This window comes from Cyprinus carpio, chromosome A20 (assembly GCF_018340385.1).
Source record: "Cyprinus carpio isolate SPL01 chromosome A20, ASM1834038v1, whole genome shotgun sequence".
Taxonomy (NCBI): domain Eukaryota; kingdom Metazoa; phylum Chordata; class Actinopteri; order Cypriniformes; family Cyprinidae; genus Cyprinus; species Cyprinus carpio.
The window spans coordinates 21,965,734-22,090,733 of NC_056591.1; the positions used below are offsets into that span (position 1 = coordinate 21,965,734).

At 35.1% G+C, this 125,000-nt stretch overlaps 5 protein-coding genes and 1 long non-coding RNA gene across 6 annotated transcripts; 2 read left to right on the forward strand and 4 right to left on the reverse strand.

The window, feature by feature from the left end:
* The first annotated feature begins 13,734 nt into the window (after positions 1 to 13,734).
* On the forward strand, positions 13,735 to 31,055 carry LOC109076141. The gene is made up of 4 exons (XR_006162797.1): positions 13,735 to 14,631; positions 23,281 to 23,440; positions 30,827 to 30,868; positions 30,968 to 31,055. It is a non-coding gene; the product is annotated as an uncharacterized LOC109076141 (long non-coding RNA).
* A 12,495-nt stretch (positions 31,056 to 43,550) lies between these two features.
* Positions 43,551 to 52,342, forward strand: LOC109076130 (mitochondrial basic amino acids transporter-like). The gene is made up of 4 exons (XM_042778146.1): positions 43,551 to 44,166; positions 48,198 to 48,241; positions 49,351 to 49,434; positions 49,775 to 52,342. Exons 1-4 carry the CDS (start codon positions 44,139 to 44,141, stop codon positions 50,543 to 50,545), a joined length of 927 nt encoding a protein of 308 aa, XP_042634080.1. The 5' UTR covers positions 43,551 to 44,138; the 3' UTR covers positions 50,546 to 52,342.
* Positions 52,343 to 52,800: 458 nt separating this feature from the next.
* LOC109076136 (myosin-6-like) lies at positions 52,801 to 58,895 on the reverse strand. Its single transcript, XM_042778147.1, has one exon. The coding sequence runs from the start codon at positions 58,836 to 58,838 to the stop codon at positions 53,028 to 53,030; it is 5,811 nt and encodes a 1,936-aa protein (XP_042634081.1). The 5' UTR covers positions 58,839 to 58,895; the 3' UTR covers positions 52,801 to 53,027.
* Positions 58,896 to 61,757: 2,862 nt separating this feature from the next.
* Positions 61,758 to 91,275, reverse strand: LOC109076124 (serine/threonine-protein kinase PAK 6-like). Its single transcript, XM_042778148.1, has 10 exons — positions 91,251 to 91,275; positions 89,191 to 89,249; positions 84,461 to 84,679; positions 74,319 to 74,867; positions 72,083 to 72,553; positions 71,040 to 71,173; positions 68,432 to 68,558; positions 66,978 to 67,103; positions 64,309 to 64,443; positions 61,758 to 62,895 (listed from the first exon to the last, which is right to left on the reverse strand). The coding sequence occupies exons 3-10, from the start codon at positions 84,668 to 84,670 to the stop codon at positions 62,728 to 62,730; spliced, it is 1,920 nt and encodes a 639-aa protein (XP_042634082.1). The 5' UTR covers positions 84,671 to 84,679; positions 89,191 to 89,249; positions 91,251 to 91,275; the 3' UTR covers positions 61,758 to 62,727.
* A 10,800-nt stretch (positions 91,276 to 102,075) lies between these two features.
* On the reverse strand, positions 102,076 to 105,019 carry LOC109112083 (mitotic checkpoint serine/threonine-protein kinase BUB1 beta-like). The gene is made up of 3 exons (XM_042778149.1): positions 104,828 to 105,019; positions 102,716 to 102,831; positions 102,076 to 102,321 (listed from the first exon to the last, which is right to left on the reverse strand). Exons 1-3 carry the CDS (start codon positions 105,017 to 105,019, stop codon positions 102,207 to 102,209), a joined length of 423 nt encoding a protein of 140 aa, XP_042634083.1. The 3' UTR covers positions 102,076 to 102,206.
* A 7,911-nt stretch (positions 105,020 to 112,930) lies between these two features.
* LOC109104514 (mitotic checkpoint serine/threonine-protein kinase BUB1 beta-like) lies at positions 112,931 to 117,845 on the reverse strand. Its single transcript, XM_042778341.1, has 8 exons — positions 117,641 to 117,845; positions 116,621 to 116,724; positions 116,306 to 116,418; positions 116,158 to 116,195; positions 114,822 to 114,897; positions 114,391 to 114,478; positions 114,077 to 114,306; positions 112,931 to 113,374 (listed from the first exon to the last, which is right to left on the reverse strand). Exons 1-8 carry the CDS (start codon positions 117,843 to 117,845, stop codon positions 113,140 to 113,142), a joined length of 1,089 nt encoding a protein of 362 aa, XP_042634275.1. The 3' UTR covers positions 112,931 to 113,139.
* Between the last annotated feature and the right edge of the window lie 7,155 nt (positions 117,846 to 125,000).

Here is a 125,000-nt window from a genome sequence, read left to right on the forward strand (position 1 = left end):
TTGATGTTTCCATGGTGATGGGCCACGTGTTTCTATCTTTGACTCTGACATCTGTCTGTTTTTATGTTTTTATCCTCAGCTTTCTTCTTCTCATTACTGATGTTTGCAAAGTCAGGTATCAGTCACATTTACTGTTTCTACCATGAAATAAAAAGATTATATTTATATATATATATATATATATATATATATATATAGACTTTATCTCAGAATTTTGACTTTTTTTCTGGGTAATTCTGGGGGGTAATTTTCTTTCTGGGTAATTTCTCTCAATTCTGAGTTAATATCTCACATTTATGACTTTTTTTCAGAATTGCAAGAAAAAGTCATAATTGTGAGTTAGAAAGTTGCAATTAAATAAAAAAAAAGCAGAATTGTGATTTAAAATTTTTGAAAATTCAGAATTCAAAGTTTGTATTTTGCAATCCTGAGTTTATTTTTTCATAATTCTTAAATTTTGTTTTGTAATTGTGACTGTTTAATCTCACATATCTAATATTTTTCTCAAAATTCTTAGTTTATATCTCAAAATTCTGTTTTTTTTTCAGTCACTAAATAAAAAAGAGGTTATTGTGATTTTTTTTTTAAATCTCACAATTCTGACTTTTTTCTCAAAATTCTGAGTTTATATCTTACAATTGTTTTTTTTTGTTTTTTTCTACCACAGAATAATTTCTTTATTGCAAGATAAAAAAGTAACAATTATTTTTTATTCTGTGGCAGAAAAAAAAAAAAACAGAATTGTGAGATTTAGAATTGTGAAAAAAAAAATCTGATTTCTATCTCAATTCTGAGGAAAAAATAGAAAAAATTTGGAATTTAGAGAAAAAAATTTGAAAGTTGCAGCTTCCATATATTAGGAAATTTTCAGCAAAATTTTGCTGCCAAAAAAGGTTGATTGTCTGTTGTTAACAGTGTTACAATGTATTGTGAAAATTCAGATTTCAAAGTTTGTATATCGCAATCCTGAGTTTATTTTTCGCAATTCCTAAATTTTGGTTTCTGCCTCAGAATAAAAATAAAAGGTAATTGTGACTGTTTAATCTCACAATTCTAATATTTTTATATCTCTATATCTCAAAATTCTGTTTTTTTTCTGTCACTGAATAAAAAGCGGTTATTGCAATTTCTTTTTTTAAATCTCAGAGTTTTGTTTTTTTCTGCCACAGAATAATTTCTTTATTGCAAGATAAAAAGTAACATTTTTTTTAATTCTGTGGCAGAAAAAAAACTACAGAATTGTGAAAGTTAAACTCAGAATTCTGAGAAAAAAAGTGAGAATTGCGAAATGTAAACTCAGTATTGTGAAAATCAGGAATACAAAGTTTGTATTTCGCAATCCTGAGTTCGTTTTTCGCAGTTCCTAAATTTTGTTTCTGCCTCAGAATAAAAATTAAAAAAGGTAATTACGACTGTTTAATCTCACAATTCTAACTTTTTTCTTCACAATTCGGTTTATATCTAAAATAATAATAATAATAATTCAAAATTGCGAGATATAAACAGAATTCCGACTTTTTTTGAGTTTATATCTCACAATTCTGACTGTTGTTTTTTTCAGAAATGCAAGAAAAAAAGTCATAATTGTGAGATAGACTGGGAGTGTTTTAGCACATTTCTGTTAGCTGAGAGCACTAATCAACAGTGCAGCGGTTGTCTGTTGTTGACGTTTACCGCAGGATCAGGTTATTCACTCATCAGAGTTATAATGAATCAGCGGTTGATTCATACGTGCGCCGAGTCGCAGAGGAGGAGGAAATCAGGACGGCATGAGGACCCCAGGCGCTTCAGCTCGCTGTGGGTCTGTGTCGGGAACACGAGGGGAAGGGTGATGGGAAACAGCCTTTTAATGGAAAAGCAGCCACTTTGGAAGGAGCCCAGAGGAGTAGTGGCTCCGGCGGACGGGGGGAGCGCGGGGTCAGACGAGGTCACGACTGCGGTGTACATGCAGGTGTGACGGCTTCGATTCGGAGGCCCGAACAAACCGCCGCTAACCAGCACCTGGTGAGATGTGAGTTTAATGAACAGCTCTGGTTTTCAAAGAGGCGAGCAGCTGGAGTCACTAAAACCCATCAGCAGATGCAAACTGACAGTCGCTCCAGCTGTTTCCCCCTGCTTTCCTCCACATCACTTATGGATGGAGGAGATACATTCACTCACTCATATTTCTTGCTGTGATTATGATCTGTTGATTATTTCTCTAGTAGATGTTAATCAGACAGAAAGAGCTGAATTGTATTATCTGTATACTGAAACAATATTATTTCAATCCTGTCCAGGGCTATGAGAATACATACAAATATTCCAGTATGTATAAGGTGCACAAAAGAGGTTCAAAATCTAAATATTACATTAAAAAAAAAAATGTTTTTACAGCATCCTAGGTATCAAATTCAGGTTATAAAAACATTAAGGGAACGTTGTTTTGAAGTGTTTTTAAGATGTTAAAATATCCAGTTTTCTTGTCATCATTAGAACAGTTTTTAAAGTTTACAGAAATGTTTCTTACACTGTTCTACTGACTTTATTTTCTCCCAAAATATAATGTTATTTAAACGTTTATTTTTAACATTCTAAATGTATATATAATTTTATTTAAAGGTTACAAAAATGTGTCTTACACTGTTCTACTGACTTTATTTTCACCCAAAATATAATGTTATTTAAACAGTAATTTTTAACATTCTAAATTCATTTATCATTTTATTTAAAGGTTACAGAAATTTTCTTGGAATGTTCAAGTAGCCCTACAAATAACATCTTAAGGACATTTTGAGATGTTGTTTCTAAGAACGTTTTCTCAACATTATTAGATCATTCAATTAACATCCTAAAAAATGTTGATCTCAGAAGGCTTTCTCTTAATGTTTTGAGAACGTATAACAAATATTAAGTTATAAGAATGTTCCATAAACACTAAGAATGTTTTGTCCCACGGGTAAAGGTTTTATTTTGACTTTGGTGGGGACATAACATTAGACAACACCCCCACCCCAACATTTTCACATTTATGATGGACTTTTGACCACAGTTTCATGTCTTTATTTATAGCTATGGTAGCCAACATTCTCATGATTCATAAAGAGAGCTTTTTATGTTAGCATATTCATCCGACAATAATTACACAGTTATGATTATGTAGAACCAGCAACATTACAGCAGCAGTTTTAAAGATGTTTTCTTTGGATTGTTTGACTACTCAAAAGAGAATATAACAAAATATAATATAACTTAAGTTGTGTTCCCTGCTACTGTAGCTTAATATTACAAACATTAACAAAAATCTGGCTCTAAATCTCTCTTTTCTTTATTCAGAGTTTATCTAGATCTAAATATATGGAAACTATCAAAAATTCTGTTTACCTGACAATACACATCTTATGAAAATTAATCATAGTCTTACTAAAATAACCCACCATGGTTACAATAATTAAACCACGGTGATCACAAATAAACCATGGTTTTGCTACACTAACCATAGTATAACCATGGTATTTGTAGTAAAACTGTGGTTATGCAAAACACCCAAAATATATTGTTTTGAAATGAATACAGGTTTGGGAAAACATGAGAGTGAGTAAATAATGACAGAATTTTAATGACAGGGTGAACTCTCTCTTTAATGACAAGCGGCAGCATGTTTAGAACTATTAGACTGCTGTCACTTTAAGACCTACACGCATTTAACATACAGACACGCATCCGTTTCTCTCTCAGCTGTTGACATTCACTTTAGACATAGCCAGCTGTGTTTATATGTAAACCTTGAGTGTTTTTGACAGCATTAGTGTAATCAGACGCGAAAGAGTCCAGTAATCAGCTGCTGTTTGACAGGCTTTTCAGTGTGTTCGCACTTTGTGTTCACACTCAGAAAAAGCACATGTACATGAAATGTTTGTCAGCAAGGCTTTAAAGCACATGCAAATAATGCAGTTCTTGCATATCACATACTTTTTGTCGATTTTGTTTGTCCCATGAATGGTATTAAAGCAGAGGTGAGTCCAGACTTTGGACTTAAACATGGCTGAGGCATCTATTATTTTACTCACATTGCTGTCCGCCATTAAAACCTTTTTTTTTTCTTAAAGGAGTAGTTCACTTCCAAAATGAAAATTCTGTCATCATTTACTCACTGTCCACTTGTTCCCAATCTGTATGGGTTTCTTTCTTCTGTTGAACACAAAGGAAGATATTCTGAAAAATGTTCATATCTGAACATCTTGCAATCGCTTGTTAAATCTCGCAATTCTGGCTTTTTTTTCTCAAAACTGCAATTTTATATCTTGCAATTCTGACTTTTTCAGAACTGTAAGGGAAAAAAATCAGAATTATGATATAAACTTAGAACTGTGAGAAAACACTCATAGAACCTTTAAATTTTTTCGTCCCATGACGGAAATAAGCTTTCATTAGATATGACTCAAAATATTGCTCAAGTTCGAATCATAAATTAAAATATGAGACCTAGCTTGGGGCATCGACCTTGACGTTGTGCATGTTTGAAGCTTGGTGCTAATGCGACCATCATAGTGACAACACCCAATCATTTTACTTTTCCGGTGTTGCATGAACACTATTGGTTAGCATCTGTGCTAGGGTATTTGCATAAAGGCGATCTGATTGGCTGACACCTGCATTGGCACTTAAAGTTGAAAATTGTTCAACATCTGCCTCAAGAAATGCCAGTGATGCAATGCAACGAACCCACAATTCAGTTCGGCAATGCATGACGTCACCCATTCAAAGTAAATGAGAAGCTTTGACGCGCCATTTGAATGCACCACTATAGTAAGCATCTGAAGTTTGTGCAGATCGCCAACACACCGTAATAGTGACACCCCTATGATTCGTTACCAGCATAAAACATGTTTACACTTAGTTGAGTTTTCATTGGTTTATGTGCAGCTAACATGATTCTTCTGCAGTCTGTCAGAGATGTTTGTACATGTAGAGCTGTCTTCAGCTTCTGACTGTATAAACGCTCCCCTCGGAGCTATTCCGTTTCTCCTGCCCTTGTAAAGCCACCTTAATAAAGTTGAAGAGCGCTCAGTTTAACATCACAGCCAATAAGAGGCGTGCTATCAGATCCCTATTCCTGGAAAGGGGATCTTTGAGAGCGGCCTAAATTGGAATGTGGGGTACTGAGGAGTGTGGTAAATGTTCAGTAAGTTAAACAGTTTCAGTGGGTTTTCCTTACATGTCTTGCTGAGTAAAATTTGCATTATGTAACCAGTGGTGGAGTGGAAGGATCTCTGAGTGTTTTGACAACTCGCACTTAATCAGACCATTAAACATAACAAAGACAATCCAAACACCTTTCACCGTCGCTAAAAATAGCAGTGAAGGTAATACTCAGGATTAACTAGTTCTTGGTAAGAAAGTCTACTTCTCTAGTAAATGACTGACGAAGCTCTCATTATCGTCTGAATGAAGGGCTCTGCATGACTGCGGCTCGGTGTTGTTTGAGGACACATCCATAAACTAATAACACCGTACACTTTGAGCACTCGCTACCAAGAACACGATGTGCAGAGACCTAATTTTATGTAATGTAATTTACTAGTAGGATTTCTGGCGAAAGGGAAATTTCCTGGTGGTTAATTGCAAAGTAGAGGATTTCTTTTTTTTTTTGCTCTTTGATGAGAAATGTTTCTTACAGACTTTTAAAAAGATTAAAGACTTTACACATGAATATATTCATGTGTAAATGTGTAAAATAATAGTAAATTATATTTCTTCATATATATATATATATATATATATATACTCACACAGAGAGAGAGAGACACACATTTTCCTTCTGGTGTCCACTTAAAATGTTAAGAATTTTTATTTGTAACAATACAAAGTTTTTGAATTCACTGTAAACACCCTCATTATAAATTATCATCTCTGCAAACCATATTTCATATAGCAGGATTTTTATAGATAATGAGGAACCGCAGTTATTTTTGTTGAAAGATGAATGAAATGATGCATGGTTGTATTTTGCATAGTGCTGAACTGATTACATTTAATCTGGATTTCATAATCAGATTTTAAAAAATGAATACTTTTAATTATGTTTTAAAATATTCGTAATCAGACTACAGTTTCTTTTTATTGATTACATGATCATATATTATTCACACAATAGCTATTTCTTAATCTTGCTAATTATTCTTTTTCATCTATTAAATTTTCCTTTCTAAAATAGCATACCGCTTTTATAAATTCAGAAAGTCTTCCAGTTTTGTGGACATTCACACAAAGATCAGTCACTAGTCAGGTGGATATACAGCATTTGATCACTGGATTTACAAAAATCAGTACAAATATAAGAACTGTTTTCAGAGCATTACAACATTGCATCAGCTACTGATGAAAAACATGAATGTTTATTTGATTTATCACTCAGTGTTTTATTTAGCCATGTATTACTATGTCTTTAAAATGCAAAAAATCATGTTATTCTTATTTACTTAATATATTTACTTGAAATGAGCTAATAATTAAATGACGCATTTGCATGTTCATATGACATGCTGGTAAGCATAAAATATTTTATATTTTTAGTAAGTGTTTTATATTGTTGTTATTGTGAACTGATTTCACATTTCTGATTATGATTTCATGATTTAATTAATTATTAGCTTTTCTCATTAAACTTACGACCCCCAGTTTGAAAAACCTTGACATAATGTAATGTTTAATGCACTTCATGTTAATAACAACAAATGGAATATATTTTCTTTCTCTTTGTATTTTTATGTCAATGTGGTATATGATTATACTATTTAAATCAGTGTGATGAATGAGTTACTTCAAAAGTAATCTAAAAGTAATCTAGTCTGATTATATTACCTAAAATGTATATATTTACGTTACTAATTACAATTTTGTCATGTAATTTGGAATCAGTTACAGACTACAGTTTATAAGTAATCTACCCAGCACTGATTTTGCAGTACGCTAAATGCACCATCAGCCATTTTTATGTGCATTTCTTGTATTGGAACGTCTTTTACTAACAGCAAATCACATTTAATTTGATAAATAAACAGGGTCATGTCATAAATGTTTCATTTTATTATTTTGCCTGATCTTTCTAATCACCATAATGCAATACAGTGCAACAAGTGTTTTGAATGCACTATAAACGCCATCATTGTAATTTATCGCCTCTGCAAACCAAGTTTAATATTTTCTCTTGTTTGTTAAACAATCTTCATTAAAATTTGCCATACACTGTAAAAGAAATGCGTTAAATTTACAGTAAAAAAAACATCAGTTGTGGCTGCCAGAATGTTTACGTAAAAATACGGTAGCATGGTTTTAGGTTTTACGGTTTTAACTTAAATTTACAGTTAAATACCGTAATTTCATTAACTGATATAATGTAAATATACCAATCCACTGAAGTACTGAAATCTGTTTTGTACCTTTGTGAACACTGCACCAAAGGCAGGTGGTGATGAGAAAATCACATGATGAACCAAAGCCTATCACAAGCAGCTTTTAAACATTAGCATATATGGAACGTGCACAATGTCATTCACACAAACAGTAAACACCATCATGGTAACAACATTAAATGTAACACACAACCCTAATGTAGACAAATGATAAAAAAAAAAAAACCTAAGAAGAAACAGTTATTTAAAAACAACAACAACAACAAAAACATTAAATTTGAAATGGTATACAGGGAATTCTGGGAATGTCAATTTACGGTTATTCACTGTAAATTATACAATCTTTTTCACTTCCAAAAACGGTATACTACCATAAAATTACATGTAATGTCCAATACAGTTTTTCACCATATATAATAGGGGAACTTACCGTTAACCATTTCACATGTTTCTACTGTAACATTTTTACAGTCTTTTACCGTTAAATTCACGGTCATTTTTTACAGTGTAGAAACATCTAAATTTGTGCTGATGGAGTATCAACACATCTGGAAACCATTTCTGACATCTCACTTTACTGTTAATTAAATCACTTTAACTGTAATAACAGCATCCCTCCATCTTCCTTACTATTATTATGACAAGTAGGCAATGGTGTGTAATTTAAATGTAGATATAGGGAATATATATGGCAATTTTTGTTATTGCCTTGAAGTTTACTTGTTTTGCAGTTCAGGATGTTTTCATCTTTTTGAGTTTGTTTGCGTCCTGAGCCCTTTAATGCTTCATGTTTTCACAAATGCTTTCGTCTGTGATTTTAATTGAGAATTGGATGGTCAGCTGTAGGTTTTTGCTGTAATGCATTCCTTCCTGCATCTGTCTAGATCATTTTGGAGGTGGGTGAGGGTGAATGTGATAGCAGCCTGCAGCTGTGAGATGAAAGCGAGCGATAGTGTTTCCCCTGTGGGCATTAAGCCCAACCATGCCATTGGAGTTCCCTCTTGAAACACAGCCAAAACGTCAGTCCTAATGAACAACGTGCTCTCCCACCATCCTCCTCCGCGCTCTGTTCTCAGTACGTGTGCTTGAATTCGTCAGCGTGCGTCATGTGAATTTGTGGGGACATGCTGTTTTTTTTGTATTTTTGTGGTTATGTAGTTTTGAAATGTTGGATGTGTTTGCCTAAATGTGAGTGAGTGTTTGTGACCTTCTGTAAGTCTTATCTCACTCTGATAACGCTAAGATTCATATGACCAAGCCATTTGTTATTGTTGTTCAGTTGGTGTGATAGTAAATGTACGTGTGTTGACGCAGCTTGAACACAAATTACGAAATGTTTTGAGGGAACATCATGTTGATAGATCTGTTCCGAAACAGAGCAAGTTACTTGTTGATTTATGTAAATGCATTCCTTCCTGGCATTTGTGCCTTGTTTTGTTCCATTAAGGCCAAATAAAAGCAGGCGAATGATATATGAACAAACTCCTCAGTAGGAAGTCCTAAGAGGCCATGGATTATGATTGTTTTTCTTTCTTGTTTTCTCATTAACACAACTTTGAGGCGCATTTGATTGACAGATAAACCATGCACTGTTATTCTTTATGTTGTGAATAGTTCAGCACATTTTGCTTCGCTTAGTAATAACGTCTACAATAAATAAATAAAGGCTAATCAATCACTGTTGTTTTTTTTTTTCCAGAGACAGTATGCTAAACATTTTGTTTGTGTAATTAACATGTTTAAATGGTCAAAGCATTCAACACCACAAACACAGGCTGAGCGCCTTCAGAAGGATGTAGAAAATTATTCTAAAATCACGATCACGAAGAAGGTCTTTATTCTGAAACCAAACAAGTAATGTTACAGTAAGGTGGATAGGAAGTATACAACACCCCATCAGTTATATTCTGTTCAACCTGTTGGTGCAATTGTTTAACTTAGAGAACACCTTTTTTATGTCGAGATTACGTGAAAATTAAGTTGTGATAATGAGAAAACATCTCATGTCGAGATCACGATATAATTAAGTCACGAAAACAAGAAAGAAAAATATTAATAATCCATGGCCTCTTAGGACTTCCGTAGCCTTCAGAATTAAAATGGAATAAAACTGTACGTTTTAGTGTATGTAAGTGCTGCTGAAGTGGAGAAAACTTACAGATATGTACTGGAATTGAAATCTACAGATGCAAACAGACGAAGTGCAATAAAATGAACACATATTTTGGATGTTTCCTTTCCACTAGTCTGAAGCAACATGTTATGAAAAGCCAAATTGCCCAAGGTCTTAAAATTGACAAGTGCATTATAAAACAATGTTTTATTCTAAGACACAACCAAGTGAATTGTTAGTGCTGTTCAGATGGTGTAATAGTAGATGTACGTGTGTTGACTATGTTTAAACACAAATTACGAAACATTTTGAGGGAACATGTTTTGAGGGAACATCTGTTCAAAAACTTAGCAAGCTACTTGTTGATTTATGTGAATGAATTTCTCCCTGGCCTGCCTGTTTCATGAGAAACATATTTTTGAGATTTTATTTAACAGTATTTCAGTTAATCTTAGTTGAAAATAGTTCAGTAGCATCTTTAGACCTCTGTATTTACAGTTTTCCGTCATGCTCAATTTAGTTGTTTTATACATTTACTGTGCAAATGGTCCCTAAAAATATAAAGTGTTGGAGGAACACTATGATAATGCTAAGATAAAACGGAGTGAATTGTTGTTGTTCACTTCATTTAATAGTAAATGTACGCATTGACCTAGTTTGAACACAAATTACGAAACATTTTGAGGGTAGTTGATAGATCTGTTCCAAAACTTAGAAAGTTGCTTGTTAATCTGTGTAAATGCATTTTTGCGCCCTGTTTCATAAGATGCTTATTTTTAAGATTTTAGTGAACAGCATTTCAGCTACTTTTAGTTAAAAATAGTTCAGTAGCGACTTTAGACCCCTGCATTTGCTCTTTTCCATCATGCTCAATTTAGCTGTTTTGTACGTTTACTGTGCAAATGGTCCCTAAAATTATAAGTGTTGCTATGATAACGTTAGGATATGAAGTTAATTGTCTTTGTTGTTCAGTTTGTTATAGCAGATGTGTGTTTACAGTTTAAATTGATTATGAAGGGTTTTAAGACAACATCAAGTTGATAGATCTCTTCCAAAATTTAGAAAGTTGTTTGTTGATCCACGTAAATGGATTTCCTCTGGCTTTTGTGCTCCATTTCGTTTCAAGAGAAACTTTTTTGTTAACAGTATTAAAGTTACTTTTAGTTAAACATAAAAAAATTAACAGCATCTTGAGACCGCTGTTCTTTTCTGTCATTCTCCATCTACCTGTTTTGTACTTGTCCTTTACGAATTGCCCCTAAATTTAACATTTAAGTGTCAGAAGAATGCTAGGATAATGCTAAGATACAACTAAATGAGTTATTGTTGTTCAGTTCATTTAATACTGTAGTAAATGTACACATTGACATAGATTGAACACAAATAATAAAATGTTTTAAGGGTGCACTGAGTTGATCGATCTGTTCCAAAACTTAGCAAATTGCTTGTTGATTTATGTAAATGCATTTAATTTCTTTGGCATTTCTGCCCAATTTTGTTCTTTAAGATTTTAGTTCGTAGTAGTTCAGTTAATTTTCATTAAAAGTAGTTCAAAGCCATTTTGAGACCACCATCTTGCTGCTTTGTATTTTTACTGTGCAAATGGCCCCAAAAATCATAAAAGTGTTCATAGAATACTCTGATAATGCTAGGATACGGCTGAGCGAATTGTTATTGTTCAGCTCATTTAATAGTAAATGTGTGTTGACGCAATTTGAGCACATATTACAAAACTTCTTAAGGGTATATTGAGTTGATAAATCTGTTCCAAAACTTAGCGAGTTGTTTGTTCATTCATGTAAATGCTTTTCCTCTTTGGCTTTTGTGCCTTGTTTTGGTTTCATGAGAAACTTTTTAGTTAACAGTATTTCAGTTACTTTTAGTTAAATATAGTTCAATGGCATCTTGAGACTTAGCATTTTGCTCTTTTCCGTCATGCTCCATCTAGCTGATTTGTATGTTTACTGTGCAAATGGCCCCTAAAATTATACATTTGTTAGAAGAATGCTATGATAATGCTAAAATATGACCAAGTGATTTGATATTGGTGTTCAGTTCATTTAATAGTAAATGTATGCGTTTTAACGCAGTTTGAACGCAAATTATGAAATGTTTTGAGGGTACATCATGTTGATAGATCTGTTCCAAAACTTAGCAAGTTGCTTGCTGAACTGTGTAAATGCATTTCCTCTTTGGTTTTTGCATCACATTTTTTTCCATGAGAAACTTTTTTCTTAACAGTAATTTAGTTACATTAGTAAACTGTAGTTGAACAGCATCTTGAGACCCCTTTGTTTTGCTCTTTTCTGTCATGTCCTGTGTAAACGTTTTTATTGTTTTTGACTTTGATTAATAGTAAATGCATCTGTTGACACATTTAAACGCACATTTCGAAATGTTGGATGTGATCAATTATTTAGTCATCAATACACAGATTGCATAACAGCCGTGCACTACATCGGGTTAATCTAAAAGTGAGGATCGTCGTTTACTGTGAGCCAGGCATGACCGTAATGCAGGTCAAGTCATTACAACAACCTCTTTTTAAGAGAAAGGCCACGCTGTCCTTTGGGTGGCCCGAGTTAAACAGAAGGGAAACAATTCTGTTTGTCTATGTAAAGCAAAGTCCAGAAGTGCTTTAGTGGGGATGGTGAAAGTTTCAGGAGTCAATTTAGGACAGCCAGGAGCATCGGGGTTCACTGTCAACACGCACCAAACTCATTCAGCATAAGCCAATAACACCGTACCTTCTCTCTAAATCATTAAACTGCTGCATTTTGAACCTCTGGGAATATGTAATATTATCTAGCTGTGCATCTTCAAGCGAGGGCATGACCATCATCGAACAGTCACCTCATGGCACCTTTCATGAACAGATGTGGATAATAATGTGTTAAAGCTCCTGAGGCTGTGAATGACAGAATGATTTTTAGCTTACAAACTATTTCTGGCGTCTATCTCGACTCAATTGATGCTCCGGTCACCTCTCATTAACATGATTACCAGAAATACTGTATGTTTTGTTGAGGCTCCACAATCTTTTGTGGTCATTCTTAAGAAAAGGTGTTTCAGTTGAAATTTCAAATATTTAACAATTTAACTAAAAATTTTTTTTTTTTTTTCAAAATGTTTAACAGGTTATATTTTCCTACCTCAGTCACCAAAAATTCAGATTCAATTTTTTTTTTTTTTTTGTAAAGGTTTTTTTTTTCTTCACATAATAAGTAATGCTTTTGTTTCAGTAATAAATATATTGATTTTTTTAATTTATTTGAAAGGTAATTTTGCATTACACAGAAAACGGAGTAAAATTTATCCAATGATATGAGTTCAGTTTGCTGTTAATTAGATTAGCTCAGTGCCACTCATAGCAAACATGGCCCTAGAGTATTCCTTTAAGCTTGTTTAGATAATCCAATAACTCTATCCCATATTCATGCTAACATAAAGAGGGATAGAAAGTGTCAAGACAGGTTGGACAACTTGAGATAATTGCGATCATTTTGTGATTTTGTCCAGTCATTGGCACGTTGACTCACTCCACAAGTTTATGTGTTGTGTAAGTTTGGGACATGTCTGAATAGAGTTTAAAATCCGTGCTTGGATCCTGATTTTCTCTATTTATTTAGTAAATATTTAAATGTATTTTCTCTGATAGGTGGCGTTTATGGAACAGCAGTGATGCAGCGTTTCCTTGCTTACCGCTGTAAACAAAGCAGCGCTTCGCTTATAAACACTACTTTAATATGCTTTATATGGAGGTAAGAGGAAATGAAAATGCCATCAAAGCATTTCTGAAGACGGTCAGCTCCTCTCAGAGATGCATCTCAGAAACCCACACATATTTGTCTTCCAATATTTTGAGCATCGCAAACAGTGAGCTTGATCTGCCTGATACAGTATTTTCTCCTCTTTACAGACCTCATAAAAGTTCCACACAAATTACATTTTGGGAAATGATTGCAATGCAGTTTGTGTGCAATTTTGGAAAAGAGATCGGCCAAAATAAAACCATGCCATCTGAACTCAGCGCTATTGTTTTGGGTTGGAGCGTAGATCGTCTCTTCTTCTGCTCTTTCCTGTTGTGACAGTTAGCGTTGCATTACCATGCGTGCTCTCTTTTGGATTTGGATTTGGATTGTTCGCCTAGGACCGACTGTATTCATCGTCTGACTGCATGAATCATGACTGTTCATGACGAATACATGTACTGTTACTCCCCTAATGTTTAGGTGTTTTTAGTGTGTTGCTAAGCAGTTGCTAGGGTACTGTGGGGGGTTGTCTCTGGATGTGTCTCGTGTCTGTGAGTGTTTGTTCAGATCACAATAATACTAACTGTGATGCTCTTATAGCAAAAAAACACCAAAAATTGACTGGCAAAATGCATAATTTCAGTGCTCTGTAAATCATTTTTTTAGCATTATTGCCAAGTAAGTAGTCTAACTCAACTCTAACTCGTTTCTCAAAGGAGAGCATCGTGACTGCCGCGGCACTTCCTGTGATGACTGACGATTTCAGCGAGATTCTGAACTCCTGCGGCGCCAGAGTGCAATCTAGGACAGAGCCTTGCAAACATTATACTCTCCCGTCAGGGCTTTTTTTCCTTTTGTGCAGTTGCCTTTTCTTTCTTATGCAGCGTTCTGGCTGAGGATCCTCCCGCGCTCTGATCTGATCCATTCTCAACAGGGTTTCTGCTCCACCGGAGGCTGTGAAGCTGTCCTCACTCAAGGTTGATTACGTAATATCAAAGAGCTGGCGCTAGGAACCAAGCGGCGTTTTTATTTTGACACAGAGCGACCTAAATTCACCCCGCACCGCAGAACGAGGTAGAGCGCCGCTGCAGCGCGGTGCAAATCGGGTTATGTAAGGTCAGACGGTCATCTATTAAGAGGTTTCAGGGGTGTAACTGCTTTAAAAGACAGATCCCAGGCCGGAGTCTGCCAAAATCCACCACAGTATTTATAGGACGATTTACAACATTTGAAAGGCTTTGGGGCTGGAGAAAAATGCAGCAAAAACTCATCTGTAAAATCTTGTTGTGCTGTCGCAGTCGAAGGGCCTCTTTCGAACAAGAAAAGCCAGTTATAATCTTTCTTCAAAGTGTTTGCCAGCTGTGTTTTCTGTGTCAGTCACACGTCTTGAGTAGCTCTTTCATCATCTTAAAGTTAGGAATTACAAAATGACCGGATTACGAGAGAAATCACAGAATTGAGGATCTGAGAAATCTGACCGTCTCTTTCCCGGAATTAGAAAAGCTGTCATTGCAGCGAATCAGAGATCTGGGATTTCCATTCAGATTTAATTAAGATAAGCTAATTGCTCGCTAAAGAGATTGATTTTAAAGAATAGATGGATAAATGGTGCAAATTCATACTTAACCTTAAACTTAATGTTAGGGTTAGAACTTAATGCTGAGCTTACAGCATTTGTGCTCCAGATGAACTGGTTAGAGAATGTTATTTTATTTTTAAGCAATGCTTATTTATTTTTTTATTTTTTGGAATTGTAATTTTCCTTATTTTGTAATCCTTAGGAACACAACATGTTATCATTGCTTTAACATATTAATTGTTTCTTCTTAAATTAATAAGCAGACCGCATGATTTGCATAATCTTAGAGCTGTACATTTCTGTAATATGGACAGTACACCTCTGATTACACTTAATTGAAACAAAGAAACATTAATTTTCTGTAAAGCTGCTTTGAAACAATACGCATCGTGAATCGAATAGAAAAAAAACAAAGCAAAATTCTGATAAAATGTACATTCTAACAGCATTTCTTGAGCAGAGATCAATTCTGAGCAAAGATAACTCAGCTCAGCCCAGCATGGTCAATGTGTACGAATATGAAAAGTTTGGAAATGAACCTTGTTCAGTCTTACTGTGCTTCTCATGTCATGCTTAAGTAGGTCAGAGGTAACCCCATTGTAAAATGTGAACGCAAAGGGAAATACTGCGCAGTAAATTGTGCTGTAAAAGTCTTGTTGTGGAAAATATCCCGACAGGTCTTGGAAAAGCCCCAAATCTGTAGAAGTATGCACAAGCAGCATATTTCCATGCCATTTTGGCTTCCACGCATATAGATTTGGCATGCATGCCCTCACAGACTTTCCAGGACACACTTTGTTGTGAAAAATATTTATTGTTTTGTACCCTGTGTCATCCATTGAGATTTATGGGGCCTTGCTTTCCCAATGCTTTCACAAGAGCAGGCCCAGTATGGCTGGATGCCAAGATCACAGCGGGACCTTTAATTGCATCTTTCTTTTTGACTGATTTCCCAGAGCTTCCCAGCATTTTACGACTCTGCTCCCTCTTTCTAGGGATGGAGCGCATGTTTTGCCAGCGCTGCGCCGCAGATGCTCTTTGCTCCTCTGTGCTGGTTGTATTTCACTGCTTTGTGGAGAATGCATCTTGGTAGTTGTTTGCATATTTCATATTCAGAAACAAAAAATGTTGCTATTAGCTTTGATACTGTAGCTCTTGTGATTCAGATTAAAGAAATAACACTTATGCTGGGTGATGTTCAAGATTTGACCAGCGAGATGGATGATGATGATGGCAACTTCTGGGAAATGCATGTGATTGTCTTTGGAGATGGGAGTGAATTTAAACCCAGAGCAACGTGTGTCCAGCAGTTCACTTCTAAGGGGCTTTGCACATGTGCCACATTCTGACTTGTTTTTGATGCACAATGCAAACTAACCCTAACCCTAACCCTAACCTTAACCCTAACCCTAACCCTAACCCTAACCCTAACCCTAACCCTAACCCAGCTAACAGGGAACATTCTCAGAACATATTTTTGTTAGATGGGTTGAATCAATGCCGGTTTTAAAATGTTTGATCAATCTGATGAATTAATGCATTTGCAGCATTTTAGGAGTTAATGCACTTTTTAATGCACACTGTTTTAATGCATGCATCCCTTAGGCCTGAAACAAAATAGTATGCAAACACACACACACAAGCTCAGTCAATGCATTGCATGTGCATGTACATTCTTTGCATTATGAATGGCACGCTGATGCATATCAGAACAGGACATCATGCAAATCCAAGCATGAAAGAGTTTCATGTAGCATGTTTTGGGTCTTAAAGTTGCACGTGTGACTGGGCTCATTCACACACCCAAAAATTATACGCATTTTATTAGCGAGGTGTAATCAGCCGACAGAAAGTATTTCAACACGTTTAGGATTAATATCTAGACTGACGTGCATCAGAGCTGTTAAATATAACCATGTGTGCCGTCTCGTGGCTTTGTTTGTGTTGCCTTACAAACAGTTGTATTCTGCTGGTGTGCATTCTTGATTTATTGACACTGGTGTCATTAATTTGCGGGATAGAAATCCAGAACCTCACCAGAGGCTTCGGATGAAATCTTGTTAAAAGCCCTATCAACTTTTTTTTATTCTGCAAACAGTTCCAGAGTCAGGACACGTTGTTGATAGATCGCAGCTCTGGGTGGCGTGTTTCACATTCACGCATGTCAAAGCATCAACATTAGCCATTTTCATGATGTATTTTTATGATGTTCTCCCTGTGTTTCCAAGACTGATTTACGATGGCCTCGAGGATAGCAGCGTGTTTTAAGGTTCAGGCTGGTATTAGGGAGCTCCACTGCCACTTTTAAGCCTCTTAAATTTATGTTTTTTCTGCACGCGACTTAACCCTAGATTCTGTAGATGAAGCTTTCAAGTACTTGTCTTCATTGAGGATTTAGCACTTCTGCGAAAGCGCAGACCTAGAAAGAAGACGCTTGGATGTAAAAATATCAGGTTTGATTCTTGTTCCAGCAGTAAATATGAGCTGAAATAATGATAGTAATAAATATCCGGCAGGCCTGTAATTACTCCGTTCTTGTAAGATGTAAGACAAGAAAAAGTTACAATCATCACTTTGTATTTGGTCTGTAAGGTTTGTGAATATGTTAACCATTAACCATCTAATAAACATATAGACTGTAAAAAAGGAATTGTTGAGAAAACGTAAAAATTCAGCACAACTATCAGATTTTTTTTTTTATAAATTTTTTGTCTTAAAAAGCAGCAGTAGTTTTTTTTTAGTTGTTTTTAATCAGGCTTGTAGTAAAACCATAAACCATTTTTTGATACTTGGAATAAACTTTAAAAAACCCCAACAACTTACATTTCTCATTTTCATTTAGTTTAACTTGATATACTAAAATAACAAACTAAAACTGAAATAAAAAATCATTTACAAATAAAAAAACATAAAAAAACAAATAAAAATTTAAAACTAGTCTGTGTCTGTTTTTTTTTGCATTATATTTTCTGTTTCAGTAATTAGTTGTTTTTTTAATATATATATATATCATTACTTGGAATAAACATTACTTGTATATATACACACACTAGTATTTAGTATATATATTTAGTAGTTAAATAGAATTTATGTTTATTTCCATTTTTAATGAAGTTTTTTTTCAGTTAATGTTCATTTTAAATAGCTTTTCTTTTTCTGATTTTAGTTTTAGTTAACTGTAATCACCCCGGTTTCAAGTAATTCACATTTCGTAGTATTTGTGACTCAAAAGGCCCGTGCACTAGAAAATATGTAGTTGCTTTTTGGAATGCATGCTCACAATGAACATGTAATGAAAATAAGTGTGAATGAAAATGTATACTGCACCTTGAATGCATTTTTAAAATGCGTAAATGATCAAAAATACTGTAAAAAAAAAATGTAAATATTATTACAATTTAAAATCACTGTTTTCTATGTGAATAAATTAGAAACTGTAATTTATTCCTGTGATCAAAGCTGGATTTTCAGCATCATTACTCCAGTCTTCAGTGTCACATGATCCTTTCTAGGTTTTTCTGTTGCACAAATGTTTTGAGGTCTCGGGTTGGACTTATAAATGCACCGAGCGCTTTAAATAAAAGATTCATGCGATGCATAACTAAATGTTAAAGAGGGCGCAACCGCAGCAAGCTTTTCTTTTCAGGAATTGCATGAACTGCTCTCCATCGCTTTGGGAATATTTAGGTCTTAAAGCAGCGCTGGAATTTTTCAAGTACAAGTCTAGTATGTATTGTATAATTGAAGTGCAGTGTTACTTGAAGTAATTGGCTTGGTTTGTTTTGTTATCAACACCATCAAGTGGATGTAATTAGGATTGTAAAAGCCTCCGGGTTTCAGGCAGAAGTATCTGGAAATACAGGTTTTTATGATGTGGTGCTGTTTGAGGACATCTGGAACACATCCAGCATGCTGTATTAATGTTTGCACTGCTGTATATATAGATATCAGCTTACATAAGTTGTGTAAATAGGGCTCTGTGACCTCTAGAAGATCTAATAAATCAAAAGGATTGATCGTGAATTTAGCTGTAACATACATGCAGGGACGAAACCTCATGCGGTGTGAACTTTGCCCACAGAGCGTATTACTTCCACATGTGCGGGAAAATTATTTGTTAAAGGACAGGATTGTTTAACGTGACAAATAGTTCACGCGGCGCTTGACGTCTGTAGCTCTCGAACGCGTCTGGAGTGCATTGTGTTCATGTGGGTTTTTATATCTTCACCTCATCATGCTTGTTTTTGCTTCGTTTCAGTTTCTAAACAGGATCCGGTTTCAGGTTTTCTGAGAGCTTCCATGTGCATAAATATTCATTAATAAATAAGCAATAAATTCTCGTGCCATTGTTCGTTTAAACCCGGTTTTGGGAAGCATTGAGCTGCTCAATCTTGAAATCGACTTCTTTTGCAAATGGGCCTATAATGCACCAGTCTTTTGGGAATTTCCTAGGTTTTTAGAATAGCGGTTTGTGTTTTATGAGTAAAAGAAAGTCTGCGGTGAACATTACTGGAAGACACTTTCATGTCTGCAGTATAAATTACACGCAGTCTGGCCTCAAATGTGTTTTAGGACGTTAGTTGCTGCATGTATCAGGTTGTCAAGCTCAGTACAATTAAAAAACAGCTTTGGTTTTTCAACAGTGTAGAGCTGTGATGCTAATCACAAACCTTACTCATCGAAAAAGTACCATTCTGAAAAACCCATGGGAAATTTTGAAGGAAACTAAAAAGCGAATGACTCATTTCTCATAGTGTGATGAAATCTCTTCAGCTGTGTATTAAAGTTCAGCTTTCAGATTCATTGAAATAAAACTAAAATTGCAATACGGCATGTGGCTATCAAATTGTAAAGAGTCACTTTAACGTGCATTTGGGAGCGTAACGTGCCAATCGTGTTTACAAACTTGTAATGAGAAGCACTTTTCATCAAAAGTCAAGCCTTAAATACTCCCTGCAGTTATTCTCAAAATAAAACTTTGATAGTTTAACGTTTACAAATATGAAATTACCAAGATCTAACATTAATAAGAAATTGAATAACAAACAATTGTAATGTACAGTAAAATTTGCATTGATATATTATTTTCCTACAGTAAAATAATATAGTTGTAATATTTCTTATTTTTTCATTTGCAATTTTTTATATTTTCATTTAATAGTAGAAGTAATAATGATGATTATGATGAAGACTATTATTATTAAGAATAATTATTAGTGGTAGTAGTAATACAATATCAATATTTTTTATTTTGTTTTATTTAGTAATTTTTATATTTTAAGTAGCAATAATAATAATAATTAATAATAATTTTTTGAATAATAATTATTATTATTTTAAATTTTATTATTATTACTTATTTTAACTACTATATTATTTTATTATTATTATTATATTATTATATAAAATATTAGTCCATCAAGTGTTCTATTATTAGTCATACAATAGTAATATTTCTTGTTTTTATTTATAAATGTTTATATTTTATTTAGTAATAAGAATAAAAAGAATAGTAATAAATATTATTAGTAGTAGTAATAACATTATTTATTATTATTATTATTGGCAACAACACAAAATAATAATAATAATAATAATAATAATAATGTTAATATAATATATATATATACTATATATATATATATATATATATATATATATATATAAACATAATTATTATATATATATATATATATATATTATATATATATATATATATATATATTCATTTTATTTTATTTATATTCATTTATTTATTTTATTATGGCAACAGCAACTGCTTTTTATTTACCAATTTTTACAAATTAGATTTGTTTTCCTCCCAAATTCCTCCTCAAATCATGTGTGTTGTTGCCTTTCTAAGTGATCAGATGCACCGTTTTCACCTGCTGGATCAGAAAATGGGTATAAAAAACTCACACAGATGTTCACTGAGGAACCCGAGTCACATTTACAGACACAAAAGCCCTTAAGTTAAGAAAAGTTAAGCAAACCATTAGTTTTAAAGAACATATATATATATATATATAGTATGTGTAAAAGAAAACTATTCTGTCACTCTGAAAGAAAGCATTTCAGCATAGCCGAAGGCATGACGCATCATGAATCTTCGACCAGACTGGCATAAAAGTTAATAGTTTTCATAAAAAAAATACTAATAATTATTGCCTGCTGTTACTTTAAACGATGGAGTTAGTAACAATGCAAGACAAATTGCATGACCGTCAGATCTTGACTCGCTCTAAGTACTTTCACAGTAATATCTCCCATGCGGCCCGTTTTTTACTGCGACTGTATAAAACAACAGGGAGGCATTCGAGGAACTGAAATCCGTGCATTATTCTTTTGCGTTTCTTCGTTAATGAGCTGAAATAGTTGCTCTTTCTTTGAAAACACTCGCATTTAATTGCTGGCGAAACGGTCTGTTGACAAAACAAAGAGAAGCGGGTGGAGAGAGGTGGAGACGGGGTCTGTTCAGGTCAGGCTTGCTTGTGCATTGGAAATTGTAAATGTAAAGAGTGAACATGGTGTGTGTATGTTGTGGCGAAACCGCTCCTTATTCAGAGTTTGATCACGTCGAGCGCTTTCTGAATGAAGAAAGAACATCAGATGGTTGAATCTGAGCATCTAAAGCACTGGAAATGTAAAAACTGGAGCAAAGCGAGCATCGTTTTAAAACCGGCTGAAGAGAGAACATTCCAGGAGGTCAATGAAACAAAGAGCGCACAGAGTTGCTTTGTGTTTACCCCTCTTGACCTGGATTTTGCTCAGAGCTCACGTGCTTTTCATCATGCAGAAATGCACTTGGGCTGTTTTCATGCTTCCCATTGGTTTCGCTCATTTTTTACATTGCATTGTTCATCCTGAAAGCATGTTTGCATCATCGGTGACATCGGTGGAGAAAAGATGCCAGTTTTACAGTGTGATTGAAGTTTGAAGCTCTTTGGTTTTGACACCGAAACACTGCATGCACAGAATGCGAGCCGCTCTCCAAATGCATAACGTACACAGTTATAAGTGTGAGTGAAAGCATGCAAATATGTAAACGTTATGCCAACGGTCACAGTTCACTTCCGCCAGTGTGCTGTGCCAAAAATGAACATTTGCTGAACATGTGCTCACCCTCAGGTCTTCTGAGATGTAAATGAGTTTGTTTCTTCATCAGGTTTGGAGAAATGTAGTATTGCATCACTTGCTCACTGCAAGTGAATGGGTGCCGTCAGAATGAGAGTCCAAACAGCTGATAAAAACATCACAATAATCCACAAGTAATCCACAGCACTCCAGTCCATCAGTTAAAATCTGGAGAAGACAAAAGATGAAACACATCCAGCATTAAGACGCTTTTATCTCCAAATCATTGTTTCCAGTCAAAATACGAGTCTATAATCCATAATAACACAATTGACCAACGCAGAAGAGTCTTACAAACAGTTTGTTTTTACATGAGATTAATTGATGGGTGAATCTGAAACTGATGCACTCCCTATGTTTTTCCATCAAGCTTGATGGTTTAATGTATAAAAATGAAGAAATTAAGACAACCATAAATATTAATATTTAATTTTACAGTTGTAATGTTTAAAACAAATTATATTATTATTATATTCCAATGTTTGTTTTTTATTAAGTAATGTTTATTTTAATTTAGTAGTGTTAGTAATAATAATGATTATTATTATTCATAATATTATTATTTTGTAGCCATATATTATATTATATTATATTATATTATATTATATTATATTATATTATATTATATTATATTATATTATATTATATTATATTTATTTTTTATTTGTTTTACCAAAGTCCACAAAATAATTTTGTGTAAGCAAAAAATATGTTTCAAATTTTTCATTATATTATATAGGCCTGGGCAATATTAGCGATATTATCGCAATATCTTTGCTAACATTATTATTAGGGAATGTTGTGTAAATTGGCAATAATGCAAAAAAGTATAGCTTATAAAGACAGTAAGTTACTTGGACTCATGTCTCACGACTTTCACAGTTTTATTGTTTTTTGTTATTTAAATAACTTGCTTTGTTGTTGCAACCACCAAATGTTTTTGTAGGAAGATTGTGTTTTTTATATCATTTTCATATTTGATATACATAAAACATTTAAATATTATATATATATATATATATATATATATATATATATATATTATATATATAGATATATATATATATATATATACTTTTAAGTACCATTTTTTTTCACAGTAAAAAAAATCACTTTTTTTAAATTTGAGAATATATATATATTCATTTATCCTTGAAAATTTTTAAAAGGTGATTTTTTACTGTGACAAATTTTTTAAATAATAATTTAATTTTTTTGCTATATTGTCCAACCCTAATTATATACCACAAGTCTTATTTTAAAGGCTTTTTAAAGTGTAAATGTGTTTATATTTTTCTCTGTCTGCAGAACAAATATGGCCAACACTAACAGATCGCTGCTCTCAAGTATTATAAATCTCGTTAGTGTTCACCTGCATATACAGCTGTCCACTCGCGCACTGCATCTGCATCACTGCTGATCTCTGACGTCCAGCGAGGGCTTGAAAGCACCTTGAGATCCACGCAGGGTAACTAGCATTTTGATTCATTTGGGACACCATATTTAACTTCCAAAACTTCAAAGTTGTCCTCGTTTAGCTCTTCGGACGCCAGTGTGTCATATTTATGCTTAACCGAATAAAAATGGGGTTTGGAATTATTAGATAGACATCAGATGGGGCTTTATTTATTTATGCGGGAAGCGCAGCACATCTGAGCGGCCTCGATTTTCGTCACTTGCACAGAAATGTTTTAAAGTAGTTTATGCTTGTGCTTGCGCAAAAACTTCACCTAATGGTGCTTTGAGTAATATCTGACGTTTAAAGCGAGCGCGTCCAGATGTCCATGAAACACAGATTATATCAGCGTCTCTGAAGGGATTTGCATGTTCAGACACTGTGCATCTGTGAACGCTTGTCTCTGCTTACGCTAACAAACTAAATGAACGTGTGAGAGGAGCGCGTTCATCTATTCCTGATAATGAGAATATATCTTCGTGTCATTTGCCTTCATTATTCGCCAGGAATCATGAGTTTCACCATCGTTTCTGTGTTGCATCATTGCATTGAGCCATGTAATATGATTAAATATATTAGACAAAATATTACAGCCTGACAAATCAATTTTTTTTTTTTGAAATTCTTAATTGAACCTCAGTTTAAAAAAGTGTTTCTTAAGTATCATATCAAATGTTCTTGTTTTTCCTTTCAGTTTCTTTAAACCATGTGTGTCATTTGAGAAGCAGGTAAATCACTGGAAGCAGGTGACGAACAAAAATAAAAGAAAATCTGAAATTTGATCAAAAATACAGTAAAAATTGTGAAATAGTTTTGTAATGTAAAATAACTGTTCTCCATGTGAATATCTATTAAACTGTAATTTATTTCTGTGATGTGCAGCTGAATTTTCATCATCATTAGGCCTACTCCAGTTTTCAGTGTCACATGATCTTCAGAAATCATTCTGATATGCCGATTCGCTGCTCGAGACACATTTCTGATTATTATCAATGTTGAAAACTGTTATTTTTGTGGAAACTGTGATGCATTTTATTTTTTCAGGATTCACAGATGAACAGAAAGTCCAAAAGAACAGCATTTATTTGAAACAGAAATCTACTGTATAAATGTCTTTACTGTCACTTTTGATCAATTTAATGCGTCTTCAATGAATAAAAACATAATTTATTTCATGCAGACCCCAAACTTTCGAACAGTACTGAATGTATATCATCACATCTGTTAAAATGAATGAGATTAATATCAGAATTGTGATCAGTGTAGATTTTTTTCTCAGAGGCCTGCAGGTTTAGTCTTTAGTTTTCTGGTCTGCTCGCGTTCAGCCTCACACAGGAGAGTTTATCCTGGAATGAATGTAAATGCGAGTCCTCTGCTAACTTTGAAGAGCGGCGCTATTATTAGCACGGGGAAGGCAAACGAGGACATGTTTCTGTTCAATGATCACGATGAAGGGAGAGTCTCTCCTCAGACTGATGATTTGAGTCACGATCGGAAGGGTGGATCCCAACGGCTCGTCTTCGTGTCGGTCTGCTCTCTCGACACCAAGACACCACTGATTTTTCAGTTATATTACTCGCATATTACCTTGCGGCCCACAAGGGGTCCAGGTCGCCTACCAGGGCAAGGATGCTACGGATGATCAATTTATCAATGCTCTTTTGTCGATGACGCGACCTCACGTGTCTGCTTTGCACCGTCGTGATTTGGCTGGTAGGCGAGGGGATATGTTTTCTTTGTGAGTGAGGGCTTGAAGTAGTCTGTGAGTAATGACACAGCTCATGGAGAAGCGCAGGATTCATTAACCATCCAACGGTCGGCTGCGGTGGGTGTTTCAAACAATGATTTGAGGATAAATGGCTCTGTTTAACAATGATTCCCGTTTGCTTATGATTTTGGTTTCTTTTTTAACTCTAGACGTGACGTGGTAGGCTTACATTTGTGGTGGTGTCGCGTTTTTGCCCCTCCGAAGCATGCCGACGGATGCGCTTGGGTAACACTTCAATCGTTTTTTTTTTTATAAGCAGATTCATCGATTTAATAAGCAAACTAACAGCTCATTTGTTAAAAATCATCCAATTTTATTGAATAAGTAAAATTCAATTTCCAGAATCTGTAAACTATTTAGTTCATTGTTTATTGAAAAAATATAAATAAATAAAACTACAGACCCCCAAGTCGTTAGAATTACATATTTGTGAACAATCGGCGGAGGTCTGGTGTCCTTTTTTGTGAAAAAATTAATTATTTATTTTTTTTTTTTATTTTTAACTTAGTTTTTTGCTACTGCCGAAGATGATCATTTTATTTACTGAAATCTTCATTTGCCAGGGGGCGAATTTTATAGATGGGGAAACAAATACCATGTGCGCCTGAAAAAAAGAAAATCAAACAGTCCCCTCAAATAGGTTAGTAATTAATTTTCGACTTCCACTCCAGATTGACAAACGACCATACTTTTCAACAAATCACGTCTCTTTTGTCATGTTGTTTAGTTTTTATTTTTTTGTTTTTTTATTTTCTCTATAATTTTTTATATAATGTTATTCTATACATCGGGTGCATGGTTAGAACTTTTTTTGTTTTTTTATATAATTTTTTATTATTATTTTAACATGTCTGTATAATTTTATTCATTTCTATTTTATTTGTTTTTTTAAATTTGTTTAGAGTTATTTTAATTTTACTAGTTAACTTTTACTAACATAACATTTCAATTTTACTGTTGAATGACATAATAAACACAATCTCAAATAGTTTATTAATTTTCTTCCAAAACTGCAAAACATAATCAAATCATAATTAAAAATTTAAGTTTTCAGTTTATTTTAGTTGTTGTTTGTTTTTGTCATTTGTATTAGGTTTCTATTTATTATAGCAATTATTTATTATAACATGCCTATATAATTTTATTCATTTCTACTTTATTGGTTTTAGTTATTTTAGTACTTAAAATACAAGTAAATAAAAGCAAGAAATGAGGCCTTGTCAACTAGCTGAAAACTAATTAATTAATGTTTTATTAACATTTATTAACAACATACATTTTTCTGTTGAATTCCATTTTGTATAAAATAATAGTTCAGATAGCAATTAAATTATTTATAGATTTTTGAAGAAAAAATGCATTGCTATAATAAACACAATCTCAAACAGTTTATTAATTTTCCTCCAAAAATGCAAAACATAAGCAAATTTATGGATTTCCAGCTCAATTGAACTTTATAGTATTTATTTCTGTGGAATTTATTGTATTTTTTTATTAGATTATATTGTAAAGTAGAGTTGATTTTATGTTTAATTAATCAAATGTGAAGCAAAATTAGTTTTCGCTGTTAAGCAGCTCCACAGAAGATTTTGCAAACTAATTTAGTTCATTTTTATTGAAAAATAACTCAAATATGAGGCTGTATTTTGTCTGTTTTTAGATATTAACTTCTACTCTTGTGACACATTTTCTATGAAATAATACTTCAGGTAGCAATTACATTAATTATGTATTTTAGAGTAAAAATGCAATCCCATCATAAACACGATCCCAAGTGTTATTAATTATTACAGTAATTCTCTTGCAGAAATGCAAAGCAATCCAAAACAATTGAAAGATCTGTGTGATGTGTGAATCTCTGACATCTGATCCTTCGCCCTCGTTTTAGTTATTAAAGTAATTCTATTGCAGTTGTGAGATGTGTTTGATGTGTGAATCTCTGACATATAGAGCTGTGTGTTTCTGAGCTTCTTTAATAACTATTTAGCTTGAAGGTGAAAAGAAATACTGTGTTATAACTGAACTCAGGGTTTTGTTGCCGTAAATAGTCTGTGTTTCTATAGTGTTTCAGTTTCAGCTGCTGGAAACCGCTCTCTTCTACATGAACACTTCAGAGATGGGGCTCTCGTGAGGATTGAGAGAATATTTGGATATATTCAGCAGTGTTTTATATATTTAGACACTGTGGAGGGTGTTTTTCTCCCAATATTTAGTCTAATGGTTTATCAATATGGGTTTTTAGTGACTGATTCTTAAAATCATACACTATTGTCCTATGATTTTTAATATCTAGTACGTATTTATTATAGTTAACTTTAATATGCCATGATACATATTTGCATTTTTTTAACAAATATACTTTACATTTTCAATAATTTATCATTATACAACATCAAATTTATTTATTTATATATTATCATATTATATATTATATATTTTTTTTATATTTATTTTTTATTTATCTTTTTTGTTTCATTTTTTTTTAACATTTATTATTATATTATAGTTTTCATTAATATTTTAAATATTTGAAATAAATTTTCTGTTTTTACTTTAATTTTAATTGTTTGTTTTTGTCATTTTGATTAGGTTTTTAATTTTGTATTCATTATAACAAGTATTTAGTATTATTATTTTAACATATATATAATTTTATTCTATAGTATATAGCTTTATTAATTTCTATTTTATTGGTTTTTTGTTATTTTTGTACTTAAAATGCAACTAAATAAAAATGAGAAATGAGGCCTTGGCAACTAGCTGAAAATTAATTAATTAATTTATGTATTTATTTATTTTAATTTTACTATTAAACATTTATTTTATTTGAGTAACAAAGTAACTCAGTAAAGTATTTTTAGTTAACTATAATAACCCTGATCCCTTGATTCACAATTATTTTTTACAAATATACTTTACATTTTAAATAATTAATCTTGATTATTTTAAGTAGATATTTGTGTTTTATTTATTTGATTTAATTGAACGATTTTATTTACCTATTTTACTGTTACAATTACATTCTGTTTACTGTAAATGAATATCTGTCTATCTATCTTTACATCCATCCATCTAATCTAGTATTTTATTTCAATTTACAGATTTTTTTTTAAATTATTTTATTTTTAGTTAACTATAATAACCCTGATGTCATGATGTATATTTACAGTATCAATAATATAATATTGTAGTTTTTTTTTTCATAATTTGAATTAGATTTCATTTTTTATATTTTTTGTTTTTTTTTTTTTTTTTTTTTATTTTTTTTGTAGTTTTTGTTTTTTTTTTTTTTTTTTTCTTTTTTTTATTGTCTATATATATATAAATTTTCATAATTTGAATTAGATTTCATTATTTTATTGTGTGTGTTGTGTTGTGTGGTGTTGTGTGTGTGGTGTGTGTGTGTGTGATTGTGTGTGGTGTGTGTTGTGGTGTGTGTGTTGTGTGTGATGGTGTGTGTGTGTGTGTGTTATTTTAGTGCTGAAAATTGAAGTATATAAAATTGAAGCCTTGGCAGCAAGCCAAAATGAAGTTTAATGTTTTTTTTTTTTTTTTATTTAATTTTTTTTTTCAGTTAACATTTAGTTTATTTCAGGTAACAACTTTTTCGTTCATGATATAATATATTACATTTGTATATAAAATATTACAGTATACATACAACATTAGAATTTTTTTATAAATATATATATATATTTTCATTTTTATTATTATTATCTTTAAATGTCTAAATAGGTCTTACACATTTTAAACTTTTTAGTTATTTTAGTACTTGAAAAATAAAAAATGTTGCCTTGGCAGGTAGCTGAATAAAATTTAAATTTTTTTATACTTCATTTTATTTCAGTTATTTTATTTTAGTTAAAATTCATTTCAAATAACAAAATGGTTATGTAAAATATTATAGCGTACAATATGAGTTTTTTCCTGGATTGCGAGGGTGAATATCATGAGAAAATTAATTTTCTTTCTTAAAAAATTATATATTTTTTTCTAGTCTTGAAATGAAATATAAGCAAAGATAATAAAAATTTACCTTTAAATAATTTATCCTGTTAATATCTTTTAGTTTTAATCTGAATTATCCGATATATTTGATTTTTTTTTTTTTTTTTTTTTTTTTAAATAGAAGAATTGATGTGCAAATATGTATTAAGACTATAATTTTACCACCATACACACAAAAACACACATATCATCTGTTTCGTTGAAAAATCCCTGAAGGATTTGAACCAAACTACAATCTCAGCCTCTGGTTGGCAGATAAACTCATGACCATGAGTCCATAACTAGTTGAGAAGCGTCACTCTAGTGTCTTAACGCTGTGATGAAAGCCAGAGAACAGTCTGTTCTTGTGCGCAGATCAAAGGCTAACATCAAATACATGAACCTCTCGATGTAACGAACACACAGATAGTCATCGCAGCGGTTAACCTTTACCTGTTTGAAGACGCTTCCTTGTGCTGATGGGACACATTTCTCCAAATATGACCTCGCCCCGGGCCACGGAGCTGTTTTCTCTCGGGGTCACAGCGGGTCACAAACTAAACTGAGCAAATTTGCTGTCAGTGCACTTTACAGGTTCATGGGTTAAAACACACAAATGGGTTAAAATTGATCCGTTTCTGTTCTGGGCATTTGTGCAAGAGTTAATGGAAATACTTGTTTTGTTTTACCAGTTGATGAACTAAAACTGTGTTTGAGAATAACATGAAAATATTATATTATATTTTTATATATTGTAGTATACATAGTTTATCTATGAAAATTAGTTTTTCACAATTTATATATTTTTATTAACGTTTTAATTTTTTATTTTTATTTTTCACTTTAGTTTTAGTTAAAGTTTTATTAATTTTGTTATGTGTTTCTGTATTTTTTTATTATTATTTTTAATATGTATAATTAGGTTTGTATTGATTTTTTATTTTTTATTTTAGTTTTAGTTATAATAGTACTTAAAATTAAACTAAACAAACTATATGTTAAAAACAAGCTATATAGTTTTTTTTTAGATTTTTTTTTATTTCAAGTAACAACATGTTGTTATTAAGATTTTTTTTTATTTCAAGTAACCTTGGTCCTAAAATTATTTTGTGCAAGTTAGCTTATATATAGCTATATATTAATTTATATGTCTAGGGTTTTTAGTTTTAGTTATGGGTACTTGTACTTAAAATTAAACTAAACAAACATTTTTTTTATTTATTTCAAGTAACAAAATATTGTTGTTATTAATATATATATATATATAATATATTTATATATATTACGTATATATATATTTATTAATTAATAAAGTGGTCTCTGTATAATGTTAACAGTAGACTATAATTATGAAACATTTGTATGTCAAGTATGTTATGATTATATATATAATATAATAATAATATATATCTATATATATATATATATTACCCTCACCATACATTTTCCCATGATGTCTTGTATACAGTCCACAAGTAGAATAACTATATAATAAATATATTATATAAAACATATATATCAATCAAGAAAAAAATCAAATGTAACGTTCTAGTGAGTGATATATGATACAATTAGCATACTTGATTAATATTGTTCTGTGTTTCAGAAGCATTGTGTTTTTCATATATGCTCATCTGTCACAGCTCTGTTGTTTGTTGTGCAGCAGGACTGGAGTGAACACACAGGTATGATGTTAACGAGTAATTGTGTTTGTTATGGATACGTTTCATCGTTTGTGTTTGTGCTTGTGGGGGTAAAGCAGCGCTGAAACCCGGGAATTGTAGGAGTAAAGCAGCGCTGAAACCCGGGAACGAGGGCAGTCGCTGTGTTTTCTGGGTGAATGACCCGCATTATTGACTACAGTACCAAAGGTACAGTTATTTATGATATCATGTTAAAGATTCACATAGTGCTATATGTATCAGTTATTAGTGTTTTTTTTGTGTTTTATGACATCAGACTAGATTTATAATATCAGTCATCATATCAGCTATTTTGCGTGAATTTAATTAATTAATTAAGTAAGTAAATATATAAATTTTTATATTTTTGTGTATATTGTGTTGTGCAGGGTTGTTATTATACTTTACTGAATCTTAAAACCATCACATCTTTGGAATTTGAAATAAAATGTACTTGAAACAAAATAAATTATTTTTTAAAACTTAATATTTATTTTTTATTTCAGTTTTAGTTTTTATTTATTTCCAGTTAGTAATTTTAATAAACATATTTAATTTATATTAATTTCTAATATTTATAGTTTATTTTATTTCAGCTTTATTTCAGTATTTTATTTTAGTATTACTTGTATTATAATTTTTATTAATTATATGAATAGCTTTTATAGTAATATTAATATTTTCGGCTTTATTTTATTTCAGCTTTATTTCAGTATTTTATTTTAGGATAGTTGGTAATTTGTTAGGAAACAGATTAATTTAATGAGTATATTTATATTTTTTGTTTTTATATTAATATTTTTGTTTTTGTTTTTATTTTTATTTTTTATTTTTTTTTTATTTAGTGTTTTTAGTTTTAATATTTATTTTTTATTTATTTTTATAGAGAGTAATATTAATATTTTCGGCTTTATTTTACTTTTTAAGTTTTATTTTATTTCCTGTTAGTATAATATTAATATTTTCGGCTTTATTTTACTTTTTAAGTTTTAGAGGTTTATGTAGTGTTCAGCTTCAGGTTCAGGATTGTTAGTGCTGAGTATGACTTGGATGATAATTTTTATCGTATGTCGATTTAGAGCTTTTTTATTAATTGTATTAATAGCTTTTATATTAATATTTTCAGCTTAATTGACTTTTTATGTTTTATTTTATTTCCAGTTAGTAATTTTACTGCTTAAGATTAAATTTATTTTATTTAGTTGCAAAGGCAATATTTCAATATTACATATTTTAGTTTAGCTTGAGTTTTTCTGTTGCATATGTAGGGCACTGAAAATATTTCAATATTACATATTTTAGTTTAGCTTGAGGGGGGAGAGGGGACCAGTGAAAGAGGACTTTTTATTTTTAGATCAGAGGTCCTGTTTTGAGTTCGCAGGGGGAAACAAGGTGAAAGGTTTTATTTATTTCCAGGGAGTAGGGGTAGTGGGCGGAAACTGATTTAATGGTAGTTCAGGACCATTCCTAATTTTCTTGTAGTTGTTTGTTTCACGAAGCGTGGGAACCTGATAGAGTTCGGGGGGGGGATTCTGGACAGGGTAAGTGTAGAGTTTATATTTTAGGGGGGTATTTTGAGGTTGTTTTACTTGGGGAGGCGGGATGCCGCGAGTAGGGGGGGGAGTGGGGGAGTACAGGCGGGGGATCGCGGAGGGGGAGGGGGCAGAGGGGGTGGGGGGGGACGGGGCGCGGGTTTAAATTTTTAAGGGAAAGGGAGGAATTTAGGGGGGAGGTATTGGGATTGCACGGGGTAGGGGGGGGAGGCAATTGCAGTTAGTACTGATGGTTTTATCGAATATTTATATTTTATTTTAGGGGCGAGTTAGGGGTAGGGCGGATTTAGTGAAGGGAGCGGCGACGGGAACCATTGCGACGGAAAGGGGTTAGGGGAACCAGCAAGAGGATATTGGGAGGTATTAGTCTCAGGGTGGAGGGAGGGAACAAGAGAGGTATTTTTTAGGGGATGAGTGGGGGATAAGGGGGGGTGTAAGAGGACAATTTTCAGGAGCTGTGGTTAAAGTGCGGTTTCTTTTTATAGGGTTTTTATTAGGGGATTAGGGACGAGCTAGGTGGAAGGAGATTTTATTTATTTCCAATTTGTAAGGTTTATCGAATATTTATATTTTTATTTTATTTCAGCGGGAAGGGGTCATTTAAACTAGTTTTAATAATTTTTAGTTAACAACTCGAACTACCCTGTCACGACTCACACTAGTTTAAATTCCACATACATTCCGGAATATCTGTCCTTAAAGAACGTTTGCATGTTTAACATAATCCCTAACAGGTTCCACATATTCTGAGGTTGCGGAAAAGGGTGTTTGGCTACTCACGTTTTACAGCACAGCATTAAAGGAATGCATTGATTTACGAAGAATATATCAGAGGAGGATGTGTAAATAAATGACAGAACTGGAGTAAAGTATCCCGGGACGAGAACAAGTGGTGGCTCTGGCGGGTGCTGTTTTCTGTGTCGGGTCTCTGTTTCAAGGCGGGACAGAAACACTGCGAGGCACCTCAAAGCGCGAGAGGCAGGCCGGCGCTGGGCTGAATGATCAGCGGAATATTGCCGCCACAACGCAGGAGAACGAGCAAACATCTTCAGCCTGTTCAATGGATGAAAATATAGGAAACAATATGAAAAGCCAGGCAGCGAACCGGGAAGTCGATCCCGAATAACCGAAAGTATAGATGATGTTTTGTGTGGGTCTGGGTTTTGTTTCTCCCCTGAATGCGTCCTCACTCGACTCACACGCTCTGTCGACCGAGGAGGATCGAGGAGGAGGAAACACGAGCGACGCTCCGTACTTTCCACCTACACACTGCTGCTGCTTTCTGATCCACTGGAGCGAGAGACTCCATGCTATCAGAGAGAAGAGAGAGAGAGAGAGATAGAGAGCTAACCTGGAGACTGGGCAAATCTGTGCCTGACCACACCGGTAACAACTAACTGTTTTGTGTGTGTTGGGTGTGGTGGTGTGAGAGAGGAGAGAGACGATCTGTGTGTGTTTGAGAGCAGAGAGATTGGTGTATGTGAGAGTGTGTGTGTGTGTTTGTTTTGTTTGTTTGTTGTGTTTGTGTGTGTTGTGTTAAAAGAGAGAAGGGAGAGAGATAGAGAAGAGGATAACCTGGAGACCTGAGGCCAAATCTGTGCCTGACAAACAGGTACAAAACTGATTGGGTGTGTGTGTGTGTGTGTGTGTGTGTGTGTGTGTGTGTGTGTGTGTGTGTGTGAGAGAGTGTGTGGATTGTGTGTGTGTGCCTGTGTGAAAGTGTGTGTGTGAAAGAGAGTGAAGGAGTGTGAGTGTGTTTGTGAGAGAGTGTGTAAGAGAGAGTGAGTGTGTGTGTGTGTGTGAGAGAGAGAGAGAGAGAGAGAGAGTGTGTGTGTGTGTGTGTGTGTGTGTGTGTGTGTGTGAGAGAGAGAGAGAGAGAGAGAGAGAGAGAGATAACCTGGAGACTGAGGCAAATCTGTGCCTGACAAACAGGTAAACAACTAACTGTGTGTGTGTGTGTGTGTGTGTGTGTGTGTGTGTGTGTGTGTGTGTGTGTGTGTGTGTGAGTGAGTGTGTGTGACTGTGTTTGTCTGTGTGAAAGTGTGACTGTGAGAGAGAGAGAGAGAGAGTGTGTGTGTGTGTGTGTGTGTGTGTGTGTGTGAGTGTTTGTGTGTGTGAGAGAGAGAGAGAGAGAGAGAGAGAGGGTGTGTGTGGGGTGGTGTGGGGGTGTGGGTGTGTGTGTGTGTGTGAGAGAGAGTGTTGGTGTGTGTGTGTGAGAGAGAGAGAGAGAGAGAGAGTGGGTGGAGGTGTGGGTGGGTAGTGGTGTGGGTGTGTGTGTGGTGGTGTGTGTGTGTGTGTGGGGTGTGTGTGTGGTGTGTGGTGTGTGGTGAGAGAGAGAGAGAGGAAGGGCAGGGTGTGTATGGGGGGGGGGTGTGTGTGTGTGTGTGAGAGAGAGAGAGAGAGAGGTGGGGTGTGTGTGTGTGTGTGTGTGTGTGTGAGAGAGAGAGAGAGAGAGAGAGAGAGTGTGTGTGTGTGTGTGTGTGTGTGTGTGTGTGTGTGTGTGTGAGAGAGAGAGAGAGAGCGCAGGTGGGGAAGGTGGGGAGTGTGGGGGTGTGTGTGTGTGTGAGAGAGAGAGAGAGGGTGTGGGTGTGTGTGTGTGTGTGTGAGAGAGAGAGAGAGAGAGAGAGAGAGAGAGAGAGAGAGAGAGGTGGGGTGGGTGGGGTGTGTGGGGGTGGGTGTGTGTGTGTGGGTGGTGAGTGTGTGTGTGTGTGTGTGTAAGGAATGGAGTGTGTGTGTGACTGTGTGTGGGGATATGTGTGAAAGCTGCAGCCTGTGGGAGTGTGGGTGTGTGATGTGTGTGTGGTGTGGGTGTGTGTGTGGGGGTGTGTGTGTGGTGTGTGTGGGTGTGTGGTGGTGTGTGTGTGTGTGAGTGAGACGGAGTGTGTGTGACTGTGGGGTGTGTGTGTGTGGAAAGCTGCGCTCAGGGAGAGAGGTGTGTGTGTGTGTGTGTGGAGAGAGAGAGAGTGTGTGTGTGTGTGAGGGGGTGAGTGTGTGTGTATGTGTGTGTGGTGTGTGTGTCTTAATGATGCTGAAAATTTCATCAATTTAATGCATCCTTGAGCCCAAACTTCTGAACAGTATAAAGTTTATAAAAACAACATATGACATCTTCGTCTGAAATGATCAACAAAAAACAAGTACCTGAAGCAATTAGACTTGAATTAACTGCAGAAAATTGTGTAACAAATTCTACATGTACATTAATCTGTAATAATTTTGCATTGACAGTATATACTGTAAGTTGTTGTCTCACATGATTCATCTTTGCTTTCAAATCCAATCCTTAAACGAGCAGGAGCTGACTGTGAAACGTGAGTGTGCTGTGTGTTGTAGGCTGTAAAATGCGTCACGTTTTGCCAAGTTCACTGAATTTTAATTACACCGTTAGCAGTCATTTTAATCCACTCTTATTTACAGCGCTATTAAAGCTATTATTAGTCTTAATGCAAGACTGCAGAACAATGCTTTCGACTGACCAGCAGTTCAGGGGCGTGAAGCCATTGCAAAGGGATATTTTTATGGATTCAGAAATGAATGCATAAAAAAAAATGAGTAAATTAGTCATCTTTGTTTCCAGAGCGTAAGCAGGTTCTTTAGATGTTTGCATAATTGCACAGTGTTTCGTTGCATAAGGAGACTTTCATTATGAGAAGAAAAAGAACAAAGGAAACATTGAGGTGTTATTGTGGTAACGAGTTACTAATTTCTAGAAATGATTGTTCCTTCACTTCTAGATCCCTGGATAAGCTACATGTACATGCATGTAATGTTTCACGGCTGTTTGTGCGACAGAAGCAGAAATGTGCACGTGATTGTGATGATGCAGTGCTTCTGAATGCATGATGCACAAACTGGCTTCAATTAAACAGGAAATATTTGTAACGCTGTACTCAAATTGATTTTTTTGGCTTTGTACCATGTCTGTTTGACACATTCTTTGCTAGAAGCAGCTCTTCATTCTTGCAATAACTCTTCTTGCTTAAATTGCATATGCCAAAAACATTCTAAAGCACCTGACAAGTGTTTTTTATTTTAATGTTATATTACTATGTGCACTTCTGGTTAGATTTGAACTGCTAATAAAGTTGTATCTAATCTAATTATAGAGCAAAATTATAAATGAAACATAAAATTGTAAAACAAAACAAAAAAAAAAGATTAAAAATATTTAAAAATAAAAAGTAATATTATTAATGATTAATAAGATTGTAATAAATATTAGAAATGTATAAAAAAAATTAATAATATAATATATATATAAATTATATCTATTCTAATTTAATTACAAATATGATATAAAATAAATTAAAATATTAAACTAAATTAATTTTCATTAAATAAAATAAAAAAAAAATTACAATTTAATTAAGCAAAAAATATATTTTAAAAAATATTTAAATGTAATAAAATAATATAAATAATATAATATAAAATAAAATAAACTATATAGACAAATATATAAAAAGTACATTTAAACACACACACACACATAAACCCCAAAAACAAGTCCTAAAAAACAAAACAAAACAAAACAAAAAAAAACAACAAAAAAAGAAATAAAAAGGAAATTTAATTTTAAATGATGCTTTGAATTTAGTATATTTGGTACTGATTTGAAATTGGTGTGTTTGGTTGTGTTATTTGTATGTATATTTTATGTTTACAAATAGTTCTCAAAACCACATGTAGAACGCTCTAATTGGCTTCTTTTTGTGTTTGGGATTAATTGGGTTAGAATTTGATCTGTTTAGCTCTGGAGATTTAGATTTTATGTCTGATTCCTGCCCTCAGCTCTACAAAAGCTACTTTCATAAGCAGTTATTAGTGTTTTAATAAGTCCAGTGATAAAATAGGTCAATTTCGCACAAACACCACTAAAGTACATTAAAGTACTTTTCATGTGACATGATCTTAAATAGTTTAATCAAGACTGACAGCTATGTTTCCTGCTGCTGCCACTAGATGGCGCTATTAACCAGCAGGTTTAAAGCATGAACAAACATGAACTGATTAATACCTGTAGTGATGAAGACCTAGTTAATGAGATGGAAAGAACAGCATTTATTTTCTATCTATAAATTATTAGTATATAGTGTGATTAAACCAATATTTTAGACATTTCATGAGGTTTTAAGATTTGATTAATTTCCATGAAATCACTAATGTATAATTTCTTTACATTTCTTGACCATTGGAAGCCTATTATTATTTTTTAAGTCATTTAAATTATTGCATTATTTGCATTAACATGATTAAATATTACTCATTAAATTATTTACAATCATTAAAACATTTGTAATCATTAAAGTAGACTTGTTATTTTGAAACATGCTTTGTATGTAAACCAGTGCTATTTCAGTATCGTTAAGATACTAATATAGTTTTAATTTTAGTTAAAGTTTTATTTATTTATTTTTTATTTCAGTGTTACTTTTACCATTTTGGTTCAGTGTGGTTGTCTAAATAATACTTCTTTATTATAATAGAAAATGAAGGAATTAGAAATTATATTTCATTTATAGGAAATTAAGCTTATTTTTAGGATTCTGTTGTTATTATTATTATTATTTTATTTATTTATTTATTTTTTGCATTGTGAGATTATTTTATGACATTATTTTCCTTTTCTTTAAGTGAAATATATATCTATATATATATATATATATATATATTATATATATATATATATATATATATATATATATATATCTTTTTTTTTTTTTTTTTTTTTTTTTTTTTCATAATAACATATATTATCTATCAAAAAATAAATAAAAAAATTGGTAAGAAACAGCAACTCTGAATCTTAAAGCAGAAAGAATAAAATAGTATTTTCTGTCATTTTAATTATTCTCCATTAATGCCAACACATTTATTCTTATTCTAATTGATTAAAGGCTGTACAAAATATGTTGTGCAAAATATTTCATTTAAAGAAAATAAATTTTACTCTTTTGATTTTGGGGTAAAATATGACATCCTTAAGAGGTTTTATGAGAAATATATTAACCAGGCAAATTAAATACACGTTTCCAATACAAAAGCACAATCATCTGAATCACGTGCATTAATAGTGCAATCATTGTCCACTCTGACAACATCAATACACACACGTTTAACTCTAGAAAGCCTTTCTACAGCCTCAAACTTTACTGTTTCACACTCAATCTCTTCTGTCTCTGATTGAGAGTTTTATCAACTCAAAGCTCTTTTAGTGTAACTGTACAAGCGTCCAGCTTCAGCTCGTGTCAGATCTTGAGTGATTTTGATCAAGTAAAGGTCAGAATAACTGCAGTAATATCTCCAGATGAACTCTTACTGGATGAAGCAGCTCAGCTTTACTTGATTCTCCATCAATCATGTTTTAGAGTCTCAAATCTGATCCTCAGGATCTTTTGAGGAGCGTTTGTTTCCAGAAGCTTTACTTTCACTGCTCCTCAGCGGAGGAATGATCTTCACAAGCCTCCAGAACATCTCACATCTTCTGAGGAGCCTTTATTTCTTCATCTCTCAATCACTGCATTATATGTTTGGATCATTTACAGTACATCTCATCTCACTGAAACCAAGAAACACAAGTGTGATTATTAATAAAACATACACGTAAAGTGATGAAAACATTTTTATTACAATTTAAAATGTGTGAATATATAGTAAAATGTCATTTATTTCTGTGATCAAAGCTGAATTTTCAGCATCAGTCTTCAGTGTCACATGATCCTTCAAAAATCATTCTAATATTAAACTTTAATAATCAATTAATCAATCAAATCCATTTAATAATCGACTCAGAATCTGGGTTGCATATAAATACTGAAATTGCATAGAAGGTATTTTAATGTCATTGTTTCTGCACACTTTGTTGTTTAAACAGTGGTGGCAGTAATAAAAACTCATTTTCATGACGGATTTATTCAAACATACATTAAATAGTGAATAATTATTTAAATATATATAGATAATAAACAACAAAAATATGTTCAGAGTAAATTTTACTAACATTCCCATTAAGTGAAAACTTCGGAATGTTCTCTGAACTTTCAAAACGTCCTTTTTTTCCCCTTTTTTTTTAATGTTTTAGAAAAGTTGGGAATAAAGTAGCTGGGAATATACCAATTTATCAGAAGCTATGAAGTTAATGGACACGGAACGGTCTTCCTAAGGTAAATGTATAGTAACGTGACGTTGTTTACAAGCGATTTTAGTCTTTTCGTGGTTAAAACATTAATCCAACACCTTCTGATGTTCATTCATGTTTATTTGCTGCTGTAACTAGTAGTAAAGAAGAGATGATCGGTTGACACGACACATTAAAAGGCACCAAAACCACGACTATTGTTTGGATTTCTAAAACTTTGGCAGATCTCAGACCTGTGCTGCTCCTGATGATGTAAAACTGACATCTTAGAGATGTTTATCAGATGTTTATAAACAGCAGATGCTTTCCAGATGAAGAGATATTGGAGACGTAGCACAGATAGCATACATGCATCTGCAAGAGGTCTGTTAAAGATCTGGAAAGCATCTGCTGTGTACAAACATCTGAAAGACATCTCTAAGATGTCAGTTTTATATCATAAACATCTTAAAGACATCTTCGAAACGTCTGTCTGACATCTGGTAGGAACGAGCTGTTTCGCATACGAGTTATAAAACGCCACGCCGCTCTTACGTCAAAAATAAGGTGGATAGCTTAAACTTTTGTGTTTTCCAAAAGAGATATGAATGCATTTTTGATGGTTTATTGTGTTGCTGGAAGTTCAAATGATGGCGGGTTCCTATGGAAGTCTGTTTCCGCCACTAAATAAAACAATAAAAAAAGTAATTGCGACTTTTTATCTCACAATTCTGACATTTTTCTCAGAATTGCGTGATGCAAACTCGCAATTGCATGTTATAAAGTCAAAATTATGAGATACTCGCAATTCTGAGCAATAAAGTAAGAAATGTGTGATATAAACTCACAGTTTTGAGAACATATCAGTGTTTTTTTCCCCCTCAAAATTTAACTTTATAAGTTTATATTTCACAATTCTGAGAAAAAAAGTCAGAATTGTGTGATGAAAAGTCGCAATAACCTTTTGTTTTTATTATTATTATTTTTTATTCAGTGGCAGAAACAGATTCCATAGGTTCCTAAAAAAAAATAAGAAAGAAAAAAAGATGATTTCTTGGATATATGAATTATGGTGGCAGTGCAAAATTAGTTATTTTAGTTAATTAAAGTAAAACTAAAGGCATAAGAAACATTATTTAAATTAAAAAAAAAAAATTATAAAAAAGTAAACTTATTTCATCTAGTCTCATTTTAATTTAGTTTAACTTGATGTATTAAAATAACTAAAATTGAAATGAAAAAATTAAGTATATAAACATTTAAATTAATAATAATACAAATGACAAAAACTAAATCACTAACACTTGAACTGAAATTAAAACAAAACCAGAAAATATACAAATAAAACTAATTCAAAATATAAATAAAATCTGTATCTCTATGGTATTAGCTTTAATTACTCAGTAAACATACAGATTTGAGGAATCATTCAAATGTGGAGGTGCATTAATCATAAAACATGAAGTAAATGTACGTTTCGTACCCCTTCTTTTTTAACGGTGGTTACAATGCAGTGCCAGATGCTTTTACAGCAATGCATGTCTTAAGTCATGAGCCAGATCTAATGTGGCACTTAATAATAATAATGCGTGATTGGCTGGAATAAGTGTACACCACATGCTCCTGGAACACAACAACAGCACACCAGAACAGTTTGTCCTGCAATATGTGATGAATGACATGCACTCGAGTACGACACACACCAATATCAATCTTCTGAAGTGTCAATAACTAAATGTGTTTATTTGCCTTGAGGAAAAGAGGTTACAAATGTTTTCTATGAACTGAAACATGTTCAAACGTATTGTTTATAAAGAATCCTTCACATAATCTTCTGTGGGAATCCGATCAATGGAGACATGAGGATTGTGCCTAATTAAGATCTAACGTTTTAGCTGATTTCTAAATAATTTAAGATTTGTATTTTTTTTAAATACAATTTTTGTCTTATTTATGTATTTGTATTGTCATATTAATCCTATTTTTTGTATGCAATTAAAATGAACACAGAATTGTTGTGCTTCATTCAACACAAGGATTTGTGTCTGATGAAGACCTAACATTATTGTTTTTAATTTAATTAAGAGATTAAAAGCGATTAGAGATGAATAATTAAATTACAATTAGAAATAAATAAAGATTAGTGATTCAAGTCAAGTTGAACTTCATTTATAATTATAATTATGTATGTACACACACACACACACACACACATATATATATATATAAATAATTATAATGATAAAGAAATAGATTAGAATTATTTTTCTTTAATTAAACTTATTCTTTCATTTTTTTTCCATTAATCCTATTTTTCTTAATTCCAATTTGCAATCATTCTACACAAGGATGTGTGCCTGATGAAGACCTAACATCACTGTTTTTCTAATTAAATTAAGAGATTAATAATTAGATTTCAGTTAGTTTATTTTTTAAAGTCAAACTTACTTTTCTCTTACGATTTTTTTCTTTTTCCAATTTCTTTCCTATTAATATATTTAATAAAAAAAATTTTAATTCTGTGCTTCATTCAACACAAGGATTTTCCATGAAGATCTATCATTATTAAATTAAGAGATTAATAATTAGATTTTATTCATTTTTATGTATTTTTTATTTTCTTAATCCAAAATTTCTGTTCCAGTTAAAATTGACTTTTTTATATGCTGTGGATCATTCAACAAAAGGATTGTGCCCAATGAAGACCTACAATTTTGCTGTTTTTCTAATTAAATAAAAAAAGATTACATTTAGTTTTTTTTATTTTTAATAAACATACTACTGATGTGCACTAATTTGCTTTTATGCAAAAAAAAAAGTAGAGTTCACCCTGCAGCAAAGACTCTAGTATCAAAAACATTCAGCATACTGTATACAGTAGGTCTTCTCTCAAATCTCTCTACAAAAAAAAATAATTAATTAAAATAACAGAGAATTTAACCAAACAAACAACAGCCTTTGAAATGTACCTCCAACTGATCCTGCGAGGAATCGGTCTATAATGCATCGTCTATTCCTTCTATGACATTATTATCATAGTTTCTGATAAATAATAACACTGTTGTGCTCCAGTGAAGGTTGCTGGTGTTTTTGATCTGCGTTAGTGCTTTTGTAACAGTCCCTCACTCTCACGTGGTTCTTGTGCAACTGCACCAGCTTGTTTATCCATGCTCTTATTTAAAAGCAGTAATTACCTCCTTGATTTTTATTGACGTGCATTTATTTGATCGTCTCTATGTGACTTATAACTGGTCATTTTGGTATTTCTATTCTGCAAGCTCATGACAGGTGATTAGTTGCATTCTGTATGGTATAGCATTTGATGAATAAACCTTTATTTAATTAGTTCGGATTGATGCCAGACCGAGTCGATTTAATCGCACGCGCATTGCAGTATTCGCTTTTGGACCCTAAACAGCACGAACAAGCTGATGCAACGCGGAAGAGAAATTACGAGTGCAATGAATCTTTTTCGACCCGATTCCTTTTGAAAGATTCTATTGAGTCGATTCGCGAGTCACTAACAGTTAACAGAACTATGATCTTGAAAATATAGCGGCAACAGCAGTATTGTGCCAAATATTTATTTATCTACAAAAAAGGAGCAATTTTGTTATATGTCACTAAAATAATTTACAAGTTTTGATGGATAGGATTCATAATTTAAATAGTGGAGCAGGAAGCCACATCACACAGGAGCTGAGTTTTTTTTATTGTATCTCTTTAATAGGCTATAAATAATAAATAAAGGTCTATTTTATGTCTGTCTATCTATCTAAAATAGAAACCTGATATGTCACGGAGACGTCTATTTGACGTCTGCATTTACATCTAAATATATATAGACGTTTAGAAGATGTCTTTAAGATGTAAAATTGACATCTTTAAGACGTCTATCAGATGTTTGCACACAGCAGATGCGATCTTTATCAGACATCTTGCAGATGTACGTGTGCTCTGGGTTTGCTGAGCAAAAACCGAAATGAATTGTTCGATCGAATCGATTCATCCGAACGAACCGATTCACTTCACCGAGTCGGACTCCCCGAGGCCTGAGCTACTACGGCGAAGGCGCGTCATGAATATTAATTAGCTCAACCGCCTATGGTTTGGCGAGACTACTGAATATTTAAAAAAAACCTAGCGATGACGTTCTCGGTAACCATCCAATAGCGAAGCCCTGACTTGTGAACGCGTCTTCGCCGTAGTAAAATTCGTAAGCAGCGAACCCGGAAAAGCAAGGAGGAACAGGAATCCTTTTTAAATCCGCGGGTCGCGATTGGGCGCGTGCACACACACCTCCTCACCGACATCCATCCATCCAGAACCCGCTACACAAATACAGCCAGTGCACACAGCAGGTGGGACACAAGCTAAGAGGTGAAATTTTCCACTAGGACCCGATTAGTGACTTACAGTCGGCGCAGACTCGACCTGCCAGCTGCCTTACCGCTACACCGCATCACCACAACCTGAAGACTTACCACAGGACAGGCCGGAGGAACTAACCAGCTCGACTAAAACCGAGCTAACTCTACAAAACCGGTCTGAGCTCCATCATCTCATCTAAAGCAACGCTTGCTTCTGTCAACTTGAAGCAGTGATGGACTTCCTTGCTGGATGCATGGGAGGTAAGACACTTCCACCAGTACAGTAGAGTACAGTAAATGCGTGTCTGCTAGATTAGGACTTAGTTAAGCTGGTTAAGAGGGTCTATATCAAACACCGACTGTACCTTTACATTCAGACTCCGCCCGCGCGTTCACACGGTTGGAGTGCAGTAATTTGTCACGCAGTTTATTTTGAAGTTAGTGGATGTAATTCACACGGTTAGATCGATTCACACATGCTGAATTATTTGTAGTGGAGCAGGAAGACACATCACGCTGAATTTCTTAAATAGTCTACACATGATAAATCTATATATATTTAGGTGCTAAAGAGCTGATTTAGCCTAATTGAAGATTAGAAATCAGCAATCATGTCATATCTATCTATCTATCTATCTATCTATGTTTTTTTTTAGCTTTTGGTTTTATATTCAGTCTGTTCTGGTTTTATATTCAGTTTGTTGTTAGTGAGGGTATGTTGAGGTGGTTGAGTCACGTGATGGAAGTCTGCTCTGCCGCCTTTGAAGTAAAGAATGTTACATTGTGACTGATTTACTGCTTCTAGATGATTGATGTTCTAAATTTGGTTACAGTGTCAGCCTTTTTCTTTGTGGTGGAAAAGCTTGTTTAGTAAGTAATTGCTACTTTTTTCCTCACGTTTTTCCTTTCTTTTTTTCTTTCTTTCTTTCTCACAATTCTGGCTTTTTTTTCTCGGAATGAAACGAAATATGAACAGGATCATTTTGAATATTTTTTTATCTCAGTGTTGCGAGTTTATATCTCACACTTTGGATATTTCTTCTTAAAACTGTGTTTATAACTCACAGTTTTTAGATTATATAAAAATTATATGTGAGAAAAGTTGTGAGAGCCACAATTACCTATTTATTTGTTTATTTATCTTTATCCTGTGGCGGAAACCAGTTTAAGCCAAAACACTGTTTAGGCTGTTTACATTTTTTGTTTGATTGACAGATGATGTTGCAGTATTTATGGAGTACCCATGTTTTCTACAACTAATTTGAACAGGTTTCGCTTGCACATGATACAGTTTGAATACAATTATTCAGGTTTCTTTATAAATTCTATTGCATTGTGGTCACAAATAAGCGCTCAACTAGTCAGATCAACAGTCTGTAATCAATGTAGTAGTTAAAGGTGAAAGTTTAATAATCAGTTATTGATTATGCAAATCTGAATATCAGGTCTTCAGCATAGCAAACAAGCTAGATTACCTCGGACAGATTGTTTGAATATGAAATGGGATATAAATATTTCAAATGTGTACAGAATGGCAAGAGTGATTGATTTGAATTGAATATGCCACCCACAAGCCTCCTTGAAGTCGTCCTATTCTCTTGTGCGAGTAACAGTCATGCATGAGCTGCTGTGAAATCTGTTTCCCAAAAGAGCCCAGAATAACTCCCTCCTAAATGCCTGTTCATGTCCCATCAAACGCAGAGGCGTCGCACACACCCCTGCGGGAGCCAATCCCAGCCATGGGACAGGGCCACATCTCTCTCAAAGCTCCTACCGGCTCGTGTTTCATATTACAGATGTGAAGACACAGTGCTTCAAAAATTTGGATCACAGGTGTCATTATGAGCCCAGTGCGTCATAGGGGAGAAGCCACAGTTTATGTTTCCCTGTTTATGAATGAATGATTGATTATGTGGCTTGTCATATTTTCAATGGTAAATGAACTAGAGCTAGAAAATTTTGAATATAGCTGAAGTATTTTTTCCAACCTCTACTAATATGTATATAAAAACCTATGAAAAAATTTTATGAATGAATTATTTCTTAGTCATTTATTATGAGTGTGAGTATATACACACACACACTCAATAATAAATCAAATAGATGCATATACTAATGTATGTTTATATATCTTATTTTTTATATATTTATATATTTACTATATGTGTGTGTGTGTGTATGTATACAAATCTTATATATTGTTTATATTGTTTATCATTATATATATATATATATATATATATATAATCGATAACAAATATAAAAGTTGGTTTAAAATCTGTTTTAATTGGTTTAAAAATAAGTTATTAAATCAGTAAACAAAAAAATAAACAAGGCATGTTTTGCATGCTGTTTTTCAAATGAACAACACAAGTAATAATGATATTTAATCTTTTTATGTGCACCAATGTAACAATATTCAATAATAAATAGTGATATAATCAAAATTACTGACTATTAAAATATCTGTCTAAACACTTTCAGAATTACATTTTTATCAAGTCAAATTTTTGTATCAACAGCAAATATATTGTGAATATATTCTGTATGTCACTTAGTGCTGCTCTTTGCCTTTACTGTATCTTCACTTAAGTGAGCTCTTGTTTCATTTGACGACTTGAGTCTGTAGCAAAGGACATGTTTTGATTGGTCAGGACGGACCAACGCCTTCGGTCTAGGCTGACTTCCATCAGCCCGAGCACATGTGCGTCCAGCCATGTGGATCTGTCATTGGTCTCCTTGAAATGGAGCAGTAACTGCTGATATGTAATACCCTGTGAGATACTCAGATAGATCTCCTGTGAGATTTCCAGTCCTACATTAGCATCTTTCAGTGTCTGCCAATCAGTGATTCAGTGTGTTGTTGTGCTGAATCCAAAAAGATGGAAATAAAACACTGAAGATCCTAGAAGTGACTCTGTTGTTCATATACAGCTGTGCTTACAACAGTTTTATGCTAAATTCAGTACTAAATGTGGTCATGGGGCAATACAGCATTCAAGTGTAGGAAATCAGAAACTCAGAAAGGCAAGATGTTTTCTGAGAAAAAAAAGCTATAAACTCAGAATTTCGAGTCGTAAACTCAGAACCGTGAGATGTAAACTCAGAACCGTGAGATGTAAACTCAGAGCCGCGAGTCGTAAACTCAGAATAGCGAGTCGTAAACTCAGAATAGCGAGTCGTAAACTCAGAATAGCGAGATGTAAACTCAGAATAGCGAGTCGTAAACTCAGAATAGCGAGTCGTAAACTCAGAATAGCGAGATGTAAACTCAGAATAGCGAGATGTAAACTCAGAATAGCGCGAGATGTAAACTCTCGTAAACTCAGAATAGCGAGATGTAAACTCAGAATAGCGAGTCGTAAACTCAGAACAGCGAGATGTAAACTCAGAACAGCGAGATGTAAACTCAGAACAGCGAGATGTAAACTCAGAATAGTGAGATGTAAACTCAGAACAGCGATTCGTAAACTCAGAATAGCGAGTCGTAAACTCAGAATAGCGAGTTGTAAACTCAGAATAGTGAGATGTAAACTCAGAATCGCGAGCCGTAAACTCAGAATAGTGATTCGTAAACTCAGAATAGCGAGTCGTAAACTCAGAATAGCGATTCGTAAACTCAGAATAGCGATTCGTAAACTCAGAATAGCGAGTCGTAAACTCAGAATAGCGAGTCGTAAACTCAGAATAGCGAGTCGTAAACTCAGAATAGCGAGTCGTAAACTCAGAATAGCGAGATGTAAACTCAGAATAGCGAGATGTAAACTCAGAATAGCGAGTCGTAAACTCAGAATAGCGAGTCGTAAACTCAGAATAGTGAGATGTAAACTCAGAATCGTGAGCCGTAAACTCAGAATAGCGAGTCGTAAACTCAGAATAGCGATTCGTAAACTCAGAATAGCGATTCGTAAACTCAGAAAAGCGAGTCGTAAACTCAGAACAGCGAGTCGTAAACTCAGAACAGCGAGTCGTAAACTCAGAACCGCGAGTCGTAAACTCGGAACCGCGAGCCGTAAACTCGGAACCGCGAGCCGTAAACTCGGAACCGCGAGCCGTAAACTCGGAACCGCGAGCCGTAAACTCAGAACCGCGAGCCGTAACTCAGAATCAAGCAAGACGTTTTTGGAATTGTAAACTAAGAATTCAGAGAAAAGGTCATAATTTTGAGAAAAATTGCAATTACCTTTTAAAACATTTTTATTAGGTGACGCAAACAGGTTTCTTTAGGTATACAGTGTATATTGTTCAATAGTTAAGCACTACAAACTCATATAATTCTCTTTTCTGTCCAGGTGCTGCCGGGGTCCTCGTCGGACATCCTTTTGACACGGTTAAGGTTAGTAATCATTGACTCGTGTTGTTCGAGTGCAAGTGCTTTCGCTGCACATAGGTTGAGCAAATCTGTCATATGAACCGGCTGTTGATTTCTTAGAAACTCTCTTAAAACAAGCGAGCAAACACTTATCATTGCTATTTTTGGCTGATGTTTAACGCAGGGAGCTTGTTTCTGTCGTGACACTTTACTCCATCCTATCCATTTCATGCTGAACCCTGTGACTTAAAAATGACTTCAGTGAAAGCACATCATACTAGTTCTGTGCTCACAGGGTAAATAATAACTAAAAGTAGTGACGCTATTAACTATGTTTATTTATATTTATATTACATTTGTGTTTTATATATATATATATATATATATATATATATATATATATATATATATATACACACACACACACACACTCACTAAGTTGGAACATTTATTTAATAATTTGAAATGTATTAAAGTTTTAATGATATTTTTTAATGTCACTGCTTTTACAATTTTATTATTTATTAATTTAGTGTGAAATGAATTAAATTTATTTAATGCTTTAACACTGATTTCTCCAATGTATTTCCAACTAAAGGAAATACATTGCCAACTTAAAAAAAAATTTGAGGGTGAGTGATTTATTGAAATAATTATCAATGTAATTAATTTTCTGATTTGAATTATTAATACTGCTGTAAAAAAAGTAAAACAACAAACTAATATTTTTGTCACTTGTGTGTTTGTTATAATTGTTTATTTATTATTTATTTTGTTTTGTATTCTGTTTACTGTGTTGAATATTTAGGCCCTACTTGGAAGAACTTAATAGAGAAATAATTGATTGATAATATGCCATTGTTTTTTAATGGTTTATATTTTTAGGCTGTAATGCATAGCATTTTTTACAGGTTTATACTTTTTTTTTTAATATTTCTTTTTCTTTCAAGTGACTTACAGTAAATGTGTTATTGAATCAATTCTTGCAAGGTTTAAAACTAGGCTGCAACCAGCGCTGTTTTTCAATCACTAAACCACAACGGCATTTCAGCTGTTTCCATATTCAAAAGATACTCTGAAGTACGAGCTCTTTTTATCATGGGCTTGTAGTAATCAGGTTGTCTCTCCTGTAGGTTCGTCTTCAGGTCCAGAGTGTGGATAAACCACTTTACAGAGGGACTTTTCATTGTTTCCAGTCCATCATACGTCAAGAGTCAGTGAGTGAAAACTTCAGTGGTTTTATGTTCTTCTCTTTAACTTTCATTTCATTTTATATTGTACTTTATTAATACTTATTATTTAATTATATATTATTTCGTTACGTTTTTACAGTTTGTAAAATGTTGTTAAATTCTTTTACACAAGTCATTAAAGTATAGTTCTTAAGACTTGTATATTTTATTATTATCGATTGCCATGAATATAGTCGTCAATGCTGATATGGCATAAAATGATAAAAAAAAATGTTTTGACACCTCTGGTGCTGTCTTTGATATCTTTGCATTTATGGATGTAAATAATTTCAGCTTGGATCACTTTTCTTCACCTTCTCCGCAGATGCTTGGCCTTTATAAAGGGATTGGGTCGCCCATGATGGGCCTGACGTTCATCAACGCCATCGTCTTTGGTGTTCAAGGCAACACCATGCGCATGTTGAGTGAGGATACACCTATGAACCAGTTCCTAGCCGGAGCAGCGGCCGGCGCCATCCAGTGCGTGATCTGCTGCCCGATGGAACTGGCCAAGACCCAAATGCAGATGCAAGGAACGGGCGAGAAAAAATCGTCCTCTCGGAAGGTCTACAAAAACTCGCTGGACTGCTTGGCTCGCATTTATCAGCGTGAGGGTTTACGGGGAGTCAACCGGGGAATGGTTACGACTCTTATCCGGGAGACACCGGGCTTCGGCGTTTATTTCCTCGCGTACGACCTCCTGACGCGTTCACTGGGATGCGAGCCGGAGGACCCGTACATGATTCCCAAACTGCTGTTCGCCGGAGGCATGTCGGGAATCGCATCCTGGCTTTCGACGTACCCGGTGGACGTGATAAAATCCCGGCTCCAGGCCGACGGGGTCGGCGGAAAGTACCAGTACAGCAGCATCATGGACTGCACGAGGAAGAGCATCCAGCGCGAAGGTTGGCGGGTTTTCACGCGCGGACTTACTTCCACTCTTTTACGTGCTTTTCCAGTTAACGCAGCCACTTTCGCGACGGTCACCCTCTTCCTCTTGTATGTCCGTCCGGACGACGGTCCGAAAGATTGCGAAGCTGCTCCAGGTCCGCATCACGCGCCGTTGCAGCAGCAAGCGCAACCATCCAGTCTGTGAGTAACCTCATCTCGCTGGGATATCAACTAGCTTGAAGCGTAGCACTTCCCAAATCATGGCTGACCTGTTACTAAACGAACAGTTGCTGTGCAGTGAGCACATCTGTCCACTGTAAACGGAATTGCACAACCTTTCTATCTGTACACTGACTTGAGCTCTGCATTTGTAAATATATTTTTTATATTCAATGATATTTAACAAACACGTTCCCTGTGTCTGCCTTACGAGAGCTGAAAGAATCCGACCTCTGAAAGTAAGAATTTCGATGTTGATGTAGTCAACAGCTCCTTTTGTGGTTACTTGGCAGAACTAGAAAAACTTGCTTTGACGTTGCAAATTATTGCTACACTGAAGAGAAACCATTGTCTCAACAAATCTTCCCAAGCATACATCAAGTTTAGTTAGGGTGGACACCAGTTGATGTGAATGAAAAGAGGCTGTAATGTGTAGACGTATAGCCTATTGGATGTAGGTTGTGTCTTCTTAAGGTTATATTGTGTTTCCAGAGGTTTTAGTCCACTGGAAAGATGCTTTTTGGAAAGGTAGTTACCAAGGTCCTTCTCAGCCTTGTTTTTGTTTGCATCTAATCTAATATGGCCTCTACCCTGACTAAGTTAATACCCTGGACATACGATTAAATTTGTACTGTCAACCCCACCCAGACATAGACAAATATGATTCCTGCACTGGAGAATATAGTCTTTGTTATTATGATGTTTTAATCTGAGGAGTGAGAACCTCCTTTTAGTGGAAGCTGCTGGTGAAATTGCCTAAAAGGTTACTATATCTTGGCCCTTTTAAAGCTGTGCAATGAATATGGTAGACACCAAATTACATTTGCCAATGTTCCCAAGTTTCTAAATCAATAATGTGATGTCTGAGAAACTGTTGATATCGTCTACTTGAAATGTATTCGCTTGAATTCATTTGGTTACTGGTGTACTAAGAAAGAGAATGAACCAAAGCTTTTTGTCCGACTGATCAAATTCTGTCCCCTTAGTGTAAGTTATGAGTACTCTTCTTGTCCAAGCGTCTTCTTCCCTGAATTAATGGTTTATTATCTACAAAATTAATGCAGTATTTGCATGTTTTCTGTAATTTATTAAAGTGTTGGGATACAAGTTGTATCTGCCCCATTGGAGGTCCACTGTAACTATATCTATACTGCTATTAGTGTTTTAAATGATCTGCTGTGTTTAAGTAACATCTCTTGATTGACTGACGCATGTGGGTTGTCTTTTAAATTATACTGTAAGATCAATATATTTTATGCTTGTGTATATCGAGGCTGGAATTTTCTCAGCATACAGAAAGATGTGTAAATGGATTTGCATATGTTAGATTTCAAAGTACTGAATGTTGGAGACTAAAACATACACTTGGGAAAGAAGTGTATAACAGACAGAAGAGGTTTCTGTAACGGTTACAGATTGTATGTTGTATTAAATGTAAGTATGTAGTATTTCATTAAAAAGGGAAGTTTAGACAGATGCATTGAAAACTAAATATGTTTTGTGTGATATCTGTGAGAGATGTAAACTGTATGTTACGGAGTTAGATTGGTTGTAGAAGTACTAAAGTGGTTTTAATTTGAATAGTTTTCTTTTTTTTTCAAGTTTGTTGTTACTGCTGTTGCTGAACAGATGGAACTGTACTGAATCTGATAAAATGTTTGTCCTATTTTTGTATAAAAAACTGTTCTGTGCTGCTCCCATTTGAAAAGTGGTTGGCCTCAACCAATTTACCAATTGCTTTTGGTCAGCTAAAATATGTGAAAATAAATGGGATAACTAATAAGTCTTGTCTCTTTTGTCTTTATATATACGTATAACTCTTTGTCAATTGATGTTGACATGTCATGTGGTGTGATAAACACAAGAATGAGATTCTGTAATTTAATTTTACTTCAGTTTTTATTTGTTTTTTTTATTATTATTAGAAAAATTATTTATTGATTATTGTTTCCATTGTTTTTTTTTTTTATGTTATTTTATTTTTTTTAGTTATATTTGTGACCCTGGACCTCAAAACCAGTCATAAGGGTTTTTTTGAGATTGGACAATATTTGGGCAAGATACAACTATTTGAAAATCTGGAATCTTAGGGTGCAAAAAAAATCTACATATTGAGAAAATCATCTTTAAAGTTGTCCAAATGAAGCTCTTAGCAATCCATATTACTAATAAAAAATTAAGTTTAATATATTTGCAGTAGGAAATTTACAAAATATCTTCATGAAACATGATCCTTACTTAATATCCTACAGATTTTTGGCATAAAAAAAAATCAATAATTTTGACCCATACAATGTATTTTTGGCTATTGCTACAAATATACCCCAGCGACTTAAGACTGGTTTTGTGGTCCAGGGTCACATTTATGGTTTGACTAATGTTTAATCCTTTAGAGGGATTCCAGGTACTAATCTTAAAACTAGTGAACAAACAAATCTAGGTGAGATTACACAACTACTCAAGACACATTACTCATCCTGAGATTTCTTTCCAGGCACACCATCTCTAGTTTTTGCACGCAGCTTGTTTACTTGAGATTCTGCAATGTCTGCCCGCTCCTCTGCCTCTTCCAGCTCATGCTGCAGTTTACGTAATTTGGCCATGTTGGCATTTGCCTGTTCCTCGGCTTCTTCAGCAGAACGTTTGTAAGATTTTACTTTAAGTTGTAGCTTGTCCACTAAGTCTTGCAGTCTTGCCAGGTTCTTGCGATCCTCGTCTGTCTGATAAGTCAGCTCCTTTATGCGTCGTTCATACTTTCTCACACTTTTAGTGGACTCTGAACCTCGCTTTTGCTCTGCATCCAACTCATTCTCAAGCTCACGGATACGTGCCTCCATTTTCTGTAGCTGCTTTTTCCCTCCTTTCATTGCTACTTGCTCTGCTTCATCTAGACGGTGCTGTAGGTCCTTAATGGTCTGTTCCATGTTCTTTTTCATCCTTTCAAGGTGTGCACTAGTGTCTTGTTCCTTCTTTAACTCTTCGGCCATCATAGCTGCATCAGTAATGGCTTTCTTTGCCTTTTCTTCTGCGTTGCGATTCTCTTGCACTAGCTCCTCCATTTCATTTTGCAACTGTAGCAGATCAGATTCTTGCTTTTTCTTTTGGTTGATGAGGCTAGTGTTTTGGGAGTGTAAGAGTTGCATCCTCTCAGTTGCTTCAGTAAGTTCATGTTCAGCTAGTTTGCGACACCTCTCTGTTTGTTCCAGCACTGCTCTCAGTTCTTCTAGTTCTGCTTGAATCAGGTTGTGTCTGCGCTCCAACAGGGCAGTGTTTTCTTTGAGATCATCATTACTGTGAAGTGTCTCGTCCAGCTGGAGTTGAGTGTCCTTTAAGCATGACTGGATCATCTTCAGCTGCTTCTGGGCATCAGCTGCCTGTCTGTTGGCCTGGCTTAATTGGATTTCCATTTCATTAAGGTCTCCCTCCATCTTCTTTTTTACTCTTAAGGCCTCGTTACGGCTTCTAGTCTCTGCCTCAAGAGATGCCTGCAAGGATTCAACCATACGCTGGTAGTTTCTTTTTGCTTGTTCCATTTCCTCATCCTTCTCAGCTATCTTGCGCTCAACATCTGCCTTCATCTGGTTGAACTCCAGCTGAGCTCGTAGGATCTTACCTTCTTCATGCTCGACTGAAGCATCAGCTTCTTCAAGTGCAGACTGCAACTCTGCTTTCTCCTGTTCCAGCTGTTTCCTTAGTTTTTCTAACTCATGATTACTCTTTCGTCCTTCACACACTTGATCTGTTAAGTCTGAGATCTCCTCCTGTAGATTCTTGTTTTCCCTCTTGACAGTCTCAAGGTGATCTAGCGTTTCTTCATAGGAGTTCTTCAGTTTAAAGAGCTCTGTACTTAAGCTGCGGGCTTCCTTTTGTGCTCCCTCAAGCTCACATTGTGACTCTTCATACTTCTGTTTCCACTCTGCAATGACTTTGTCAAAGGATCTCTGTTTTTTGTCCAGGGCTGCAGATGCTGCATTTGACCGTTCAAGATCCAGCATCAGATCCTCAATCTCATTTTGCAGACGATGTTTTGTTTTCTCAAGAGAAGAACACTTTGCATTCACTGCTTCCACTGCTTCCTCTGCTTCTTGCAATTTTTGTACAAGTTTCTTCTTGGCTTCCTCCAGTTCCTCCGTTCTCTGAATTCCGTCAGTCTCATACCTTGCCCTCCATGTTGCTACCTCTGTATTGGCCTTGGATAATGCCCTTTGGAGCTCAGCTTTAGCTTCTTGTTCCTCTTCAAATTGCTCTCTTAGCAAGTCACAATCGTGACGGGCTGACTGTACAGCGTGAGCAAGAGCACTCTTTGCTTTCACCTCTTCCTCAAGTTGCCTTTTCAGGTCTTCAAGTTGCTGGGTGTAGGAGGTCTTTCCTCTAGTGAGTTGGGAAATCAGACATTCCTTCTCCTCCATTTGTCGTCCAAGTTCCCCATTTTCAGTCAGCAACTTGGCTTTCTGGGTAGACATATCATTCAGTGCTCTCTGGGCTTCATCAGCTTTTGACCTATGCTCATTCATCTGATCTTCCAGTGAACGGCACATCTTTTCAAGATTTACCTTGGCCTTTACCACACTCTCCATGTTCGAGGAAAGGTCATCCAATTCCAACTTGAATTCAACTTTTTCTTTCTCTAACTTTTGTTTGACCCTTTGCAAATTGTCAATTTGTTCCCCTAGTTCAGCCACACTGTCTGCATGCTTCTTCCGAAGGGAGGCAGTGGTGGCCTCATGGTGAAGGGTGGCTTCCTCAAGGTCCCTGCGCAATTTTTGAAACTCTGCCTCCCTCCTTTTATTGAGTTCTACCTGAGCACATGTGGCCCCACCTGCCTCTTCTAGGCGCTCACTGATGTCCTCCAGTTCTCGAGAAATATCAGATCGTTGTTTCTCGACCTTTGCACGAGCCGCACGCTCCGCATCCAGCTCCTCCTCCAGTTCTTCAATTCGCGCTTGATTTTCTTTTAATTTTTTCTGCAACTGTGCTGAAGCCGTTTGCTCATCTTCAATCTTTCCATTCAGCTGATTAATTTCGAAGTCTTTCTTTTTAAGTTTTTCCTCTAGTTGCTGTTTGTCATTCTCCAAGTCCATTACACTCTCCTGAGTCAGTTTCACATCTCCTTCTATTTTTCTCTTGATACGCTCCAAGTCCATCCTAATTTTTTTTTCTTGTTCCAATGAGCCCTCAAGGTCATCCACCTGTTGTTCAAGCTTAGCTTTTGCTTTTGTCAATGTATTTACTTTGTCCTCCTCACTTTGAAGGTCATCCAGTGTTTGCTGGTGAGCCTCTTGTAGAGCTTTTTTCTCTTTGGTGAGTTTCATTATGTTTTCATCAAGGGATGACATTTCCTCAGTCAGATTCTTCACTTTGTTCTCAGTGGCATGTTTTTCTTTTTCCACCTTGGCCAATGTCAGCTCCAGGTCATCTATATCTTTCTTGAGCTCAGAACATTCATCCTCCAACTTGCGTTTCTTGGATGTGAGGTCTGCATTTATCTCTTCCTCATCCTCTATACGTTCTGACAGCTCTTTGACTTTAGCTTCTAGCTGGATTTTGCTTTTTATGAGCTGTTCACATCGTTCTTCGGAATCCATTAGCGTGTCCTGCTCTGATTGCACCTGAAGAAGCAAATCATTCTTCTCTTGAAGAAGACTGACCATCTTCTCCTCTAACTCTTTCCTCCTGGCCTCAGATTTCTCCAAAGCTTCTTTTAATGTATTGAATTCATCCTTCATGTTTGCCATCTCCTTTTCAGACTCAGCACTCCTTAGCAAAGGTTTTATCTTAAAGAACAGTTTCATCCATGGCCAGTTTTTCACACCTAGGAAGGAACGAAGGTTCCATTGGATAACCATGAGGGCATCTCTACGTTCCACAAGTTTCTGAAACTCAGCTCTCATCAGTAATCCACGAGCATAAGCTTGGATCCTAGTGAGGATACGAGCGAGTTGGTCATCTCTCATCTCTTCTAACGTACCAAGCAGGCCAGCTTTAAAAAATACTTTTGTGTGGCCAAATTTGTATTGCGTGTGATCGATGTCTAGTGAGCCTAACAGCTTCTCGGCACTTTTCTTGTTTTCAATGAACTGACCTTCTGGGATGGCAGATGCATTTAGGATTCTGTACCTCTGTTTGAAGTCACCATAGAGGATCCTGTTTGGGAAACCTTTCCTGCAAATCCTGATACCCTCCAGTACACCGTTGCAGCGAAGCTGGTGCATGACCAGACAATTGTCCATGATTCCAGGAGTTTTGCTCTCATTTGGAATCAGACAACGGACAAAGTGTGGGTTTGTGGTTTTCAGATTGGTCATTAATTTGTTAAGGTTTTCTCTGTGCAGGGCGGACACTGTCTGAAAAGATGACCCCTTTTTCTTGGCCCCTTTCCCACCTGACTTTTCTGCTGCATCTCCTCCTGCATAATTTGAGAATAGATGACTCAACAACTTCAAAGAGGATTTCTGGTATAGCCCAACTACGGTTTCATTCAATGGGTCTTTGTTCTTCACCAACCAGCCAGATATATTATAGTCCACAGTACCTGCATAATGGGCTAAGGCAAAGTGTGCTTCTGCCTTTCCCTTCACAACTCGTGGCTTTTGGAAAATGTTTGTCTTGCCCAGATGGTTGTCATATAGCTTTGCTTTGAATGTCTGATCACTGGCCTTTGGAAACATGCACTCTTCCTCCAGAATGGACATGATCCCTAGGGGTTTCTCAATCAGATCGATGCAGGCTTGCAGATCCATCCCGAAGTCAATGAACTCCCAGTCAATCCCCTCTTTTTTGTATTCCTCTTGTTCCAGAACGAACATGTGGTGATTGAAAAACTGTTGCAGCTTTTCATTTGTGAAATTGATGCAGAGTTGTTCAAATGTGTTGAAATCAAAGATCTCAAAGCCAGCAATGTCTAGCACACCGATGAAATGCTGGCGATGTTGCCTTGTGTCAAGAGAGTGGTTAATTCTTACCACCATCCAGCTGAACATTTTTTCATAGACTGACTTTGCCAGTGCACCAGTTGAGTAATACACTTGGTCCACACTCTGTCCTTTTGTGACATACTCATTGCCTACCTTCACTCTTGGATGGCAGAGTCCTTTGAGCAGGTCAGCAGAGTTCAGCCCCATTAGATAAGCTGCCTTATCTGCCTCTTCAGTACCGTCAGGCTCTGCCTGCTCTTCACGCTGTTTCTGTTTGAACTTCATATTGCCATAGTGCATGATAGCACCTGTCAGCTTGTAGACTCCCATCTTTTCCTCGGCTGTGAAGCCAAGTACATCAAATGCCTTGTCAGTAGCAAGCAGCTCCTCATTGTCATTGATGGACGCGACGGATACTTCTCCTTGGGAGATGTAAGAGTAGTCATATGGATTATTGGTTATTAACATCATGTCCAGTAGTTCGGGCTTTTCATTGGACAATATTTGGAAGAAGATATGGTAGTTCCTCTCAGCTTTTAGTTGGAAGGTCACCCGAGACTTCTCCAGCAGGTACGTTTCAATATCAGCTGAGGAGAGTTTACCGCTTGTCCCAAAATGAATGCGGATGAATTTCCCAAAGCGAGATGAGTTGTCATTTCTCACGGTTTTAGCATTGCCAAAAGCCTCAAGTGCAGGGTTAGCCTGAATAATCTGATCCTCCAGGGTTCCCTTGCTGGAGTCTTTCTTTCCAGTTGCTCCACCAGCAGCAGCAATGCTTGCAAAATACTGGATGACTCTCTTGGTGTTGACGGTCTTCCCAGCACCGGATTCTCCGGTGATAAGGATGGACTGGTTCTCCCGGTCAGTTAGCATGTATTGATAAGCATTATCTGAGATAGAAAAGATGTGAGGCGGGGCCTCTGTTCTCTTCTTACCTCTGTAAGCAGCGACTACTTCTGAGTCGTACACGGGTAACCACTTGTAAGGGTTGACGGTTACGCAGAACAGCCCAGAGTAGGTGTAGATCATCCAGGCTGCATAACGCTCTTTGAGGTTGAACAGCACTGCAGGCTCATGAAGGAAAGTAAACATCGCCATGTCTTCAATTTTATCGAATTTAGGCGGGTTCTGGGGATGGACGTCTCCGTCCTTGACAGTCACTGTCCTCCCATCCTCAGTCTTAACAGTGACCTTCCCTCCTTCCTTGCTGACAATTTGCCCCTTCACATACTCCACCTTTTCATCCACAACAAAGCATTCGGTCTTGATGTCAAAGGCTCTTGTCTGAGCTTCCAGACGCTCTTTATCCGACTTCCTCAAGAAGGGAGCAGCCTTTCCGAACTCTGCCATCATAGCATCACCCATAGTGACTGCTTGAGATTTCCAGGTACAGTGAGAGTTGATGAGCACACCTCAGCTGAGGAAACTTAAGAGACACAAACCACTAGTGCGTGGTTTTTATAGAGAGTTACTGAGATCCAAATAAGGATGTGAAAGGAAAGAACACAGGGACAGGGTTTTTTATCAAGAGTTAAAAGTGGTGTGGGGTCAGTAACAAGACCTTTAGTTGTTGAGATCCTTATATAGACAACAAACACCTCCCTATAGAAATATTAGACATAACTCTAGCATTAAGCATGACCTTCACACACACACACACACACACACACATATAATGCTTGTATTTAGTAAGGGGACATTAAATTGATCAAAAGTAACTTCATAAATTTCTATTTTTATTCAGCAAAGAAGGAGTAAATACATTTATAATGTTACAAAAGATTTTAATTTCAATTTAATGCTTTCTATTCATCAAAGAATCCTTTGAGTTTTATATATATATATAACTCTTACTGACCCCACACGTTTGAACAGTCGTGTACATACATATATGCCAAAATAATATAATAAAATAATAATTTAGGAAAATATTGCATGGGAAATACTAAACAGAAAACAGTTTATATAATGGTTAAGTAGGACAAAGCTATTGTGCTCTTATGGGAGCTGACAGTCAGGAATCTGTGTTATCTTTGTTTGGCTGCGACTTTATCAGCGCTCCTCTGATAGATGCTGCAGACGCCTCTGAGATCGCTGACAGTGAAGGACGTCCCGACTCATCCTCGCTCAGAAACACCCCTGAAATAGATCGCAGGAATGGAAAGAAGGCTGTTCCTCTTCTGTTATTATCTGTCTCTCTGTACTGTCACTGAGCCTCATTCATGAAACAAGAAAACCAATTTGTGAAACTCATCTCTAAATCCATTCTCATAAATGTATGCATGCATGCAATTCAATGCAAAAACTTCTGTAAGAATGACTTACATTTCACGAATGAGGCCCAGTGTTCCTAATAAAATCATCAAGCGTTTTCTTTATGCAAACTTTAATTTGAAATCTCATTAAGCAGAATTTGGGCAGAATAATGATAATGTAGTGATGTGTTCATGGTCATGATGTAATGAATTGATTTTATTTCATGCATAAAATCAGCGTTGGTTTAGTATTGTTTGTATTGTATTTGTATACTATTTGTTAATATTATGATATAGCTTTTATTTTTATATTTTACATTTTTAATGTTATGTTTTCACATTCAGTGTGATTTCCTTTCTTTTTAATATATATATTTAATTTTCATAGTAATTTAATGTGCTTTTATTCTTAGTTTTTTTATATTTCTATTTAGCTTAAATTTTTTTCCAGTTTGTATTAGTATTTCTAGTACATAAACTTATTTTAGTCTGCTGCTAAGGCAACATTTAAATTTTTTTTTTTTTTTTACGTTTAAGTGCTTCATCTTATATTAATATTTCATTTAATTTTACTTATTTCAGTTAACAAAAATTATTTTAATAGTTTTAGTTAAAGTAATATATATATATATATATATATAATTTTAAGTTTAGTAATTTTATGTGCTTTGGTCATTTATATTCATTTTTGTTTTTTAGATTTCTATTTAACATTATTTTTCAGGTTTAGTTTTAGTCATTGTAGTACTTTTAAACATTCATCATTTTCGTTTAAGTTGTGTTTTTGTCTAATATTTATATTTTATTTAATTTCAGCTTTATTTCAGTTAACAAAAATGATTTTTAATAGTTTTAGTCAATGTTATTTATGTAGACTTATAATAGTTTAAATTTTTACGGTTTCAAGTTTAGTCAATTTATGTGCTTTTGTCTTTTTTGGTTTTTATATTGCTATTTAGCTTTATTTTTTAGTTCTAGTAATTGTAATACTTTTAAACATTTAGAATTTTTGTTTACATCTTCAAGTGTTTGATTTACATTTTGTTTTCCTTTCAGCTTTGCTTGAGTTCACAAAAATGATTTTATCACAAAGACAGCACTTCATATAATGTGCAAAAAAACTTAAGATGCATGTTATGATTTTACAGTCGGTGTTATTTCAGTATAATTGAGATACAGCTTTTATAAATATTTTGAATCTGTTATTATTTTAAGAGTTTTTCACTTATAGTGTTTTGTCATTTTATACATTTTTACTTTCTATTTAGTTTTAGTTTCCAGTTTTAGTTTTCAAGCTTGAGTAAGAACACAAAATATTTGTCAGTATCAGATATGTCCTCTCACAAGTGTTTAAGTGCTGTGTAAGTAAATGACGAGCTTATCAGGCAGTAGATTATCTGACAGAAGTGTTCATGCTCATTTTCGCTTGATGTGAAACACGTGTTCACGCTACACAACGGCTGATATATTCAGTGTGTGGTCAAAATAATCAGATACCGATTTCAGAATGAAAACAGCATTTCTGAAATGAGCTACATGTGAGCGTCATCTCTTATTAAACAGCCATCAATCACCAGACATGCTTTAACAGCTTCATGTGCTGTGGTTTCTTGCTTGTTTAAACCATGTATTCAATACAATCAGTGCTTTATATAGTACATCCAATGCATTTTGTATATTTAATGCTTGCTTAAAAATGAGAAGCAGATTTGACATGCGATTTAACACAATTGCAGACAGTTTATGAATTATAAAAATCATTTTAACGTCTTGGAATACAAAAGAAAAACAGCATTGAGTGTCTCCACAGCCTGCTGGTTTACAGAAGAGCTCGAGTTCAGTTTCCTGGACACGTTTATCATAACATTTGACATAATTTAGCAGACGCTTTTATCCAAAGCTGTACAACAATAAAAGTTACATTTTAAAGACAACATGATTCATAAATTATGTTTCTGGTTTCATTGCTATGGACACTTATTTCTGGCAGGCGATCAGAAAATAAAACAAGGTAGTTGTGACTTTTTAGTTAAGAGTGTAGAATTCATGTCTCACAATTCTTATTGTTTCGCAATTCAAATTTTTCTCGCAATTCTGAGTTTATATCTCACAAATCAAATTTTTTCTCACAATACTGACTTTATATTTCACAATTCACTTTTTTTCGCAATACTGACTATATCTTGGAATTCAATATTTTTTATTTTGCAATTCTAAATTTTTTTTCCTCACTCCTTTTTTGTTGTTGTTGCAATTCTAACGTTATATCTCATAATTCTATTTTTTTTCTTGCAATTCTGACTTTTTTCTCATAATATAAATATTTTTTCTCCTATTTCTGACTTTATAGCTCACAATTCTGACTTTTTCTCCTACAATTCTAATTTTTCATTTCACAATTCCAAATTTTTTCCTGCAATTCCTATTTTTTTCATTCAGAATTCTGACTTTATGTCTCACAATTACATTTTTTTCCTTAAAAATCTGATTTTTTTTTTTTTTTTTTTTTTTTTGCAGTTTTGACTTCTCACAGTTCTGACCTTTTCTCCTCCAATTCTGACTTTATATCTCAATTTTTTTTTTTTTTTAAATCTTTCAATTCAGAGTTTATATCTCACAACTCTGACTTTTCTTCTCAAAATTTTGTCTTGCAATTATAAGTCAACATTTCACAATTATTATTTTTTCTCAGAATTGCGAGTAATAAGCTCGCGATTACCTTTCAATTCATTGTCCTACAGCAGAAACAGGCTTCCATACATTGTGAACGATCATCAGATGGATTCAATAAACCCAGCAGCTCAGTCTATATTACACACAGCACATAATGTCAAAGGTTCTGTGCAAATGCATTGGAATAAGCTGAATAAATGTCGACAGAATGATGGGTTTGGGGTGACTTGTTGCTGTCCTCCTCATGCGAGTCTCTAGAGGGCAGGTCAGCAGTCCAGCTCGGTGTTTCAGTAGATCAGGAACATTCACAGTGTGAGACTCGGTGGTCAGCAGCGGGACATGCGTTTGCGGTACTGCTCCACCAGAGGCACCAGACAGCGAGGAGAAGTGGCCTGCAGCATGAAGGGATGCTGGAGCAGATCTCTGGCGCTCGCTCGCTCCAGCGGATCACGCGTCAACATCGAGTCCAGAAAGTCCCTCAGGACGGGAGAGATCTGATCACAGGATTATTATTGTTATTATACATGAGAATTTAATGTCAAACGTCATAACGACAAAAAAAAAAGTTGATCTGAATCTGAAAAATAAAGTGATTTTATTCTATTTAATTTATGCATGAAATCAGTGTTGTTTTAGTATTATTTATATACTATTTATAATAGTATTTGCTATTATTTTTGAAGTAGCTGTTATTTTTATATTGTATATAAGATTTTATTTTTAGTAGTTTTGTTATGCTTTTGTCATTTTTATTCTTTTTTATATTTCTATTTAGCTATTTCCAATTTATTTTTCAGTTTTAGTAAATGTAGTACTTTTAAACATTTATCATTTTCATTTTTTAATTTAAGTGTTTTACATTTGATTATTTATATACTATTTATAGTATTTTTAATCAACTTTTAATATTTTATAATTATATTTTGCTTTTATTTTAGCTGTTATTTTTACAGTTTTATGTTTAGTAATTTTACTGTTTTGTTATGTTTTTGTCATTTGTATTTACTTTTTTAAAAATATATTCTATTTAGTTTTAGTAAGTGTAGAACTCAAATTTATTATTTTCAAATTTTTATAAGTTAGTGTTTTTTCTAATGTTAATTTTATTTCATTTAGGCTTTTTTAATTAATGAAAATTATTTTTAATAGTTTTATTCATAGTTTTATTTTAATAGTTTTATTCATAGTTTTATTTTAATAGTTTAATTTAATAGAGTGTAATCAGTGATGTTTTAGTATTATTTCTATTATATTTACAGCATTTGTTATTATTTTGAGTGGGCTTTTATCTTTATATTTTAGATTTGTATTTGTATTTTTTTTGTACTATTTAAATTTTTAGTTAAGTTTATATGTTCTTTTGTCATTTTTATTCATTTTTTAGAGTTCTATTTAGCTTTATTTTTGTATTTATTTATCAGTTTTAGTTTTTAAACATTTATAAATTTGGTTTTTTTGTTTTTTTAATTTTGTGTTTTATCTAATATTTGCATTGAATTTCATTTCAGCTTTATTTCAATTATTAAAATGGTTAAAAAAATAGTTTTAGTGTACAATAACAGCACTGAATAAAATGTGCAAAAAAAAAACTTTTAAAGGCATGTTATGATTTCACATTCAGTGTTATTTTAGTATGATTGGGATATACAGTATATAGTTTTTATTAATATTTCGTGAATGTTTGTGTTTTTATGTATTCAGTTTTCATTTTTTAGTTAAAGTTTTGGTCATATCGTTGTTTTTTTTGTCATTTTTAGCAGTTTTTTTTTTCATGTCTATATAGATTTTATTCATTTTTATTTCTTTGGCAACTAGCTGAAATAAAAAATTATAAGATTGAGTTTTTTAGTACTTTTTTCTCTTTTAATACAGTTTTGTTTTCAGTTTTAGTTGACCGCTGGTTTGACCTTGCTGATGTTTCTGGCGGTCGGCGCCGGCTCGTCCCGCAGTCTCTTCATCGCTGCGATCGGCGTCTCGCTGAAATACGGAGGTTCTCCATCGATCATCTCCAACACCATGATCCCCAGAGACCACATGTCCACCTACAATCACCACAAAACATCATGATCTTTCACTTCAGCAGAAATCAGGATCTCTGCCTTCCGAAAGTTGATTCCTCATTGCGAGGAAATTCAGGGGGAGCTGAAAAAAACAAATGCAACATTCTCAAGAAATACAATAAACTATAGATAAAGCTCATGTTTGCCAGTCAAACAAACACTTGCATTGTACTGTAAGCCTGAGAAAAGTACAAGGAACCAAAACTAAAACTAATACAACCTATAAATTAATATTCATAAAATACTAAAAATACAGGTTTCCCAAGGCTTTGGACCAATGCACTTCCATCACATTTCCAGTCATTCTTTTCCTTTTTGAATATTAATTTTGTATTGGTTTTCATTAAGTTTTCATAACACCTGGTATAAACAAAAGGTAACATAACAGACGCAAAACAACAACAAAAACAGGATATAATGCACAGCAAGATGGAGAAGTTGGAAGGCAATAGAAACAGTGGCCTAATAGAATGAGTGTGATTTCAATTCAGTTTTGCCAGCATGTATAATCACTGGTGCTTATTTTAGATGTAGGAGATTGTGAGTCTTTCCAGTATCTGCTGTGACTAAAATACCTACAGTAACAATCCAGATAACAGAGAACACTCTCTGAACATTCCCTCAAAGCACAAAAATGTTATTCACATGTCATTCATGGAATGTTTTTTCTTAAAGGGTTTATTCTGATGTTTGTCTAACGTTTTTTTAAAAATGTTATTACTTGTTTCAGAACATTCAGAGAACATTCAAAAGTTACATTCCCTTCATCTGTCCGAAATGATACAATGATACAAAAGTGCCCCATCATGGATTTTTTTAATGTAAACGATCTGCAAAGTTGTAAAGCTTAAAGTGCACAATAAAAGAAAGAATTGACTCTGAATCGCTTAAATGAGTCATTTAATATTTGAATCCCTTTTCTGTGAAGTTCCCACGTCACAAGTTATTACATTTGATTAATGCCTGCCTTTGTTTTTTTATTTTTTAAGTTAGTTTTATTAATTTATTTTGTTTTTATTTTAATTATAGTTTTTGTTTATTCTAAAACATTTCTATATAGTGTAATGTTTATACTTTCTGTTTTAATTTTAATTTTAGTAAAATGTTTTGTAAATTAGTTTATTTTTATATTATCCATTTTCATGTGTAGTTAGTTTTAGTAATTTTGATGTGTCTTTGTTTTTTTTATTAGTTGTTGTTTATTTTAAAAATATTTTTATATACATTACTTTTTATTTCATTTTTAGCCTCATGCAAAGAAGGGGTTTGGAAAGATGAATCTTTGAACGAATCGTTCGAGAGTCACTGAGAAATAAGGTAAAATTAAATGCATATTATAAGTAAATGAAAGTGTTTTTGACCTTGCCTGCACGCAGAACCAAATTATGAACCTCTAATATAACACAATGGGGGCACTTTAAAACATTAAAAAAACTGGATGTTTTTAACATTCAGAATAATGTTTCTTATAATATTTTCAAAATGTTAGCACAAAAACTACACATCTTTCACGGAATGTTTCTCTTTTGGACTTTCATGTAGCATTTTTTAAATGTTACCACTTGTTTCAAAGAACATTTGAAACTAACTTTCCCGTAATTTTTACCAGAATTCTAAAATGGAATGTTCTCTTTAAAACGAAAGATTTAAAACACTCTAAAAACGGGTTGTTTTGAACGTTCAGAGGACATTCAGAAATAACATTTTCATAACAAAATGGGAACTTTAGCTAAATGTTCTTAGAACACATTTTGTTAACTGGTAAGGGAAAAGTCATTGTTTTTAATTCAAGACATCTCAGTTTTATCTCCTGAACCCATGGCCTCAGTGAGCTTTCATTTCCAGCATTTATTAATGATCAAGCTACCCATTTAACCTGTGAAAACTTACAATGTTGGATCAATCATGTTAAGTTGTTATAAGTTTACAGAGTTTAACATCCGGTAAAGCTAAATCACCTTTATCTCTATGCAAATATCATTTATTGACTCCCATCCTTCCCATTAAAAGGTCTTAATCACAGCATCATATCATCTAAACATCTGGTGTGGCATTGTGACATGAACCAGAATCAAACTGTGGCGTCTTTATTTTTATTTATTTTTCTTTTAAATTTAATTAAATTGATTGATTAAATCTTATTGTTTTCTAATTTATTGGTGAATTTGTTTTAATTCATTCATGCATTTTTTTGTAGTGAGGAAGAAAAGTGTCTTTGTCAGTTTTGTTAGCACTTTTAGGTCTACATTTAATAAACTTATTGGACAGAAATTAGCATATAAATCATATGTATATAATTTGGAATAAAACTAATTAAAAAACCTATTAATGGCCTGTTAATCCTACTTCCCTACTTACATCGAATGCATGCACCATCCGAGTTTCCTCCAAGTCTGACACATGCCTCGAGCAATTTAGTTTATTAAAATGTCTGTTTACTTCATCATATGTGATCTGATTAAACTGAAGGCAAGATTTTTTTTTCTTTTCATGCATGATTGATGACGTTCGTTCACCTCAGTGCCGTACAGTTTCTTTGAAACCACTTCCGGCGCCATCCAATACGGAGTCCCGACTAACGACTTCCTCTTCGGGATGTCTTTGCTGATCTGAGCACAGAATCCAAAGTCGGAGAGCTTGACCTGTAAAACAGAATCAGACGACACATCAGTCCTGCTCAGGTGTTTCCCAGCTCCCTAGAACTAAAATCACTTCATATACGTCTACTACAATAAAAACATGTACTATATTTTCCATTTTCATTATAGTTAAAGTTTTAGTATGTTTGTTGCGTGTTTTTGTCATTTTTATATTAGTTTATTTTAGATTTTATTTTTATATTTTCTGTTTTCATTTTAAGTTTAGTTAGTTTTAGTAATTTTGCTGTGTGCTTTTGTCTTTTTTATTAGTTTTTGTTTCTTTTCAAACTGTTCTAAATAGTTTTTATTTTTCATTTTAATTTAACTTAGTTTTAGTAATTTTATACTGTGTTTTTATTTTTATTAGTTTTTGGTCCTTTTAAAACATTTCTATGTAATTGTAATTTTTATATTTTCTGTTTTCATTTTAAATTTTGTTAAAGTTTTAGTAATTTAGTTGTGATTATTTTTATTAGTTTTTTATATTTCTATCTCGTTTTTATTTTTGTATTATCCATTTTCATTTTAAGTTTAGTTAGTTTTAGTAATTTTGTTGTCTCTTTGTCTTTTTTATTAGTTATTGTTTACTTAAAAATATTTCTATAGTTTTTATTTTTTAGATTTTTTAATTTTATTTTAATTTTTAATTTTTAATTACTCTGTTGTGTTTATTTTTATTAGGTTTTGTTTCTTTTAAAGTATTTTTATACATATTAATTTTTATATTATCTGTTTTAATTTTAATTTCAGTTAAAGTTTTAGAAATTTAGTTTTTATGAGTTTTTTCTATTTTTCTAAATAGTTTTTATTTTATAGTATGTTTTCATTTTAATTTTAGATAAAGCTGTTGTAAATTTTATTACTTTGTTTCTTTTAAAAATATTTCTATATAGTTTTTATTTTTATATATTCTATTTTCATTTTATTTTTTGTTAAAGTTAGTTTATTTTATTAGTTTAGTTTATTAGTTTAGTTTATGATTTATTTTATTTCAGATAAAGAAAACATTTATATATATATTTTTTTTTTATGTTTTTAAATGTAACCGTGGTATACAGGGGCAAAAAACAAACTGGTGTAGAAACAATTTTCACTCAAAAATAGCTAATTATTGTAGTATTTTTTGTAGTAGTATTAAATGTACTATAATCATATTTGTTTTATTTACAATTTCAAAAAAAATAATAATAATTTACAGTGTAGAAGGTACATTCTAATCATCAGAAGACCTGCAAAACCCCTGCTAAATGCCTGATTTATGTTAATAATATAGTATATTGTCAAGTCTATGCAGTCCATGCTTCTTTTCATAATTTAACAGTGTGTCTCACCCGGCCGTCCAGCGAGAGTAAGATAGAGTCACTCTTGATGTCTCTGTGAATGACGCCCTGAGCGTGAAGATAACAGAGAGCCTGAAGAACGGCTTCACACACTGTAGCAATCTGTTCCTCTGTTAGCCTAAACACACACACACACACACACACAGTGAAAGATAAACACGGGCTGTGTCTCCTGACACTCCTCAGTCTCCTTTGACACAAAGCAGCAAACAGTGAAGAAGTGAAAAATCTGTTTATATTTAGCAGGAATGATAACACACCTCCAGCGCTCCCCTCTAATGCATGCTTAGTGCACTACTGTTCAAAAGTTTGGGGTCATTATGACTTTTTTAAAAATTAAATTAATACTTTTATTCCTTAAGGATGCTTTGTATTTGTTATTAGTGTTTGTTAAGTTATTTTTTATTTTACATTAGATTTATATTTAGTGTAAACGGTGTTGTTGTGTAATTTCTGTTCATCTGTGAATCCTTAAAAATAAAATGCATGACAGTTTCCACAGAAATGTTAATGTGTTCAACATTGATAATAATCAGAAATGTTTCTTGAGCAGCAAATCATCATATTAGAATGATTTCTGAAGATCATGTGACACTGAAGACTGGAGTAATGATGCTGAAAATACAGCTGCACATCACAGGAATAAATTACACTTTAACACATATTCACAGAGAAAATAGATATTTTAAATTATAACTAGATGAGTAAAGTTTGAAGACACACTTTAAGTTGCCTTGAAAAAGCCTAGCCTGAAAGTTTGAAGTAATTTTAAAAGCTTGCCATCTGAAAGTTTTCAGTTTGGAGTAGTTCAAAAGTTAAAATAGTTTTAAAGATTAAAGTCTGAATATTTTCAAGGCAATACAGTCTATCAGAAAAACAGAAATGTATAAAACACATTGCTAGGGTACCTGGGGTGGTTGCTAGGCTGTTTCTAGCATGACTAACATGTTGGTAACATATTTTTAACATGATTAGCATGTTGTTAGCATGATTAGCATGTTTGCAGCATTATTAGCATTTTGCCAGCAAGATCCTATCAAGATTAGCATGTTACTAGTACGATTCTAGCATGATTAGCATGTTGCTAGCATGATTAGTATGTTGCTAGCAAAATGCTAGCATGCTTCTAACATGATTAAAAAGTTACTGGCATGATTACCATATTACTAGCATGTTGTTAGCATTATTCTAGCATGATTAGCATGTTAATAAAATGTATTTAGCATGATTCTAACGTGATTATCAAGTTACTAGCATGATTAACATTTGTTAACAGCATTTTGCTAACATGTTTCTAGCATGATTAGCAAGTCACTAGCATGTTGCTAGCATGTTTCTATCATGATTAGCAAGTTACTACCATGTTGCTAGCATGTTTATAGCATGATTAGCATATTGGTAGCATGTTGTTAGCATGATTAACCTGTTACTAGCATGTTGCTAGCATGTTGTTAGCGTGATTAAACTGTTACTAGCACGGTTAACAAGCTACTAACATGATTCTAGCATGAATAGCATGTTACTAGCATGATTACCATGTTACTAGCATGATTCTAGCATGATTAGCTTATTACTAGCATGATTAGCATGTTACTAGCATTTGTTAGCATAATTAACATCCTACTAGCATGTTGCTAACATGTTTCTAGCATGATTAAAAAGTTACTAACATATTGCTTGCATGTTTCTAGCATGATTTGCAAGTTGTTAGCATGATTAGCCTCTTACTAGCATGTTGCTAGCATGGTTAGCAAGTTACTAGCATGATTTAGATAGATTAGAAATATCAGAGTGGAAGTTTGAATGGGTTAGAAAGAGTACATAGAGGGTAAGCCTGACTGAGTCTCGAGGGATTCTGGGAGTTTTAGCTTGAATTTTGTCAGTTGGAGTTTGAATTTTGTCAGTTGGAGTTTGAATTTTGTCAGTTGGAGTTTGAACAGTCTTGGCTCATTTCAACATTCCGTCAGTGTACGTCTATGGGATTTTTGGTGGTTTTGATAGTCTGGTTTTCGAAAACCGTAAGCCGGATCAGTCTGAAAAGATACAGCACACCGAGTTAGACCAGTCTGAAGGTATCAGGAGGTCAGGAGGTTAATTAAGCCAACTTAATAATATTTCTTAATTTTTTACTGTATTTGTGATTAAATAAATTAAATAAATGTTGAACACTAGTGCATGTTCATTGGGATTGTGAATGTTTGTCTAATGCGCTGCACTTCACATCATATTCACACTGCATACTTGCATAAGGTATTGCGTGAACTATTACACAGAGTCTGCAGTCGAGGATGACTTTAGCTTGATGTCAGAGGTTTAGAAGGAAGAATGTGTGAACATCACAAAGAGCTGCTGTGCAAACAGAGTAAAAAGAAACCAGTTTCCTTGTTATGTAACTCTTTCCCCTACAGCAGTTGTTTGTGCTTCAGTGAAGGATCTTGAGACAGCATCTGGAGGAAGATCATAACTGCAGAGGATGCTTTCACAGAGTACTATACTGTCTGAATGACTTCAGTATGATGCATATTAGCACACCTCACATTAATAACACGTGGTTTGAGGAATCATTTGTGTCCATAATATGTTAAAAAGGGTTTCTCACCTGGTTTCTGAGACGATGTTGGTCAGAGCGCCGCCCTGCAGGTACTCCATGATGACCCAGAGCTCTTCACCCACCAAAGCACTCTTGTACATCTCCACCACGTTTCTATGCCTGTAGTCTCGCATGATAACCACCTGTGTGTGAACACACCCAGAAAACATCTTTTACAATATTTTTTAAATTATATATAAACAAATGCATTAATATATTTTAGTATCACTGATATACTATAATAGTTTTTGTTAATATTTTCAGTTTATTTTAATTTTCCATTTTGTTTTAGCAATTTTGTTGTGTGTTTTTGTCATTTTTACTGGTTTTTTATTTTATATATATATATATATATATATATATATATATATATATATATATATATATATGACTTTCTTTCTTATTTTGATATCTGATATTCTTTCTTATTTCAGTGGTGGAAATAAAATAAATGTAAGATTTTTATATTCTATTTAATTTAAGGTTAATGTTTATTTTGTGAAGTAACTAAAATGTTTTTTTATACACACGTATACACATGCATATACAGTATATACTAAATATATATATATGAATTATACAAATTAATTTATTTCATAATGAGACTTCCCACCCAATATCCATTGTTTTATTTCAATGAAAGGTTAGAATTTTGTGAATTGTTTGAATGAAAGAACATAATGGATAAAAAAAGCATATTTATTTTTACAGCCACCTTTGTTCATATTTATCAAGGGTGTTAATATTAGTGGAATGTGTTGTGTGTGTGTATATATATATATTATATATATATATACATATACTTTTTTTATTATATTTAATTTAAAAAATGTTTTAATGATAACGATGTGTTTCATCGGGTCATTGAGGGTCCAGTTTTCCCTGTTTATGAATGATTTGATGCCTTTAAAACCAGCCTTTACAGTATATTTAGTTTCTGCACTCTTAGTATGATGAAGAACTAACAGCGATGTAATCTCACTCTACATTACGTTCCATTAAATGTTTTGTTTTCCTCATTATGTTGTGAATGAAAGACGAGACGCTCACACCTCATTGAAGAGCAGTTCTCTCCTCTGCTGCTTCCTGAGGTCCATCATCTTGACCGCGACCTGCCGCCCGCTGTGCTTCTCCCGGGCGATGCACACCACACCCGTGGAGCCCTCGCCGATCTTCACGAAGTTCTCCAGAGATGAGCGAGGGTCGCCGGTGTCCACCACCATCTGCAGCGCGGTTCTGAACTGCTGGTGCGTGACTTTGGGCGTCTCCAGGATGCTGGCGGGCGTCTGTGCCGGTCTCAAGCAGGGCGACGGGGCTCCGCTGGGACTCTCGGGCGATCCGGTCGGAGCGGGTCTGTCCTGCATCAGAGGGACTGAGGCTGGAGTCCCGGGGGGTTTGACGGGAGAAATGAGATCATTGGAGGAACGGCGTGCGCTCTGGTGGCTGGTTATCATTCCAAGGCCAGGTTTTGGACTGCTAGTGCCATTGGATTTGGAAATGGCTGGGAAATTCGGTGAATTCACCTGTATTCATAGGAAAAATATTAAGGAGTTCTTCAGATAAGCGTAGGAAGCAGCTTTTTACACTGGAATAATATGACAGAAAAGTGAAGCTGGGCAGTGTTGTTATTGTTAATTAAAACTATTACTATAGAACCATTAAAAATAGTTTTCCTTGACATAAAAAAAAAAATATATAAAATAAAAAAGCTGAAATATCTCTCTCTCTCTCTCTCTCTATATATATATATATATATATATAATATTTCACTGTTTCTGAATGATTTGATCCCTTTAAAACCAACATTTACAACATATTTACTTTCTGCACTCTTAGTATGATGAATAACTAATAGCAATGTAATCTCGCTCAAAAATAGATATATTTTTAATAAAAATTAGAAATGTTGCATTGCCGAATAAAAAAGAAAGTAAGTTTAAGTAATGATAAATAAATAAATATAAATAAACTAAATAAAAATAAATTATGGTGAAATATTTAAAATTTGAAACTTTATCATTTTATATAAAATATATGTTTTGTAAACATTTAAAACAAAATTACCATTGTCCATTTTTTTTTAAATGTAACTCCTTGTTTCAAAACATTCATAGAACATTCAAATGTAACATTTGCAAAATTCTATAAAACGGAATGTTCCTTTAAAGGGGTCATATGATGCAATTTCAAGTGTTCCTTTCTCTTTGGAGTGTTACAAGCTCTTGGTGCATGAAGAAGATCTGTGAAGTTGCAAAGACTAAAGTCTCAAAACCCAAAGAGATATTCTTTATAAAAGTTAAGACTCATCCACACCCCCTGAAACGCCTCGTTCTAACACGCCCCACATCTCTACGTCATCTCTACATCATCTCGCTGTTGCCGCCGGCACCATGTCGTGGAGATGCTGTTTTGAACATAAGTGCCCTAAGAAGTGGACATCACAGGATATTCCGCCATGATTCCAGTTCGAAGTGAACGTATATGTTCGATTCAAAGTGCATTGAAGTGTGCGAGACGTGAATTTAAATTCTATTTATTTACAGAGGTTTATGATGTCACACTTGTCCGTGTGTGAAGATCCGTGAATGAATGTTCCGAAGTGAAGTTAACAGATTCCCCCTGCTCAGGGAGTAGCGAGTAATGAACACTGTGTAGGGACCATGTTCATGCACGGAGCTCACTTCTAACGAGCTGATTATCTGAATCAGGTGTGTTAATAAAGAGAGACATGCAACATATGCAGAGCTGGGGGACGCGAGGACTGGAATTGAGAACTGCTGGTGTAGAGTAGAGCTTGTTGTGTGTTGTTTCTCCGATCACAAATGCAGACATGGTTTGTAATTATGTCTCCACTGGATGCAACAAATCCCTTGTTTGTAATGAGTTTTATTGTTTTTGTCTTGTCTCGCCGGTGTTCTGACCGAGACACACGGCATCACAGTATGGTGAGGCGCGTAACATTTCCGTCACATGCTTGATGTATTCGGCCAATCACAATGCACTGGATAGCTGACCAATCAGAGCAATCTACGCGTTTCAGAAGGCGGGGCATAGAGGAGAAACAATAATGTACAGTATGTGGAAAATAATGTGTTTTTTGAACCTTAAACCGCATTTCATTACACCAAATACACAAAATAATGTTCTTTTTTAGCAACATCATATGACCCCTTTAATGTCAGTATAACTAAGAAAAAAAAAGGTTTTAAATCATTTAAAAATGAGAACGTTTAAAAACAATGTGATGCAAACATTAGCCAATTATTCTTAGTTAGTATTTCTACACACCTTGAAGTTGTAGGTGGACTGAGGCCTCCTCTGTGTTTCCCTCTTGAGCTGATCTGAGGTCAGTCTCGCTCCATCATTTTCACTGTAGGCGCTGTAGAGACACGAGACGGGCCTCTGGTTGGGTTTAGCGTCTGTTTTATCAACACCGGGCCCTTCACGGCCGGTCCTAGGCACGAGTAGAATGTCCCGGGGCATCAGCACCGGCTGTCCCATGAACATGGACTTGGCTCTCGGCCGTGAATCACTGGAGATGATGGAGGAGCTGTTCCTGGATTCGGGCCGTGGGCTTCCACACTCGCTCTGCACCTGTCTGGATCTCGAGTCTGAGACCGGCTGGCCGTTTCTCTGATCAGCCTCATTGAGCTCCTTATATTCGTAAGTCTCTCCTTCAGCGACCTCACCCAGACGGCCCAGAGACTGGGCTCTTTTCCTTAAAGACGGGCTGGTTTTCCTCAACGAGTTCGAGCTTGAAACGGAGAGTCGACTCATCTGAGCGATCGCCGCAGAAATGTAGTCCTCATGTCCGATGAAACTGCCGCGAACAATGCTCTAGAAGAGAGAATTAAACAAGACATCAAAACTCCTCTGCAGTGAATGGGTGCCGTCAGAATGAGAGTCCAAACAGCTGATAAAAACATCACAATAATCCACAAGTAATCCACAGCACTCCAGTCCATCCTGTTCACATCTGGAGAAGACAAAAGATGAAACACATCCAGCATTAAGATGATTTTAAGCCACTTTAGCCAGCTTCATCTTTCAAATACCAAAAAATCCAGTTTGATTGACAGCTGATAGGTCTTTATACAATTTTATATTTAGGGGATGTTTTTATCTGTAAAAGGACCTTTTTATCTGTAATATCTAGAACTGTCTTCATTAATGATGTCACTACCATAATATTTCATATAGTATTTATATCTGAAGCTGCCTTCATAATTTTTGTTATTACTTTAGTGTTGTGTTTTTGTATCTTTGCACATGATGGGACGTCTTTATTGTTCCATGTCACAAGCTTAGCAAGAACCAACACTTACTTGAATTGATGCATTTCATAAGCCGTGCAAAGATACCTCAGACAGTGCAGAAACAGAAGATGATAATGGCGACGGTCGACAGAAAAGTTTCTCCACACGCTCACCCTGCAGCCATAATCCAAAACACCAGCCCCCACACAGGTGAGCACACATGCATTAATACAGACACCACACCCCCGGTGACACCCACAGTAACCAATGACGTCACTATGCATGTGCACATACACAACAGTGTAGAAAGAAAAGGAGGAAATATCAAAAGACTAATCAAACTCAAATGTATGGCTCCTACATTCCGGCCCCAAATTATTTCATAGTAATAATTGACCACCAGAACCACCTTGTGGGAGACAGACATCAAATCAAAAGGCAAAGTGAACTTTTAGTCCTTTAAAGTCAAAGTTCATATCCGCTGTATCCACAGATCTTCACTGCCCCTCCGCTTCCTGCAGAAGGCAGACTTTAGTTATTGGTCTGTTCAGATAACTGGTTTTAGTTTTAATCCGTACACTTCGCACCAGTCCATTTTTGTCCGGAACAGTATCCACAATTCTTCCTGTAATCCAAGTATTGCGAGGTGCCATATCATCCACTAACACGATGAGATCTCCTGGAACAAAGTTTCTTTTAGCAGCATTCCACTTCTGACGCTCCTGAAGTCCAGGAAGGTACTCCTTCACCCAGCGCTTCCAGAACAAATCCGACATATACTGCACTTGTTTCCAGCGACGACGAGCGTAAACATCCTCCTTCTCAAATAGTCCTGGTGGCAACAACGGCCGCGACTTAAGAAGAAGTAGATGGTTAGGAGTCAACGCCTCCAAGTCTTGAGGGTCTGTTGATGCTTTTGTAATTGGACGGCCATTAACAATCGCCTCTACCTCGCAAAACACCGTCGCCAAGCCTTCTTCGTCCAGAGTCTGAGTCTTCAAAATGGAGTATAGCACTTTACGAACTGACCGGATCAATCTTTCCCAAACACCTCCATGGTGTGATGCCGCTGGGGGATTGAAAACCCATTTCACGCCCTTTTGTAACAGCACGTCATTTATGAGGTTATGGTTCAGATTCTCAATGGCCTCCCTTAATTCACGTTCAGCACCCACAATGTTAGTACCATTATCTGAGCGGATTTCAAGAACTTGACCCCGTCTAGCCACAAACCTTCTAAAACCATTGATAAAGGAGTCTGTATCCAAAGATGAAAGAACTTCAAGGTGTATGGCTCGCATCGCCAAGCATGTAAAAATGAGCCCATACCTCTTGACCACACCTCTTCCACGTTTAACCTCAAATGGTCCAAAGCAGTCCAAACCAACTCGACTGAAAGGAGGCTCATCAGGAGTTATCCTACTGTAAGGAAGGTCAGCCATTTTCTGATGTCCAGGCGAAGCAGACAATCTACAACAGATAACACACCTAGACAAAACCTTTCTAATGGCAGCACAGGCACCAGGAATCCAATATTTCTGACGCAGATGAGAAAGCATATGGTTTCGTCCACCATGACCTGTTTCTTGGTGTACATGACAGAGAATAAGATTGGAGATGTGTTGATCTTTAGCCAATATAACTGGATGTTTTGCTTCAACTGGCATAGCTGCTCTACTAAGCCGTCCTCCAACCCTAATGAGATCACCATCCAGGATCGGGTTAAGCTTGTAGAGGTGACTTGTCCTCCTTACACACTCTCCTTTCTTCAAGTTGGCCAGTTCTTCCGGAAACCTTATTTTTTGACAAAAACGGATAATATCTAATTCTGCTGCAACCATATCCTCCATGGACAGAACATCCTTTGGCACTTGAGCCTTAACACCTTCCATCTGGACCTGTAGCACTTTCCCCAGCTGCTCGGCACCAAGGTCTGATCCTGAAAGAATTTCTCTCAGCAGCTTGCGATGTCGCACCCGGGACAAAAGCAAAGTCTTAAACCTGAGAAGCCAACCAACAGCCCTTTTAAGACGAAGCCAAGAGGAAAAGTAATCAATGAGCTTCTCCACTGGACTGACATGCTCTACTTGAGCAGCGTTCACAACCACAGCCCTGACCTCCGGGTCTACAACAAAAGAGTCTCCCAGGGTCTCAGGGTTTTTGGGCCAACTGCTCTCAGGCTCATGAAGAAACTCAGGACCACAGAGCCATGCACTAGTCTTTAGCAATAACTGAACTTTAACACCTCTGGAGGCTAGATCTGCAGGGTTGGTTGATGTATTCACGTACCTCCACTGAGATACGTTAGACATTTTCAATATTTCAGACACTCTATTTTCTATGAAGATTTTAAATCTAGATGTCTCGTTTTTTATGTATTTCAGAACAGAAGTGCTGTCTGTCCAAAAAACTGACTCTTGGAGGTCCATTTGCAGTTCCTTCCTCCACAACTTATCCATCCTGCTAGCCACCACCGCAGCAGTCAGCTCCATACGGGGAATGGTGACAAGTTTTAGAGGAGCTACTCGTGCCTTTCCCATTATAAATGCACTGTGAGTTCGCCCACAATCGTCATGGAGCAACAGGTAAGTCACAGTCCCAAACCCCTCCTCACTTGCATCTGCAAAGTGGTGGAGCTGAGCAGAAACAAGACGACCACAGTCCACAGGCTTTATACACCTACTGACCTTCCAATTTTCAAGGTCATGAAGGTCTTCCAGCCAAGCCATCCATTCTCCAGCAACCGAAGAGGGCAAAGGATCGTCCCATCCCAGACGTCTCCTGCAAAGATCTTGGAGGATTTTCTTGGCAGACAAAAACAACAGGTGCCAAGAAACCAAGAGGGTCATAAATCGAACTAGTCACGGACAAGATTCCTCTTCTTGTGAGTGGGTGAGGTTTAAGTGTGATTTTAAACTTGAATGAGTCAGATTGGACACACCACTGTACACCCAAAGCACGCTCTAAAGGCAAGGCATCACTATCCAAATCCAGATCTTTCACCTCTTTGGCCCGCTCCTCCTGAGGGATAGTAGCGAGGACAGTGCGTCGGTTACTAATCCATTTCGTGAGCTTAAATCCGCCTTTAGCACACAAGGCACCAAGCTCTTGCCATAAAGATACTGCTTCCTCTTCAGAGCCAATAGACACCAAACAATCATCGACGTAGAAATGGTGCAGGACAGTGTTAACTGCCATAGGACTGAAGCACTTTCGATTGTCTTCAACACACTTCCTCAGAGCGAAACAGGCACAGCTAGGGGAGGAAGTAGCACCAAATAGATGCACCATCATTCTGTACTCCACTAGCTCCTGACTGCAATCTCCATCAGGCCACCACAGGAATCTCAACAAGTCAGAGTCTTCAACCGGCACCCTGACCTGATAAAACATGGCCTCAATATCTGCCATGAGCACCACAGGTTCCTTACGGAATCTTGTGAGGACTCCCACTAACAAATTTGTGAGATCCGGTCCTTGAAGAAGCTGTGAGTTCAAAGAAGTCCCCTGAAACGTAGCCCCACAATCGAAAACTACCCGCAGTTTTTTCTTTTTAGAATGATACACCCCATGATGGGGTATATCCACACCCTTCCATCACAACGGGCAAGTTGCTCAGTTGGAACCCTCTCTGCATAACCATTAGTCAGCATCCCAGACATGAATGTGATGTAATCGGACCGAAAAGACAGATCTTTATTCAAACGCCTTTTAAGACTCAATGCACGCTGTTCCACAACTATCTTATTATTTGGCATTTTGATGTATCTTTGTCTTACCGGCAGACCAATACTGTAATAACCATCAATGAGCTTGGCAGACTCTGAGACTGACTCAATGAAGCGCTTGTCCTCCCTTGACAGACCAGGTTGTTCATCCTGCAGAGTTTCAGGGAAATCCACCTTCAGCTGTTTCTCCCAGAGCTCATCAAGCCTCGCCACTGAGATCCGATTGACTGTGATGTCAGGCTGCAAACACTGATCATTGATCCGACAATCTTCTCGGAGTGGGCCATTCACCGTCCAACCCAGAATGGTCTTAATTGCATAAGGGCCCCCGTTCACTGCACGAACCACCTCCCACGGCTCCAGAGCTTGAGGGACGTTAGTGCCGATCAGAAGGTCCACATCAGCATCAATCTGTGGTATTTGTATGTGTCTCAGGTGCAGCCATCTTTGAAGGTCTTTCGAGCATGGAATGTTTCCTCTATGAACAGGCATGCTCCTTTGAGTAAAAATCTCAGGAAGGTCACAAAAGCTGTCCGAATCCAACCCTGCAACTTCCAAGTCTGACAGCTTATAACTATCCACCACCTTCTCTTGTCCCATAGTTCTAAGGAGGATTCCCAGCTTCTTCCCTGTAAGATTGAGCCGGTTCATGAGTCGTTCTGTACAGAACGAGGCGGTACTCCCCGGATCCAAAAATGCATATGTGACCAAGGTCTCTTGTCCCCTTTTGGATTTCACCTGAACAGGCAAGATAGAAAGCGTACAGTCCTGTTTACCGGCCCCAGTCAAGCCACTGGACTGAACAGACACCACAGCACCTCCTCTGGCAAATTCCAAGCCACCATTGGCCTGAGTCGAACTCTTTTGTTTTGCCTTGGGGTGGAAATGCAACAATGTGGGGTGCCTATAATTGCATACTCTACATATTAGACGTTTTCTGCAATCTTTACTCATGTGCCCAACGCACAGACATCCAAAACACATACGGTTCTCCTTCAAAAAAGACAACTTTTCATCTTGTGTCCTTTTATCCAAAAGAAGGCAGACATCTAACGAATGCCCAGCTCCACAAAACAAACAAACTTTCACTAGAGAGTTCTTCTCCAATTTATTCCCAGACTCCACTTTCTTCTCAGCGGGTATTACAGCAGTGGCAAAACTACTGCCTCTAGCCTTTGAACTAGTTTGAGAGTGAGACTTAACCATTTTTAATCCCTTTCCTCCTGTCGCAGGTGTATCTTGTATATTTCCAAAAAGAGGGTCACTTGCTACCTTGACTTGTCTCTCAACAAACTCCACAATATCCGAAAAAGTAGCTCTTCGATGAAACTTCTCCTGAATAGCACAGGCCGCACTTCTCCAATGATCCCGCAGTTTATAAGGCAGCTTTTTCACAATGGTTTGCATATTTGCAGGCACGTTCAGGTCACTTACAGCGGCTCCCATAGAGTTGCAACATTCCTGCAACAATAAACTATAGGCTCTTAAAGCACTGACATCTTCAGCTTTAACCATCGGTCATAAAAACACCTTATCCATATAGGCAGAGGCTACTTTGTATGGATCGCCAAAATGCTCCTGAAGTAGTGACTTTGCCTTAGTGTATCCATGAGATGGAGGCAGATGTTGACAGCTTCGGATCAAATCCCTGGGCTGACCTCTTGTATACTGTTCGAGGTAATACAAACAGTCCTTCTGACTTTGTGTTCTTCCTTCAATGTTATGTTCAAATCCTCTTATTAAGGTTTGATACTGCAATGGATCTCCGTCAAAAACTTGTAGGTCTCGCTTAGGTAAGAGAAAAAGTGACTGTTGTTCAACCAATAAAGATGTAATTTTCATTTTGCCTTTCCAAAACTTTGAGAAAACGCTGATCAGAATTATTCACTGTTACAGGTGCTGGTACGTATGGTAACTGGTAAGCACCTTCTGGCAGAGTGGACATACCAACCCCAGTCACAGCAGCGGGCAGAGTAACCAAAGTGGATGGACAGGCCCGAGTCACAACAGCAGACTGCTCAATCTTTTTATATGTCTTAGGCCGCACAGCAGCATTACCTGAAAACAAAGCTTCCCCTCCAGCCTCTGCAGCCGATGGTTGAGTGTTGGACTCAGGCACAAATGTTGCAGCGTCATGGCTTAACTGTGTTCTTTTCCCTCTTTTCAAATAGGAGTTCATCCCGTCTGATTTCACAGAAATGTTAGACGCACAAGATCCTTCTGAAGCCTTGAACACACTTACTTTAGCCATAGATGCTGCCAGCTCCATGTCCAGGTCCAGCTCCTCCTTCTTTCTCCTCAACAGTTCCTGCCTGCTCCTCCAGGGCATGCTTCTGACTCAGCAGCCTTTGACGAGCCATAAGAGCCGCAGTCTCCGCCTCAGCCCTTAATCTAGCTGATGATGTAATGGACATAAATTTACTCGCCACTGAACTGCATTTATTTGACCTCACTGACACATTAGAAACACTATCCCTTGGTCTAATGTCATCTTCTACTGCCTTTTCCACTATTTTAGATATACGTGCCTCATCATTGGAAACAGATCCTAAACATGGTGAGACAATGCGTTCCTCTAATATGTCGGGTGCCTCCAGCAACCATTCATTTGTCTCCTCTACAAAGGCAATTTTATGTTCTTCCACACTGCCAAACCAAGCATTTTGTTTTTCTTGTTCTTCAGGTGGGAGCATAGGGACCACAACACCATGAAGATGACTTGCTTCTTTAAACAAGCTCGATATATTTTCAAGACATGACCGTATTTTCTCAGCATTATCAGCACTTTGCTTTAAGTCTTTAATTTCTCTTATTGCACCTCTAATCTTTCTTATTTTTACTTCGCGTTCTTCTTGGAGCTTTTCCAATTTATATTCAAAGGCCCTAGGTGTAAGTGTTATTTGTCTTTTATCAATTGACCTGGTATCATTCAACTCCATTTTTCATTTACAAACAATCCAATAATCACAAATATATCCGCTAGTGACACTAAACACAGCGCCCCTTTTATAACTTGTGTTTCCACGTGAACAAGGTACAATGCGTTGTCTTTGATTCCCCCTAACTTCCAATGAGGCTAAGCTAAACTCAACCCTAGTCTTCTGTGCATACTAGCGGTGGGTATTTATGTACCTCAATACCGATAGTCTAGAACCAGACAAACCGTCTTAGAACCAGAACTACGGCGGCACTCCCAAGCACAATGCTTCACCCGCTTGACGCACGAACCAAAACACTACCAAAAGCCCCAAAACAAACAAACCAGTACAATCACCTTATGCGAAAGTACCGCTGAGCCTAGCAGGGAATACAATCCGTCATTGACAAACAATGCGCCACGTTTATAAACGTGTACCTTTTAATAAAAGCGACTGTGATGACCAAATAAGCATCGTAACAGCAGATTTGTGAATGAATGGGCTTTACGCGAGTACAATGTGCATTCACGTCTATCGTTTACCAGCTACAACTTTGAAAGCGATCTCAAACATCCAATGTTATCCCAGCAAAACGTTTCCGCGCTTCAACAAATTTTCTGTCGACAAATATTGCGGCATATAAAATTTAAAACTAATCCAAAGCCGCAGCAGGCTAAGACATGTGGGTTTACACTGAAGACGCGTCACTCTGAACCATTGCACATGATGGGACGTCTTTATTGTTCCATGTCACAAGCTTAGCAAGAACCAACACTTACTTGAATTGATGCATTTCATAAGCCGTGCAAAGATACCTCAGACAGTGCAGAAACAGAAGATGATAATGGCGACGGTCGACAGAAAAGTTTATCCACACGCTCACCCTGCAGCCATAATCCAAAACACCAGCCCCACACAGGTGAGCACACATGCATTAATACAGACACCACACCCCCGGTGCCACCCACCCACAGTAACCAATGAGGAGGTCACTATGCACGTGCACATTACACAAACAGTTCTGCAAATAATGCAGAATATATATATATATAAGATAATTTTATATATTTATTTTTTTGTTTATTTATTTATTTATTTTTCCTTTAACATTGAGACGACAAACATGACAAACATGAACCTGACACACACTTTCTCAGGGAAAAGATCTTTATGAAAGATTGTATTTATGTGACATTTTTAAAGAAATTACAGTAAATTGCCAGGAATATGCCTCGATCACATTTCACTGCAAAATTAGAAGATAAAATGCAGATTTTTACATTTTTTGTTATAAATTGTCAGAAAAATCATTTCATTTAGTTTTGCGAATGATACAAAACAAAAATGCTATATATATGTGTGTGTGTGAGTGTGTGTGTGTGTGTGTGTGTGTGTGTGTGTGTGTGTGTGTGTATGTGTGTGTGTATATATGTGTCTGTGTGTGTGTGTGTGTGTGTGTGTGTGTGTGTGTGTATGTGTGTGAGTGTGTGTGTGTGTGTGTGTGTGAGTGTGTGTGTGTGTGTGAGTGTGTGTGTGTGTGTATGGGTGTGTGTGTGTGTGTATACAAGGATTTTACAAGAATATATTACAGGAATTTCTATGCATCCAAATGCAATGCACTATATATATTTTTTTGCCTATGTATTTTTCTTTTCATAAAAAAATAATGCCAAAAAAAAGTTTTAGCAAATAACGTGAAAAATGCATAACTTTCTTTAAGCAATATCTAAATATATTTTTGAGTGAAATATGATCTGAAAATGTTTTTATGAGATTCACCAACCTAGAGACTACATAATAATTACATAATAATGTTAATAATATAATTTTATTACTAGAATATACAATCCTTGCAGTGAAATGCTATGCACTATAATATCAAATGTATATTTTTTCATTATATTTTTGCTTAATTTTCATTAAAATAATGTCACTAAGTTCTGCAAATGATGCAATATATATATATATATATATATATATATATATATATATATATCAAACGTATCTATATATATCAAATGTATATTATATATATATATATATATATATATATATATTTTTTTAAATTTTTTTTTTTATACAAATCAATTTATTTTGAACCTGGACACGTTTTTGTGAGATTCATCAAGACATAATATATAATAATTATATAATAAAACATATTATTCAGTGAAATGCTTGTAATTTTTTGTCTTATAGTTTTGCGTAACATTCATAAAAATAACCAAAACTTTAATAAATCACATAATAATGTTACGAATTGTATTGCATTACTGGAATATCCATGCAGTAAAATGCAATGCACTATAACATCAACTATATAATTCCTGTATATATGCATAATCTAGTTCATCTATATAATTGTTAATAACATAAACCATAACATGACTGCATGCATTCAACAAATATACAACAAAATAGCAGTGATAAAGAAACTCATATTGCTATGAAGATCACATGCAAACCCCACAGACACACACACACACGTTCTCACATCTCTTCATGTTCAGATACTGAAGGAGCTTTACCCTCTGGGGCTTGAGCTGCACCTGCGTGATGCTGGAGGGGTCCACCACAGGTTTGGGTCTCCGGAGTGTTTCTATAATGCTCTGCCATTGAGGCGGCAGACCCACGAAGCAGCCCTGCACCGGGTCGAAGGACGTGTGCACCCTGTGCTCGAAGTTCCTAGGTGAGGAGATCTCCAGCCTCCTCTTCTTCTTCTTCTTCCTCTGGAACATCCTGACAGCCTGCAGGAAACAAGAGTGTGTCCCATCATGACACGACAGCAGAGCCATGCGCTCGAGTTCACCACACGCTCTGAAGAAAACACAAGAGCTGTCAAAACTAAACAGAAGGAGGGGCGGAGCTGTCAATCTGACACCCGAGGACACGCCCCTTTTCCTAAAGCAGGTCAAAAACACACTTAAACCTGAGACCGAGAGCGTCCTGTTACACTGATACTAAAGAGAGACAGTCGCAGATCGAGTCTGGACCGGTTCTTCACTAATGCATGTTTAGTGAACCATGGGAACAAAACTACTAGTGAGTGGATCAATATTGCTGTGGGTTTGATTGAGGTCAGTGGAAGTGATCAGATGTTTCTGGGTAAGCCTGTGGGACGGAAAAACCCATAAAGAGATGTCTATAAACCTATAAAGTCACTGTGTTATGTTTCCTAAAGCCTCTAAATGATCAGACTTTACTGTTTCACACTCGATCTCCTGCGTGTCTTTAGTCTCTGATTGAGTTTTTTTATCAACTCAAAGCTGTTACTCCTCTATTGTACATGGTTGAAGCTTCGGGTGGTGTCATGTATTGAGTGTTTTTGATCTGGTGTGGGTTATAATATATGGTGTAATATCTCCAGATGAAACTCTTACTGGACTGAAGCAGCTCAGCTTTACTTGATTCTCCATCAATCATGTTTTAGAGTCTCAAATCTGATCCTCAGGATCTTTTGAGGAGCGTTTGTTTCCAGAAGCTTTACTTTCACTGTTCCTCAGCGGAGGAATGATCTTCACAAGCCTCCAGAACATCTCACATCTTCTGAGGAGCCTTCATTTCTTCATCTCTCAATCACTGCATTATATGTTTGGATCATTTACATCTCATCTCACTGAGACACATTACTGGAGATATAGAGCACAGACTCATATTTAGATCAGTTTATGTCAGTATGCTACACTGTCTCATCTGATCTCATTGATTTACATTAAAGTTATCAAAATTTTATCTTACTCTTTGGCCATATACAGTAAATAATTTTTTTTATTATTATGTGTGTGTGTGTGTGTGTGTGTGTGTGTGTGTGTGTGTGTGTGTGTGTGTGTGTGTGTGTGTGTGTGTGTTTCTTTCCTTTTTTTGTGATTTTGCAGTGAAATATGATCTGAAAATGTTTTTGCGAGATTTAACCATCTAATGACTTTATATAATAATTACATAATAATGTTAAAAATAGAATTGTATTACAGGAATATAAAATACATCTATGCCTAAATGTTTTGCCTGATGTTTTTGCTTGATTGTCATATAATGCAAAAAATATCTATTTAATTTATTTTTCTTTTGATTTTGGAGTTAAACATACATATAATAATTACACAATGTTAAAATAGAATTGCATAACTGGAATGTACAATAAGACTATGCAATGAAATGCTTCACTGTATTTTTTTTGCTTTATGTTTTTACTCAGTTTGAGTCTGAGCTGTTTTTCCCTCCATATTCTCAATATACAGGATTATATAAGACATAAAAGCCTGATGTATCAAATATGATACTTACCAAAAAACATATGCACAGATTTTATTTTAGATTTTGTCTAAAGGTTCAATAAACTATTTTATAGCTCTATACTTGTACTGTATTGACTCATCTGAGTGTGTTTTAATGATCATCTGACAGTATTGTGGACTCTGCTCGATCGATCTTCATCACCTCGGGGGAATGTCACCAGCCGTGTCTTTCTAAACGGATGCATATCGACTTCTGTTCACTGTTCTGCTATTTCCTCAGTAACAGTTTTTCCTCGTGTCCTTTTGTGACACTCAACATTCGTCCTGATGCATGAAGTAAACCCTTGCAGAATTAATACAAATAATAAAAGATGCTATTTCTTATTTAGTACTGCCCTACATACAATATATTTATACATTTCCCATGAGATTAAATATATAAAAAAAATCATCCTGTTTAAAAGTTTCAAATGATGGGAAACTATTGAAGCATTTTTTTTAATTATTAATATTTTTTTTTAGATTCACCTACCTAGTAACTATATATAATAATTACATAATAATGTAAAAAATATATATATTTTATTACTTTAATATACAGTATATCTATGCAGTCAAATGCAATGCAATATAATATTAACTAAATCATTTTTCATAATATATATATATATATATATATATATATATATATATATATATATATCTATATATATATATATATATATATATATATATATATGTATGCAATCTTTTTTTTTCTTTTGATTTTTGGCATGAAATATGACATGTTCTAGACATGTTTTTGTGAGATTCACCTATCCTAGTGCCTACTTATAATAATTCCATAATAATGTTAAATGTATACAATAAATCTATGCAGTCAGATGCTATGCAATATAATATCAACTATATAATTGTTTATCTGACATTTTTCATTAATTATCTTTAAAAAATAATGTCAATAAGTTCTTCAAATAATAATAATAAAAAAAAAAAAAATTCTGCAATTTTTTTGGGTGTGAAATAAGGTCTGTTTTTTATTTTTGTTTTTTTTCGTGAGATTCACTTATAGTGTCTATATATAATTACATAATAATATTAAAAATGCTATGCACTATATGCTATCAGCTATATCTTTTTGTCTGATATTTTTGCTTAATTATTACAAAATTGTCAAAAAGAATGTTGCAAATAATTCAAAAAATTACATTTTCTATGCAATATATTATTTGATTTTTTTTAGAGTGAAATATGATTTATTGTTTGTCATTGCAACTATTAAATATAAAAAAATTATGTTGTTATTATCCTTTTTTTTAATATATATATATAAAATATATATAAAAAAAAAAATCATGCTGATTATTCTTGGGGTTTTTTGTAAACACATGCTCTGAACTCTGCACTCAGCTGAGCATTACTCTTTTAGTTGTGCTTTGATGTTGTTAACCTATAAACACCTGCGCTTCCTAATGTGTTCAGTCAAATCATCTCTGTCTGTTTCTATATGTTTCAGACCTGCATTAGCAGACACATCTAATACAAGAGTGACCGCTATAATCAACACTTTCATTTCCAGCTCAGATCGGTAAACATACTGTACATACTGTACGTACATGAACTAAAGCTGCACAAACACAAGCCAGCGGGTTTCCATCTACGTCACAGTGCTTGTGAAAGCTGTCAATCAATATTTGCTCACTAGTGAACATTAAACAGTGAGCAATAAATAAGCAAAACAACAAGATTAGACATGCAAATGCTTTTTAGCTGTTATGTTTATGTCTAAAGTCTGTTTTCAAAAAGCAAATAATAACTATATAATAGTTCCAGAATTTCTGGCACTTTCCTCAGACATTAATATTGAAAGGTGAAGCGTGTAATTTCTGTTCTCTTGCTTGTATGTTATAGTTAAATACAAAAAAAGTGTATATTGGATATTAAAATCTAGAATTACACATGCTTTGACAAATCATGAATGACTATATTTATATTAAAATATATACATTTTTTGTTTTTATTGGTATGTATGTGCGTGTGTGTGTGTGTGTGTGTGTGTGTGTGTGTGTGTGTGTGTGTGTGTGTGTGTAGTTATTTTAGTACTTCAACTCAAACTAAATGAAAATAAGAAACATTAGCAACTAGATGACATTTCATTTCTATTTCAGTTAATGTTTATTTTGAGTTCAAGTAATGAAAATGTTTTATGGTTTCAGTTAATTATAATAATAATAATAATAATAACAACAATGATATCGCTGTAGAAATCTCCATCTATTTCAACTTAAAAACTTAAGTTAATTTGCTGCCCTACATTTTTAAGTATAATCAACTTAATCAAGTCATTTCTACTTAAATTATATCAACCTGACTTAATGAATATCATAAATTATTAAAAAGATTTTATTTTTTTTATTTTTTTTGGAAAAGCTAAATTTTTTTTTTTTTTTTTTTTTTTTTTTTGATGAGTCAAAATAAAAACAAAAGTTGGCATGACTTACTGATCATATCATTATATATATATATATATATATATATATATATATATATATATATATATAGCAAATAATAAATGTTTTTTGAGCAGCAAATCAACATATTAATGCTGAAGACTGGAGTAATGATGCTGAAAATTCAGCTGCTCATGACAGAAATAAATTACAGTTTAACAGAGATTCACAGAGAAAACAGCTGTTTTAAACTGTAATAATATTTCACAATATAGCTGTTTTAAACTGTAATAATATTTCACAATATCAGAGTTTGAGAACACATATTAGGGATTGCTTACATTGTAACTTCCAGCCTTAATTGGAAATATAAATTCTCAGCTTTATGTGTGTATATATATATATATATATATATATATATATATATATATATAGATATATATATATATATATATATATATATATATATATAGAACCAGTAAATAAATATCAATATATTTTTTCTAATATATCAATTGAACTAACATGTACAACTGTCCTGTGTGTCTGAATGAGTTCCAGCAGCAGTCTTACCTGTGGATTGTGTTTGAGTTCCCTCACTTCAGCTCATTCAGCTCATCTTTCAGCAGACCCTGATCAGGACACAAACACAGTGTATGAGCGAGGAAATGAAACGCCGTCCTGTTATCTCCTTCATCCGCTGCCATGCTGCTGTTTGAGCAGCGGGTGTGGAGGGAAACACATGACAGATGAGCAGCGTGAACATATGCTGATGTGGACATCATGATGAAAAGTTTCCTGCGACACGTCGTGACACGATAGCATCCGTAGAAAGAGCCTGACCATGCCAGGATAGATCAGATGCCCTGCCCACATGCAGCCAAAGCACTTGATATAATAGTAAGAGCTTATTTATCTACGAAAACCAGATTTTCAACTATTTTTTTTGGCCTAAATGCGTGTCAGTACACCACATTACACAGGGCAGGAACGCCCATTTTTGCCATGTTTACACAGAGTTATTTAACAAGTCATATCCTTCAGATGAAAGTTGAGAAACTATGCTCTTATATGTGGCCAGCTAGCAAAATATGTTTAGATAACATTCCCAGTGAGTTATGAAAACATCCAGTTTATTTATTTATTCTTTATTTTTCTTTTAAACATGTATTTTAAGGGAATGTTACGTTTGAATGTTTTCTGAGTGCTCGGAAACAAGCGATAACATTTAAGAATGTCTGACGAACATCCAGCTAACATTCCATGAATATTTATATAAATAATATTTTTATGCCAATGTTTTGAGAACATTATTAAACGCCAGATAACTTTGACCGAATGTTCTATTAATGTTACTGTAAGAAGGTTTGTTTAACACATGGAGAAAGTTCTGAGAACACAGTTAACAAATGTACATTTTGCTAACGTTCCCAGTGAGTTATGAATGTTCAAAACATCTATTTATGTAATGTTTTAAAACATATATTCTTAGTTATGTGCAAGTGTTTAGGGAAGAATCTGTTTTGTAACGTTGCACACATTATGGGAACGTTACATTTGAATGTTCCGAAAGTTCTGAAAGAAGTGTAACATTTAAAAATATAACGTTTAAAAGACGTTTAAGAGTGTCAGCTAAAATGTTTCAGAAATACTTTCCATGAATGATATATAAAATAACGTTTTTGTTAACGTTTATCGAACATTATTAAAGCCCAGAGAGCTTTTAACAAACATTCTATGAACGTTACTAGAAGAACGTTTGTTTAACGCTTTGAGAGAACCTTGATAGAACCTTCAAAAAACTACAGCACATGCAAACATTCTCAGTGAGTTATGCAAAAGTTATGTCTGAATGTTCCCTGAACATATCCGAAAACATCCAGATCTTATATGTGAACATTAAGGGAACACTCCACTTTATATCATTCTGCAAACATTATAACGTTACATTTGAATCTTCTTTGAATGTTCTGAAACAATTAGTAACACATTAAAACAAGTAACATTTACAAAACATTAGAAAAAACGCTTCAGAAAATGATGTATGAATAACATATTCTGCTAACTTTTTGAGAACATCATTAAACTCGTTTGATCTAGCTGTCATAAATCTGCTCTTAGTAACTGTTAGCCATCCAAACAACACATAAAACACATCAACAGGAGATTAAGACTGCTTTCTGTTAAACCAGAAAATATTGAAGCAACACTGGGGAAATAAGGATTTCTGTGATATTTTTGCTTATTTATTTATTATTACATTCCATTAAATGGACATGCTATCTTGAAATAAGACACTGTTTTAAGAGATGTGTTATTTTTAGTATCATTTTTATTTTTAATACGTTTAAATGTCATATTATATATATAATAACCCTGTTGCCAGTCACTTGACTAGTTGAATTTGCGACATCTTTCAGGCATAATATTCATAAATTAACCCAGTTATGAGAAATAAAGTCAACATTCATAGATTTTAAGATGCAATTGTGGAATATAAAGTCACAAATACTAGAATTACAGGAATTTTCTTGACATGAGGCCTCCAGAGAGACAATAATCTGTGTTTGTACATCAGTTACATTCAATATAATTCATACTTTTTGTCATACAGATAAAGCTTTAGAAATCACCTTAAACGTTCCTCCTCTTAATTGATCGAGAAGTTGTTGATGAATAATTGTTGTCCAGGAATGTCACGCTCTGTTTAGACAAGCAAAAGATCAGCCTTAACACAACTCCTACACTTCTGTGCATTGCTTTTGTGCAGCTGATCAAGACACAAATGATTGAAATCAAGAAAATCAAACAAGCAAGCAAACAATAACTCGTCTCCAACATTTCAGTGCTATCTCAGTGTGTATGAGTGATTCAGCAGCTGAATATACTGTTACTTTACAAGCACTTACAGCTAAACTTAATATATTCATCTCATTAAAACATCTGGATCAGCTCAGTATCATAAGACAATTATACCTTACAAGACAATTGAACCCTGTTAGGACCATTATAATTTATGCATTTTAAAAAAAGTAAATCACATTTTCCCTCAATATTCTCATCACTGGACGTTCTACTTTTGAGTTTTTTTCCCTCTAATTTTCATTATTCCCAATGATTTTCATTACTGCAATTTATTTTGTGTCTTTCATAAACAAAATACTGTTAAATAATGTTTATTTAACTCCCTATAAATTAAAACCAGTACAGCAAATTCTACCCAGGGTTATTATAATTAACTAAAATTAAAACTAAAACCATAATATATATATATATATATATTTGTTACTTAAGATAAAGTAAACTTTAAATTAAATAAAATGTTTAAGTTTATTTTGTTTAGTTTAACTTTAGGTATTAAAATAACTAAAACTAAAACTGAAATAAAAATGACTGAAAATAAATGCATATTTAAAAAGAAAATATGAATAAAAATGATTAAAAAAACACAAGAAGATTACTAAATATTTCACCAAATTTAACTTTAGGTACTGAAATAACTAAAACAGAAACTGCAATAAAAATTAAGACAAACTACATAGACATTAAAAATTACAAAAACAAAACAAATCATTTTAAATGAAAACAGAAAATGAAAAAATCTAAACAAATTTAAAATATTAACAAAAACTATAATTGGTATATCAATGATACTGAAACAGCACTGTGTAAATGCAGTTATGATATCATTGCTTTTCCTCATTACAGTAATAAGCATTGTGAGCTTAATAATCACAATGATCTTGATGGTCCTAAAACATACTTCATGCTCTCAAAATCATTTAAAGTCATTTATATATTTTGTTTATGGGGTGATATATGACCAAGATGAGTTGATGTTTGATCCTGGCAGCAGAACGAGAGAAAGAAACACTTCTGTGGCTGATAGCAGCTGTTTAAGAGAACCGGAGAGATGAGGACAAAGCCGCTCGGCGCTGTCTCAAAGCACATGTTCCTCAGGAGCTCGTCCTGCTCTGAGCTGGCTCTGCCTGTCTTTAGTCACTCAAACAAAGACCAACACCATCCAGAGACCAGCAGCTTCACGTACAGAAGAAAGTGTGAGGAAAACAGGACAGAAAGAGTGTTTTAGGGTCCTACCTGAGGATCGCAGCAGTGCTCATGAAGGTCCCACACACACACACACACACACACACACACACTCGCACTGTTTCTCCTGTCAACATGTAGATCAGCGTGCTGCTGCATGTTCTGAGGGTTTGGGAGCGTCCCTATCCTCTCTGAGTCACTCACATTACAGACTTCTAGTGTGCTGCAGGCCGTTAAAGCAGACAGAGACACAACGGTTTAGTCTCTTCCATCAGGAGCAACCTAGAAGTCTGCTGTGCTGGAAATCCTTTTCCAAATTTGGCCTTCCTGGTCAAAATTCCTTGCAAATATATCATTTTGTGATATTATCACCAAATCTGGATTCAATCTTTTTGAAAAACGAAAATGCTAATTTATGTTATTACATTGGATTAGAACTTTGCGACTTTGCTCACACATGGTAGGCTAAAAACAACGTCCCCAAAAAAATCATTAATTAATTATTTAACTACAAATTTGTTTAATTAATTGTTATTATTTAAAAAAAACTTTTTTTATTATTATTATTATTTTTAAAATGATTTTTTCCCCACTTTCTTACACTTGTGCTGTTCTGGGTCAAAAATAACTGGCCTTTTAAAAATCGCTTGTAAATCTTGTAAAACTTTTATAACTAAATTGCTAGTTAATTAACATTATCACATTGGACTAAAACTTTGTGACTTTGCTCACACGGTATAACCACCTCCCAAAAAATTAATTAATAAATTAATTAATTAAAAAATTGTTTAAATAATTGTAATTATTAACAATTATTTTTTTTTCATAATTTTAAATTATTTTTCCCCACTTTCTTACACTTGTGGTGTTCTGGGTCCAAAAATAACTGGCCTTTTAAAAATCGCTTGTAAATCTTTAATTATCACCAATACTCTGTTTCAAACTTTCTGAATAATGGAAATGCTCATTTATGTTATCACATTGGACTAAAACTTTATGACTTTGCTCACACATGGACTAAAAAAATTAATTAATTTAAAATTTGTTTAAATAATTGTAAACTATAATATATAATACAGCATCACAAGCAACTTTTAGTAGGTCAGTCATTTTTTATTTGGAACACTACAAGTGTAACAAAGTAAGGGGAAAAAAACACAAACATGATCTGGATGTTTTTGGGAAGTTGCGGGCCCACTGCAAAAATATTAACCATCATTTTTGGGGAAAAGACACACAACACCAGGGTTAATGCCTCATTTGCTTCTCCTACGCACCAATGACATGAAATAGAGAGCAAATGAAGACCATAGCTGTGATTTGTTTGCTCCTGAAGAAACAAGACATTCTGTTTGTCAACTAATGTCTATTTACTTGGCTCTTATAGTGAGAATATGGAGTAAAAACAGCTCAATTTTATTCAGACTCAAACTGAGCAAAAATATGCAGTTTGGTGCAGATGCTGATATTTCTATGATGAAATTCTGCTGCTTGTGATGTAAATCAGTGACATCTTTATAACAGAACAGCAGATACTGACATAAAATGATCTAAATATCAGTCGTCGCTCTGAAGAGATTGAAATGATCCAAATAATGCAATGCAATGATGATTGAGAGATGAACATGAAATCAAATATGAGATCAAAACACTTTTCATCATCATTATCCTAATTAAACTGCTGTTGCCATTTTACAAAGCAATAAACTTAGATTTTTACTCAAACTTTCTGAGAAACCTTAATAATTGAATGGACAGGGCAGTGTTGGGTTTATTTTATCAATTCCAGACAACTAAATAAACTTCCAGAAAAAACAAAAAAATAAAAAATAAAATAAACAATTACTCAGAGGAAGTCGAGCATGAAAAATGTCTGGACCACTGAAGAATCTGCGACACGCCCTTGATGTGCAAACGTGTCAAAGATCTGCACCGACATGCTGCTGCAGGAGTAACCCAGAGCAGCTCACCTGTCTACAGTCACTAACTCATTACCAAACAAGAAACTAAACCTACTAAAACAACTCTCTTATTGGTTTGTTATAACTCCTTAACGTCCACACCAACGCACAACAATGTTCTGTTTATTGTAAGCTTCTCAGGTGACAAATTTAGGTTATAAAAACGTTGTGGGAATGCTGTTTCGAAATGTTTCTGAAACACTTAAATGTCTAGTTTTCTTAATGTGATTATAATGTTTTTTCAAGTTTACAAAAACAATTCTTGCAACATTTTACTAACTTTATTTTGACCCAATATATAACACTATGCTCACACATGGTATGACTTCATACTACTTCACTGTTCCCAAGAAAGGCGGTGGGTTACGACCGATCTTGGATCTGCGAGTCTTGAAACGGGCCCTTCACCAGTTACCGTTCAAGATGTTGATGCAGAAACACATCTTTGGGTGCATCCATCCCCAAGATTGGTTTGCAGTGATCGACCTGAAGGATGCATACTTTTATGTGTCGATCCTTCCGCACCACACACCATTGCTGCGGTTGGCATTCGAAGGACGAGCATATAAGTACAAGGTCCTGCCCTCCGGGCTGTCCCTGTCACCTCGTATCTTCACAAAAGTTGTGGAGACAGCCCTTGTTTCCCTGAGAAAGCAGGGCATTCGCATTCTCAACTAGCTTGATGACTGACTAGCTCAGTCTCAGGATCAGTTGTGTGAACACAGGGACTTGGTGCTCTAGCATCTCAGCTGGTTGGGCCTTCGGATCAGCTTGAAAAAGGGAAACTCTCCTAGACACAGAGGATCTCTTTTCTCGGTATGGAGTTGGATACAGTCAAACAGACAGCACGCCTCATGCGGGAACATGCTCAGTTGGTGTTGAACTGCCTGAATATGTTCAAGAGCAGGATAGTGGTCTCACTGAAACGGTTTCAGAGGCTCCTGGGGCATATGGCAGCTGAAGTGGGAGTCACATCGCTTGGGCTGCTTCATATGAGACCACTTTAACGCTGGCTCCATTGGCCGAGTCCCGAAGTGGGCATGGCAAGGCGGCACCAACCGGGTCCAAGTCACACCAGCCTGCCACCAAACCTTCACCCCGTGGTCAGACCTTGCATCTCTCCGGGCAAGAGTGCCCCTAGAACAGGTCTCCAGGCATGCTGTAGTTGACACATGGATGCTTCAACAACGGGTGTGGGGGGGATGTGTAAAGGGGTCTCGGTGTGTGTGGTTTTTGGGGGGGCCAAATGTGCTGTGGCATTTTTTTTTGAGGTGTGTGTTGCCTTGAACCATCTCAAAGGGCGCTTACGAGGCTAGCACGTGCTGAGCTGCGTTTCCCCCAGTGAGCCTTCTCGCACAGACACTGTGCAAGATCAGGGAGCACGAGGAGCAGGTCCTGCTCGTGGCGCCTTATTAGCGCACTTGGACCTGGTTCCTGGAATTAATGCTCGATTCGTGCCTAGAGTTTGGGCTGGCTGACTCCCAGGTAATCCTGAGGCCCCGGCCCGGCTATGTGCTGATCAGGGATCAGGTAGTGAACCCGCGAGCACTGCCTCAGGAGGAGGCAGACCCAGCCCTAGTTGCTTTGTCCCATCTGAGTCTTGGTACAGATGTTTGTAGAGCTGCAGGCTGGGCGACCCCCAACACATTCACTAGCATCTATAGCCTTCGTATGGAGCCGGTATCCTCCTGTGTCCTCACATCAAACGGGTATTGGCATTGGCCCCGGTTTAGTGTCATCTTGCTAAAACTGCTCCAGAGTGTCCATACTGTAGACCCTGTCGAGCTCATCCATCCCCTCGGCAGCCAGACGTGGTGGAACATCCAGCCCCAGGCCTTCACTCGATGAATCCGTGAGAACCAGTAATGGGCTGGGTTGGTTCCATATGTAGAGACCTAAATGGATCCCATATGTGTAAAGTCCACAGAACAGCCTCAGAGCCCGTATTTCCCCGGCAGACTTGTGCCATTTCCAAGAGGGTTATAATCACCTCTAATCTTCCATATGCACCTTCCGAAACCTCTTTCAGGAAAGATGGGGTTCCCGCGACGTTCTTGTTCCAAGTGGAACCGGTAAGTTTTCCCAGTGTTATCCAATCTCACTGAGTGGGTAGTGCTACGACAACAGTGACTGGTCTTCTTGTTGCGAGCCCCGTCGTGGACTCCTTGGTTGGATAGAGGGTTGAGTAGTTTTCTTGTAATTTTTATTGTATTGTTTACAGGTTTATTTAATGGTTCTTAGAACGGTCATAAAGTACAAACATCATCACAAGGACATGCGAGAATGTTGATCTCAGAATGATTTCGCTCAACATTGTGTTATGTGTTTTATTTTATATTAATTATTTAATCAGAACATTCTGTAAACTAATTACTTTAAGAACATTCTGTTCTAACATTTATGTAACTTTTACAAAAAAATATTGGTGAAATAGTATAGTAGTGCTGTTCTAAATATATTATTAACACAGTCACACAAGCCATGCTGTAGTTGACATGGATGCCTCCACCACCGGCTGGGGGGGCCATGTACAACGGGCTCGCAGTGTCTGGGGTTTGGACGGGCCCCAACTGCACTGGCACATTGTTGTTAGCAGTATGCGTTGCCTTGAACCATCTCAAAGGGCGCTTACGAGGCTAGCACATGCTGACCTGCATTTCCCCCAGTGAGCCTTCTCGCACAGACACTGTGCAAGATCAGGGAGCACGAGGAGCAGGTCCTGCTCGTGGCACCTTATTAGAGCACTTGGACCTGGTTCCTGGAATTAATGCTACTTGTGCAAGCCCGTCCTTGGCAGATTCCTCTAAAGAAGGATATACTGACTCAGAGACGGAGCACCCTGTGGTGAAAAAACTCTGCTCTTGTTTGCATTGGCCTCCATTAAGAGGGTAGGGGGCCTGCACACATTTTTGGTCGACGATTCGTGCCTAGAGTTTGGGCTGGCTGACTCCCAGGTAAGGCCCCGGCATGGCTATATGCTGATCAGGGATCAGGTAGTGAACCTGCGAGCACTGCCTCAGGAGGAGGCAGACCCAGCCCTAGTTGCTTTGTCCCATCTGAGTCTTGGTACAGATGTTTGTAGAGCTGCAGGCTGGGCGACCCCCAACACGTTCACTAGCATCTATAGCCTTCGTGTGGAGCCGGTATCCTCCTGTGTCCTCACATCAAACGTGTAGTGGCACTGAGAGGCCCCGGTTTAGTGTGGGCTTGCTAAAACTGCTCCAGAGTGTCCATACAGTAGACCCTGTCGAGCTCATCCATCCCCTCGGCAGCCAGACGTGGTGGAACATCCAGCCCCAGGCCTTCACTCGATGAATCCGTGAGAACCAGTAATGGGTTGGGTTCCATATGTAGAGACCTAAATGGATCCCATATGTGTAAAGTCCACAGAACAGCCTCAGAGCCCGTATTTCCCCGGCAGACTTGTGCCATTTCCAAGAGGGTTATAATCACCTCTAATCTTCCATATGTGCCTTCTTCAGAAATCTTTTTAGGGAAATGTGGTTTTCGCGAGGTTTTTTTTTTAAGTGTGGAACCGGTAAGTTTTCCCAGTGTTATCCAATCTCACTGAGTGGGTAGTGCTACAACAACAGTGACTGGTCTTCTTGTTGCGAGCCCCGTTGTGACGTCGAGAGTGACCGACTGAAAGGGAACGTCTCGGTTCCGTATGTCACATCCCGTTGCCATGGCTGCTGTACCACCGCTGCATGGCCGGGTCACCGGCTCGCTCCTCAGCGAAAACCTGGTACGCGTTGCACCGGCTGCCTTTTTATGGTCACGCTGTGATCAGTGGCAGCTGGATGCAATCATTGCATGCCGATGTGCATTGTCTCGTTTAGTTTACACTCGACTTAGATTGGTCTCTCTAAGCCAGATCCCAATTCGTCTGTAAATGACGTGACGTCTCCGTTCCCTCCTTCAGGGAACGAGGGTTACATACACAACCGAGACGTTTTCTTGTCATGATTACAACATTATTTAAATGTTACAAAAATGCTTCTTAGAATGGTCATAAAGTACAAACATCATCACAAGGACATGCGAGAATGTTGATCTCAGAATGTTTTCGCTCAACATTGTGAGAACTTTTATCAAATATTAATAAAGTCATCAGAACATTCTGTAAACATTACTTTAAGAACATTCTGTTCTAACATTTATGTAACTTTTACAAAAAAATATTGGTGAAATAGTATAGTAGTGCTGTTCTAAATATATTATTAACACAAGCCACTTACCCAGCAGGTGCGTTAGCCTGGTCAACAAGAATAACTCCTTGTCACAATCTTTCCTGTACTACAGACAGAAGTCATTTAACTAGCAAAAGAGCTGCGAACTCCTCCCACTGGAGGTCAAACATTAACATACAGTACAGTACATGAGAGCCATGGGAGTCCAGACATCTGTAGTGTTCATCACATTCTGCTTTATGACAATGTTTTGTTACAGTTTTGTTGGTGCTGTTTAAGATTATGACTGATACCATCATGTAATATTTTTATTTTATTGCAAATGCAGGGCTCCAGACAAAAAAATAAATAAATAAAAATCAATTAAAGAGACATAAAAGAAACAAAAGTAGGTGACAAATTATTTTAAGTGCTACAGAATAAACATGTTTTACTTTTTTTAACACTTTAACATTTCAGTCACACTGTCATGTGTTTAGGTCTCATCTCTTCTCATCTTTATCAGCATTTTAATCAATTTTATAGATGTCCTGGGAACTAAGGTTCACTTAAAGTGGAAACTAAACATATTTTCCAACTTGAGAACTATATAGTCACAAAGAATTATTACACTCTCAGAAAAAGAAAAAAAAAGGTACAAAAGATGTTGTCGGGTTGTTGTGGTTTTTAAAAAGGTACACTTTTGTATTTTTTGTAGTTATTTGTATTTTTTTTTGATATAAATATGTGGTCTTGAGTTACAAAGGTGTGCCTTTTGAAAAGGTACCGCCTCGGTGACAGCTTTTGTACCTTTTTTCTAAAAGAGTGCAGAATCTGTGCCAATATCATGGTCCATAACTATACCTGCATCACTTGGCCATTGAGTGTAGTTTGGGCTCCTCCTCAATGCATTTTAAATATGTTATCATGTGTCAAACAGACTGGATGTGTGTATGACACATGATAACATATTTAAAATGCATTGAGGAGGAGCCCAAACTACACTCAATGGCCAAGTGATGCAGGTATAGTTTAAAAAAAAAACATGACACATACACACATCCAGTCTGTTTTTCTTCATTAGTAACATGCAGCTATAAAGGAGGTGTTGAATTTTATCTTTAGCTTCCTGCATTCTTTCTCATCATGTAGACAACAGGTTAAGTACAAATATGAATAAGAGCATATATAGTGCATACATTTAGTAAAATGCTTCTCTTTATTATTCTTTTCTAGCTGACTGATGAGCGCATCTAACACTTCCAGTCTCTCAAATAAGGAACAAGATACAAATGGCCTGATTCTCGTCACACATGCTCAGTTTAGCCCTTATTCCACACGTGAGGAAGCAGAGCCCTGTGGCAGACAGCAGATTTAAGAGAAAAACTCATTTTGAGGTAATTATACTTCCCTTTATAGTCCCTGCTTTGTAGTTAAACTCACCAAAGTTCAATTATGTTTATTGTGTGTCTGTGTAGGTATTTGTCATGCAAGATGTTAGTGCTGATGTTTTGGCTGTTAGCTGTAAGGTGAGTTAGTTCATGGCTGCAAGACTCTGGTCTCACACACACACACACACACACACACACACACACACACACACACAGATGCACACACCACACAGATACAGACACACAGATGCACACACACACACACACACACACAGATGCACAAACACACAGATACAGACACACAGATGCACAGGTACACACACACACACACAGAGATGCACAGGTACACAGACACAGACACACACACACACACACACACATGCACACACACACACACACACACACACACACACACACACACACACACAGAGATGCACCAGAGGTACACACACACACACACACACACACACACACACACACACACACACACACACACACACACAGATGCACAGACACACATACACACACACAGATGCACAGGTACACACACACACACACAGAGATGCACAGGTACACAGACACACACACACACACAGATGCACACACACACACACACACACACACAGATGCCGGTACACACCACACACACAGATGCACACACACAGATGCACAGGTACACACACAAAAAAAAAGATGAAAAGGATGCACACATACACACACACAGATGCACAGGTACAGACACACACACACAGAGATGCACAGGTACACACAAACACACACACACATGCACAGATGCACACACACACACACACACACACCACACACAGATGCACAGGTACTCAGCTCTCAAAAGAGCAGGGCGCTTATACACACACACAGATGCACAGGTACACACACACACACACAGACACACACAGACACAGATGCACAGTACACACACACACACACACACACACACACACACACACACACACGCACAGGTACACACACACACACACACAGAGATGCACAGGTACACAGACACACACACACACACACACACAGATGCACAGGTACACACACACACACACACACAGATGCACAGGTACACACACACACCACACACACAGATGCACACACACACACACAGAGATGCACAGGTACACACACACACACACACACACACACACACACACACACACACAGATGCACAGGTACACATACACACACACACACTTGTATTAACGTTTCTCATTGCTATTTTTAGTTTTAACTAATGTTAATTAGCAGGACCTTGTTGTAACATGCAATCAAAAAATGCACTCATGAAAACATGAAAAGAGTTTGAATGAACTAATGATAACTGCAGTAATGGTGATTCATGCAGTTCATTGTCTTACAGCAGAATGGGTGTCATTTTGGTGATCTACATTGATTTTCAGGTTTTCAAAGCAACATGAATCAATAATGGAGATTCAAAACTGTCTAATAATCTGAACCCAAAATACAGGTCTATTGAGGCCAAAAAACAAAAAACTAAAAGCTTTGAGTAGTGCTTGCCAACGAAAAACATTAGATTTCATCACACCACCTAGTGGACAGGTGGCTTTTTTTTAATAATATATATTTTTGAATATTTATTTGAATTATTTGTATAGTATTTTTTGAATAATATTTGATTAATAAAATAAATTAAAAAAAATTGTATCTCTAATATTTTATCCAAATTGCAGAATTTCATAAAAAGCAATGGTACTGATATTATTTAGTGTCATAAACCCTTTATTCATTATATAACACAACCTCATTATTTAATAAAAATTATCTTCTCAAAGCCTACAGTTTTCAGATGCTCTAAATTGCTGAGATTAAACAGATTTTCTTAATTATTAATCAAAAAAAAAAACAAGATTACGTTGTGAAAATAGTTTATTAATGTGTAAAAAGCACTATATAACATTAATTTCATAGCCACCAATTCATAATCGGTGCTGTTCTTTAACAAATGGCATTATTTTACAATGCATGAGTGCAGCTTGACTTCACAAGCTGTTCCTCACGTTACTGATGAGCTCGGACAGAACCAGCTCCGAAGACTTTTCCTCTGGATTCAGAATCATGTGGAAAAAGTTCTTCCATAACGGCTCGACGGGAGAGATTTATTAAATAAAGGGTAGATGGTAGAATTTTCATCTGGTTTAATATACCTGTTTGTTATTTCACCTGCATGCATGTGTTAAACTCACAAAAAAAAAACATTGCATGAAAAAAAAAAAAAAAAAAAAAAAAAAAAAAAAATCACATTATTAATATTACATAACTGTGATATAATTTGCATATGTTAAAGGCAGCAACAAATATGATAAAAGGTATGCACATTGATTTTTTAATTTTTTTATTACAATGATGAAAATTTTGGGTAAATGTGCTTTATTCTCATGAAAATATATACAAAAATATCCATAATTCTCTGTATGCTTTCTCCTGATTTTGGGGTAAAATATGGCGTGAACATGTTTTTCTGTGCAATGATGACAGATGATGTTCTTACCAGTGCTGAGATCCGGATCCTTCATCTAAACTCCAGGCCGAGTTTTCCTGAGTCACTTTCATTGGCCGATCAAACAGCAGCATGTGAACGATTTCTGCAACGCTGATCAGATCGACCTGTCGCAAGAGAGCAGAAACAACCGCAGAGAAGAAATGCAAAGATTACTGCTTTTTACACAATTTAAGCATTTGAATATTCACTACTGCATGAAATAATGCTGAACCCTCAGCAGACTGAATATAAAAATAATTAAATTAAATGAAAATAACTTAAAAAAAAAAAAAAAAAAAAAAAAAAAAAAAAAAAAAAAAAAAAAAAAAAAAAAAAAAAAAAAAAAAAGAGATTCATAAAAAAATTAAATGCAATAGATAAATACAAATAAAAAAAATAAATGCATAAAATTGCGTATATAAATAAATAAACACACATAAATATGAATATACAAAAATAAAAATACTCATTTTAATAAATACAAAATCAATATAAACATCCAAGTATAATAAAAATATAAATAAATTAAATAAAAATATATAAAGTTAAATGTATAAAAAGTTAAATACAAAATGAATATTTCTATATATATTTATAAATAAAACTATAAATACAATGGAGGAGGCAAGTGCCTCAAAATATTGGATGAGAAGAAAAAAAAATTGTAGCACAAAAATAAAAATGTCAATATTACAAACATAACATTCTAAAGAAACCGTGTCCAACAGCGACACCCGCAGGTGAAGTTACGTCTCGCTCACCTCCCCTGAGCCCAATGAGTTTTAACAGAACTACTAAAGTGTGCGGTGGGTTTGGTGGGGGGTAATGAAGAATGAATGGAGGGGAAATCACGTGATATCACGATATGATTGGATCTGACTGGTTATGTTCAGCTGTGATTGGTTCATGCGATAAATCCCGCCTCTTGTGTTCGTGCGGGTTCGCAAATCAGTCTGAATGAACAATATAACGCCATTAATGGAAATACTATTTAAAATAATTAAACAGCTCATACACTTAGATATATAATCACTTTGTTACGTCAAAATAAGACTTGAAATAAACTGAAAACATGATTTAATCAGCTTTAAAGTAAATCAATATTTAACGAGCTTTGAAGACTGATGATCCGAAAACATCAAAAATAGATAAACGTTAACTATTATAATAGCTGAACATAAGTTCACAAATAAAATATATTGTTTAAATTGTTGCTGCCTTGAGTTATTATATTTTGGAATAAATGTAAAATGTTTAAAAACACTAACGTGATGAGATTCATACTTGGCTTTAATAAACAGAATTTTGATTACTTTTGATTAAATTAAATATGGAATAGAATTGATTTTTTTTTTTTTTTTTTTGTTTTAGTTGTTTTTTTTTTTATTTGAAAATGTGACTGGGACATGAATTTACATTTGAATTTAAAATAAATGAATAAAAAAAATAAAAACACACACATACATACAGGACATATAGCACATATATATATATATATATATATATATACACACACTATACATATACACATATATATATATATAATATCTATATATATATAATATATATATAGAAAGTTTACATATACATAAATAATCAATAAAAAAAATCAATTAAAAAATAAAAAACTAAAAATATATAAATAAAATATAAAATTAAATAAAATATCAAAAGAAAAAAAAAAAAATAAAAAATTCAATATATAAAATAATAAATAAATAAAATATAAAAATAAATATAAAACCAAACAAATAAATATAAAGAATAACTAAATAAAAATATAAAAAGTAAATATAAAAATAAAATAAATAAAATATAAAAAAAAATAAATATAAAAATAAAAAAATAAATAAAAATATATAAATAGATATAATATATATATTATATTATATATATATATATATATATATATATAAATCTAAATACTTTATTATCTAAATACTTTATTTATATATATAATATAATATATAAATATTATAAATAAGATCATAGATCACTTGATCTTTTTATCTCTTAGCAAATCTCTTATATATATATATAATATATATTATATATATATATATATATATATATAAACAAATAAATAAAATAGTTGATTAAGTAAGTTGGGGATGAATGTACCTGATAAGGCGAGGCAGAGGGCGACAGGAGACCCTGCTGTATGTATTTCTGAGCAGAAGGAAGAGCTCGTGCTGATGTGACGTCAGTCTGGAGCCGCAGATCCACGGAGTTTGAGAAATCTAGTGCTGTGATGCCACTGCAGACACAAATACAGGAGATCAGGTGATAAACACGCATCAATACAAACGCCATCCATCAGACGCTTGCGTGTGCATGTGTTATATTCACACACACACCTGTGGTAGAAGTACAGCGACTCTGGCTTCAGGCCTCCGTGCACCACTCGACAGGAATGAAACTCTTTCACCAACTCCAGCAACAGAACCACGAGCAGACAAACGTCCTCTCTAGCAACCGGCTCAGCGAGAAGATCCTAAAGATGCAGCGACGAAGACAGAGAGGTTTGACGGAGGACGTATGAGCGCGGAGGATGAGACGGGAGCGGAGCGAGCCCAACCTGAAGGGTGTCTCCGTGAGGAATCCTCCAGAGAGTCACGCAGCCGTTCTCAAACACATCACAGCAGATCTGGACGTCACGCGCCGGCCCGTCACATGACCGGCGAGCGCTGAGCTGCGAGCTGATGAAGAAATCCCACGGCACTCCGGAACAATCCACCTGTTACAGGAGACGTGAGAGGAAACGCAGGGAAGAACAGACAGGAAGTTTAAAAACTAAACTAAAATGAAAGAAAAAAAGCAAACAGAAATTAGAAATCTTGCCTAGACAACTAACTGAAGTACTAAAGTTACTAAAACTGAAATAAAGGTTATGTAACAGAATATATATACAGTACAGGTCAAAAGTTTGGAAACATTACTATTTTTAATGTTTTTGAAAGAAGTCTCTTCTGCTCATCAAGCCTGCATTTATTTGATCAAAAATACAGAAAAAAACAGTAATATTGTTAAATATTATTACAACTTAAAATAATGGTTTTCTATTTGAATATACTTTAAAAAAATAATTTATTCCTGTGATGCAAAGCTGAATTTTCAGCATCATTACTCCAGCCTTCAGTGTCACATGTAACATCCAGTATATCACATGATCATTTAGAAATCATTCTAATATTCTGATTTATTATGAGTGTTGGAAACAGTTCTGCTGTCTAATATATTTGATGAATAAAAGGTTAAAAAGACTGCATTTATTGAAAATAAAAAAAATTCTAATAATATATATTTCTAATAAATATTTTCTTTTACTATCACTTTTTATCAATTAACACATCCTTGCTGAAATAAAAGTATTGATTTTATTTAAAAAAAAAGAAAGAAAAAAAAAAATACTGACCCCAAATTACTGACCAGTAGTGTATATTGTTATTACAAAATATTTATATTTTAAAAACATAGCTTCTTTTGTTTTTTTTTACTTTTTATTCATCAAAGTATCCTAAAAAAGTATCACGTTCTGAAAAATATTAAGCAGCAGAACAGAACTGTTTCCAACTTTGATAATGAATCATCATATTAGAATGATTTTCTAAAAGGATCATGTGATAATGATCCTAAAAAGTCAGCTTTGCATCACAGAAATAAATGATATTTTAAAGTATAATACATTTAAAAACTATTATTTAAATTGTAATAATATATCACAATATTACTGTTTTTTTCTGTATTTTTGATCAAAATAAATGCAGGCTTGATGAGCAGAAGAAACTTGCTTTCAAAAACATTAAAAATAGTAATGTTTCCAAACTTTTGACCTGTACTGTATATAATCAAAATGATAAAGTCATATAATTAAAACATCTGACAAAATGCATATTTACTAAAATCTAACTTAAAACTAAAATACTGAAATTACTACCAGTCAAAAGATTTTTTATATTTTTTAAAGAAGTCTCTTCTGCTCACCAAACCTGTGTTTATTTGATCAGAAATACAGCAAGAGCAGTAATATTGTGAAATATTTTTACTATTTAAAATAATTGTTTTCTATGTTTACATATCTGTTAAACTGTAATTTTTTTTTGTGATCATTGTTTATGTGTTTGCTGGTTGAGAGATTTTTTTGATTATTATCAATGTTGAAAACACTTTTGTAATTTTTCCAGGATTCTTTGATGAATAGAAAGATCAGCATTTATCTGAAATAAAAAGCTTTTGTAACATTGTACACCTTTCAAATGCTTGGAGTCTATCATTTTTTGGGAAAGGAATTATAGAAATTAATACTTTTATTTAGCAAGGATGCTTTAAATTGATCAAAAGTGATGATAAAGACATTGTTACAAATAAAATTATATATATTTCAGATAAATGCTGTTCTTCTGAACTCTCTATTCATCGAAGAAACCTGAAAAATTCTGCTTATTTGCTATTATTAAGTTGTATTATTTATTTGTTACACTCCCAACCAAACATTTGAAAACACTGCAACTGTCGAGCACTACCTAGGGCCCTTAAACACGTGTGTCACCTTCAGAAAGACAGCAGCGGTTCCGGACGCACTACCTAGGGCCCTTAAACACGTGTGTCACCTTCAGAAAGACAGCACACACACATCTCTCCAAGCCAGAGTGTGCGGATAAACTACACACATTACTCAGACTAGGATTGACCGTACACACCAAGGAGTAGCGTCCAGATACCCAGAGCAGGACATCGACACACACACCGTCGTCAGCCAGAGACGCTCTCCTCCCTGACAGACCACCAGAGACCCCACTTCGGCAGACAGATACAACCAGACACACTGATGAAGAGACAGAGACTAACAGCACAAACACAGAGACAACCACAGACAGCTGACGCACACACAGACAGAGACACACCAAACACACACCACACACAGACACACACAGACACACACACAGACACAGAGAGACAGAGCCAACACCGAGACAGAGCACACATCACCACACACACACATAGGACACCACACACAACTACAAGAGAGGGGAGCACACACACACATGACATAAGCAACACAGCAGAACGACGACACAGACGACAACAACAGAGACACACACACACACACACAGAAGACCAGACCACACACAGAGACAGCAGAGTCATACACCACACACACGACAAGACACAACACACACACCACACACAGACACACCACACACAGAGAGACACACACCAGACAGACAGAAGAGACACACAGAGACACCACACACACACAGACAGAAGACACACACAGGACAGAGACCACACACAGACTAGCAGAGGCCCACCCACACTGACAAGAGACCACACACACACACCACACCACACACACACACACAGACAGAGACACACACACGACAGAGCACACCACACACACTCACACACCCACACACACACCAGACCAGGACAGACAGAGTACACACCGACACAACACAACACACACAGACAGCGACATCACACACAGACAGAGGACACACACACCACCACCCTGACAGGGCCACACAGCACACACAGACACGAGACACAAACACAGAGACACACACACACAGACACACACACACCGACCAGGACACACACACACACACACACACACACACACAGACAGAAGGCACACCAGACAGAGACACAAACACAGACGAGACACACACACACACAGAAGCAGACTAGAGACCACAGAGACACCACACACACAGACCAGGTAGACACCCGACAGACAGAGGCACACACACAGACAGAGACCACACACACACGATACAGACATGACAGACACCCACACAGACAGAACACACCACCAGACAGAGACAGAGACCACACAGACAGACAGAGAACACAGAGCCCAACACACACCAACAGACAGATACCACACAACACAGACAGAGACACACACACAGACAGAGACACACACACAGACAGAAGACACACACACACCCCACACACACAGGACAGAGACACACTACAGACAGAACACACACACATACCAGACCACACACACACAGAGGACACACAACACAGAGAACAGAGCAGAGGACACACACACACAGACAGATACACACACACACCCACAGGAAGAGACACACACACAGATAGCACAAAGATGGTCAGACACACCACCAGACAGAGACACACACAGACAGAGACACACACACAGACAGACACACACACAGACAGAGACACACACACAGACAGACACACACACAAGGACAGACACACACACACAGACACAAGGACAGAAACACACACACACCACACACACCACACACAGATCAGACAAGACAGAGATTACAGACAGACAGACACACAACACCGAACAGACACACACAGACACACACAAGACAGAACCGACACACACAGACAGACAGCGACCACACAGGATCAGGACAGAGACACACACACTCTCACAGGCACCCACCACCACTAGACAGACTAGAGAACACACACACACAGACAGAGACACACACACGACAGAGTACACACACACAAGGAACCGACACACACACTTACAAGAGAAGGATAAGAGGACACACAGACACGCACACGACACACAGACAGACACACCACACACAGCACACACACATCACACACAGCAGACAGAATACACACAGACCAGCAACACACACAGACAGACAGCCGAGACACACGAGACACACACACCAGACACACACACAACACATACACAACACCAGTACAGCAGACAGAGACGACACCACACCAGAGACGAGAGACACACAGATAGATAGCACACGAGAAGAGAAGAGACAGAGGACACACAGACCGACGAGCACACCACAGCAGAGACACACACAGACAAGACAGGACACACACAGGTCAGAGACACCGACAACACACACACACACAGCCAGACAGAGACCACAATACCACACAGAAAGGACACACACATGAACAGAGACAACACACACAGACAGAGACATATAGAGACAGACAGAGACACCCACACACACACGAGACACACCACACCCAGACAGAAGAGACACCACAAGAGACAGACACACACACACAGACACAGACACACACCAGACCGGAGACACAACACCCACAGACAGAGCACCCCACACAGACACACACACACACAGCACGAGGACACACAACAGCACCACACACACACGACAGAGACACACACAACAGACAGAGACACAACCCACACACACACACAAGGACAGAACAGACAGAGACACACAGATCACATCCACACAGACACACACCCACACACACACACACAGCCAGATACACACACACAGACAGTACAGAGACACACACAGCAGACAGGACATGATACCACAGAGACACCAACACAGACAAGTACACACACAGCGAGACACAACACACAGACAGAGTGACCACACACCCACACAACACACAACAGACAGAGACACACACACACACACAAGACAGCCCACACCACAACAGAGACCCACACACACATACAGAACCAAACCACAGACAGAGACCACACACAGACAGATACACACACAACAGACAGAGACACACAGAGTGGACCACATCACTTCACAGACAGAGACACACACACAGAACAGAGACACAGGACAGACAGATACCACACACACACACACACACACCCACAACACACACGACATAGCAACACACACACACACACACAGACCGAGACACAACACACAGCGAGACACACACACCCCAACACACAGACAGACAGACACAGACACACGATACACACACACACAACATATACACACAACACAGCCAGAGACCAGACAACGACGACACACACATCACAGGGACACACAACACACACAGGGACACCACAGACAGAACAGAGGAAAGACAGAGACACACAGAGACACACACACAGATACACACACAGACAGAGACCACACAACACAGACAGAGACACACCACACACACACACACACACACAGACATAGCGACACACACACACGACAGACAGAGACAGACACAACACACACACACACCAGACAGAGACCCACACACACACACACACAGCACGACAGAGACACACGACTACACACACACACAGACAGACGAGAGACACACAGATTACCCACACACAGACATATACACACACAGAGACCTCACACACACACATAATGTACACACTATTAATTATTTACACAAGCTCTAATAGACAGACAGAGAAGATATTTCAATAAAAAACCACCGTCAGAAACATCTCTGGAAACACGACAGATATTAATTAGTTAGGTAAAACTATTATTTGATTTCAAAGCTGAAATGTTGAGATATTCATTTTGTTGCAACACTATTAACCTAAAATTAAAAATTTATTTGATGACAAAATTATTTTTTGTTAAACTATTTATTTAAAGCAAGACATTACAGATGAATAGGGCAAAAAAAAAAAAATTACTCATAATCACCCCCTTTCCACAGCTGATTAATTACAGTAAGAATTGCAAGCAAGTTTCCTGAAATGTTTTAATATGCAAACGAGGCATATCTAATTAAATATGCACTAATTTGAATACATTTGCAGAAATCTGAACACTGGATAAAGCCAGGCTCTAAAGAGTAGAAGTAAATTCAATTAGAAGAGTAAATTATAAATGATTAAATAAATATATAAGAAATGCATAAATATATCCAAATAAATCACAAATACAGAAGAGAGAGAGAGAAAAAAAATTATATAATATATATATATATATATATATATATAGCATAAATATTGAGCAAATAAATAAATTTAAAAAAGTAAATAGTAAATATCAGAACTGTTATCATGAACTGAAAATAAAACAGTATTTTAAATAAAAATATAAATATTTTATTTTTATATATACATTTTTTTTTACAAAATATAAATATGAAAAAAATTAAAGTAGAAAAAAAAAGAGAAATGTTGCCATGGCAACTAACTGAAGTAAATAAATAAATAAATAAATAAATAAATAAATAAATATATATACAGTACAGACCAAAAGTTTGGAAACATTGCTATTTTTAATGTTTTTGAAAGAAGTTTCTTCTGCTCATCAAGCCTGCATTTATTTGATCAAAAATACAGAAAATAATATAATATTGTGATATATTATACAATTTAAAATAATTTGTTTTTAAATTTATTATACTTTAAATTATCATTTATTTCTGTGATGCAACTGGCTGAATTTTTAGGATCATTATCAAACAGGATCCTTTAGAAATCATTCTATAGGATGATTCATTATCGCAAGTTGGTGGAAACAGTTCTGCTGCTTAATATTTTTTCAGAACATGTGAGACTTTTTTAGGATACTTTGATGAATAAAAAGTATATATAAAAAAAGAAGCTATGTTTTTAAAATATAAATATTTTGTAATAACAATATACTACTACTGGTCAGTAATTTGGGGTCAGTAATTTTTTTTTTCTTTTCTTTTTTTTTAAATAAAATCAATACTTTTATTCAGCAAGGATGTGTTTAAATTGATAAAAAGTGATAGTAAAGAAAGAAAATATATTATTAGAATATATATTATTAGAATTTTTTATTTTATTTTGAATAAATGCAGTTGTTTTTAACCTTTAATTGAATCAAATATATTAGACAGCAGACTGTTTCCAACACTCATAATAAATCAAAAATATTAGAAATGATTTCTAAATGATCATGTGATAGACTGGATGTTACATGTGACACGGAAGGCTGGAGTAATGATGCTGAAAATTCAAGCTTTACATCACAGGAATAAGTTATTTTTTTTAAAGTATATTCAAATAGAAAACTATTATTTTAAGTTGTAATACTGTTATTTCACAATATTACTGTTTTTTTTCTGTATTTTGATCAAATAAAGCAGGCTTGATGAGCAGAAGAAACTTCTTTCAAAAAACATTAAAATAGTAAATGTTTCCAAACTTTTGACCTGTACGTATATATATATATATATATATATAATATCTATATATATATATATATATATATAAAACAGAAACAAAAATAAAATAACAAATAAAATAAAAATAAATATAATTTTTAACAAATTAAATATTAACTAATTTGCATATTTTCCAGAAGATAAATCTGAACACTGGATAAAACCAGATTCAAAATTCTGGTTTGATTTTGTCGTCATATTAGAGTTAAAGGTTTTTCCAGAGGGGATTTTGGAGTTCTCTTTTAAATCACTTCATAAATCAGAAAATAATGTCAACAGACATGTTGTATAAAGCCGTGTGAATGATTTATAAACAAACACATCAGTAAAGTTTTGCTGTATGTAAGTGCTGCTGAAGTGGAGCTATATAAATGCAAAATAGATAAAAGTGCAATAAAATAAACACCTAAAAGTCTATTTTGCATGCTTTCCTTCCACTAGTCTAAAGACATGTTATAAAACCCCAAAAACTGACCAGCGCATGAAAAAACAACGTACACATCAAACGTCGAAGACTAGTGCCATCTAGTGGCTAAAACACTCCAAGACACTCGGATCTGATCTGACTGAAAGAGACTGAATGATCTGAAGAGCTGTAAACCGTGAGCTTTATTCCCACCTTCCTCCAGCAGCGTCTCCGGTCTCTCCACGGCTCGGCTGATCTCAGGATCATTAAAGCGCTTCAGGGGATCCTGGGAAAAGGTGGCGAAGGAAGTGCCGCCCCACTCCTGACTGATCTCTAGGATAGGACTGTTACCATAAAACACAGACAAACTAAAATATTTAGATCAAGACTTGTCATAATCGGCCCTTTTAGAGATACTCTAACAATAAATCAAATGTTCCTGTAGTTTAAACACGAGCAACAGCAAGCTTAAAGATTCAATGCATGCAATTCAAGTTGTTTTGGTTAAAAGCATCTACCATATAAATGTAAAAAATGCAAAAGCAATGTAATAAACGCATTTACTTTCTAAATAAACGTGACTGGTCATTGTTTTATTGGGAATGGCATTTAATTTCTTAACTTCATCCACTTCTGAAATTAATGTGGTATTAAAATTAATATTTTTATTAAAGGAAATATAATATGAACTCCAGTCCACCATAATCCACTTCATTCTCTTGGTGTTCTCTTGGAAATTAGCCACATAACAGACGATCAATGCAGTTTCACACTATATTGGGGTAAATCTCACAAAACTGGTAAAGAACTTGTAATATTTGAAGAATGTGTTAATATTTCACCACAAAAATAAAAATAGATAAATAAAAAGCAAAAACTAAAAGTAAATAAAAACACATAATAAATAAAGAAAAAGCAAAGAAAAAGACTATTTTATTCTTTTGCATTTAAAAAAGAAAAAAAAAAAGTGTAATAACATGACATTTTAATGCAAATTATGAATATTTCCAGGCAGTTTAATGACAGTAAATGAACACGAGTCACACCTGAGCTTTTTCTCCTCATTTGAGTTCGCTGGTTTACTGGATTCTGGGGCCGTTCGGCTCAGATTCTCCATCAGGACCGATTCGGACGCTTTTGGCCTCTCGACTCCTGCAAACGGAGTGGACGCGAGCTGAGCGGCGCGGGCGAATTCACACGTGTCGTCTGGACTCCGGCACAGAGTCTTATTCCAGTGACCGTTGACGATGGCTTCCTCGGAGCGAGAGATGTCCTGCTGACAAACGAACACATCACGATCACTGCCACTGATGAGAAAACTAGACATTAATTACAAGCACTGAATGAATTCTGAGCTCACTTTGTCTGTAGAGAGCTCTGCTTTTGGCTTCGGCCCTTTCAGGCTCAAGGTGGGCAGCTTCAGAGAATTACGGTTCGCCGATGATGATCTTAATGTGCAAAGAGAAATAAACACAGGCAGTGTTGATTAAACTGAAAGAAAAGAACAGAAAGAAAAAGTGAAAAACAAAGAGAGAAAAGGGGAAAAAAGAAGAAACATGAACAAAAAAAAGAGGATAAGCGAAAGAAAGAATGAACAAAAGAAAAAGAATGAAAGGAGGAAAGGAAGAAAAAACAAGTGAAACAAAAAGAAAGACTGAAAGAAGGAAAGAATGAATGAAAACAAGAGAACAAGAGAAGGACAGAAGGAACAAAGGAGAAAGAAAAAGAAAGGAGGAAAAAAAGAACAACAGAACAAAACTAACAAAAAAGAAAAGCAATCGAGTGTCTTACATTTTATTTGTCAGTGTATTCTCAGCAAAAACACTGAAAGGTTTTGCTGTTTTCTGCAGTTTAGCGTCACTTCCACCTGAAACACACAATTATCACAAACATCAATCATCACAAACAATCAAAATCATCACTATCATTCACAACCAATCACAAACATCACAATCAATCACAAACAATCACAATCACAAAGATCACAATCATCACAATCACAAACATCACAATCATCACAAACAATCACAAACATCACAATCACAAAGATCACAATCAATCACAATCATCACAAACAAATCACAAACATCACAATCATCACAATCACAAACACAAACATCACAATCACAAACACAAACATCACAATCACAAACATCACAATCATCACAAACAAATCACAAACATCACAATCATCACAATCACAAACACAAACATCACAATCACAAACACAAACATCACAATCACAAACATCACAATCATCACAATCATCACAAACAAATCACAAACATCACAATCACAAAACACAAACACACCATCACAATCACATCAACAATCACACAAAACAAACACAAACATCACAATCACAAAGATCACAATCATCACAATCACAAACAACAAAATCCAATCACAAACACACAAACATCACAATCACAACACATCACAATCATCACAAATCACAAAACAAAACACATCACAACATCACAATCACAATCAACAAACATCACAATCATCACAATCACAAACACAAACATCACAATCACAAACACAAACATCACAATCACAAAGATCACAATCATCACAATCACAAACACAAACATCACAATCACAAAGATCACAATCAATCACAATCCACAAAACACAAACATCACAATCACAAACACAAACATCACAATCACAAACATCACAATCATCACAATCATCACAAACAAATCACAAACATCACAATCATCACAATCACAAACACAAACATCACAATCACAAAGATCACAAATCAATCACAATCATCACAAACCAAATCACAAACATCACAATCATCACAATCACAAACACAAACATCACAATCACAAACACAAACATCACAATCACAAACATCACAATCATCACAATCACAAAGATCACAATCATCACAATCACAAACACAAACATCACAATCACAATCACAATCAATTACAATCACAATCATCACAAACAAATCACAAACATCACATGCATGTGGTTTAATTCATCATAGTAAGAACTGCAAAACTATTCACTAATATGCAATATGAGTGGCTACTCTATTACAGGCACAAATGAATGCCTAATAAATGCATATTACAGGTTTAACTGGGGAAAAAAAACAACTCACTGTGATTCATGTCGTCCTCTCGCTTCACTGAGCTTTTACTGAATGACACAAAGAGAGAAAGAACTTGCAAAAAGAGAAAAATGTTGAAATGTTCAATGCAAACACCTTAATCTAAGCCAAGACAAGCGCTGTCTACTGAAGAACTGACCTGCTCAGCACAGGGCCTTCCTCCTGCTCGCGGTGTATGGTGACCGGAGCAGCCGAAGATTCACACGAACCTGTAGGTTTCTGGAAGGAAGAACCGGCCTCCTCATGAACGATCTAGCCAAACGAATAAACTCACACTGTTAAAACAAGAACCTGACGCCAATATTTGATGATGTCTGTGTCTGGAAGTTCATTTTAAATATCCAAAACATGATTTTAAAGGAATAGCTGACCAAAAAATGCAAGTTGTCGTCATTTGCTCACCCTCATGTATCGGATTCACAACCTTAGACATTGAGTATAGCGGATGACGTACCTGCTGTGTCTCTGCTGTGCTGTTTCTTTGCTGAATGAGTCTCTTTTTCTGCTCGATCTGAAGCTGCAGGTCCTGCTTTAGTTTGTTCAGGTGTAAGGCCTTTTCTGTACATTCACAGTCATCAAAATCAAATTAAAATGGCTATATGATACAGGATTATTATTATTAACAAACTACAACCATAAATTTTTACTTGAAATAAAATGAATGTTAAATAAAAAGTTTTTTTTTTTTTAATTTTTAGATTTTTTTTTCAGCTATCAAAACTTACGTATGATTTTTATTTATTTCAACTTGATGTACTAAAATAACTAAAGCTGAAAAAACTATTCACACATTTAAAAATATAGAAAAAAAGAAACAATTATACAACAAAACAAAAAATAAAAATACACACACACACACACACATATGTTCTAAAATATTAAAATATTTTCATTGATACTACAATATTAGTCTTAAGATGTTAAAAGACTAGTATTGTAGTATCAATGAAAATATTTTAATATATATATGATATATATATATATATATATGTGTGTGTGTGTGTGTGTGTGTGTGTGTGTGTGTGTGTGTTTTTATTTTTTGTATAATCGTTTCTTCTTTTCTGTATTTTTAAATATGTCTGAATTAGTTTTTAGTTTTTTCAGCTTTAGTTATTTTAGTACATCAAGTTTAGTACACTAAGTGAAAATGATAAAAGTTTTGTTAGCTAAAAAAAAAAAAATCTAAAAAAAAAAAAAAAACTTATTTTATTTAACATTTATTTTATTTCAAGTAAAAATGTATGGTTGTAGTTTTATGCAAAATAAGACCAAGACAGCATTATTTTAGTATAAGAGAGATACTAATACAGTCTTTTATTAATATTTTTTTCTTTTGAATTTTAATTTTTAGTAATTTGGTTGTGTTTTCATTATTTTGATTATTATTATTATTATTATTTTAATATGTCTATACAGTTTTTATTAATTCTTTTTAATTGTAGCTCTATCAAACATTCGCAGCGTCTGGCCGTACCGCTCAAAGCTCTGCAGTAGCGCTGCGCTCGGAGCTCTTCCAGACTGAACTCTGCGTCTCCCTGATACACCTGCTCTTTACAGTACATGATCTGCACTTGACCCTCCTGCTGGGACGCGTGTTCCTCCGGAGCCTGGCTCCTCTGGGACGGGGCTGCAGTCTCCAGCGGGATGCCTGGAGCCTTCAGTGGAGGACAAAATGTCATGATTACAAAACATGAGGAGAACTAATTAAACAGTCACAGACAAATATATGGAAAGATATTTGGCCATTAAGAGCTAATAGGTGTATCCGTTTGGCCAATTAAAGGGATAGTTCACCCAAAAATGAAAATTACCCCATGATTCACTGGGGTATTCATTTGATTTACACCCTCAAGACATCCTAGCTGCATGAGGCTTTCTTCTTTCAGACAAATCCAATCGGAGTTATATTAAAAAATGTCCTGGCTCTTCCAAGCTTTATAATGGCGTTTTTTTTTAAATAGTCCAAAAGTAGTCAAATAAAGTGCATCCATCCATCATAAAAAGTGCCAACACGACTCCGGGGGGTGAATAAAGGCCTCCTGGAGCGAATCAAAGCATTTCTTTAAGAAAATATCCATATTTAAAACTTTATAAACAGTAACCTCTAGCTTAGTAAAGGTCCGGTGAGAATATGCTCGTCTCGCGAGAACCAAGTTTTGTTTACAGGAGAAAAGGAAGCAAAGTTTCCTTACTTTAGCAAGCTCCTCTTGGCTTACATAGAAATCCTCCATCATTTTTCTTTACAAATCCTCGTTTTGTACTTCTAATTCGCGGCCAGTGTTTTGTTTTGCTCTCTCCGCTGCACTTCTGCATTCTTCACGTCACATTTTTGGGTGAACTATCCCTTTAAGAGAAGTACTAGTACTATCCAAGCTAACCAAAATTTTACCATTACGTTATGAAAACATTATTTCTGAATGTTCTACGAAAGTTCAAAATGCCCAGTTATATAATGTTTTAAAAATGTATGCAAATGTTAAAGGGATAGTCTTCCCCAAAAATACAAATTCTGTCATAATTTACTCACCCTCAAGTTGTAACAAACCTGTATAAGTTTCTTTCTTCTGTTAAACACAAACGCTGATATTTTGAAGAACGTTGGTAGCCAAACATTTGATGGTAGAAAAATACTATGATAGTCAATGGCTACCATTAACTCATTTTTGGGTGAACTATCCCTTTAAGAGAACATTCCATTTGATCATTTAGCAAAAAATTGTGGGAACATTAGTTTTGAATGTTCTGAAACAAGTAATAACATTAAAAAAAAAAAAAATGTAAAAATGGTATACTAACGTTCAACTAAATATGGAAAAAAACGTTTCATGAACAATGTACAAATTGTGTTTTTGTGCTAACATTGAAAACCTTATTAAATACCAGAGAACTGAGAAAAAAGTAGGGAGGCTCATTTTAAGAGACATGTACACTACACTTCTTCCTTAACTTCGTCTAAACTGGTTGGTTTAGACCAGTTTGAATTATACAAATGTAGAGTTGAGACCACACTTTTTAAAGTCATTTGCAACAATAAAAACATAACGGTATTGATGAGCTTTAGCATTCATTTCTTACCTCCAAACGTGAGGCGACAGTTCATCCATCTTCAAGCTAATTGATTTTTCAAATCCTAAAGCCATCCTGAGCGATGTTACCTGCGATTTAATCCAAGGGTGTAGAATTTAGTAGAGATGCTATGACATGTCCTTACCAATATCCAGAGACTACTAAACTGTAATGTTAATGGAGAGTGATTCACTAGTTAGCAGTAAAATGTTCATAGATTTGTGTTGGATGATTTTTTTTGGAATGGGAATATGGATATTTTATTTGTAAACGCAATATTTTTTTCTCTTATTTCAGTTAATGTCATAAAACTAGCGAGCTGAGCCAGTAGTAGTGCTGATAGTGTCGCGTAAACATGACGGAAAACGAGGAAAGAGGATGAACAGACAAACTGAATCAGTTGAGTGAGTCATTTACGTGGGAACCGCCCGTTTGATTCAAACTCGTGACTTCGATCACTCAGTTTAAACGATTCACTAGCAACAAAAAAAACAAAAACAAACAGACAGACATCGCTTGCAATGATTTTAAAAAAAAAAGCACGTAGTGATGATGAAACTGAGCTTTTCGAAACTCCGAATCAGTTAAAGAAGACATATTATTCTAGGGCTGCTCGATTACGGCAAAAATCATAATCATGGTTATTTTGGTCAATATTGTAATCACAATTATTTAACACGATTATGAGGGGGCCATATGACCAAAACTTTATATGAGTGATTTATTTAAAGATAGTGATACATATCAAATATGTATTTCCTGTAAATAAGGTTGCTACAATCATTATATCTGCAGTGTTTACTTCACTGGTTTGCACTCTATCTACCATGTGCCTTGTGCTGCTTTAGTTATCTTTCTTTTACATGATCTATTTGTATATTTGTACTTTATATTTTATTATCTGTATTTAATGTTCTACTGTTAGTGTTATCTGTATGCACCAAGGGTCTGAGAGTAACGCAATTTCAATTCTCTGTATGTATGTACTGTACATGTGGAAGAATTGACAATAAAGCAGACTTGACTTGCTATGACATCTACATTATAGAGACCAGCGGAATTTCAAACAAACAATAAGTCCTCAAAATTATTGAAAATAATTAAACTGTCAGTAATAAAAAAGCAAAGGAACAAATACAATAGAATAAAACGAAACAAATTAAACAATCTGTGCTTTAATGTTTTTTTATGCAAGTCTTAATTTATTCACTATACCATTTATTACTAATGTCTCATTTCAGTTTAAGTTTGGCTTTAGTTTTGTATTTATTGCAGTTTATATGAAAAGGTTCATGTAGCGTGGTACAGCCTACTGCAGAAATTAATAATCAAATGTAAAATAAAATATAGCCCGCTGTCACTTTAAGAGCCGCACGGATCCAAATTACTGTTACACGCATATTTTCATTCTCAACTCTTTACATTCATTTATTACATGACCGACGAAGGTATACATGAATAATCAACAAGCGCAGCATTTTTGCATGTACTTGAGCGATTAGGTGCACACCTTGAGCTAAAAGATGACTTTAAATGTCCGTCTTCTGTTCTGTCTCTGAGCGTATCTCTTCCTGAGGAGCAGCGCAAGTTCTCTTTCACGCTTTTAAAAACATGAATAATATACTTCGATAATTCAAGCACGTCCCGTTTTGCAAATGTCACGTTACATGATTTTACTGATTTGCAAGGGAAATTGGGCTTTTATGGAGGAACGAAAGCGCAGCGCTGCAAAGGGTGCGGAATGGGGCACAATAATCGTTTTATCTCAATTATTGAATTTTCATAATCGCTGGAGGCCAAAATCGAAATCGAATCGTTTTTTCGATTAATTGCACAGCCCTATATTACGCCCCTTTTTACAACATGTAATATAAGTCTCTGGTGTCCCCAGAATTTGTCTGTGAAGTTTCAGCTCAAAATACTCCACAGATCATTTATTATATAATTTTGAAAATCCCTATTTTGAGTGGAAGCACAAACACATGACTGTTAAACACACTGTTTTTCGGGCCCGTTTCTTTAAATGCATGTGACTCGCGAATCGGATCGCGACTCGTGAATCATTTGATTCAGATCGTCGCGAATCTTTTTTTTTTTTTTTATTGATTAAACCGTAAAAAACATCAAATCACTAAGGCAGTAGGCCTACAGTTACAAAAACAAAACGCAAAAAAGTAAGTAAATACAAATCATTTAAGAAAATCGTGGTTTTACTATGGTAAAAGTGCATTAACCATGTTTTTTTGGTTAATTTGGTTAATTTGTGGTTACCATGGTTTAGTAACCATGTTTTTTTTGTTTTTTTAGTAAAACCATGGTTAATTTGGAATGTGTTGCCAGGATAACAACAAAAAAAATTTTTTTTACACAAATCTCGTGTACACGCGTACAGCAGTTAGTGGAACTAGAGATTACAGTTTATAAAGTTTTAAATATGGATATTTTTCTTACAAAATAACATTGATTTGCTTCAGGAGGCCTTTATTAACCCCTTGGTGCCTTGTGGAGCACTTTTTATGATGGATGGACGCAGTTTTTTGGACTTCTATTGGACTATTGAATATCACCACCCATTTCACTGCCATTATAAAGCTTGAAAGAGCCAGAACTGTTTTTAATATAACTCCGATTGCATTCGTCTGAACGAAGAAATTAGTGAATCATGAGGTGATTTTAATTTCTGGGTGAACTGTCCCTTTAAGAGGACACAGGATGAACTGCTTCAGGATGAACAGAACTTCGGACAGTTTCCATGTAGTTTCCATGACTTATATCAGAATCACATCCAGGAGCTCTTGCTGAAATTCGGATGAACTCATTAATCTGTCGTTTGACTTTTTATGGAGAAAACCAGAGTTAATATTCATTTACTGTCAGTCCGTCCACAGATAACGTACTAGCAAAACACGCTCAAAGGAGCTCTTCAATGAATTATATCTGCGCCTGATATACAAGTATATGTTGTGAAAACCACTACTATACCTCCGAAAAGTCATCAAACACTCCTGTTTCGTCGCAATCCTCTCGAATAATATCCGAAACGCGGTTTGCTGATAGCTGTGTTGTTGCGCGATTCGAGGTTTAATTTCAAATCTCACCACGTGACGATGACGTACGTACTGACGTCACATCCTCCTCAACACGTCACATTATTTAAAAAAAAAAAAAAAGTATTTCTATTTTCGTTGCGTGTATATAAGATGTCATTGATTCCAACGAGATATTTCATAAATATGAAAGTAAAAATAGTTAAGTCTGGATGGGCTTGGGATAAACTTCCCTTTATTAATGCGAAAGCTCTGCATTGCTCTATAATAACATGGTTATTTTTCCATTTCATAAATTATTTGTAAATAATGACTGTGTTGTGCAAAAATGTTGGGCATACAGTAATCTGATCTGTTCCTACAAAGGTACATTTATTTTACATTATATACATACATATATATATATATATATATATATATATATTATATATATATATATATATATAATATATATTTGAAGTGTTTATTGTAGCATAGTTGTATTTATGTATAAATAACAAAATTTGTTTTTCTTTTCAGAAAAAAATGAATACCGCAATATATAATAATCTGATAAATATTAAATAATCTGAATCTCATGACGAATTTACACACTGAGAAACAAGCTTCAGGGTTATTATAGTAATTATAGTTATTAAAATCATAAAAACAGATGTCACTTTAAATAAAATAAACTTTAAAATAATAATAATATTAATAAAGCATAAAAAACATTGAAGTTATTTTATTTATTTTTTCTAAGTTCTAAAATAACTAATAAAAATTTGTAAAAACTATATAGACATTACAAAAGTAATAAAAGTGACACACAAAAAACTAAATTTAATTGAAATTTTTAATTAAAATTAAAACAAATCTAAATATTAATAAAAACTATATTAGTATTTCAGTGATGCTTAAATAACTGCCTTGCATGAAGAAAATTATTATTATTATTTTTTTTTTTTTTTTGCATTTTGACATGAGAAATAAACATTTCCTGCAAATTCTTATTATTGTAATGCAAAACAAATGCATAAAAATATCCATAAAAATAATTAATTGATGTCAGTACACAAAATACTGGCATGTATAGATACAATTTAAGCAATATAGTATAGGCTAAAGAGAATTTAAATTGTTTAATCATGGAAGTAATATCAAAATACAACAAATAGTTTATTACTTTTCTTTATTTTTATTATGGCAACTAAAACCATTAAAACATATTTTTGTTACTTTAAATAAAAAATAAAAAATAAAAAAAACTTACTTTATTTCAGCTAGTTTCCAAGGCAACATTTCTCATTCTCATTTAGTACTAAAATACCTAATATATATATATATATATATAATTATACAAATTATACAGACATATTTAAAAAAGCAAAAACGAATAAAAATGAATTGAAATGAAAATGAAATTAAAAAAATTAAAATTAAAACAAAAATATATAAAAATTAAACCTTATTCAAAATATTAATAAAATAGTATTTATGGTATATCTTTTTTAGGTTTTTTAGGTTTTTTTCATTTTACAATTAAACATTTTACGCCAAATTCTCATTATTGTTATGCAAATAAATAAATAAGCAAACAAGTAAATAAATAAAAATAAAATCACTAAATAAAAATCATTCATTGATATCAGTACAACAAATGCTGCCATGTATAAATACAATTTAAACTTATATAATTAATTATATATATTTTATTAATTATATTTAATTGTTAATACAGTAATATATATATATATATATACTATTTAAATATAGTATATTAAATAAAAATAATTAATTAATTATGCTTATTAATAAATTATGCTAATATGCTAAATGTATATATGCTTCATTTTCTGTATAAAATATAATTTATTTATTAGTATTTATTACATGTTTTGGACACATTCCCAAAAACACACGCCAAGGAGGCGTATTACACGAGTGCACTCATTAGTCAACACTACAGCCGCAGTGAGAGCGACGTCCTCGCTTCATATTCTGGCCCAGATCTCAGTAATATCAGCCTGCGAAGTCCTCTCTGAACGTTTCCAGAGCACCTCAAATGATCCCAGAAACCGTGAATCATCTGCAGTGCAAACACTCTCCCAAATCTTCAAGCAGAACTAGATCATTCCGCGCAGGGTTGGAGGATATACAGATGGTGGGATAGATGAATGGATCATTCAAACGTCTGTCGCAAGCGAGCGAATCATTCATGAACGTCTGATCTGAACCCGGCAGCGCTGTTTTATTCACATCATGAGTCTGTACGGTTCTCCACAAACTCAGAGGCTCTTTAACATGATTTATAAAACAGATGAGCTGATCACATAGTCATCATTTACATCAATTAAAGCAAACAGTTTAGATAAAAATAATAATAAATGAAAATGTGTTGAACATGTGCACACCCTCAGGCCATCAGGGATTATGATGAGTTTGTTTCTTCATCAGATTTGGAGAAACTGCGTCACTTGCTCACTGCAATTGAATGGGTGCCGTCAGAATGAGAGTCCAAACAGCTGATAAAAACATCACAATAATCCACAGCACTCCGGTCCATCAGTTAACATCTGGAGAAGACGAAAGATGAAACACATCCAGCATTAAGACGTTTTTAATTAAAATACATAGAGTCCATAATCAATAAAAACATTAATAATTTGTAACATACTCTGTTTGAAATACTTATTGTAAAATGCATACTGTTTACAAGCTATGTAAAAAAAAAAAGAGTAT

Coding starts and splice junctions, on each gene's coding strand:
- LOC109076124 (XM_042778148.1), bottom strand. CDS start 84,670: ATGTTCCAGAGGAAGAAGAAGAAGAAGAGGAGGCTGGAGATCTCCTCA. Junction 74,868..84,460: donor TGCAGCTCAAGCCCCAGAGG/GTAAAGCTCCTT, acceptor TCTCTCTTCTAG/AGCATTGTTCGCGGCAGTTT. Junction 71,174..72,082: donor GAGAACTGCTCTTCAATGAG/GTGTGAGCGTCT, acceptor GTTCACACACAG/GTGGTTATCATGCGAGACTA.
- LOC109076136 (XM_042778147.1), bottom strand. CDS start 58,838: ATGGGTGATGCTATGATGGCAGAGTTCGGAAAGGCTGCTCCCTTCTTG.
- LOC109112083 (XM_042778149.1), bottom strand. CDS start 105,019: ATGGCGTTTGTATTGATGCGTGTTTATCACCTGATCTCCTGTATTTGT. Junction 102,832..104,827: donor CCTCTGCCTCGCCTTATCAG/GTACATTCATCC, acceptor CTCTTGCGACAG/GTCGATCTGATCAGCGTTGC. Junction 102,322..102,715: donor GGATCCGGATCTCAGCACTG/GTAAGAACATCA, acceptor TATTTAATAAAT/CTCTCCCGTCGAGCCGTTAT.
- LOC109076130 (XM_042778146.1), top strand. CDS start 44,139: ATGGACTTCCTTGCTGGATGCATGGGAG. Junction 48,242..49,350: donor ATCCTTTTGACACGGTTAAG/GTTAGTAATCAT, acceptor TCTCTCCTGTAG/GTTCGTCTTCAGGTCCAGAG. Junction 49,435..49,774: donor CCATCATACGTCAAGAGTCA/GTGAGTGAAAAC, acceptor CCTTCTCCGCAG/ATGCTTGGCCTTTATAAAGG.
- LOC109104514 (XM_042778341.1), bottom strand. CDS start 117,845: ATGACATTTTGTCCTCCACTGAAGGCTCCAGGCATCCCGCTGGAGACT. Junction 116,419..116,620: donor GCACAGCAGAGACACAGCAG/GTACGTCATCCG, acceptor TCGTTTGGCTAG/ATCGTTCATGAGGAGGCCGG. Junction 114,898..116,157: donor AGAGGACGACATGAATCACA/GTGAGTTGTTTT, acceptor TGTGTGTTTCAG/GTGGAAGTGACGCTAAACTG.